Source organism: Micromys minutus (assembly GCF_963924665.1).
Source record: "Micromys minutus genome assembly, chromosome: 24".
NCBI lineage: Eukaryota > Metazoa > Chordata > Mammalia > Rodentia > Muridae > Micromys > Micromys minutus.
This window is the reverse complement of record NC_137959.1, coordinates 27,837,260-27,963,171: the sequence shown is the minus strand read 5'-3', so window position 1 is coordinate 27,963,171 and position 125,912 is coordinate 27,837,260. Positions and strand designations below refer to the sequence as shown.

Sequence of the window (125,912 nt, the reverse complement as noted above, 5' to 3'; positions counted from 1 at the left end):
ACCCACTTGACCATTTAATGAGTAAACAGCATCTCTAGCTTTGATCCTCAAATCCAAAGCTAGTGGAGCTTCTGCAGCAGCTGCGGCACTTCAAAGACTCCACTGCAATGGCTCCATTCCAGAATAGTCTGGTTTAACCTGGAAGGTTACATCTGTCCACCAAAGAACAGAAACTGATGGTCAAAGGGACAGAACCAGCCTCCTTTTGAATGTTGCTGTTCAACATAATTACACCCTTCTTTATCTGAAGGTCAAGCACCTGTTTTTTATCTACATTTGAAAGTTGTCAACTCAATGTGTCCCAATCAAGTTTTGTGCCTAAAAGGTTTTTTTATCTTTTGTTAAGCCAAATGTACTTCTGGGGGAAATGTCCATATATTATAACATCTCAAAGTTTACATGACAATAAATTAGCTTTAATGTTACAAATAACATCTCAGAAACTGAATCTTATTAACATGACCTAACATACATTCAAAACTGTTTTCTACAGCTGTATTAGCTTTGGAAATCAATAGCACTGCACTGTTTACACAAAAAACAAATATCTAAATTATACCATTTCCATCTGTTTCTTACCCCAAATCATAAATGTTACTTTAAGCACCAAGACATACTTCTTTCAAAAATTACATCTGCAATACTAAATGGTCAATCTCAGTATTTAAATCTCAAAAGTCCAAAAATTGAAATCTCTATATGAAAGGAATGATAAGAGCTTGGAAGAACTGACAAGGACCATGAATCTCCTTCCTAATTTCAGTGTCCCAAAGCAAAAGCTCATGTGCTTCAAGGGAGCCAAGACCCATAGCCAGCGAGACAGACACTGGCGAGTAACCAGAAGACAGTATTCACTGGTGCAGGCACAGAAAAGCTGAGTTCAGAGGCAGAGAAGAAGGTAGACTATAAACTGGCCTTTCTTCTCTTTCAATATTTCAGCTGGAAAGCAGAGACATCTATTAGACAATGAGAAAACACAGACTCATTTGGAGATACAGATTGGGGGTCTGTGTTCAATCAACTCCAGAATAAGTTACTGGAATCAGAACCTTTTATGACCCATGCCAGTCAAAACAGGGTTCAGACACCGGATGCCAGTTAAGGCTTCAAGGATGTTCCTGGGTTTAGCTGGCACAGAAAGCAACGAACAAAGGGGAAAAAAATGTCAAATAGGCGTCTTCCATTCAAATAGCAAATCCATAAATCTAGAATGGTAGTAACTCATGTTTGGGTTTTTTCTTCTCCTGAGGCAAGGTCTCACTGTGTAGCCTAGGATGGCCTTAGCTGGGACCCACCATTATTGGTAGAAGGGTCTCACATTCTCTCTTGAACTTTCTGATCTTTCACCACTCAAGTGTTAGAATTAAGGCATGTGCCACCACACCCAAGCTTTTCATTTTCTATTTTATTTTGAGGCAGCAGAGTTGGGAGTTATTACTATTTTGGATAGACGCAAGCATGAGGGGTAAGAGAAGGAGGCACTCAGAAGGTAAGCCACTCCTGAGAGCGTGTGTGGGCCTCTCAGAAAAGAGCCACAGAAAGTAAACACACTCAAGTGCAGGTCCGGGCTCATCAAGGTGAAGTGCCTATATTTTACTTTTGAGTAAAAATCTCTAAGAGATCTGATTCTGAACAAAAGGACTCAAAAGAGTTTTGTTTTGAAACATCAAACCATATCACTAAGCAGGTACACTAGAAAATGTACAAAAAACAATTCTGATTTATTTATTTTTGGTGGAAAGTGGGGGGTCAAGACAGGGTCTTTGTGTAGTCCTGGCTGTCCTGGAACTCTCTGTAGACCTCAAACTCAGAGAATCACCTGCCTCCGCCTCCTGAGTGCTGGCGTTAAAGACATGCACCACCACTGCCTGGCTCTGATTTTTTTTTTTTTTTTCATTTTATTTATTTTGTGTGAGTTCATGTGCCATGGTTCACATGTGGAGGTCAGAGGACAACTTTCAACTCCTTTCATCACATGGGTCCCGTGGATGGCACTCGAGATTTTGAGACTGGCAGCCTTTACCCACTGAACCGCTCTGCTAACCCAGTGTGAACTCGATAGACTGTCTACCTACGAAGCCAAGGGGGCCAAACCTAGGGTGTGGGTGGCACAGTGGAGAAGCAACAGAAAAAAAAAAAAAAAAAAAAAAAAACTAAAGAGCTTCGCCTACAGTGAAGCGCTGACAAGGGACAGGATATTAAAAGGGCCAAAAAAAAATATGTGTGTGTCCATTTAGGGACACATTTCCTGCAGTTTAATGCCAGAGCCACCCAGGAGAGAAGGAAATTTATTCCCTAAAACCAATTTGTGTAGATTAGTTTTTAAGCAAACACCAACAACCCACTATGACTATGAACAGATACATTTTAACTTTCACCCAACTATCGCACTAAATATGGTCTAGTCCTCAAGGTGTGGCTATGGCAACAACAGGCAGGGGCAGGTGGCCCATCTGATAAGTCTTCCCTCCTCCCTTCCAAGATGCAGAGAGAAAGCCTTGGCTCCTGGCTGTTCTCACAGGACCTTACTTTCACTTCTCTAGATCCAGACTGAACTCTCTCAAGTCCACAGACCACTGGGGAAAAAAAAAAATCCATCCTGCCTAAACGTCCTCAACTACCACCCAACCACGTCATCTTTCTTCCGACCTTTGGAAGATAGAACAGGTAAGATTTTTCCAGTCACGTCAGTATGAGGCTGGGCAGAACAGCAGAGGTAGGATAGTGTCACCTGGAACCAAGAGTGTTTGAAGGCTGTAATCACAAGGAACCTAAAATTATGAATAACCCATGGCTAAGCCTAGGGGGAACCGTTTACTAAGCAAAAACACCAGGAGTTAGGGATTAGAAGGAAATCACCTCCCTGATGGCTCAAAGGTTCAGAGGTGAGGCTCAACAGAGGGGAACAATAGCTGCACAATTAAATTCAGCTGGAGGCCTAGTTCCTCTGATCCTCAGCTGAGGTGCCAAACGTGCTTCTGGCAGCCCTGTTGCAAGCTGAGGACTTGGTTTTAAAATAAACGTAACCAGCGTTAAGACGCAAACAGTTGCAGAATATCATCAGTCATTTCTCTCTCTCTCTCTCTCTCTCTCTCTCTCTCTCTCTCTCTCACACACACACACACACACACGGAAGTTGGACTACAACATAGAAAAGTGCCCTGAAGATTGCTTTGTAAACCTAGGCTTCTCTAATTAAACAAAAGACTAGCGCCTAGAAGTTGTGCATAACAGAGTTCAGAGTGAGCGCATCTGTCAAATTTGCAACCGGGTCTCAGAAGATCCTGAAGCTCTTTATTCTTAGACTCATGATTAAATGTATCCTTTAAAAGCACAGGATGACACAATTTAACAGTCTTTATAAAGGACTTGGGCCACGTGAGCCTAAGCCAATTTTAGTCTTTATTCTGTCTGCGGCACAGAAGAGCTGACCAGCCCACACAGGACAAAAAAACACTCCTAACGTCTTTGCTTTTTGCACTAAGGATGGTTTTCCCTCCTTTTGTTAATTACCCAGCAACCTATGTCTGCCTATTCTTTACTAAGGTTTGAACTGCTCACTAAGGAGTGAGTGGAAATGCTTTCCAGGGCATTCGTGTTAGCCTCAGCACCAGAGTGCGACTCTTAACCCTCCTTATGATACTTATCAATAGAATCCGAGTTAAAAAACACCACCATGACAGTGATATCATCCCGGTACATTCTGGCCACATCCTCTGGCAGCGTCAACATGGCAGCCAGACGCTCCGGCTCCATCTCCCCGTATTCGTTGCTCCCGATGGCGTGTCTGATCAGATGTGTGGCTGTATTTTGGTCAGCTGCATGGAGTCCGCTGGCTTTCCTCTGCAGCAGCAGACTCTGCATGAGGCCCAGGTTGGCTGGTCTTTGGTCCAGGCCCGGCTTCTGGCGACCAACTTTGGACAGGTGCTCCACCACCAGCCTTACCACATCCTCATTGCCCAGCATGTCCCACAGGCCATCTGAGGCCAGCACGAGGAACTTATCTTGGGGCCTCAGCCTGTGGTATGTAACCTCAGGCTTGGCTGTCAGGTAGGGCGGAGTGTGGTAGTGGGGTGGGGTAAACTGGTAGATGTTGAGGGCCTCAGTATCAAAGCCCCTCTCTAGAACATTCCGCTGCAATTCTTTGCTCCATTTTAGCTGGACGTCCCCGAAGGCCCTGCAGGGTATGAGGACACCCAGCAGTCTGTCATCTATGATGAGTGTCCTGTCCTCAGACTCAGGGTGTTCTCTCTTAAGCCGGGACAGCTCAGATTCATTCCAGGCATTGTGGTCACAGGTAAGAGGTAAGCATGACCAGGCACCACTGTCTTCCTGGACGCCAAGGATAGCCCGGCAGTCACCAGCATTGGCTACATGCAGGTGCATGCCATTGACATGGGCCATGCAGGCTGTTGCCCCAGAAAAAGCAACCTGGAGGGATAAGTTCTTTGTTACCTCATCTTCCAGAGGAGCCTGGATTTCTAGGGAGATGTCAGAATCCAGTCTCTGGAAGGAGTACATCAGCGCTTCTTCAATGCTTAGCCCCATTTCCATGTGCAGGTCAAGGAGCTCCTGCCAATAGACGCGTAGGTGGTCCAGATGCACTGACGTGACGTCCTTATAAATACTATCTCCAGGGTGCTTGAGCCACTGCAGGATGGGCAGCAAAGGCTTCGTGTTTTCCATTGCTTCCTCCATCTGCTCCAAGGTCTCGTGGGACATCAGGGACACCGCCGTGTAGTAGAAAAGCCTCTCGCTCACCGCCTGTGCACACGCATGGCCACCATGTCCATCAAAAATGCCAAACATCATCCCGTTCGTTTGCACGCAGGAAGCCACACCCTGCCGGTCCTCCACTGGGGAGTTGGCAGCCAACTGGTTGCTCTCAAACCTTAACACTGAATTTGGAACTCCATTGTTGAAATCAAGGACCTTGTGGGACGACTCACCAGCTCGGAGCAGGTCATTGACCTGTTCAGGGCTGAGCTGTAAGTGGAAATCCTCTTCCTCGGTTGATGTGTGCCTGTAGGCTTTCCGCAGAGCAAAGCCACCACATGGAGATCTGTCCCTTATGGCTGACGACGCCAGAGAAGAGAGCCTCCATTTCAGTTGATCCCTACTGGTGGCAGCCCTTGAGTACAGGCGTCTCCCGCCCCGCAATATAGCGATGCGATTCCTTGCAGAATTGAGGATCCAGTAGGACACCGTACTTGACATTCTGAAATAATATTGACAAGTGGAGGTGGGGTGTTTTTTTTTTCAGCCTGAAAATTTAAAGAGTTTATAAAAGCTTCAAAGTTCCAGATTATTAAAAGTACTGACTGCTAGAACATTCCTTTTGCTAATACGCTCTGATTTTATAGAGCCAATAAGGCCTTCCTCCTGGCCAATTAGTGGCTCCTTTTCCTCTCTCCCTTCTAAACCCTTCCTCAGGCCAGAGCTCACTATCTAGCTCCTGTGCCCAGTCTCTCTTGCAGTATAAGTTTCCCTTCAGCATCTGCTCCCCCAAGCATCTATCCACTCCACAAATTCCAGAAAGACAGCTGTTTACTAGCCTTGTACCTGGTGCACATTACTATATATCATATAAATGTATTACATAAATATTAGCTCAGCATGGCCTATTTGGAGCCCCACTGGCACTAGCTACTTAGTAGACATACTGCTTCACTATCTGATCGGCACTATACGGTTGGGTTTGGTTTTACTATTGTGGGTTTGCTCATCACTAGGAACTGAACACTACATCCCCAGCCCGCTTTTCACACTTAGCCTTGAACTTTAGATTCTTCTGCCTCAGATTCCAGTGACTAGGTGCTGGTCTCACAGGGTTTATTGGTCGTTTTTTTTTTTTTTTTTTTTTTTTGTGTGTGTGTGTGTGTGTTCTGAGACAGGGTCTTACTTTGTCACCCGAGCTGACATGGAATTCACTGTGTAGATCAAGCAGTGAATTCAAACTCAGAAATCTGCCTGCCCTGACCTCCTCAGTACTGAGATCTAAGTTGTGTGCCACCGTCCCAAGTTTTCACTACATTTTGTAAAGATTTAATAAAATATGACACTTCCAAGCTGGTCACAGTGCCATCAAAGATGAAAAGGCAAGCTGATCTATGTGAGTTCAAGGCCAGCCTGATCTACACAGCAAAATATTACTTTGCGAATTATTCTGGGCCAGCCATCATAACAAAGTGGGGCCATGACAATGGGGTAGCAGGATAGGAACTGGATGTGTGGGAGTATGCCTTTAATCCCAGCATTTAGGAGGAGAAAAGACAAGCAGAATTTGAGACCCAGTACACAGAGAACCCCTGTCTCAAAAAAAAAAAAAAAAAAAAAAAAAAAACAACAAAAGGAAGGAGTCCCTATTTTTGTCCTTGGGGTACATTCTGGTCAGATTTTTATATCTTTGGGTCAACTACTTTGAATATGACTTCCTATTAAAGACAATGTATTTAGTGATAGTACTATTTATGGATTTTGGCATAAAAACATTCACAGTTACTGGAGACTTGGAGTTTGTTTCCACTAACCTGGTACTAAATTACATGGCATTTGCAGCCACCTTTCCCTTATTTCCAAAATCAGTAGGTCAAAGGGTATAAACCGCACTGTCAAACTGATTTCCCAAAGCCAGTACCCATCAGGCTGTACTTGGAACAGATGAGGTTGGTCAGGGGCAGTTGGCCTCAGGCGCCTCTTGACCCTGCAGAAAGGGCAGGCAGCCGTGCGCAATTAAAACCGTTCGCCTCCAATGGGACAGAATTTAGCACCCCTAAAGAAACCAAATCTCTGGATTTCTTAGCTGGACCTCAAGGCTCTAAGAACTCCCAGCTCCCGTTTAGTGGCTGAGCCTTGGCTTTCCAAGGTGTAAAACGCGAATCCAGTTGCGAAGTCCAGCTCACTACTAAGGAAGCTGGTGCAGGGAACCGGCTAAGCAGCCGACTACTCCACCAGTGCGCGGGCCCACGTGGCGCGTGCGCGCGAGTGGAGTGACCATGACCGGGGACCAGCTCGTCCCGCCCTCTCACCTCATCCCCTCTCCCTCTCCGCCCCATCACCTGAGGCGCCCGTAAACCAGGGAAGACGTCCGCACCCCCAATCGTCCCCTTCCTTACCTCGTATCCTCGTCCTCTCCTCACCAGCTGGCGCCGCTGGCACTCGGCGGATCCTCTCAGCTCAGGTCCTGAGCACAGTACAGTTCCACGGTTGCTGCGACTGGGTTTTTACTTCCCCGGAGAGGCCCCCAGTGGAGGAACCAGCACCAAAAAGAAAGCTCCCTCCCGCCATTCCTGATTGGCTCATCTGCGGAGGCGGGCCCTTGACGGACATTGATATTACCCAATGGATGAAGAGGGCAAAAGGAAGGCAGAGGGGCGGGGCCGGGAGGGGCCACCCTGCACTCTACCCCCTGGGGGGTGGTTATCGTAGCTTTTGTGCAGCCGCTGCGCCACTAGGTCGTCACGTGAGATTCTTCTCCAAGCTTGCCTTACCACCACACCCTGTAAGCCCAGAACCAAGAGACTTCTCCAGTTCCGAACAGTGCTTTCTTGAATAGATTCCTCCCGGGTTTTGTTCTGTTTCCACCTAGGCCTATCTCCAAAGTGCCCCACCCCTATTATCAATCTTTTGGACACCTAACTTGAAAGCCTTACAGACCAGGTTCTACTTGCCCTGACTTTTTTTCCCCCAGCCATACCTGCTTCTTCCTAAACTATTAATGGCTCCGTCGGCCCTAGGAGACCCAAGTCTAAACACTACGGTCACTTTGATGCCTCCCTTACTCTCACAACTTAATCCTATTGCCAAATTACACTTAGTCCCAACCGATTATCCTTCCTTTACAAACAGCTCGAATGAGCCTTCTAAAGCTCAAATTTCTATCTAAAGAGTTCATTAACGCCTTACAAACCACCACTTTGGATTCACAATCGCATTGGCCTCTTAGTGACAAGTGATGTTAGCTGGCACCTTTACTTGTTGGTATCTTGGAAGAGCCGGAACCAGACGACCAGTTTTCCCTCCTTGCTTTCTGGTCCTAACAATAGCTGAGTCCAGTCTTTGCCTTATAAATTACCTTAATGGAGCCTTCCTAAATGTGTGAGCCTGTAGAGGCCTTTCGTGAAGTCAAAGAGAAATCAGAGATAGCAGAAAGGCCTGAGAATGCGGTCTCTGGAAAGGCATGCTGGCCTACCCAAAGCCATGCCTGAGGTAAAAGTGTTTCTGCTGTATTTCTGTGAATGATGTGTCCCCCCACTCAGTCTCAGGCCTCTCAAGAACGTGGTTGCTTGGGAGTGTTTTGTTTTGTGTTTTTTGAGTAGGATCTCACTACGTAACCCTAGCTGGCAATAAGTTTTAGTTGTTCAGCCCACAATATGGCTGACCCTAAGCTGACTCTCAGAGACACACACATGCACCCTGGAACTTTCTTGAGAAAAGTTATGTCATTCTGCTAAGTCTGAAACCATAGAGTTTTTATTTTTATTTTTTTAATTTTATAAAATATTTGAGGGCCAGGTGTGATGGTGCACACCTTTAATGACAGCATTCAGGAGGCAGAGGCAGGCAGATCTCTGAGTTCAAGGCCAGCATGGTCTACAAAGCAAGTCCAGGACAGCCAGGGCTCTGTTACACCGAGAAACCCTCTCTTAGAATTGAAGCAGAGGAGGAAGGTATCTAATGTGTAGTGCAAGCAAGGCCAGAAAAAGGTATGGGATCCTTAGGAGTTCCAACCTGCATGAGGGATGCTGAGCTGGCTTGTGTGAGTACTAAAATCCGAACCCTAGTCCTTGTGATTTTACAGCAAGTGCTCTTAACTGTTGGGTATCTCTCCAGCTACCCACTACACTGTGCGTGTGCATATGCATGTGTGTGTGTTACTAGGAAGGGAACCTATGGCTTCTCACATACTAGTGTTCCAAAGCTGCATTACAGGTCCAGCTCCTTTTTCTAAGTGACCAGAAACCCATACTTCCAAAGTAAAGCGGTGTACTGGCTGGTTTTGTGTCAACTTGACACAAGCTGGAGTTATCACAGAGAAAGGAGCCTCCCTTGAGAAAATGCCTCCATGAGATCCAGCTGTAAGGCATTTTCTCAACTAGTGATCAAGGGGGGGGGGGCAGCCCATTGTGGGGTAGACCTGGGCTGGTAGACCTGGGTTCTATAAGAAAGCAGGCTGAGCAAGGCAGGGGAAGCAAGCCAGTAAGTAGCATCCCTCCATGGCCTCTACATCAGCTCCTGCTTCCTGACCTGCTTGAGTTCCAGTCCTGACTTCCTTTGGTGATGAACAGCGATATGGAAGTGTAAGCTGAATAAACCCTTTCCTCCCCAGCTTGCTTCTTGGTCATGATGTTTGTGCAGGAATAGAAACCCTGACTAAGACAAGTGGCATCTATGACGATATGACATATAATACAACTTGCACTTAAAAAACCACAAATCGAGGCCAGGGAGATGACTCAGTGGTTAAAATTATTTGCCACAAACTCTAACAACCTGAGTTTGATCCCTGGGATCCACATGGGGAAGGAGACAACCAGTTCCCTTAAGTTGTTCTCGTACCTCCACAAGCAAACCCCTCCCCCTCACAAATAACTAAAAAGTTTAAAGGAAACTATAAGTACATCCTTCATATTATATATGATCATCAGCTCAAGACGCCTGTATGATCTCTTTGTCCAAAGCTGTTGTAAGAGACAAATGAAAGTAAAAAGGACTGGTTGGGGCTGAAGAGATGGTTCAGTGGTTAAGAGCACTGCTACTCTTCCAAAGGACCCAGGTTCAGTTCCCAGCAACCAGCTTACCACCACCTGTAATTAGAGTTTCTGGAGGTCCGATGCCCTCTTCTGGCCTCCACAGGTACACATAGTAATATCACTGTTGTCAGCAGCAGTAGCAGAAGGAAGAGAGAAAAGACAGGTTTTTTCAGTCAGTGTCTTCGATCTGCAATCATCTTCACTCCTAGGAACTAGCACAGCCTCAGACAGGCCAACCCCAACCAGAAGCAGTGACTTCACAGGCATCATACTGTCCCCTTGAACACTCAGGACTTCTAGCCACCTTACAGAACAGAGACGATCAAGCAGACAACAGCAGGACCACGATTGCTAATTCATGCGTTCCTCTCGTCTCCTGCCCCAATTCTTCGTCTATTTCAAGCCTAAGTCAGTATTCACAGATGGACTGAATTTCCAGTTTCTATCTTTGCAACATGGCCACATCGATTAAACTCCTGTCCACTCTTTCACCACCAGGTTGCTTTGCTTTCTTTTGAATGAGTGGTCAGACCTGACAAATAAGAACCTTGAGATATAAGAGCCTTCTGTATCCTGGTTTGCTACACTTTCAGTTTGTAGTAGTAAAGAGACAGAAGTGAGCATTACAATGTTTCTTTACCCCTTTTGTGATAGCAATTTATTATGATTTAAAATCCAGTCCTACTTTCGAAGGAACCTCAGAACCTTTTTGTATTTCATACAGGATAAAAATCAACATGAATTTATTTTTACTTTGTTTAAGGGGAAATCACCACCATTGGATGGTGCCACCTAAGGTCAGAGAAAGCAGAGCACAGGACTACAGAATGTTTTAGCATTATGCTATTAATTGTTATTATTTATAAGACTTGCTTTGGTCATGGTGTCTGTTCACAGCAATAAAACCCTAACTAAGACAGAAGTTGGTACCAGGGACTGGGGTGTTCCTGTGATAGGCCTGACCATGCTTTTGTTTGGAAGAATGTGGATTTTGGGACTTTGGATTTGGAAAGCTGGGGAAGGCTTTAAATGGGGCTTAATGGGCTATCCTAATAAGAATATGGAAGACTTTGTTACTGAGAGTGATTTGGAATGTGCTGACTTGGATCAAGCAGTTTCAGTGGAGAATTTCAGTATGTGGCCAAGAGACTGTTTTTGTAGTATTTTGGTGAAGAACATGGCTGCTTTTTTTCCTTTGTTCAAAGAGTCTGCCTGAGTTTAAGATGAAGAAATTTAAATTAATTGCTTTGAAAAAGGAAGTCTCAAAACAGCCTGGTGTAAATTCTGTTGTGTGGTTACTAAAGCTCACCCTTATGAAAAACATTTTAATAAAAAGAAGCAAGTTGAGAAAGGAAAGATAACAAAATATATGGGTTCCAGCATTAAAGGGACACCAGGAAGTGAAATAGAGCTAGGTTGAATTAAGGAAGTAAGAATCTTGGGACAAGACTCCACCCAGCTAAATTAGCTCCAGGCACTTAATACAAACCTTTAATCCCTGGAGTCAAAGACAAGCAGATCTTTAAATTCAAGGCCAGCCTAGGACAGCAAATTCTGAGTGAATAAAAGCTTAAATCCAGGTGTAATGTACACACCTTTAATCCCAGGAGACTGGCATTCAGATCTCTAAATTCAAGGTCAGTCGACAGAGAAAGATCCAGAACAGCCAAGTTTAGGTAGTGAAGGAGTTAGAAAAGAGGAATCTAGTAATAATGCAATAGAACTAGGTGGGCACATTCCAGCTTCTGAAAGCAGCAGAACTTGCCAGCTTCAGCCATGTGGCTCTGGTCTTATATTTAAGAGGAGAAGGAGACACTGGGACAATTGATGCTGGTCAGCTGGAGCTAAGAAATTAGTGGTGATTAAGAAGAGACTAAAATCACTGAGGTAAAATCTGGGAAATGTTTTCTGAGAGGACAAAAAAACTGTGTTCCAGAGATAGTCAAGGTTGTACCTCATGCTGCAGCTGTACTTGGTAATGTGTAAGTAACACCCAGGTGGTACTGGTTTTGAAGGCATGAAGGCATCGTGGAGAACAGCTGAGGCTCTGCACTGTGAGAGGCCATGGAAGGCCACTGGTGAAAGGGCAGCCTCAGTTGTAGTTGACAATCCAGGATTGAAGGGGTCAGGCAAAGGATTTGAGGCTTGGCACCATGAAGGGAGCCTATAAGAGGTTATTGGTGAAGCCTACTTGCAACAGAAGACCCCAGTATATTAGAGATGCCAGTACCATGAGATGATCACCAAGAGCAACAGCAAAGGTGTAGTGCATCAACCTGAGCTTGAAGTGCTACAGAGGGCAGAGCTGGGGAAGTGAAGCCAGCCCTTGGAGGAGCCCAAATGATTGTGGATCCCAGACATTGAAACAAGAAGCTGTAACATTGAAGCTGTTAGGAAAGCTGCTAACAGGGAGTGGAACCAGCCCAGGAGAAAGAAGTATTTTGCAGACAACAAAGATGGAAAAAGGAATTGAAGATCTGAAGACTGCTTTGATATCAGGCATGGAGATGGCAGAGTTTGGAGTTTGCCCAGCTGGTTGCCTGACTTAATTCAACGATTACAGTTAAGTGATTGGATAGATTTCAGAAGAGACTTACAACTTTGAACTTTTAACATTGCTACAGACTATGGTAACTTTGGAAGTTAGACAAATGTACTTTTTATTATGCTATGTTTAGATATGCCCCCCCCCCACTCATTTGTTTGAACAAGCTTATGGAGGCCAGGGAGTGGAATGTGATGGTTTGAATATGCTTGGGCCAGGGAGTGGCACTATTAGAAGGTGTGGCCTTGTTGGAGGAAGTATGTTACTCCGGGGGTGGGCTTAGAGACACTCCTCCTAGGTGCCTGAGGATGCTTAGTCTGTTCCTGGATTCCTTTGGATAATGATGGAGAGCTCTCAGCTCCTCCTGCACCATGCCTGCCTGGATGCTGACATGATCTTGTCTTGATGATAGTGGACTGCACCTCTGAACCTATAAGCCAGCCTCAATTAAATGTTATTATTTATAAGACTTGCCTTGGTCGTGGTGTCTGTTAATAGCAATAAAACCCTAAGACATGAATGAAACTTCTTTGAAGTTGGTATTGGATAGCCAACTGGGGACTTCTTTCCTGGGGAAGCCTATTTCTCCTATTCTTAGCACTCCTTAGTTGCCTACAGTTCTCTTTCAAGGGTTGAGGCTCTATAATATTTCCCCCTTCCTTTGTAGCATATCCACTGTGTCTTCCTGGTTCAGATCTTCTTTAAGGCAGCCATGTTGATGAGACTTCACAGTGTAGCTTCTGACATTTCTAGTGGAGATCTCACAGCAAATTCCTGTTCCTCCAGCTCTTATGAGTTTCCCCACCCCTACCCCACCCCCTTTCTATAATGATTCTGGAGCCTTAGGTGCAGTTGTGTCCTGTCTGTTTTTCTAGGGAGACCTATCTGTCCCCCACCCCAACCCCTCAGCTTCTTACTCTATACATAACTGTAGTAGAACCACTTTAAGCTTATCCCTGACCAGCTTACAAATAACTAAGACCCAGACTGTGGTTGTTTTATTTGGCTTTGACAATTATCAGGGTAATTCCTAATCTACTTTTCTATTGGCCTGGCTGCCTCCCCAGCAGAGTACCCCCAAACAGATACTGTTTCTCCTGGCTTTGTGCTCATGGTCCATTTCCTCTCATGGTAGCTTCCTCCTCTTGTCTTCTCCACCCGGTTTTTCCTCTTTGTCTTTTCCACTTGAAACCAGGTAACTCAGTACACACCTACTTCTAATCCCTCCAGCAATTAGCCATAGCCAACTTTTATTTAACAGTAGTTTTAAATCAAGGAACAAGGTTTGCTCAATGAAAGCTTGTAAATGTGAGAATTCACTGATGACCTAGACCTTCCCTTCAGGTACAGAATTTAGCATTACAGTACATAGCATCAGACCAACCTCAATACCTCTGCAGTTCTATGGATTACAGCTTGGTTATCATTGACTGAACAGCTAATATCCACTTATAAGAGAATAAGAGATAAGAACCAGTCATTTTTGGTATGGACTACCTCACTCAGGACAGTATTTTTCTAGTTCCATCCATTTACCTTCAGAGCTCATGATTTTTTTTTTTTTTTTTTTTTTTTTGTTTGAGTCAGGGTCTTACTATGTAGCTCTGACTAACCTGGAACTCACTACATAGACCAGGTTACCCTTGAACTTACAGAGATCTGCCTGCCTCTGCCTACCAAGTGCTGGGATTAAAGGCATGCACCACCACCACCCAGCTTATGATTTCATTTTTTAATGATAGAATAATATTCCACTGTGCAAATGTACCACATTTTTTGTCCATTCATTGTTTCCAAATTCTGGCTGCTATTGAAGATAGTTGAGAAAGTGTCTCTGTGGAACGATGAAGCTTCCAATAGACATAGATGGATCTTGAGGTAGATTGAGTTCCATCTTCTTAAGAAGCTGCTACACTGGTTTCCAAGGTGACTGTACAAGTTTTTCACTCCTACTAGTACCAAAGGAGTGTAATCTTACTCCACATCCTCACTGGCATGAGCTGTCATTTGCTTTATTGATCTTAGCTATTCTGACAGATGTAAAATGAAATAGAGTCGTTTTTATTTGCACTTCCCTGTTGACTAAGGATGTTGAACATTGTCTTTAAGCCAGTTGAGGTTTTTCTTTTGAGAGTTCTCTGTAGGCTTATATTTTTTTTAAACATACTTTTTACAAGGGCTCGCAAACGCTTCAACCTCCCTTATAGCCCACTGACCAAAGAGTGGGAGCTGGGAATGGCCAATATGACAAGGGGGATGTGAGCCTGTTTAGAAGTAGATTCTAATCTTTACTGTCTATAGTCGGCCTACTAGCAAACAAACAAACAGCAGCAGCAGCAGCTCGATCCAGAAGAAACTGTGAGGCTCTGCTGATTTGCCCAAGTCCACTAAAGTGGCAAGAAACAGCTGGAACACCACCAGAAGCTCTTTAGTGTGCTTCTTTCTACAAAGTCAAGACAAGCAAAGTTCACCAAAGAAAGCAAGGTGAACCAATGCAGTAGCATCGTCATCGAAGACCACCAGCAAGGCGAACCAGTGCAATGATGTATTCAGTGCAGACCAGCATCAGCAAAGCCCAATGAAGATGAGCAAGGTGAACCAATGCCAGAGCATGGTCCACTGTCTACTGGGTTACAGTTACACTATTTCCAAAAAACATCATGGGTCCTCTCAAGTGTCCACTTGAGCAAAACATCACATGCTCTTTCACCAGACAGATTCCAGAAAAAAAAATATGTTTGTTCTCAGCAAAACATCCTCTTAGACAGCTTCCAGAAAAACATCATATGATGCAATTGAGTTTCCAAGGAAACCAGAAATTCCCACTTCAGTTCTCTGCTTAGATCTGTACTCTAATTTTAAATTGGGTTATTTGTTCTCTTGGTGTCGGTTTTTGGTTTTGTTTTGTTGTTGTTTTAGTTCTCATATATACTTTGCATATTAGCCCTCTGTTGGTCCCATTCCATAGGCTGCCTCTTTATCTGATTACTGGTGTCCTTTGCCTTACAGAAGTTTTCAGTGTCATGAGGTCCCATTTATTAATTTTTGACCTTTGTGCCTGAGCTATTGGAGTTCTGTTCAGGAAGTTGCCTCCTGTGCCAATGAGTTCAAGGTTATTTCCTACTTTCTCTTCTATCAGGTTTAGTGTGTCTGGTTTTATGTTGAGGGATAAGATCCACTTAGAGTTGAATTTTGTGCAGGGTGATAGGTATGAATCTATTTGCATTCTTCTACATGTGGCCATCCAGTTTGACCAGTTCCATTTGTTGACAGTGTTGTCTTTTTTCCAATGTGTATTTCTGGCATCTTTACCAAAAATGGATGTCCATGTATGTGTGGATTTATGTCTGAGTCTTCAGTTTGATTCCATTGATCAACATGTCTTTGAGGATATGTATGTGATGTCATGCTATGTCTGAGTCTTCAGTTTGATTCCATTGATCAACATGTCTTTGAGGATATGTATGTGATGCCATGCTATGTCTGAGTCTTCAGTTTGATTCCATTGATCAACATGTCTTTGAGGATATGTATGTGATGTCATGCTGTTTTTATTATTATAGCTCTGTAGTACAGTCTGAGGGCAGAAAAAAGTGAGACTTCTAACAGTTCTTTTATTATTCAAGATTATTTTAACTGTGCCTTTCAAGTTTCTATATGAAGCTGAAAAGTGTTCTTCCAAGATCTGTGAAGAATTGTGTTGAGATTTTAATGGAAATTGCATTAGATCTATAGATTACTTTTTGGTTGGATGACCATTTTCACTATTAACTTAATACTACTGATTCATGGGCATAAGAAATCTTTCCATTTCCAGATATCTCTCTTCAGTGTCTTAAAATTTTTATTATATAAGTCATTCACTTGATTTGTTAGTGTAACCTTAAGATATTTTATATTATCTAAGGCTACTGTTCAAAATGATGTTTTCCTGATTTCTTTCTATCCATCTGTTATTAGTATATAGAAAGGCTACTGAGTTCTGTGAGTTAACTTTGTATTCAGCTACTTTACTGAAACTGTTTATCAGCTGTAGAAGTTTCCTGGTAACATTTTTACTATCACTTATGTATACTATTTTATCATCTGCAAATATCAATACTTTGACTTCTTCCTTTCCAATTTGTATCTCCTTGATCTCCATTAGTCATCTTACTGCTCTGGCTATAACTTCAAGCACTATAATGAACAGGTATGAAAACAGTTAACAACCTTGTCTTGTTCTTGATTTTAGTGGAATTGTTTTGAGTTTCTTTCCATTTAAGTTGACAATGACTGTGGGCATGCTGCAAACTGCTTTTATTATGTTTAGGTATGTACCTTGTATCTCTAATCTCTCAAAAAAATTTATCATGAAGAGGTGTTCGATTTTGTCAAAGGTCTTTTCTGCATCTAATGAGATGATTATGTGCTTTTTTATTTTCAGTTAGTTTTTATGGTGGATTACATTTACTGATTTATGTATATTGAACCATACCTGTATCTCTGAGATGAAATCTACTCAATCATGTTGGGTGATCTTTATGATATGTTCTTGGATTCAGTTTGCAAGTGTTCTTATTCAAACTTTTTACATTTATGTTCATGAGGAAAATTCATCTATAATTCTCTTTCTTTGCTGGGTCTTTATATGATCTTGGTATTAGCATAACTGCAGCCTCATAAAATAAATTGATCAGTGTTCTGTGTATATTTTGTGGAATAATTTGAGGAGTGTTAGTGTTAACTCTTTGAAATTCTGGTAGAAGTCTACATTGAAATTGCCTTCCTTTGGTTGGGAGATTTTTTATTGCTCTAGGGAATATATGTCAAATAGGGACAGTTTATTGCACATACACCTGGGACTGGTTGACCAGGGTCATGATTCAGTTCCCAGGAACTGAACCATGACCCCGAGTTAAGATCCTACAAGGTTTTTAAATCCAACATCCACAAACATCTGTGCCAAGTTACTTCATCAGTCAGGATTTAGGGATAGGACATTTCCTCAGGAACATGTCTTTGTTGTACATTTATCCTGCTCCCATTGATTGGGGGTATTCAACTGTGGCAAGGGAGTTGCCTTTTCTAACATTCATGGTCTTAGCTTGTCAACCATAATGCCAGTTACCTGTGTACATGTCTCTTTTGGACAAGTAGGATGTCAGTTTCTAGGGAGGTCTTGGAAACATAAACTTTTTACTGGACCATTCCTCAAATGAAAGTCTTATTCCAAATAGTTTTTTTTTTTTATTGGTTCATATCTTTCTCTTATGTTGGGGTCTATCCCAGGGGTAGCATATATTATAAATCTTATACACAGGTACAGGAAGTGCTGTTGGGTGGTTGGTAATGGCAGGTAAATATACAAAACAGTTCTATTGACTTTTATCATGATTGGTTTCCAAGGTTACAGATGTAATAGAATATATAATAAATCTTAGCATTAGAATGATTCCTATTGGGCTGGAGAGATGGCTCAGCTGATAAAGGCTAGGTTCACAACCAAAAAAGAAATCTGGAAGGGGGGCAGGAGGAGGGACAGGATTTGGGATGTAAAAAATTAAATAATTAATTAACAAATAAAATATGCAAAAAATAGAAAGAAAGTTTTCTGGTAACAGCAGAAAATATAAGAAAGTTTCCTTATGACAGGCTAGCCAAGTAGTTGTTACCTAGCCTTAACTCTTAACTCTCACTCACTCTCTCTCTCTCTCTCTCTCTCTCTCTCTCTCTCTCTCTCTCTGTCTCTGTCTCTCTGTCTCCCTCTCTATATGTGTGTGTGTGTATGTTTAAATTGTTTATCTGATTATGATTTAACTTTAGTAGTTGGTATGTATTGAGAAAAGTATCCATCTCTTTCAGATTCCAACTTAGTAGAGTATAGATTCCTATAGTATATCCTTAATGACTCTCTGGGTTTCCTCAGCATCTGTTGTTAAGTTTCCCCTTTCATTTCTAATTTGTTAATTTGGATATTCTCTCTCCACCTTTATTTAATTTGGATAATAAAGGCTTGTTGATCTTATCAATTTTTTCCCCAAAGAATCAACTATTTCAGTGGTAAAAGTAACATATTTGCCAGATGTAACTGTCATCCCCAGAGGCTTATGGCTAAATAAACTAAACTTACCCTTTCTAGTTCTTTCTGAACTCTGGCTGGCTGGTACAATTCAGCTCTTTTGGCTCAAAGCTCCTGTCTTCTCTTGGCTTCTCACTGAATTGCTCTGCTTGAAAAAAACTGCCTCTGAATTCCATAAACTGAACAAAACTGTATGAACTCAACTGAACACCATTGCATTGGCTGAACTTCATTCCTGACTCACTCCATGCTGCTATTAAGTAGCCTCTTTTTTCCTGTCTGTTCTTCTGAGAGTTGGGCATAGTTTCTCTAACTCATTCTGTCAAATCTTTCTGATTTGTCTGCCACTCACTTTCAAACATGGCTACATCATTTTACAAACTAACCTTCATTGTTTGTGATTAAAGGTGTGTACTAAAGGTAAGTTAATATTCCAGAGGGAGTAAATGTAATCGGCCTGAATCCCAGAGACCTAGAAAGTCTTTGGATGTAATCCCTTGCCAGAATAGCCAAGTCGCTCTATTAAAATCCCTCTATATTCACTGATTCATGTATTGTTTCTATTTTATTAATTTCATTCCTGAGTTTGGTTATATCTTGCCATCTACTCCTTTGTGTGTGTGATTTCTTCTTTTTGCTCTAGAGCTCTCAGGTTTGCTAAATTACTGATGTGAGGTCACTCCAGTTTCTTTATAATGGTATTTAGTGCTTTTATTTGTTGGAGGTAGTCGTCCTCCCAGAGGCTTACTGCTGAATAAGCTCACCCTTTCTAGTTCCTTTTTAACATAGAAAAAGAACTATGAACATAGAATTTTTGAACATAGCAAAAAATGGCTGGGTGGTTCAATTCAGCTGTTCTGGATCAAAACTCCTGTTCAAGCTGATTGCTTAAAACTGGATTCTCTCAGCTTCTCATTGAATTGATTGGAACTTGCTTCTTAAATCTGCCTTTGTTGGACCCATATGACCCAACGACCTGGGTGTCCACTCCCACAGAGACACAGATAGACTGAGAAGATCGATGGAATAGGCAAGAGGTTTAATTAATAAGTCCAGTGTACGAGGGTTGTTCTGCAAGTGGGACAAAGATGACCCCAAGGTTTCAAAGTACACATTTTAAATAGAGTTCTCAGGGCAGATTTCAGCAACAGCATCTTCTTGGTGGGTTACAGTGACCCTCAGATTCATTTGGATGAGGGGATTTAGGCTGATGAGATGTATATTTGGGTCTTTTTTCATGAGACCTTGTGGCTGTCAACCAACAAATTGTGGGTTATCATTCTTCTTTTGTTTCTCAGAATCGGGTGTTTTAAAAAAGTCTCAGAGCCGGGGCAACTTAACCTGGCCAAGAGCCTCACATTCTTGGATGTTTTGGAAAGTCCCAGAGAAGGGGGGCAACTTAACCCTAGGTAGCTTGGTCAAGAGCCTCATACCTTCATTGTGCCCCATAAGTTGTATTATTTGTGTATTCATTTTCATTCAATTCTAGAAAGTCTTTCTTTAATTTCTGTCTTGATCCATTTTTCATTCAGTAGTGAGTTGTTCAGTTTCTGTGAATTTGTAATCTTTCTGTTGTTAATATTCAGCTTTACTTCATGGTGATCTGGTAGGGATGTGGAGTGTTGTTTCAATTTTCTTATCTCTATTGAGACTTGTTTTGTGACTAAGTATGTGGCCAGTTTTGAAGAAAATTATGTGAAGTGCTAATAAAATATATTCTTTTGTGTTTAAGTGAAAAATTCTGTAAATATACGTTTGGTCCATTTGGTTTATAAGATGTGTTGGCTCCAGTATTTCTCTGTTTAGTTTTTGTCTGGATGACCTGTCTATTGGAGAGAATGGGGTACTGAAATCTCCCACGCCAATATGTGATTTCAGCTGTTGTAGTGTGTGGGGTGTTGTTTTGTTGTTTGTTTTGTTTCATTTTTGTTGCTGTTTTGTTTTGTTTGGGTTTTTTAGTGGTATTTTTTTTTAAAGAAGAGCAACTTTCACTATTGCTGGCATCACAGAGCCATGTGGCATCTGCGAAGTCCTTTCATTTCAGCAGCAGCCACCCTCCTGCAACTCTGCCGAAAACTCTGCTCGCATCCCCAATACCCCTTCTGTGGTCACTGTCACAATTCCCACTAGCCCAACAAAATCAAAACTCTAGAAACTTGTAATTTAACAATCAGATTTATATCAGTAAATTCTCACTCCACAAAACCTCCACACAATAAACTCAGATCTAATTGATATGATATAATCTGACCACCTAGGTCAGACAAACTGTCCTATAACAATCCATCCCCTATGAGATATTCATAGATACCTGTGTCTATTCAAAGCCACATGGAGTTGGGTCATCCTTGTCCTCCTTCATCCTGACTGCTCCATTTCTCTTGGCTTCTCTCCTCCTTTTCAAAACTCTGTCCCCGCCTTACTTTTTACTGCCCAATCATAAGCTTTGCCTTATCTCGTGCCTGCCCTCACACGTATATCAACCACAGATTTTTGTTTTGTTTTGTTATAAAATTGTGTGCCCTTGTGTTTGGGGCAATGTCATTTTGGTGAATTTTTTTTTAATGAACATATAGTGTTCTTCCCTATCTCTTGATTTGTTTTGGTTTGAAGACTATTTTGTCCAATATTAAAATGGCTTCACCAGCTTGCTTCTTAGGTTCATTTGTTTGGAATATCCTTTTCCATCCTTTACCCTGAAGTGATGTCTGTCCTTGATGTTAGGGTGTGCCTCTTAGATGCAGAAGCAGAATAGATCCTGTTTTTCACATCTATTCTGTTAGTCTATGCCTTTTTGTTGGGGGATTGAGACCTTTGTTGTTGAGAAATATCAGCATATGAGTTGATGGCCAGTCAAAGATGCCACTTCAAAATAAATCATTACGATGTAGCACAGTCAGCTCTGTAGGGCAGGGGTCTCTTGGATAATTCCAGCAAAGTACCCTGCTTCCTTAGCTATGCAGTTAAGATTTACTTTGTTAGGAAAACTATATTTGAGGTCACTTTTGTACCAGAAGGGCCTGAGATAGTAGCAGTTTGTTTGGCCCAAATAGCAGCATCAGGAAGAAACCTGAGGCTTTGCAAAACCTTTGGTGTCTTTATCCTTTGACAGTTAGCAGAGGAATTTAGCTTTGCAGCGACATCCTTGCTACCCAGCACCTTTAGTCTTTCTGGTTTGCCAGATTATCCAAACACTGTAAATCTGTCTCCGTACGAGAGGATTACAGTGTGTTTAGGTTGATTTATTCCTAAAAACTTTTAACATCTACCAAATTCTGTAGTTTCTATCATTACTTTCTAACTATTCTTAGAAATTAATTTTTTTAGGGGCTATAGATTCTTTTAGGGCTCTGAAGTTAAGAGTACTGGCTGTTCTTCCAGAGGACCCCAGTTCAATTCCTAGTGCTTACAGGGCAGCTGACTACTGTCTGTAGTGTCAGATCCAAGAGATCTGACTCCTTCTTCAGGCCTCTGCAAGCTCTAGGCATGTGTAGGTTTGTGTTAAGGCAATACATAATCGGACAGTGGAGAGGTGGGTGGGAAAAGAGGCTGGAGGAGCAAAAGAGGAGGCAGTAGGGGATATTGACAGAGGAGAAGATGGAGGCAGATGTGTATGTTCCTCTCGGTGCATCTCTAGCTTGGTGAGGTTATGATTATTTCTAAGGGTTTCTGTGGGTCTAATTTATCTTTTCTGGATGGGCAGTTTATAGTTTTGTCTGCTGATTGTAAGTTTATTGTGTAGAGGGTTTATAGATTGAGAATTTAACATATAAACCTGTTTAATAAGTTAATAGATGTGGAGTCATGATTGTACAGGGTGGTAGAGGAAAGGAACATGCCAGAGTGGTCATATCCACCTAGGACAGAAACAGCAGGGGTGGTGGAATGAACCACTCCTGAGTTCTTAGTTTGAGATCCCTGCAGTGCCAGATGGCTCCGTGTGGGAACCGGTAACCAAAGTGCCAGACTAAAACAGAGACAGCTGATAGAGAGAGGGCAGTGTGGGGACCACATGGTGTGTGCTTGACTCTGTCCTAGAGCAGCATCGGCGGAGTGAGACCTTGGTGCTGATAACAGAACTTTTTAATATTTACCACAACAGGTGGTATCTAACATAGGGCATGAATTCATGACCCTGAGATTAAGAGTCTCATGCTCTACCGACTAAGTTACCCGGGCATGCACATGATACATACACATATGTGTAAGTAAAACACCCATAAACATAAACTAATCATAAGATATCATTTTTAAAAGATTTATTTGTTTGTTTGTTCGTTTATTTTGTTTGTTTTATGAGAGCATACTGCCACTGTCTTCAGACACACCAGGCAAGGGCATCAGATCCCATTACAGATGGTTGTGAGCCACCATGTGGTTTCTGGGAACTGAACTCAGGACCTCTGAAAGGGCAGTCAGTGCTCTTAACCGCTGAGCCATCTCTCCAGCCCATAAGGCATCATTTTTTATTTATTTGTTTTTCTGAGTATGCACATTTTGCTTGCCTACATATATGTGTATGCCTGGTGCCGTAGATCCTCTGGAACTGGAGTTACAGACAGATAGGAGCTGCCACGTGGATGTTGGGAACTGAACCTGGCTCCTCTAGTACTCCTGACTGCTGAGCCATTTCTCCAGCCCAATAATAAATATGTTTAAATGACATAAAAATTACATCAATCAGTTTCTTTGGTATTTATGTGTGCCTGCATGTGTCATGGAATGAGTGAAAAGACCAGAAAACAACGTTTCAGGAATCTACTCTTGCCTTCTGCCATCCCGAGGCAGGTGTGCTGTGATGCATGGTTCAGGCTGGTCCTCTGGACTCTGCCTTCCATCATTCATTAAGAGATCCCTGCACCAAAACTGGCTCTCCCCCAGCACCTCCACCCGGGGATCAGATGTGGGTATTCAGGCTTTGAGACACTTTTACCCTGGGTCATCTGCCTGTCCCCTCTCACTTAGAACACTGAGCAGAAAGAGTGAGGTGTATCATGAAGATCCCTACGCGATGTTAAACCTGCAGCCTGAAGGGTGAGTCTGAGATAGATAAGAGAAGGGGGGGTGTTATTCACACTATAGAACAATTTTTGTATCCTATAATATAGAAAGGAACCTACATGTACACATAGTAAATAGAGTTTAATGCATATGATTGCTATTCTGAGTTAACTCTCTAGCCCACGTGACCCCGGGGAAATATAGGTTGTTAATTAGAGACTAACTGAAGAGCCTCTCAAGAAGTGCCCAAGCCCACTTGTCTCGAGACTGAGGGAAGGGTATAGGAATGTATAGGAATGCCCATGAGAGACATGGGTGTCACAGGTCTCAGAAATGTGACTGACCACATGACCAGAGGGACAAGGCTGTGCCCTGAATGACTGCCGTTGTGTCCCCTGCCTAGAAAGCACGTGCTGGCTGAAGGTAAGGGGGCAGTAGGTCTTTAGGGTGCTAAGCCACTGCTTTCTCTGACCACTGACTCTGAAGAAAGTGCAATTTACAGATTCAGTTCTCCTCACTGCTCGTTGGCATTTGTGTTGCCAGGCAACAGGAGCTCCAGTATTCTGGTTGCCATGCGTCCTCCCTCATCTGAAAGAAAGTGTATTTTCTTGTATTTTATGCATATGGTTGTTTTGCATATGTGTGTGTGTGTGTGTGTGTGTGTGTGTGTGTGTGCACCACTTGCATGCCTGATGCCCTCAGAGGTCAGAAGAGGGCATCGGCTCTGGAATTGAAGATACAGAGAGTTGTGAGCCACTGCTTGGGTGCTGGGAATTAAACCCCAGTCCTCGGCAAGAGACACCAGATGTCTTGACGGCTGGGTCTTCTCTCCAGCCCTGCTCCTCATCTTTATTTCTCCAATAGCTGGTTGGCTATTCCCACCCTACCAGTTAAAGATAGTACTTTAACTCGGTGGCCACATACTTCTGCATGAACCTACAAATGCCTAGAGGATGAATCTAACCATGTAACTTTAGTTAGAGGAGTAGATTAGTAGCTTATGGTAAATAGCACAACTTTTGTTCAATGCCCAGTCCTGTTTGTGGGGGAGATGTTATTTTATTTGATAGGCACTTAATTACTTCTTCCTTCCTCCCTTTGGATAAGATCTCTGTTAGATTTCTAGGCGGCGCAGAGACTGTAGTCTGACCTCAACAGAGGAAGCTTTATTTTAGCCCCTCTGGAATGGAGACGCCTGCATGGCTGGAAGAGAACACTTGGAGTTTGTGTAGAGGCTTGGGGATACATGAGTTAGATGCAGTCTCAGAGAGCCACTTGGGAGTCTGCAGTCTCTCTTTCCGGGTATTATGTACTCCGCTGAGACAGTCTGTTTTCCTGGAGAGGCTGCTTCAGCAAAAATGTTCCTCTCTGGGGCTCACTGAGAATGGTTTGAGCCCAGCCACTTGTAACCTCCCATGAATTCTGTTTCTACAACCAAGGCACTCTATCCGTCTCACTATGTAGCTCAGGATGTCCTTGAACTTACTGGATAGCCCAAGCTAACTCTGAGCTCAGGATTCTTCGGCCTCAGCTTTCTTTCTGAGTGCCGAGACTCCCCAGATGCAATACCATACCCACTGGGAAGTATGTTCTGCCTAGGAAGCCAACCGTCGTGGTCTGAATGAGAATAGCCCCCTTGGGCTTATATAACCCAAATATTTTTGATCCCCAGTTAGTGGAATTGTTTGGCAAAGTTTAGAAAGTGTGGCCTCACTGGAACAGATGTGACCTTGGAGGAAGTGTGTCAGTAGGGGTGTGTGTTGAAGCTTCAAAAGCCATGCCAGGTCCAATTTCTCCCTCCCCAGCCTCCTCCTCCCCCTCTTTCTCCCCCATTCCTCCTTCTCGCCCCCCCTTCTGCTGCCTGTGTGTGGATCAGAAGGTAAAACCCTCAGCTACTGCTCCAGTCCCATGCCTGTCTGCATGCCTTCCATGGTGATCATGGACTAAGTTTCTGAAAAATGTGAGCAAGTCTTCAATTAAATGACTTCTTTTATGAGAGCTGCTTTTTTCATGGTGTATCTTCCCAGCAACTAAAACACCAAACAAGGTGCTATTTGGTCTTCTGAGGAGGAGCCAGGTATAGGGTTAGGATAACTAAGGGAGACAGGGGCTCGGCCCTTTCAAATGACTCCAGGGGCCCAATTCACTCTTCTGGACTCGCAGCACCTACGCACTCACATGCACACGACTCTCCTCCTTGACGCACACATACACATTAAAAATTGTAAAGACCTTTATGTGTATGGGCGTTTGCCTGCACGTATGTATGCGCACACATGCGTGCCTGGTGTGCTCAGAGGTCAGAAGAGAGCATCGGATTCCCCGGAACTGGAGTTATAAATGGTTGTAAGCCACCACGAAGATGCTGAGAATTGAACCCGAGCCCTCCTCCAAGAGCAGCAAGTGCTCTCATCTTCCAAGATTTTTCTCCAGCCCTATTTAAAAAGAGAGGAAGAAAAGAAAAACTAATAATCTAAAAACTGAAAAACTAATTACTTGGAAAGTGACATAGTTGGATAGGCCTTGCGGTTATCATTCGCACTCCGAGTTGCAAATTATTCATATCCTTCCGTGAGAGTGGGTTTGGAGACGAGTGAAAGAACGGCCTTGGAAATTTGGCGTGGGAAGAGGAAGCAAGAGAGGCCCTTCTGATAGTGTGAGTCCTGGCTGCGGTTTCCCTTGCAATATCTATAAGCAGGGGCTGCCAGCAGGGGGCGCCTCAAGCTCGCTCATCGAAAGGGTAAGGTTCCAGTTCAGGGAAACCCCCAGTGCCTCCTGGGTGAGCAAGCAATGGTTCCAAACCCCAGCTTGTGCTATCTAATGAAACAGTATCTCTCCAGGAAATTGCGAGTGCCAGAGTCCCTCTCCGCTTGTCCTAGGGAGGCCCTGGCTAGAGCTAGCCTGTGGGCAGCTCCAGGCATAGAGAGGGACCAGCTGGCAGCCTGGGGCGTGCATGAGAATGGAGACGTGCAGGGTGTGAACGTCCCAGCCTCCCCTGGCTAGAGTAACCCGGCCTTGGCCTGAGCAGCAGCACTCTGCATCTGGATGTAGGTAGAGTATGGGGCTGGAATTGGCCGGGACAGAACGTGAAGTAGAAAAGGCTGATTGTGACCAAGAAGAAAGGACGCGTTGATAATGGTCTGTGCTGTACCCCTCCCTCCCTCGGTGTGCTAGCCTAGCCTATTTATCTGGAAAGAAATGTTTAATGGGGCAGGAAGTGAACAATGCTTCGTTCTGAGGCATGAAACTGTAGGAACTGTCACACTCTTGATGTTTTCACTCCGTTGAGTACCTTGCCGTGGAGGGATGGGGTAGAACTCAGCCCACTTTCCTGAGCTCACACAGAAGAAAATGGCTCAGGAGTGGGCTGGGAGCACCCCTGGCCCTGGGGATGGGGATTTTGTCTCTCTGTCTCTGTCTCTCTCTCTCTCCCTCTCATGCTTATTCTTCCCCTCCCCTCTCTCCTTTCCTTCCTTCCTTCCTCCCTCTCCCTCCCCCCTCCTCCCCCTCCCCCCTCCTCCTCCTCTCTCTCTCTCTGTCTCTCTCTGTCTCTCTGTCTCTCTCTCTGTCTGTCTCTCTCTCTCTCTCTCTGTCTGTCTCTCTGTCTGTCTCTCTGTCTCTCTGTCTCTCTCTCTCTCTCTCTCTCTCTCTCTCTCTCTCTCTCTCTCTCTCTCTCTCCCTTGAAAGAAGGGGCTGGGTGTGCCAGTACCACAGCTCACTCTAGAGGTCAGAGGGTTTGCAGGCGTTCCCTCCTCCCACCACCCAGGTGAAACTCAAGTCCTCCGGTTTAGGGGTCAAGGCCTTTGCTAGCTGAGCCCTCTGGTGGCTGGGTATAGCTGTTGTCCTCTGGGAAATCAGGTTAGGCTTTCTCCGGTAAGGCTTTGGCAGGGCTCTTAAAGTCAGAGAGGAAGAACATTTCCCACAGAGCAAACAGCAGGGGCGAGGTCCTGACTTGGGAGGCCTTGGATTCGATGACCAGTCCCTGCCTGCCTGCTCTGCCTCCAAGCCGGTGGCCAGGGACTGGATAAGACTGAAGGGCACAACTCCTCTTGCTTCCCCTGAGTTCTGCTCATATTGGACTCAAGCCCACAAAATGCCCCGAGATAAAGGGCCGTGGCCCACACTCCTCGGAAGGAATGGCAGTGGGGCAGATAGTCTGCTTGTTATTCCCAGTTACACAATGGCCTGGTTCAGACTCTGTGGAATCCTGCAGCAAACAAACCCCACCCCACTTTGCAGCAAGTCTGAGTGTTTCACAGTGGAATACCTTTGTGGTGAAGGCTCTCACATCCATAGAGCTCTGTACGCTATGCTTGGTAAGGTGTCCCTTGTGATTTTCGTTACTGTCATTAATGCATCTCATTGTCCAGGCTGACCTTGGCCTGGCTATGTAGCCCAGGCTGGCCTTCAGCTCACGATCCTCCTGCCCCCATCCTCTAAGTATACAGATTACAGGCCAGCATCATTGGGCCTGGAGTGATAATTGCTTCTGATTGTCAGTTTGGTTGCACTAGCAAAAGCCTAGATTGGTGGGACGCACCTGTACGTGTATTCATAATAGTCTTTCCAGCAACAACTAGAGCCTGGTTGACCAGATGAATGAATCGAGCCCTTAATGGCTTTGTAATAAGCTGACATGATTCGGGAGCTGCTGAAAGGTAGGAGGTGGGACCTTGCTAGAAGAAGTAGATCCCTAGGGACTCCTCTTGGGGGCTGATTCTTGCCCTTACTCCTTCCTAGGTGCCATTCAATCAGCTTCCTGGGTGCCCTTACCGGGTGAATTGCCCTCGTCTGCCATATTCTTTCCACCATGATAACTGGACCCTCTAAAACCATTATCTTATCGTTATATCTTTAAGTTGCTTTTTTTTTGTATGTTGGATCTCAGCAATACAAAATAATAAGCTGTGCCTCAGTTGGGGTTTCCATTTCTGTGAAGAGACACCATGACCAAGGCAACTCTTACAAAGGACAGCATTTAACTGGGGGCTGGCTTACAGTTTCAGAGGTCCAGTCCATTATCATCAAGCAGGACGGCATTCAGGGAGACATGGTACTGGAGGAGGAGCTGAGAGTTCGACGTCTTGATCCAACTGCAGACAGGGGAAGACGTGTGGCTACTTGTGTTCTAATGTCAATTTGGGACCCCCAAAAGTAGTTTACACGCGAGAGTCTGTACGTAGCTTCTGGGAACCTGCCCCCAGTAATTTCTGTTTGATAAAGATGCCAGCAGCTAATAGCTGAGGAGGAGAGAAGTGGGATTTAGGGGTCCTGGGCTCAGGACTAGGAGGGAAGTGGAGGGAAGGAGAGACACACCACGCCTTGGGGTTAACAGAGAAATCCTGTCTCAAAAAAAAAAAAAAAAAAAAAAAAAAAAATCAAGTGACTCAGCTGACTTCACACATTCCTCTGAATAATTACTATAAGCCGATGGATCAAACAAAGGAGTTGGAGCCTTTCTCTTTGGACTCCCATGGTGGGAGAGAAGAGAGCTCCACCCCAGCTGAGGTTTCTCTGCCTGCCTCGAGTAAAGCCTTGACTCACATAGGACAGTTACCTCCTGGACACTGATAATTTTGTGGGTACTCTTCTGGACCTGGTCCCCTCAGGGAGACGCATAGTTGGGGTGTTGTAAGTGTGCTGTTTGGAAAGCCAAACATGTATTCATCGATGAAAGGCCAAATCAGAAGCCTGCAGGCTTCTACATGGTCAAGCCTCCGTACAAGACTGAACGCCCGCACTGGGTACTTTTATCTCCCCCCGAGGAGGACTAGGGTATCTCCATTAACCCTGAGGCTCATGAATGGACAGACAGACCCTTAACCACAACTTACACTTGATTCTCCAGGAGTTTGGAAGCTCTGGCATAGGCTCCCCTGTGTGGGGTGAGAGCTTACCAGGGGAGCCCTTAGGTCAGGAGGACATTGTCATTGCCCGGAGACGTGAAGGGACCTCCGCTGAACTTAGGGTCGCTATTTCTTCATTCTTGTGAGTGCTGTCGGGCAGCCGCCTCACCTCCAGCTGTGGGGTGTTTTCGGAATGAGGGTGGGGCACGTATGTGGGGTGTGGGGGTGGAGCTGGCCTCCTTTCCTTGGCTCTAGAGTTATTTCTGTCTGGAGAATTAGGACCTGTGACTGTAACCAGGGCACCCCCATCTCCAGGCTATGCTGAAGACTGGGTCAAATTTAATCTTTTATTTTTATTAGCCTCCAGTCACACAGAGCTTCCCCCTTCCTGTTTTCTCTCCCTGGAATGTCCTCTGTCCCCATGCCTTTGGAGAATACAGCCACCGAATCAGCCCTCCCCGCAAGCCTTTTGGTCAGCTGTTCACTGCGTCCACTGTGGCTCCCCTTGGCCAGCAGGAGAAGCAAGAGCAGAGAACTCCAGAACCAGCAGCAAAAGGATGTCAATAGCTTGTCAGTAACCAGCGGCTTCTCTGTGGAGACCCTTAGCAGGTGCGTTACTGGCTAGGATGAACCCAGAGACCAAACAGCAGGTTTAAATGTGGCCACCAGGGGGCGTGAACGTGGCAAGAAGCCCCAGAATGTCTCACTTCACAGAGCAGGTGTGTGTGTGTGTGTGTGTGTGTGTGTGTGTGTGTGTGTGTGTGTGCTCACTTTACCTGCTTCCCAGACTAGCTAAGTGGAAGCAGGACAATAAGGAATACAAGACTAGTCTTGTCTACATAGCAAATTTGAGGCCATCTCTCTGGCCCCAATTTCCCCTTCTTTAATACCTTTCTGTCTTTCCAGCTTTTTCTATTAGTAGAATCAACACAAGGCCCACACCAGAAGGTTGAGTAGATACCAGCTTCAATTTTTTTTTTCAGCTGTCATAACTGTCAGCCAAAGTAAACTTCTTTTGTTTATAAACCACTCAGCCTTGGGGGATTTATTATAGCAATGAAACACAGCATTTAGAGTTTGACTGAGTTATTCACCACCTGAGATAAACACCCAAGGGGAACATTCCCACTCTGCTAACAGTTGGCTGCAATGTAATAGGAATCTTTAGTATGAACACAAGCATTGGGACACTTCACTGTATCACCTTTACGTATCCATGCACATCACATACAAGTGACACCATTTGTATATGTAAGTACGGTTTCCATTACTGCTGCGTAAGTGAATGCCTGCGTGGTGCAACACTGCTCTCCAGGTATGGCATGACCTCTGACCTCTCAAAATCAGAGCAGCCATTATTATCACATGAGGCCCTTAGAAAAATGAGCCTATTAACCTTTGCTTGTGAGAAGGAGGAGGGATTGTGGAGTGAGACACTGAGCTTGCAGGAGGCCTCCATTAACTGGGGAGATGGAGGCTTTCTTTGGTGGTGTGGTCATGGGTAATTGGCCCATTCAATCAAACTCACTAGCTCACAGTCAAAGCTCAGCTGAGTGGGATCTTTTCTCTGGTCTGTTCTCATATCTAGGGTGACTACACATTTGTTTACCTCTCCCCAGGAAAAGTAAGGCAACAATATCTTACTACACACAATAATTTGCTATTCTTGCCATTATAAAATAAGACATTTAAAATTTTTTAAGTGTGTGTATAGGTAATTTATATATCTTGATGTTTTCATTTGAGGTTGCTACTGGGAGACATTTCCTAATATAAAGAAGTATTAGAGGGGTAGTTTTTCTTCAGTGGGGTAGCCACTGGTAAATTGTACATCCTCCAGTAAGTAGTTCCCCACCGTGACCATGAAAGGAGCTGTTGCAGGATATTTGATCACACTGTGAAGCCTGAGACTGTATACTTTAGTGAGAAAAAAAAAAGTTGTTTCTAGTTGTGGTGTGACTCAGCCCTAGGACACAACTTTGATCCCTCTGGCTGGAATACAGACACACCCTTAGTAGATACCTTTAATGCCAAACAATGGAGATAAAGTCGGGTTGTAGAAAGAAGCAAGATTGGGATGTGATGAAGTCATGTCTAATTGAGTGGCAGACAAAGTGATGAATGGAAGAGAGGGGGTTTTATGAGGAGGGAGAGGAGAGGGAAGCTACTTAAGAGAGCTGTGTAGGCAGAGAAGAAAGCGGGGAGAAAAAGAGGCAGGGGCAGTTTTACTGGGAGAATTGTACAGAGACCATCTAGAGAGAGCGAGAAAGGAGCTAGAGAATGCCAGGAGATCAGAACAGATTGCTACAGTTAGTTTGAGGTCAAGCAGAGCAATTCAAGAGAGGCTGAGAGAAGCCAGACTGAATCAGTCAGCTTGGAGAGGAGTCTGAGCCAGAGCAGCTGAGTTGAACCAGCCAGCCGGAGCTCAGAGAGAACCAGGAAGGGTGAGCTTAACCAGCAGCGAGTCTCAGAGGCTGAAAACATTCTGGGCCCAAATAAGCTTATAAGGAGGCTAGAAGCTCTCAGGACTAAGCCTAGGTTAGCAGAAGGAGGGAGTAGGCACTAGAGACAACAATTACTTCAGGAAAATAAAAGTTACTGTTACAAGAACCCTAATTCAATTCAGTTAAGTCATTAAAAATACATTAATTAAAGAGGCATGGAAGTAGGAGGGGAACTGGTTGGTAAGGAGTGGGAAGGGGTCAGGGAGGGCCATGAGATGAGTAGGATGAAAAGGCATCATAGACATGTACAAAACTGTCGAGGAAAAAAGACTCGAAAACGTGTTTTCTTCCTCACACGCATGATATCAGTGAAAGAGCTGGAACCTAAGAAGGGCTGACATGAACACCATCCCTTATCACCTCCCTTACTGCAAGTTCAAGCTCCGGCAAATTGTGATTTATGTTGCTAGTTTTGTGCCAGGAAGCGTTTGTGAACCCCAACCACCAAGGAACAGTTTCTGATCTAATAGCATTAGGGGTCTCTCTTTTTAAAAAAGATTTCATGTATATGAGTATATCTGTATACATGAGTACACACACACGCACGCACGCACGCACACCTCAGAACATCAAATTTCATTACAGATGGTTGTGAACCACCATGTGGTTGTTGGGAATTGAAATCAGGACCTCTAGAAGAGCAGTCAGTTCTCTTAACCACTGAGCCATCTCTTCAGCCCCCACTAGGGTTTCTTTAATTATTTCAAGCTCAGGCTTGGGCTGTCCTGGCAAGTACCTAACTGAATGTCTATTGTAAGCCAGCAGGTGGGTGCTCTGAAGTAAGACCATGAACAAGTACAAACAGTCTGAAAGAACATCTGAAATAATCAAAATGATTCTGATTAACTGTTGCTAGGACGTAGCTAGGGAGTAACTCTGGGGTATGGGCCAAGGACAAGCCATGGGGTCCTTCCTCGTACTTGGGTGCAGCTTGGGTTCAGCTGTGGGTCAAGTTCTCAGGCTTTTTCTTTCTTTCTTTTTTTAAGGTGGAGGCCAGTCCCAAGATAGAATAGGTTTGGCCTCTCACTGGGAGTCAGAATGGGCAGTTCTTTGAGGATATAGCTGTTTAGTGGGCTATCACTGGGTTGAAGTACAGGAAAAATACTGTGTTGATCTGGGTGTTGGGTACACAGGTCTGTTCAATTTGTAAATGTTCACCAAGGGATGTACTTTTCTGTATGTAGTTTAATTTATACAATTTAAAAAATTAGAAGGATCTGGGAGGATATACTTGCCAAGGATGTAAGAAGCTCTGGATTCAAACTCCAGCACCACAAATGAACAAATGAATGAATGAATGAATGAATTAATGATAAATACAAAACAAACAATGCTACAAAGAAACAAGTCAATATTACATACCCAGTGATATATCATATTTAAAATAACATGGAAACATTTTTTTTCTAACCGTCTTGCTCTCTTTTTTCTTGTCTTGTTGCTGTAATAAAAGCCAGACCAAAGCAACCAAAAGGGAAACTAGGTTTTTTCTGGCCCATGGTTCAAGGATGCCAGCCATCATGGTGGATGATGTCAAGACAGCAGGAGCTTGAAGCGACTGCTCAAATCCCAACCACAGTCAAGAAGCAGAGAGCAATGAATGCATGATGGTGCTTATTTCTCTGTTCGCACAGTCCAGTGTCCGAGCCAGGAAATGGTTACTCCCACAGTGGCCAGACCTTCCAACCTCAGTTACATAATCAAGATCTCCCACGGGAGTGGCAAGAGGTTCAGGTCCCTAAATTAACACTAATCATCAGACCTTGAGACAGAGTGTCACTATGTAGCCCTGACTGTCCTGTAACTCACTATCTAGATCAGGCTGGCCTCGAACTCACAGGGATCTGCTTCACACACACACAGACACACACACATGCACGCACACACAAGAATGCCTTTTAGACCCGAGATGTTCCTCCAAAAGTTTATGTGATAAAAAGCTTGGTTTCCAGCAAGGTGCTGTTAGGTATTTTGCACATGCAGGCATATTATAAACGAGAGAACAGGGCAGGGATGGCTCAGCAGGTAGGAGGGCTTGCTGCTAAAGTCCCAGGACAAGCAGGGCTTCATGGGGAAAACCTGTCTCAAAAATAAAGCAAAACAAAAAACAAAGAAGAAGAAGGAACAGGGGGAGGAGGAAAAAGGAGAAGAAAGAAGAAGAGAAAGAGAAGGAGGGGAAAGGGAAAGGCTGCTGCTGATTTCCAACACTCATAAATGGCTTACCACCACATGTAACTCCAGCTCTAGAGGATCCAATGCCCTCTTCTGGCCTCAGAATGCATCAGCACACATTTCACATGCACATACACACATGCACAGACACACACACACACACACACACACACACACACACACATACACACACAAATAGGAGAGAGAGAAAAAGGCAGAGGAGGAAAAGTATAAAAGGATTAAATGGCAAGTCCTTGGGTCTATAAGTATATGTTGTGCTATTTCAACTTTACTACAAGTCCAAAATTCTATTTAAAAGTTTTTTTAAAAAAAATATTTCCAAAGGTTCGTCAAGGAACACTGGGCCTGATGGCAGAGCTTCGAGTGCTGGTCATCTCTTTCTCTGTTTCCACAGCTATGATGGTGGTTTTCCTGATTATCAGTGTAAAGAGGGGAAGAAGCCCATGGTCTGACCTGGCATGGTCTGGTGGCACCCGCTGCAGAGGCTGAGGGCCCATCTCTAGGCCGCTCCCCTCGCACAAGGACTCAGCAAAGCTCAGAGCTTGGGAGAGCTCTTGCTAGGGAACTGATGGCTGACTGTTTTTATTTTTATCTTTGCTCTGGGCTCCCTATGGATAAGCTTATGTTTTAGCACTTCTCCTTATCTCCCTGGATGACCTCTGATCTCAGGGGTGTCAGGCTCCGGATAGGCTCCGGATTGGCGCCGTGAAGACTGAAAAGTTTAAAAAACCGGAGGTTGATGTCCTGCCCTGGACCTCCACGAGTTACCGGATCCCTCATTTAATGCTAACCTAAAGTGGCCAGGTTGGAGCTGAGGTCTCCAGCCCACCCCCATCTCTGGGACAAAGGTCACATGTGAGTAACTCTGCTCCCCAAAACCAGAGCAAAACAGGGGTGAGAAGTTCCCCTCTGCGTCCTTTGAACCATCCCCAGAAACCACAGGCTTCTGGATTTAACGCTGGGGCCAGACCTCCAAAGGATTGGCCACCCCCAAAATGCTTACCTGTCCCCGCCCAAAATAACACCATTAGAGCTCCTCTCTCGGGGAGCCGTCGTTCCGGGCATTAGCTTCTTCGAAAGTACAGAAGTCACTGTGGTAGGGGTCAGGGTTCATAAACTTGGCTATGTGAAAAACAGAACAAAGTCTTTGTTTTCCGTAAATGAATTAGATTTACCTCTGAGACAATGTTGCCGGCAGCTGGTGGGAAACTCGGCCCCAGCATTCTCTTCAGTGACAGGCAAAGGTCTGGAGGTCCTAACAGTGGTTTTTCCAGTTACCCAGAGCCTGCTGGCTTTCCCAGTTCTAGGCATCCTTTCAATTTGGGGATGCTCATAGGGATGACTCACAGCTAAGATGCACAGCCGTTTGCCCCCTACCTCACCCTAACATCTATCCCTATCTCCGGGAAATCTGGTTTTGCTCCTCCCAAAAGTCCTACTTATCAAGCTCTACCCCCACTCTGCTTTTTACAAGTGGGGAAACTGAGCCATGCTCCAGTCTTTAGCAATCTGCAGGCAGAGGTAAGCTGAGGCCAGCCTGGTCCCATAGCAAGTTCCAAACCAGCCTAAGGCTAGGAAGCAAGATCCTGCCTAAAATAAAATTAAAAGTGGGGAAACTGAGGCCTAGGGGACAAGTCACACAGCAGCGTACAGCCAACCGAACTGGTAATGATAAAATCGCCCTTGTGAAAGTGTTACTGTGTGTTCCTCTGGGGTCTTAAGTTCGTCCAAAGCACACGTCTTCATTGTGAATCAGGAACCTCAGAATGATTTGAGGTCCCATGGCAGACAAGCAGGAATTTGTTTGGGGACATGAGCCTTTCTGATACAGAAGACTCTTCTGGTGGAATGAAGAGAGACTAGGAGTCCTAAATCCTAGCTCTCCCTGACATCTCACTTCAGCAGATCTTGTTCCTTGCGTGGCCTCTGTTGTTACATACATCTAATGGCATCGTTTGGATGCTCACAGCTTCACCTGGCTGAAGGTGTTAAACCCCCAAACTCTACCCCTGAACATTCAGGAGCAGTGGCAGCAAAACCTCACCCTCCCACTTCACCAGGGAGCCTTGGTAAGTAGGGACAGGGTAGGGTTACCTCCAGAAAACTTAGTTTGGAGTCAGAGCTGAGGGAGAAGAGGTAGAGAATTCCAAGTCCTCCTTCATGAAAACCTGGGAGACCCTGGGGCTCACTGGCTTAGACTCCCCTGCTCCCAGTCGCATAGCCCTCAAGACAAAACCACACAAGGTAAAGCTGGAGCGATTTAAACTGTCAGGCCCAGACTTGAGTCCCTCCCACAGGTGAAGAAGGGGCGCAGTAGAGTTGGTGACCGAACCTGATCAGATTGCCCTGAAGTTTCTTGTTTATATGGTAAACATGTGCCAAGTGGTGCCAAGTTTTTCCTGAACCTTAGGAAGGGCTTTCTTCCTTCAAGCCAACAGTTCTGCTATTCTTAGACTTCTGGGGCTCCCATGACTCCCAGTCAGAAGCAAAAACCTCCACTTGGCATTGGTAGTCCCAAAAGCCTGGGGTTCTGAGTCCCCCCCCCCCCCGACCTCCTCTTAGTGAACCCATGCTGTGGGCAAGAGCTTTTGCCCTGACTGACTTATGTTCCCACCTCTGAGGCCTCCATCCCATTACAAGGATACCAGCTACTCTGCTCTTAGCCAGTCTTCCGGGAAATCCTCCCAGGCTGACCAAGTTTTCTCAACACAGGCAGGATCTTTCTTGGGGACACTGCCATGCCACCACACAAATCCCCAACAGCCTCCTGTAGTCAGTTCCTTGCCTGATTGTGGTCTTTCTACAGGGGAACGAGACGTTCTGCTGGGTGCTGAGGCGGGGCTAGGAGAGCAGCAGTGAAGGAGGAGGATGGACGGGTTTCCTAGATGAGGAAGGCCTGGCATGGGAGTTAACTTGATACTAAATGACAATGGCTGCTCTTGTGAAGGGGACAAAGCCCAAGAGCAGGTCTGATTCCTTTCTACAACCATTTTGCCTCGTTCTAGGCTCAGAGAGTCTTCACAGAAGCTGTGTCTGCAGATAACCCAGTAATGAGTGATGAATTTAAGATTTCGCTATCTAATACAATCACTTCTGGTCACAGGTAGCCCTTGAGCACTTGAAATAGAGCTCCTTCAAACAGAGACAGGCCAGAAGTATAAAAACACACCAGATTCCAAAGGTTAGCACAGAAAATAATGTGAAATATCTCAATAATAGTTTATGTTGATGATGCATAAAAAATTGGCATGCTTAGGATTTAAGTTAAAATAGAGTTATCTATTTTATTCTTGTTACAGTGATCAGAGTTGAGCCCAGAGCCTTAGGTAATGGGGAAATTGCTCTACTACTGAGCTACACCTCCAACTCTAAAATTTATTAGTAAAATGACTCGTTTGATATATGCTTAGCATGCTTGGGTTACTAGGTTTTATCTCCTGTACTAAAACAAAGGACTGTTTCCGTTTACATTTTTTATATAGCTATAGGGAAATTTGAAGCCAGAGATGTGGCTCACATTACATCATTTTCATTTTATGGAAGAGCTTTGGAGAGCTTGAATGGCATGTTCTACAATGTCTGCCCTAAGATTTGTGCCCCAAAGAGACAGATATGCCAAAATGTTCCATGCTCACAGTCACCTTGCTCTTCTCCCTGACTTCTGAAAGTCGGTAGTACATTCTGCCTTTGATGGAGCCACAGCATTGATGTTGAGACCCATGGGTGTTAGAAGTCCCCATGATGTCCCCACAAGAGCAGCCATTGTCATGTAGGATCGAACCTAGGCTGATACTGCTGTCTTCCCTTCCTCTCTGTCCCCAGCCAACTCCAGTGACAGCCCAAGAACCTCTGCTACCTCAGCCCCTATCAATTCAGACACCAGCTGCCTTCCAGGCAGCAACTTTCATCAGTTTCCCTGACACTGCATCAACAGGAGCATCCTAGAGGGTGAGTGTCCACAGCCAGCTCAGTCCATAACGGGTATTCCCAGGTCTCTGCAGGAGCAGTTGTAGTAGCGACCATGACATCTAGAGCAAGTTCTTTGTGATGAGAGTTCCAGGGGCTGTTAGCTTCATGGCTACCTCCCCTCCCCATCTCTCAGAGAAAAGACCTCCTCTAGGGTGCTGGACTTGTCGCTGAAAGTATTTGGGAAGGAAGCCTGTGGCCCTAGCCAGGACACAGATTCAATTATGCCTTATATGGGCCTGTGTCTCTGAGGCCCACCCTGACTAGCCAGGGAAGGCTTCTCTGGGTCTTGTGAGCAAGCAGAGCCTCTCTTGTCTTGTATCCTTGAAATGTACCAAGGATCATGTTCTGGATGGAGATTCAGGACCTAGTCCCAGGTCCCTGGTGGCTAGGTTTGCTAGATGCAAAAAGGGTCAGATTTTAGGCTGCAATTGTAACGTAAGGAGGCCACATTGGGTTTTAAAATAGTTTTAAATTTTAAAAAATGAATTAAGAGAAAGGACTTGTGGAGTGAGGATTCTTGGCAGCCTTGGGATAATTATAAAACCAGCTCCAATTTACCAAGTCCTTTGAAGTGCCAAGGCTGAGGTGCCACAATCCCCAGAGGAGCTGGCTGGACAAGGTCTTTGGCACACCCAATAGAATGGGGCTATATGGTGTATTCCAGGACACCATCATTCCCCACTCCCTCCTTAGATCCAGATGCAAGAGGGTGGTCAGATGAATCCGTTTCAATGCCTGCTCTTCTGCTTGTTCTCATAACCTCATGCATCAAATGGAGTGACAGCAGTTCTCAGACCGTGCAGAGCTGGGCCTCTGCTCCAGACCCTCCATTGCCCTTACAGTTCTCACTGCTAACTTTACTTCCCCTCTGCTGAAGCCGCCTGGCCCCCAACTGGGGGAAAGGTGACCCCCCATACATGGCCCCCTGCCATTTCTTTGCTCCTAAAAACTGGAGAAAGAAACCAGTCCGAAACCAGGGGACCACTGTGCCTGGCCCTGTGTCAGGGCAGCCATTGTTGAGGGGCTTTCCCTTTCCTGTTCTCCCAACCTCACCCACTCTGAAGGCAGATGTGTCCTGTGCTTGGGAACAGGAGGGGCAATGGGGTAGGTGTCACCTGTCTTTTATCTCTCCCTCCCTCCATTCTTGCCTTTCTTCTTCCTCTTCTTCCTCTCCCCCTTCTTCTCTTCTTCCCCTTCCCTCTCTTTCTTTCCATAGTAGTGTAGATTAAACCTAGAACCTCTGTACGATAACAAGGGCTATAGCTAAGCCACACCCCCAGCCTTCTTTTTATTTTAAAATGTTTTACTTATTCTTTGGAAACTTCATACACTGTGGGGTTAGGGAGCTGTGGAACCTGGAGGAGCCAGAGTGGGTTTGAAGTGTGTCCAAACCCAGGAAGTCAGCCTGAGATCAGTAGGGAGATCACTAGGGAGTAGGATGGCTGCCCCTACTACTTCCCTAGGCCGGTATGTCCCTGAGCATGTGGCCCTGTACCCCAACCCTTACCTCACCAGAGGAAGTAACAGAGCCAGTATTCAGGCTAAGCTTCCTTTCTCCTTATAAGGTCGTGTCCAGCAGCACCTGTCCTTATGCTAATTCCTTATTATGCTAATGAGTCATCCCCAGCATCCTGGCACTGGCCAGTGATGTACACTTACCACAGTAGCTCCTCCCCACCAATAAACTGAACCAGCTCTCCTAAGCTGTTCTGGGGTGTGTGTTCTTTGCCTGCACACTCTCCTCTCACTCACTAAGATGCTGCCTGCACCCACCAATCTGGCAACCTCCAGTCCAGTCTTGTGTGCAATGAGCCTGACTACCCCAAGGGAGAAGCAGACACAGGGTGGCATATAGTGTACTCTGATCTTTTTCACCTCCTACTACCTCTGTCCAACTCCCTTTGAGAGCCACCAATCCATCTCACTCCAAACTTCATGCCATTCTTATTAATAGCCCACCAAGTGCCGTCAATGTTGACCATGTGAGAGGGAATGAAGAGTCATCCGCTGGATCATGAGCCACCTATCAGTAACCACACCCCCAAAGAAAAATGACTCTTCCCCTTTCATTAGCCAACAACTGCAATAGCTCCCCAGAGAGGGATGGTACTCTGAGGGCCCCTACCCCCTTTGTGCTTTCTATTCTGAGACTTAGTCTCACTGACTTTGAGTCAACATCCAGGCAGGTCTTGAACTCACTATTCCCCTGCTTCAGCCTCCAAAGTTGTTGGGACCATAGGCCTACGACACCAAACCTTGCAAGCTCCCTTCTTACCTTTCAGAACCCAGGAGCCCAAGGTCCAGCAGTACCCTGTGACCTGCCGTCAGACTGCCAGCCCTGCTCTTAGCCAGCCCCTTTTTTCTCAAGGTGCCCCTCAGCTGTCCCTCCCCACCTATGCTAACTTCATATTTCACTGTACTGGTCACTATCCCAGATCCCCACCTCCCAGCCCTTTGTGCCTCGGCCCTTTCACTGTCCGGTGCCTGTCCCACTGCCTCACTGGAGCCACAATGCTCACTGAGACTCTAAACCCAAATGTGAGCAGCCACAGGAGCTCCCTGGACCAGAACTGACACTGACAGGAAGAGAGAAGGAAGTCCTTCTGGTGTCATTTTAAGGGGACGCTCGTTTTCAAGTTTTTGTAAATATGAAGTTTAGAACTCGATTTTGTGCCACCTTAAATTTTCCTTCTAGCATCTGAAATATGAGCACCTAACATAACCCGTCCCTCTCAGGGTTCCCTCCAACCCTCTACCTGGGGACCTTCTCTGGTCTCTTCTCACCTGATCGCTGCCTTTCTCGGTCTCCTAACCATAGGCCACTGCTTCCTCTCCTCACTCTGCAGGAAATCTGCCCCATTTGCACACCCATTTGCACACCTGGCCCTGCCAATGGCTCCCTGGATCAGCCCTATAGTTACTTTAAGCTCTCAATGGGAGCCTGAAATTTGTTCCACCCCAAACTCCTCCAGCCTCAGAACACTGGCTAGAATTACACATCATCCCCCCAAGAGGGAGCTTCTCTAATGTACCCACAGCTTCTCCCCCATCAGTGCTAGTCCTGCCTTGACTCACTGCCACTGGCTTCCCAGAGCCTAGCACAGTACTGGACAGAGCATAGGCACTCAGGGAGAATTTGTTCCATGAATAAATGAATTTATTTGCTAGTACATGAGTGAATTGTTATGTAGGTGGCTTTGGTGGCTGGGTAGGAACAAAGGGAGATAGTATATAAGCTATAGCCAGGGCCTGCCCGTGGCAGCAGATGGCTGGAGGAGGCCACATCGCCTCCAGCATCTGGGTGCGATTGTAATGGCCTGGCAGTGAGGTGCATGTATGGCAGAGGCCTGCGGAAGAGGTAATGCAGAGTGGGCAGCTCTGCCCACCTCTAATTATTGCTTGAGTCTTTATGGCAGAGACAGCTGCCTACCCCCGGGGGAGCTGTGTCTTGGCCATCACAGTGTGAACTCCAGTTGGGGCTGTTTGATACAGCCAGCATGGAGGACAAGAGGAAGTTCTCAGGGGCCTTTGGATCTGGAGAATCAGAGGCAGCCCAGGCTTGGACTGTGCTCAGTTCCTGTTCTTCCAGCCCCTAGGGCAGCAGGAGGGTACCTCCAACTCAAGGGTTCCATCGAGAACCCTTCAATGTGATCAAGGAGCAAGCCAGCTGAAGGAGGGCCTGTAGCACCCTCTATCCCCCACCCCCGGGGAGCGAGCCTCAGATGGTTTGGTGTCCGCTGACATGGAAGCCCTTGGGAGGATGGTGCCCCAGTGGCTGGCTGAGTAGGTGGGAAATTCAGGCTTGGAAGGATGCTTTGACCACTCGGCCCTTCAGTGGCTGTGGTGGCCGGAAGTTGTTCACCATATGGATCCTCTCATCATCTTCTGAGGTAAAAAGCAGGCTCCGAAATTTCTCCATCTTAAGGCAAAAAAAAAGGATGGTCAGGGTGGGGATGGGTGGGGTCCCAGATGCTGCTTGGAGAGCTCTACCCTTCTGCTTCTCCTGTGGGACTCCAACCCCCCCCCCCCCCCGCCCTTCCTTTTCTTTGAGAGTCAACCTTAGTTAGTGGCTTCTTAATGGGCCCCTGAACATGAAACCAGGTTAGTTCTGATCTTGTCCAGCTGAGGCATTTGGGCAACTGCAGTTTTCTGATCGCAACACAGTGATCCCAGGATCAGACCCCTTCCTTTCCTGCCATGGTTGGGTCCTTGGGACTAACAACCAAGCTGACATCAATCAAAGATCCTATGGTTTAGAAGCCAAAATGATAGTCAAATGGGAGGGCCTAGACCACATTTTGCTGGTTGGAATTCATCCTGCCAGGGCTGAAATCTGGATGCTCCCATTCATGGAACTCCGGGAGGACTCACCTGCCTCTCAGAGATTCTGATGGGCTCCCGGAGCACAATCCAAGTGACACTCTCACTGAGTGGGGGTGTGGTCAGGGAGCCGGGGTATGTCCAGTAGTGCCGGCTGGTGGGCAGCAGGCACTTGGGGTTGAAGCAGCTGAACTGGGCCTTGGTGTCCTGGGAAGGGTGGGAACCCAGGAATTAGTACAGAGATCCTACCAAAATCAGCCCAGGGGTTTCCTTGCTTGTTGATGTCAGTAAGATTTTTGGCATCTTCTTGACATGATGTTGCAAACTGTAGGCAAATACCTGTGACCCTAGGTGCTTCCTCCCAGCCAGGGCCAGGCTCTCTCATTTGCTTACATGTAAAAACTGTGGCTTCAAAGGCTCTCTGGTCATCCTGTCCATACCCTTGCCTCTGGATGCCCTCACTGGGGCGATGTAGCAGACCACCATAGTGGGGCCACTCCATGAGCCAGTGTCAACCATCCTCTCTCTCCGGCTGGCCGCTCTGGAGAGGAACAGCAACTCCACCAGTCTCACCTTAAACCGGACCATGTAGAGAGCATCTGTCAGGCGGTTCATGCTTGGGTGCTCATCTCCTGTCTGTCCGGAAGAAGACAATGTGAGCCCCAATCCCTTTGTTCCAAAGCTAAGGGAACGTGAATCCCCCATACTCTCCCTAGCCCTGGAGATCCACCACCTACCTCCAGGAAGACACCAACCACAGCCAGGCCATCAGGGGCTGCAGCCGCCTCCCCAAAAGTGCTGTACTTCTTGGCATTCCAGTGAACCAGATGCAGCTGGAGAGGCAAGAACAAGCCAGGCCAGACCAGGGCTGAGTGCCTCCAGAAACAGCAGGGGCTTGAAATCAGTCTTCCCTTGCTCCCTCTGTAAGAGGTGGGGCTGCAAGCCCCCTAATCTCAGCATCCTAGGGAGCCCCTGGAGAACCACAGGTAGTGTCCATTCCATTCTGGGTCCTTCCTAAAACTCCAGGATGCATAGTTCAGGTGTGTGGACAACATGCAGATGGGGTGGGGGGGTCTCCTAAAGGCCCCAGGTGCTCTTCCACATGTTCTTCAGAGCCCTTCTCCAGGCACCCTTGAGCCCCACCCACCCCCACTGTCCCATACACCCTCCTTCCCCAGGCAACAGAAGGATGCAGTGAAAAAGACCTCACCTCACTGGGGAAGGACTTGCCATCCACTGTATGCTCTGAGCCCACGTCGCGCTTCTTGCCCCAGTGGAAGTGGAGCTGCTTGAGACGATAAGGCCCTTCCAGGGGGCCCCCAGCCACCACTGTGGGCAGAAGTAGCCGTTCATGTGGGAGAGCACTCAGCTTGGTGAGTGGCAGTGCCAGGACCCAAGCAGTTCAGGTAAGGACTGTGTACGTGTGTATGTGTGTGTGTGTGTGTGTGTGTGTGTGTGTGTGTGTGGTGTGTGTGTGTGTGTGTGTGTGTGTGTGTGTGGTGTGTGTGTATGTATGTGTGTGTGTGTGTATGTATGTATGTGTGTGTGTGTGTGTGTGTGTGTGTGTGTGTGTGGTGAGGTGTGTGTGATGTTGGGGATCAAACCCAAGGCTTTATGCATGTTAGACAAGCATTCTATTGATGAGTAATATCCCTACCAAGAGCTCATTCCATAATTATCAGTCTTGGGGATTGAACTTAGAGCCTCAAATATTCTAGACAAGTACTCTACCACTGAGCTAATCTCACCTTTTGGACATTTTTATTTTGAGGTAGAGTCTTGCTAAGTTTCTAGGCTCACTTTAAATGTACTATTCTGCATCAGACTCCAGAGTAGCTAAGACCATAGGCCTATACTACCAAGCCTGACTAGGGACTATATTTTCCATGTGGAAAACTTGCTGAATGGAACATGAGTTTGTCCCACCAGTCCCTACAGTCTGACCCCCAAGTCTGGGTCAAAGCAGAAGGTATGACATCCTACTGAATAACTAAGGAGCCTGTTCTGATAGGGTAGGGCTTTCTACTGGTTTCTCCCTCCCAACGCCAGCCAGATTTCCTGTGGAAGCTGGCCTCCTGTCTCTCAGACCCTTTGTTCCCACAAACAATAGGCATCCCATTTCTGGGGCCTGACGGCTGAATGGAAACTTTTTTTTTTTTTTTTTTTTTTTTAGTTATCTGGGCAGCACAGGGGAACAGAATTTATTTTGGGGCCAATTTTATCTTGCTTTTGTTATTTATTTATTTATTTATTTATTTATTTATTTATTTATTTATTTATTTGAGACAGGGTCTCACTAGGTATCTCAGACTATGTAGACTAGGCTGGCCTTGAACTCACAGAGATCTGCCTGCTTCTGCCTCCCAGTGCTGGGATTAAAGGGGTGTGTCACCTTGTCTGGCTGGACCTATTTTATAAGGGAGGAAAGTGAGGTAAAACCACATAACGAGGTGCCAAGCATACCCACAGTGCAAACCCACAGCGTCTGTGCCCCAAACTCCTGACCACCAACCAGACTGCATTGCTTCCCTCTAACCTGGAGTCTCCCCAAAACATCCATTGCCTTGGAACAGTGGGCCAGTTCCTGAGAGTCCCTACATTCCCAGTCAGCACCAGGGCCTCCCACGGCCATCCCCTGTACAAACAGCCTCTTTGGAGGGCTGCAGCCATGGTGATTTTGTAACTTTCTCACCTTGATAGCTATGACCTAGGACTCTTGGGACTGATAGAATTTCCAGCTGAAAGAGATCTGTCTGTGGAAAGACCCTCGCTGGGCCTGAATGTGAGCTCCTGGATCAAGTGACACCTCTGAGCTCAATTCCACCAGGCCAGTTCATGATTGGTGACCAGGACAAAGTCCAGAGGTCCATCCCTGCTGCTCTATGTCAGAAGCAGGCTATCTAAGGCCAGAGTACAAAGGGAATCAGGAGCTGGGCTTGGTTGCTCTGCACAGAACTTTCATTAAGCCTGTTCTGTGGTTGGGAGATTTCCCCATCCATCTGCAGGTTCTACCTGTCTGAGCTGACGTCTCCTCGAACCCTACAGGATGGTGTCAGAGGGGTGCCCTTCTTCTTACTTTGTATCAGTGGTTCTCAATCTCTCTACCACTCTGACCCATTCATATAGTTCCTCTTGTTGTGATGACCGCCCCCCCCCCCACACACCATAAAATCATTTTTGTTGCTACTTTGTAGCTGTTATTTTGCTAGTGTTATAAATAGTAATGTAAATATCTGTGTTTTCTGATGGTCTTAGGTGAGCCTTGTGAAAGGGTCATTCAATCCACATTCCAAAGGATCAGTACCCACGGATTGAGGACAGCTGCTTTCTACGATTGCAGACGCTCTGCTGTAACTGTGAACTCTATGTATGTGATGCTCCAGAGTAACCTACAATGGGTGATAGCAGAGGTCCGCCTATCTTCCTCTTCCCCACCGGCAGAGGTCCGCCTATCTTCCTCTTCCCCACCGGCAGAGGTCCGCCTATCTTCCTCTTCCCCACTGGCAGAGGTCCGCCTATCTTCCTCTTCCCCACCGGCAGAGGTCCGCCTATCTTCCTCTTCCCCACCGGCCCCCTGGGGAAGTAGAGCTCAAGCCAGGCCTCTAGTGTGAATGCTCAGACCAATTATCCAATGCTCGCTAAAGACTATTCCCTAAGGCCTCTGCCTAGGAATTTGCCTTGGAAACCTGGACTCTGGTCCTAAAGCAAAGAGGCCTCGGAAGGCACTGCCACAATTTTGTACAGGGCCTCACTCTGTCCCATGATAGTGAGGACCTTGAAAGTCAGGGATAAGTTGGAGAGACCTACGAAGCTGGAACAGGTATGTTCCAGCCTACAGACTGTTTCTCCATAAATTGTTATCTAGACCCCTTGTCTATGTCTGGGGCTCTGTGTGAAGACTTTTTCTAGAGTCAGTATGAAGGGGTGCTTTGGCTTTTGTTCCTAGGGGTTTTCTAGGCTTTCTCCCCTCTGCAGCAAGAGCAGAGGCTTTCTGAGGATTTGTTAACCCACCTGATGGGGTGGCAGGGAAGTATTGTTTTAGATAGGGTCACCAATCCAGGCTGGCCTCAGACTTACTATGTAGCCAAGGCTGACCTTGAACTATCCTACCTCCGTCTCTGGAGTTCTGGGATTACAGGTATGCACTATTGAACCTACGTTTTATGAGTTGCTGGGGCTCAAACCCAAGAACTTTTGCATTCTAAGCAAGCACTGTACCAACTAAGCTGTATTCCCCAGCCCCAGATGGGTTGATGCAGGACCTTGTGTTTGCTGAGCTCTACCACTGAGCCTCAGCCACCGGAATGGGTTCTTGGGAAGACTAAATGAAAGGCTAGCACAATTCTTTTTTGTTTGTTTGTTTGTTTGTTTGAGATAGAGTTTCTCTGTGTAGCCCTTGCTGAAACTTGCTCTGTAGTAGACCAGGTAGGCCTCCAACTCAAAGATCTGCCTGCTTCTGCCTCCTGAGGGCCTGGCTTAAAGGTATGCATCACCACCACCCAGCCGAGGCTGCCTGAATTCTAACATGTACGTGGGCACTCGGAACATTTCAGTCTTCTCCTCTTCCTCTGGGGACCTGTTCTGATCTCAGAAAAGAGGGCTTGAGCCTAGGCCACAGGCAGGTCAGTGAGTGGCTAGTAAAAACGAAACTGATCTGAATCTCTGAGGGGAAGGGAAGGAAGGGAGTTAGCATTTCTTGAGCATTTGTTTTATGCAGGATGACAAACATCATTTTAATTTTTTTTTTTTTTTTACTGCTTCCTCTATGTGAGTAGAGAATAGATCTTATTGCTCCATTTTATGCAATGAGAGGCTGAGGCTGAGCTCCAGGCTTTCCCACAGCCTGAGAGGGAGAGCTTCGCTGCCCTACCACAGCAAGCTGCCCCTCCTAAGGCTGCCCCACCCATGCTGTGAGCCCAGATGGGTTGGTGCAAGGTTTTTGGTAGGGGCCACTTACCGGTTCTGTCATCACTGTCATTGAAGTCCACCTGGACAGAGTGGCCATTGTTGGTGATGCTGAGGGACATGCAAGCCTCATAGAAAAGCTCCAGTGGCTGCAGGCTGGGCGAGTACACAGCCTGGCTCGATATGATATTGATGGGTGACTGGCGGTCTCCCTGGGCAATGGGATACAGCTTGTGCCAATTTGAAGGGCCTATAGATAGAGAAGGGTCAAGGACTTAGGCCAGCCAAGCTCCCGGGAACACAGCCCTGAATCCTAATCCCACCTCTTTCATTTCTTCATTCACCACCACCCTCCATTACCTTGTCTGGGAAACAGCTTCCAAATCCCCCCCACCCCATCCCCTTCCCCAGCATTGATAGGAGCCCAGAGAAGCACTGTAAGGCAGGGCATATAACACAGCTATAAGCTCAGAGGTGATTCCAGATAGAAACTCCACCTAACCCCCTCCCACCACCACAAACACTCAGGGATGCCCTTGGGCATCTGAAGCCACTCTATTTTACCTAACCCTGTCAGCAATTTAGCTTCTTCCTGAACCTCCCTCAAGGAACTTAGTGTAAACTTGGCATTTGGAATAATAATAAAAAAATATCTCATCAACCTGGCTTTTGGTAGGGGATGTGGTTTTTCTTTACAACCACAACTTTATGGGGTAGAAAGCAGTATGGGGTTCATGTCATAAGTGGGAAACCGGGATCAGCCATGCACGCTCACATGTATGTTTATGCACTGGTATAAGCACACAGCATGCCATATGCACAGGTATAAACATATAGCATGTATACGGACTGCCTCTACCTGTCTTCTTTAAACATGTGCTGGCAGGTCCATGTAGATCTTCTTGTGTACATACATGTATGCATGACTGAGCAGATCGTGAAGGTCCAAGCTCTCCCAGCATACCCCTCAACCCTGCTGATTACATCTGACACACACACATATGAACCCTCATACATAATCACCTTCTATTGGAACCCCAGTGAAGGGGCCACAGCAGACCACATACCCATGCACACTTATACTCAAGAATGCATGTATGTACATACACATACACACACACCTGCATGCACACCCACAGGCACCCACCACCTGCCTCCCAGAGACTCCATCTGCAGTGGGGAGGCTCAGCATCTCCCCGGGGAACATCCTGAGAGGCAGCCTATTTTTAGAGCTACTGCCGGCTGGTGCTTCTCCCCCTTTTTGGCTTCTTAAGTTTTCCCGAGAAAACAGCAGCAGGTGCCGACAGAGCTGTGTCCCCAATGGATGACTCAGAATGGTAGCCCAGCCCTACTGGGTTATTTTTGAAGCCCTGTGAGCGCTGCCGCATTTGGGCACCTCTGTCCTCTGTCCTTCTCTTTCCTGAGCTGGACCGCCCAGGTCTGACTGCGTGAGGGGTAGGTTCCTGAAGAGAACAAGCTGTTCAGGATGCTCAGCACAGAGCTAGAGGACAGGGCTAGAAGGAAGGTTAGGAACGGGCACTGGGACTACGGGGACGGCAGGGCGGCACTTAAAAGAGGCTCCAGGGCATTGCAGGCAGAAGATGGCCTTTTGTTACCTGACTTTTCTCCGCCTGATCTCTGCCGGTCTCTGTCACATCCTTTTACCCCAAATGTCTGTTATAATCTAGTATGCCCAAATCTAAGGTTGCCCTTCCAAAAACATGGTCCTTAGTCTCTGAGGGTCCCAGAGAGGGCAGAAACTGAGGCAACTATGGGATTTCCTCGGTCAGTTGCAACTTCCTACCACAGACAATAAATAGCCCAGGACGTTCACTTGCTCTCACAAAGTGACACCCCCTGGGAAAGTGGGAGCTGGAGGAATAGTACCCCCCCAGCACTTGCTCCCCTCTCCATTTGCCCTGCCTGGGTTCCCTTCCTGATAATCAGGATCCTGGGTGATCATCCTTATCTGAGAAATGGAGAAGCCCTTCTTTGCCCCACACCCTATCTTTCCTTGGCAAGAAACGAACCCAAACGGAGCTGACCTGCCTTAGACCCACACTCAAGCTGTCTAGCTCACCGGCTTCGTCCATACTCTCTCTGCAAGCCTAGGAAACTGAGGCAGAATGGAGGAGCGGTCCTCCTGGTCAGACCCAGGACCCATAGCCCCACTCAGGACGCACTGAGACACTCTACCGGGTGTAGACACCCAGACGTTCCCGTTGTGTCCCGAAGTGCCCTTCCTCTTTCCCCGCGTACCAGCCTGCGCCGCAGCTTGGACACTCCAACGGGGAAACTCTCGTGGGGACACGGAGGCCAGCTCCCAGAAGGTCCCTGCATACCCGTTGTGCGCTCTCCCCGCAATAACACCCGCGCATGGCGCGGCGACTCGGCCACCCCCCTCCCGCCCCCGTCGCCCTAAGCCACCTGCAAGCGCTGCGCACGCCCGGGGGAGAGAGAGTGCGGGGCCGGGTGGGAGCCAGCCCTGCAGTCCCGCGCTGCGCGGAGGCGGCGGCAGGACGCGCTTAGCTACCCAGTGGTTCGCGGGCGGGCCCGGGGCGCAGCACGGACTTTGCGCCCAGAGCAGAAGAAGCAGGGCAGGGGTTGGGTTCTGGGGACTGCACGAGAGAGAGGTCCGAGTGGGTTCTGGAGCATGGGGCTTGCAGACTCCGAAAACCTGGTCGGACGCGCGGGTCGCAGTGAATCCAGCTGGGTGAGAACCAGGGGTCTGCGCCTACCGTCGTCCTGGCCGTAGCCCCAACAGTGGTGGCCGGTCATGCCGCTGTTGTCTCCGCGGCCCTGCACCTGCCGGCTCCGTTCTGTCCGCTCGCTCCGTCTGCGGCTCCGGCCCCGCTTGCCGCTTGCTGCGGTGGAGCAGCCTCTTAAAGTGGCGGCGGGCGGGAGGAGCGGTTCCCCAGGGACCCGCCCCCCACCCCCCAATAGTGCAGAAGAGGCTGGTCCTGCCCTGCCCCCACCCGCCCACTGACCGGTGAAGTCCCAGGTCGAGATAGGTCAGGAAGAGATAAGCCTACTCCTCATCTCTTACCGGTTCTGAGTCTCCACCACCCTCCTTCCTTTTTTTTTTTTTTTTTTTTTTTTTTTTTGCCAGCACATATATGACTCAGGGACAGGAAATACCATCCACCTTGAGGACCACAGGATTTCACACTGCATCCTCCACCCCAGGCTTGTCCATCATTGAAGACCTGGATGTTGGGTCCCCATGTTCCCTGCTCCACTGACCAGCAAGTGTCCAGAACTGAAGTTTAGCCTGTTTTCCAGATGCTGTGGTGGAGCTGAGTCAAGCTTTGGGTCCTTCCTGTAATATAGCCACCTTTACCACCACAGTGCCTATACTGCTATATAACAGAATAGGGGACTGGGGCAGGAAAAGGTAGAATGACTCACCCAAGGTCAGCCCAGCTGGGACACTGGGCGTTCGTTCCCAGTTTGTCTCATTTCAGAAGCTACAATGACAAGGGTCTGGGCATCTTGAAGTAGATGTGGGATGTAGGATTAGGATTGGCAATCTTCAAACCCTTGGCCCTAGGGCAATTAGAGCCCCAAAGTAGAAGTAAAAAGTTACAGCATCAACCTGTGTGCTGGGAGGAGGCTAGACTCACTAAAGACATTCTAAAGGAATCACATATGAAGTCTTGCCTCCTGGCCTCTCTCTCATTCTCTGGAGCCTCCCTCCTTCAGGGACTTGCTGCTTGTCTTGCTAAAGCCTGCTATGTGTGCCTTCTCTTTGCCTCTCCATTAACCATCAATGCACCTGCTGGGCCCTTAGCCCTCCCCTTTGCAGTCAAGGTACCTTAATACCTGCCTTGGCCCAACCTCTCCCCATCCACCAGCCCTGGTCCTAGCTGTACCCTCTTCTTGGTATGTCTTCTGTCTTCCACCCACTGGCTCCAGTAGGCCCAGTATGACTCATCTTAACATGTGGCCTTGTGCCAAGGATAAGGCTGCTTCTGGCTAGGCCTCAGCAGACAGTTTAGAGACGATTAACAGATGGATGGATGGAAGGACAGGCAAATAGTTGTACCCAGGTCCCAATGCCCAAGAAGAGCTGATGAACCATTTGTAAAATCTCTCTGCTGGTAAGACATTGTCCAGGGCCTGCTGTTTTCATTTCTGCTCTTGGCTGACCTTTCATCTCATCTACCTGGCTCCTCTACATGTCTGACTCTCTTAATTTCCTCTTCCATTTCCCTAGATAAAGATGGTTCATTAATGGATAGCTGACCTCAGTGGTTTGCAAGTCCTGGAAAGTTGCCCTCTTTGACCCACGAGCAGAAAGGGGCTCTCAGTACAGATCTAACCTCAGGGTAGAGGTAGAAGACTCATGCTTCAGATACAGGGGGTGATCAGCGACCATAGAGATCCCAACATTTGTTTGTTGTTTGAGACAGAGTGTCTCTGTAGCCCTGCCTGTCCTGGAACTGGCTCTGTAGACCAAGCTAGACTTCAATTCAGAGATCTGCCTGTCTTTTTCTCCCAAGTGCTGGGATTAAAGGCTTGTACCCTCACATCTGGCAATTCCAACATTACCGAAGCTCCTGATCTCCAGGCCAGAAACTCCACCTACAGCTTGGTAAGGCAGTGTCCTTCGGGAGGTACAGAGTCCTGTTGCCTGCAGTGTGGAGTCCTGTCCCCTGAAAGAGCTACAGTGCCCTTAAGGGTCTTTGAATGGTACAGAATCTGTTGTCCTTTCCTCTTCACAGTGATTGAGACCTCTTCTATATGTATTTATAATACTTAAAGAATAAAATTGGGTGGCTGGATGGCTCAGTAGTTAAGAACCCTTGTGTTTGTGGAGGACCCGGATTTGGTTTCCAGCCCTGATATGGTAGCTCACAACTGTCTCTAACTCATACACCAGAGGATCCAACATCCTCTCCTGACTTGTTCAGGCACCAAGCATGCAAGTGTATACATACACATACTTGGAAGCAAAAATACTCACACAAAAAAATATAAGGTGAAGTGAAATGAAATCATCTTTAAAAAAAATAATAAAGTTGGGGGCAAGGGGCTAGAGAAATAAGTCAGCAGTTAAGAGCATGTGTGGCTCTTTCAAAGAGCCCAGGTTTGGAGTCTTTACACCCACACCGTGGCTCGAAACAGTTTGTGACTCAAATTCAAGTAACCTGACACCCTCTTCTGGATTCCTCAGGCACCAGACATGCAAATGGTGCACAGACATACATGCAGGCAAAACACTTATACACATGAAAGTTTTTAAAATAAGAAAAAAATTGTAATTCCTCACATCAGTATGCATCCATTCTACAGATGAGGACAGCAAGGCTCAGAGAGGCTGAGTGATGGGCCAAAGTACACAGTGAATGACAGCAGAGATAAAGACCCAGGCTGCTGCGTTCCTCACTCACACCCTTTGAAATCACAGCAAGGGGGGAAGTGGATTTTACATTTGTTTCTCATTTGTAAAGGCATGCAAAAGGAGTCAAGGAAAGGGAGAACGTTGTGTAGATTCTAGGGAGGAGACCAGAGATGGGAAGGGTTGGGGGAGATGCAAAATGAAAGTGGAAAGAGAATTTACAAACTCCTCTGTGCATGAAAGGATCAGAGTAAATACAATGTAGCAGAAGGTCCAGTTCTCTCCTGCAGCCATTCCCAGTCATTTCCCCTAGTGCTGGGAATTTAGGCAAGTATGAAGATCCAAAGACATCTGTCCTTTCAAGTGGCCCCAGCAGCCCACTCAGGTCAACTTGGGGAAGACTGTTCCCCCATCAGGACACCTCCAGGTTTAGTTTCGTGCTCTCTTTAAAGTTGAATTGATTTCTTCGAGTTTACTCTTTGGTCTCAGAGACATCAGTGGTGCAGGGGATAAGGGACGGGGGTATGAGAAAGGGCTGAAGGAAGAGAGTGTGGGAAGTTTGTAAACCCATGTCTCATTTGTCACATAACCTTGGCCAGGTCTCAAGAAGAGAGTGAGGGGCTGCCCCAGCCTTGCTGGTCTTTTGAGGATCCCTGTGGATGTATATTGAAACAACAGTATCCAGTGCCACACCAACGGGCAGGACAATGTCTCCACCTCACTCCTTGCTATATACAGAGCTTGTGGGCTAGGCTGGAATCCTTACTTTTAGTACCATAAAGAAGCTCTTAGATTTGATCCCTAGCAACACACACACACACACACACCACATACAGTTCCACTTCAAGTTTGAGTGTATGTGTATACATATGGTATGAAGTAATGAGCCTGGATTGTAGACACAGACCAGATAGATGCTATTCACACTCCCAGGATCGCTGGCTGTGATATCTGGAGCAAATAGCTTCACCTCTTTGAGTCTGAACTTGCACTTCCTCTATTTATTAATCTACAAAATAAGATTACAGAGTCTAGAAGGCTGAAAGGATGGTCAGATGAGATGGTAACTATGACTTCTGCTACCCAGGACACATTGTCTGGTTTTTTTTTTTTTTTTTTTTTTTTTTTTTTTTTTTTAAGGTTTATTTATTTTATGTATATAAGTACATTGTCGCTGTCTTCAGATGCCAGAAGAGGGCATCTGATCCCATTACAGATGGTTGTGAGCCACCATGTGGTTGCTGGGAATTGAACTCAGGACCTCTGGAAGAGCAGTTGATGCTTTTAACCACTGAGCCATCTCTCCTGCCCCCCAAATCTCTGTTCTTATTATTTCTATCCTTTCTCTTTTTCTTAGCTTGTTGGGCACATTTAAAATTCCAAGCATTTCTTTTCAAAGTACAGAACACATTTCTACTGCAGAAACATTGCATGGTTTGCTTATTTGGGACAGAGTCTCTCTATGGATGTAGCTCCAATTGGTAGACTGCACTTGTTATGTAGACTGGGCTGACCTTGAATTTACACCTCTGTTTACTTCTGCCTCCCAAGTGCTTGAATTAAAGATGTATAATACTATATCCTGCTCTCAAGCAACTTATTGTAAAGTGTAGAAAATATGGTGGGGCCTGGAGAGATGGCTCAGTGGTTAAGAGCACGGACTGCTCTTCCAGGGGATCCAGATTTGATTCCTTTATTTTTATTTCTTTTAAGATTTATTTATTTATTTGGGTACTCTGTCTGCATGTATATCTGCACAATAGAAGACAGCATCATACAGGTGTGGGCTGCCATGTGGGTGCTGGGAGTTGAACTCAGGACCTTTGGAAGAGCAGTGAGTGCTCTTAAGCACTGAGCCATCTCTCTAGCCCTCCAGGTTCAATTCTTAGCACCCACATGGTGGCTCCCAACCTTCTGTAATTGTAGTCTCAGGATATTTGATCTCATTTTTTGGCTTCCAGCAATTCCTGCTCTCCTGTGGTGCACATAAACTTACTCAGGCTCACACACATGTTCATATAGATAAATAAATGTAAGTAAATGTAGCAGGAGTCCTTTATCCTTTCTTTTTAAGATTTATTTATTATTATATTTATATGAGTACACTGAATCTGTTTTTAGACACATCAGAAAAGGGCATCAGATCCCATTACAGATGGTTGTGAGCTACCATGTGGTTGCTGGGATTTGAACTCAGGACCTCTGGAAGAGCAGTCAGTGCTCTTACCTGCTGAGCCAACTCTCCAGCCCCCTTTATCCTTTTATTCAACACACATTTATCAAATACTTTGTAAGTGTTAAGTGGGGAGCCAGTTGTGAGGGACATGACTGTGGACATTATAGACCTCTGTTGCCTCAGGCTGCTTATGAGGTTAGGGAGGGGCATTAATCAGACCACCAGTACCCGGGAGAAAGGCAAAGGTGATAAGGGCAGACAGGGAAGGCTAGAGGTCAAGTAGCACAATATGTACATTGTTTTCTTTCTTGGCTGGTCTCTTGCAGGCAGTCCTCAACTTCCCCCCAAACTATAGAGCCAATGTCTCTGAACAGTGATCAGTTAGGATGGATGAAATAACAGACTTGAATTGGGTTTGACCAGAAATGTCAGAGTATTTTTTTTTTTTTCTAATTTTCAAGTTGGGCTATTTCCCTCCCCCAATCCAAGCCTATTGTCTGTGTGTGAAGCAGGTTAAGCATGTAAAACCCATTAAATGTTAGTCTTTCCTGTAAAATGCTATAAAAGTTTTGCTTACAAAGAGGAATGAAAATCTTTTTACCACCCCCATGTTCTGAAGCCTCTATGCAAATATTTTAACCTTGTCCTTTCTCACACATGGGAGAAAGCTTGCTTCTACAAAAACCCTGCTTCATTCGTGCATACCAGAAGAGGGCATCCCATTACAGATGGTTGTGAGCCACCATGTAGTTGCTGAGAATTGAACTCAGGACCTCTGGAACAACAGTCGATGCTCTTAACCGCTGAGCCATTTCTCCAGCATCCCTGCTTTACTCTTAACTGAGGTGACTACAGTGACAACACCTTTCTTTCACTTTTTTCTTCCCCCTTTCTTTCATTTCCTTTGCACCCACTCTTTTAACGGGTTGGAGAGAAGGCTCAGCAGTTCAGAGCACTTGTTGCTCTGCAGAGGATCCAAGTTCAGTACCCACACTGAATGTTTCACAACCACCTGTAACTCCGACTCCAGAGGGTGGCCCATATATTTCAAACCTGTGTTGAAGAAGAGAAATGACTTTTGCAAGTTGTTCTCTGTCCTCTACGACTGCACCGTGACATTCTTGTACACGTATCCATAAATAAATAAATATTTAAAAAAACTGTAAGAAATGCATGCACTGAGGTATCCTTTTACAGTTGCCAACGCTGAATGCTTCCCAAATTCACACATTTGTAGGCAGTACAACACCCTCTGCCCCCCCACCCCACCCCCATAATTGTTTCCAATTACATTTGTCAATCTTTCCTTTCCTGGTGCCAATGTGCATGAAGAGGCTATGTAGTGAACTTTCACCTTTCACTTTTGACCTTCTCACATTCCCTGGGTGTATTTTATTATCTCTCACGTTTCACCTGTCTAACTGCAGAAGGAAATGTGACAACAGACAGGCACACATAATGAACTGGGAAAGCCTCATGCCTTTCTCTCCCACCAGTTGGGTTCCACAGGGGCTGGGGAGGGAAGTCCCAGCAGGATGTGCCCTCACCTTGGTACTGACACTGTGCCCAGGGGAAGTGCATTTGTTAGCATGGCAACATTACTGTCAAACCGAGCCATCTCTTTCGTCCCCCAACCCCACAAGACTAGAGGGATTGTGTGTGTGTGGGGGGGGGTGTACAGTCATTATGTGCTGGGATAATAATTTCAGGATGTGCAGGCAGATATGGTACTGCAATCATTCCTGTAGGACTTGAGATAGAGGAAGGGAACCCTTATTTGTCACCAAGCCTCTTGTTACCTCCTGTCCTCAACTTGCTCATGAGCTCTCTTTCCTTAGCATCGGCCACCACAGGACAGTCATCCTGTGCTACATGAATCAATGGTGGCCGTTAGAGCTTTAATTTCCTCCTTGTTCATGGGCTTCACTAACTGCTTTTCAGATCCCACCCGACCCCAATCCACTTCTCACTTGTCACCTGATGCTGTTGCATCTCATTCAAAATACCTTTTCCATTGCGTCACCACGGGGACCACTCTTGAAGGGAAGCAGTGCAGTTGGGGCCTCTCTGTCTACCCATTAGGGTAGCTTCTCTATGTAGGAGAATACTTTATACAAGTATACTGGTATATCGTTCCTCTTGGTGGACTCTCAGAAACTGTGAACTCACCCAGAAGAGGATTAAAGTTTATCAGTGATAAGGATTATCACTTGATTTAAAAGACGGAGCTCTCCACAATTACTGCAGGTACAGAGAAAAGCACCGTGGAACCCAACCTTGGTTTCCCCCGACGTCCCAGTGACGCGTGCGCAGTGCAGCGGCGGCGCCCTCTGCTGGCGGCTCGCTGGAGGAGGGCGCTTAGTGCGCCTGCGTGAGGACGAGTGGGTGGCGGCCTACTTACGCGGCTTTGCTGTTCGTGGGGCAGGCGCGGCCATGGCGCAGCAAGGGAAGATACTCAAGGAGCAAAAGTACGACCGGCAGCTGAGGTGAGCCGAGGTTTCCGAGTGAGCAAGCCAACGGGCTTGCAGGCTCTCCGGAGGCCGGCGGGGCCTAAGTGCCTAGGCGGGGTGTGCGGCCTCCCACAGGCCTGCTGCTGCACCCGGCCGTGCGGGACGTGGGGTGGGGAGCCGGCGCTCTGGGCTCCGGCCACTGGCCACAGTGCTCGGCGAAGGCCGATCGTCCCTTCCCGCACGGCCGCGCCACGCGGTGCGCGGTGTTTCCGCGAACCTGGGCTGCACGGTCACGGCAATCCTCCCTGTTCGCTAAACGAGGGGGTCGGGAGTACCCCATCCCGACCCCGACCGCAGCGTGCTGCGCCCTGTCAGGTATTGTTCTACGCCCGCGCTGTCCAATAGAAATGCAGAATGCTAGCGTCATCTGAGCAACCCCTGCTCGTAATTAGACTTTTTACAGTAGGCACCTTTCAAATAAACTAAAAGAAGCCATACGTGGTGATCCCGGTACGTGAGAAGCTGAGGCAGGTGGGTCGGAAATTGAAAGCCAGCCTGGGCTCCATAGGAAGGACCTTGGGGACAGGGAAGGTAAAAAGAGACAGGAAAATAAGTTTTGCTGTTAGTGCCTCCCCTGCCCCCGTTTATATGGAGAAATGGTCTTATTCAGTTTTGGCTAGTCTCGAACTCAAGTATCTACATCCCAAGTGCTGAGATTGCAGATGTTCACTGCCAGGCCAGGCTCAAAAATACGTTTTTTTGCTCTTCCCCCCTTTTTTCTGTCTTTCGCCCTTGAGTGGCCTGGACTCCCTATGTAAAGCAGATAGCACTCTAACTCGCAGCAATCCTCCTGCCTCTTTGTCCCAACAGCCGAGGTAACAAGCTTATTAAGTCACATTTAGTTTATTAAGTGTTGAAGATGGAACTCCGGGCATCATGCATGCTTGCCAAATTGAGCTACATCTCCCAATTCCAGAATCCAAATTCCAAAAAAAATTTTGCAATGTTTATTTAACTTACGATTCCAAAACATTACAGTTTCAACATAATTACTGTTAAAACTACCAAGCTAAAATTTTTATTGTTCTTGTTCACGGTGTCTTATAAATCAGGTATCACACACATAAAGAATGTCTTAATTCATGCCAGGTGCATTTATAGTTCTCAGGAACCATTTGTGAACACCTTAGTGGTCAGAGCATATCTAAACCACCAGGTGGATTCTTTAACTACGTTTCCATCCTTGTTTCTCCCCACTGTTGTTAATTACTTTATTGAGTATATTCAGTGTGTTGAGTCAGTGGAGGTTATAAAAGTGCTTACCACCCCCTTGCTTCTCTTAATCCCAAGAGAATTTACACTATGTCCCTAAGGATGGGAATTTCTCTTTGTACTGACCACTTAGTTAGCAGCCCATCAGATATTTAGACACTTAGTTCTGAGAACATCCTTGAAAGCAGACAGTCTTTGATACTGGTAGAGAAACCAAGACTTGTAAGAGTTAGGTAACTTGCCCAGAGTTATACATGCTGTTCTCAACTTGGGGCCATCTAGCCTTTTCAGACTCATCCTTTTTCTCAAGCTTCTAGAGAGAGAATTGAGGTAGAGGAACCCCTATGATAACTGAGTTCTTACATATGCTTGTAGGTGGTGGGTTTTGTGTGTAGGTAGAAGGAAGGATAGGCAACATAACTGAGAAGATGCTTAGGATTACTAGGTACCAGAGGACGATTTTTATTAGGTCCATTCCTTAAAGCACTGCATTGTATTTGTCATAACAAGAACTGCTTATAGCTGTAGACTGCTCAGAAGAAAGCAGAGACAAGGTTGGGTAGGCAGGTAGCAGCCAGCGATCAAGGCCTGGCTCTCGGGCCAGCAAGAAAATGGATGGACCAATACCTTTAGGCTCGTTCTTCAACTACCCAAGCATTTATTACAAAGATAAGACGGTGTCCCATTTCCTTGGAAAAGGAAACGTCTCTTTCTGATCTCTGATTTTTGTTTTCAAAGCTGTTCCTCTATTTGCCAGCTCTTGAGTAATCATTTCATGTAGGCAAAGCTCTGTGCCAGCAGTGTGGTCTGGGACCCTTTAAGGCGAAGACTGGATGCTCGGTAAATAGAAAATCAAGTGGTGCAGTTTGTTGTGATAAACTTTATTTATATTGGTGACAGGGAAAATGTGTCAAAGTCTTTTGATAGTCCCCGGGTATGTGGGTATGTGATAGTACTTACGTGGCAATGGCATTTTCTTTTTTTCTTTCAGATTTTATTTATTTATTTATTTATTTATTTATTATATAAGCACACTGTAGCTGTCTTCAGACACACCAGAGGAGGGCATCAGATCTCATTACAGATGGTTGTGAGCCACCACGTGGTTGCTGGGATTTGAACTCAGGACCTCTGGAAGAGCAGTCAGTGCTCTTAACCACTGAGCCATCTCTCCATCCTGGCAACAGTATTTTCAAATACTCTGAAGAATACTTTCCATTCTGAAGAGAAAATAGTAGGTTGGGATTTTGGGAGATATGTATGTGTGTCAAGGAATGGGGGTGTAAAGGAGGCAGGATTGGCCCAAAAAACATGATACATGTGTGATCATGAACTTTGTTTTGTTAGTGATATGACAGTATCAATCAGGTTATAACATGTGTTTCTAATTCTTATTGCACCACTGTGTTGTTGATGTGTGCATCTCTTAATCATCCTATTAGAAATTAGAATGTTCATTGGCTATTATATATATATGTGTGTGTGTGTATGTGTGTGTATATATATGTCAATATATATATATATATATATATGTATATATCAGTTAAACATATCATTTTCCCTTCCCTTTCCTTCTAATCTCTCCTATGTACCCCCTTGCTCCTTCTTGAAATCATGGCCTTTTTTGCTGTTACTGTTACACACACATGGGGACACATGTGCACACACACACACAGAGAGAGAGAGACACATACAGACCCAAATATGTAAGTACAACCAGCTTAGTCCACTTGGTGTCAGATATGTGCATATGATCCTAAGGCTGATCACTTGATACTAGATAATCAGTTGGGCACTCATCTGTGAAGAAGACTATTTGATGCTCGGTATCCCTTAGCTGCCTGTAGTTCTTTGTCCATGGGTGTGGCCTCATGAGATTTCCTCCTTCCATGTTAGCATGTATGTTGGTGTTGTAGCAGCCACATTATTGTGGTATCATGGATATACCTTTCCTGTCACTTCTAGGAGATGTAGTCTCTGAGCAGATTTCCTGGCTCTCTGGCTCCTGCAGCCTTTCTGCCTCCTGTCCCTTCCTTGATGCCCTCTGATCCTTAAATACAGAAGTTGTGCTGTGGGTGAATCAATTGTGGCTGGGCACCCTGTGGTCACTTTCCCCCTGCTTCTTGACCAGTTGTGTTTTTCTGTTATGATTTCTATCTGTTGCAAAGAGAAATTCCTTTGATGAATAGTGATAACTACATTTACCTGTGGGTTTAAGGATAAATATTTAGAATGCAATTAGGAATTAGCTGATTTAGTAAGGTGGTGGCAACAGATTCTTCTCTGACAGCTGTGATGCCTCTAGCACTGGGTTGTTGGCAGATTTCCAGTAACAAGTATGATCTCTCTCCTGCTGAGCAAGCCTTAAGTCCAACTGGAGAGCTGTTGGTTTCCATCAATGTAAGAGTGACACTACTGTCCCCTTCGGGTTGTTGTGCCATGCTGGTCATCACCTTTGTGATTCATAGCCATTATAGCTAGAAGAATGGAAGTTTGCATATAACAAAAGCTGATTTTCCTGCAGAAGGCTTCCAAGTCAAACCCAGCTGAGGTCCTCAGGTCTTGTGTCTGAAGTGCATGGTGTTCTCAGCAATAGGGACTTAACCTTTAGTGTCTTGAAGGCAACCAAGGGCACTAGTAATACTTGTATTATATTTTAAAGCACTTCGGCAGAATTCAGTATGAGGCTTTTTTCAGATGATAGTAAGTACGTTTCCTTGATAAAATTTTGCTTGTCTTTGTAGAAGTCACAAGGGAAATGTCTTATGTCAAGATCTTAAATGTTCTGGATCTGTATTACTTGAAGAAATGAAATTGAGAACATACTAGGTTTTAGGTGCAAGATGCCTTTATTTACTTATCTGTTTATGTATTTATGCATGTATTTGAAGGAGACGGTCTCACTTTGTTATTCAGGCTGACCCTGAACTTGCTTCAAAAGATTCTTCTGCTTTACCCTCCTGAGTAGCAGGGACAGTAGGTGTGTGCTGCCTTACCTGACTACCACATTTCTTTAATGTTGACGAGTGTCCCTAGACTTTCTGTTTTATAAATAGCCTGGTTTGAAAGAAGTAACAGAAAAGACTGAAAAGGCAAAGCTTAGTAATACTGATTATATCATGCAAAGTGTGGTTCACTAAAGTTTCCAGTTATGTTGTCATGTAACCCCCACATTAAGATCAGCTCCTGTCCCACATGCCTGCTATGGTGGTTCTGTGTTATTTTATGAAAGGATACTGTGGATATCACTATTCAAATTAGAAGTTTGTGAACTTTTTAATGTTCAGTTTGTGTTTTGTTTTATAGGTTGTGGGGTGACCATGGGCAAGAAGCTTTGGAATCTGCTCACGTTTGTTTAATAAACGCAACGGCTACAGGAACCGAAATTCTTAAAAACTTGGTACTGCCAGGTAATGTGACACCCGTGGTTGCATTCTAGGTAACTTCTTTAAGGCTCTGACACAAAGTTATATATTCTTGGGCTGACAGGGTCACTTAGTGGTAGTTACTTGCTGTTCGGCCTGAGAAGTTGAATTCGATCCTTTGATCTAGGGAAGAAGAGAACCAAGTCCTGTTGATTGGCCTCTGACCTCTTCATGTGTGCATGGCACATGTGCACCCACATTCAAACAATAAGTATAAGAGCAAGCAAACAAGCAAAGAAAAACAAACCAAAACATATTTTTGACTGTCTTTTGTCTCCCTAGGTATTGGATCGTTTACAATTATCGATGGAAATCAGGTCAGCGGAGAAGATGCTGGAAACAAGTATGTCTGTCTTTTAAAATATGAACATATTAGAAAAGGCAGAACACTCAGAGTGAGGCTTGAGTATTTCCTCTTGTACCCAGATGTTAGATAATGGTGAGAAGTGACTAAAGCTGAAGTGCTGAGACAGGGCCTGTCAGGCCAGCCATTAGCAGGTGGGACTCACTGTCACTCGGGATCTGTCACTATCTTTACTGCTCTCGGACAAGGCAGTAGTCATTTTTCTCTTACCTGTGAGTTCTGAGCGCTTTTCCTGGCATTAATTCTTATGGTAGTGTATAGTAATAATTATATGGGAGATTATAAGAATAAGAAAATGGATTTAATCCCAGTGCTTGGGAGGCAGAGGCCAGTGGATCTCTGAGTTCAAGACCAGCCATCCAGCCAGAGCTAAATGAGACCTTGTCTTTAAAAAAGGAATAAGAGTGATATCTTTCATTTGTATTTTTAGTCTGATATATTTTTCATTGTACTATGATACTATATGAAAATGCCTCTTTAGAGGTGATACATGTCTTGTTCTTCACATATAGTCATACTTAGATTTTCAGAACACTTCCAAATTTGATTTTATACTTCTTATTTTCAAGTGTTTAGAGTCTTGAAATCTCTCATTATATTTGTCTATAAAAACAAGTAAGTATTAATTCAATGAAAATCAGAATTTAGTTCCTATTTTCTTTGGGACATAGTATGTTTCTGCTATCTACAGCACAACTCTTTTATTGGTATCTGTACAATAATAAAAGCTCTATTGTTGCTTACATTGCTGACTATGCAGGATGGCTTAAGAGTAATACAATCATTACTTTGTACTAACACTAAGGAATTTTCTTTCTTAAGGAACCATGTGCTTTTGCCACGAAATTGGGCCCTGACTCTCATCAGAAGCCACAATATGGGCCTCTGGGACGTGTGGGAGGAAGTCTGAATAAATCTTTTATAATTCCTTGCAAAAGCAAATAGTTCACTACAGCATTTCCCCGCTGTCTGCAGAACATTGGTTATAGGAAATGTTAATAGCTATTAAATGGAACAGTGAATTTCATGGTCACACAAGTGTGGGGAATGGATCAAGAGGTCACTATAAACCTTTTTACAATAAGATGTTATTATCAGGTACATTATGACTTTCCAGGGCGGAGAGACCATGTGGTGTTTCCTCTTTTTCTTTCTTGGAACTCTTTTCTTTCATCAAATGTTGTGAAGTGTTGCCCTAGAAAACTCTGATTTACTCACCCTCTTCCTTCAGGAGGACTTACGAAATAGTGTTTGTGGGCTGGGCATAGCTCAGTGGTAAAGTACAATAAAACACATGCATTTGTTTGCAAGGCACATACTTTAAAATGTTAAACAACTTTTGCTTTATAGCCATATAAATCTTGGCCTTTTTTTTCTATCCCCTTCAGTTTTTTCCTTCAAAAAAGCAGTATTGGCAAGGTAAGCAGTCCAGTTACTGAACATGGTTGTGTGGGAGCATCTAATAATGCCACTATAGCTTGGCTGCTAAAAACATCTTGACTTTAAAAGATCTTATTCTCTGAGGGAAAAGTTGGGTTAGCTCACTTTCCAATCTGGTAAATCTCTTGATGTTTAAGAACTTAAGAGTACTGCCTGTGACTTCACACTATCCTCACTGTCCTTTAGGAAAGTCTTGAGCAGCACTGACGTGCAGTGATAGAGTACCATGGTGGGGAAATCAGTAAGGGAGTGGAGTTAGCCAGAGGATTCTGTTGTTTATGCTTCAAATGCAAACCTTAGATTTTATACTTCACACACGTGCACATACATATTTTTATACTTCAAATGAAAGCTGAGTTCACATTCTGATATTTTAGTGATTGGCCACTCTTCTTTGTGGGATTGTAGATGTCGGTGGTTAGACTGAACATGAGCCAGCATAACCCTGCTTGCTGCCTATTTTTGTCATTCTCCTGATCAGAAAGGTCAAGGGCAAATAATGTGGTCATTTAAGAACTCTGATAGTTTAGTTCAACCCTGAGTAACACTCTACTTGAACCTCAGTTAAAGTCAGAGAAGTAGAATTGTCACATCCATGCATGGAATTTGGGAAGTTTCTCAGTGAGTTTTTCTTGTTCTGTAAGTGTGGGGATCACACTAATCCAAATCAATTGTTTTGTCTTTGGAAAGAACCGAGCTCACGCTGCCATGGAGTTCTTACAAGAACTGAATAGCGACGTGTCTGGAAGTTTTGTGGAAGAGGTACAATGCGTATATACACGTCATTATTATTACATATATACATCATTGTTTCCTTGCTTCAGTACATTTAAAAATGATTCAAAACCTCAGAACTTAGAATTCTGAATCTTTGTGTCATTTATATCTAGTTGGAATTTAATTTGTCAACTCATTTGTATTAAAACAGCTTATGTGTTTCTACCAAGTTTAATATGTGAAATTGTTGAATTTTTTTCCTCCCCTTGTCTTATTTAGAGTCCAGAAAACCTTCTAGACAATGATCCTTCATTTTTCTGTAGGTTTACTATTGTGATTGCAACTCAGCTTCTTGAAAGGTAAATTTTATATGTTAATATTTCTTAGTCTTATTTGGTTTACATAGTTTTCCCTATGTACATCCTTCTGTATATGTATTTCATCTTGTTTCTAAAATTCTTAAAAAGCTTTTAATTTGAAGCTTTTGTGTAGGGAATAAAAATGAGCTATTTAGATATATTTAGAGTAGCTAGCTATTGTTAAGTGATGAAAAATTAATTAGAAGCCAGTCATGGTGGCATACACTGTAATCTTATCACTTAGGAGCCAGAGAGAGAGGGTCAGCAGTTCAAGGATAGCCTGGCCTACATAGTAAGTTTCAGGATAGCTTCAGATCCAGTGTTTCTGAAACACCAAACTGAGAAAACTAAAATCTAAGCAGTTACTGATTGCAGGAAGATTTGTAAGCATATATGGGTTTTAGAAATGTTTCACTGTCATGAAAATGTTCAGATAGTGTGTTCACCAGCAAGCTTCCTAATACTACAGACTTAAGTTTTCACACCCCTCGAGTGCCATACTTTGGAGATTGTTGCCCAGTGAAATTGCTTGCTTTCCACTGTATGTGTGCCTGTTAGCGTTATAGACAGTTCCATGTCTGACACATATTTGCTTGCTTATGTTCTTTCTTTGCCTTCCTTTTTAGTACACTACTACGTTTAGCAGATGTCCTCTGGAATTCCCAGATCCCTCTTTTGATCTGTAGGACATACGGACTAGTTGGTTACATGAGGATTATTATAAAAGAACACCCAGGTAAAATTGTTAACCATATGGGACTTGCTAATGGTTGCTTCAACCGTAACTTTAGAAAATTGCTAATTTAAGAAGTCAGTTTTGAATTACAAAATAAATTATAATAGTACAGGTTCAAAGAGGCCATAAGATTCAATAGCTTTTTTTCAATGTACTTACTGTTTTACATGTGTGTAGATGTTTGCCTACATGTATGACTGATGACTGAGTGTCAAGTGTATGTGGGTGCCTACAGTGGCCAGCCTACAGATGGTTGTGGGCCACCATGTCAGTGCTGGAACTTGAACCTGGGTTCTGTGGCAGAGTAACCATTGCTCTTAACCACTAAGCCTGATTCAATGGGCTTTTGTCTGCAATTTCCTTACATAGCATTATAAATGGATACAGACCAGAGACGTAAAGTACACCTTCTTAGTCTTGTTAGAGGCCCGGCAGCTATATAAATGCCTGGTTTCTTTTGATCCCCTACCCAAAGCAGGGCATTTATGGCTGCCAAAGTGTGGGTCACTTTGACACAAATGTTTTATCAGTGATTCTCAAACTTCCTAATGCTACAAACCTTTTATACAATTCCTCATGTTGTGGTGACCCCTAACCATAAAATATTTTGTTGCTACTTCATAGTAGCATAATTGTAATTATAGCATAGCATAGCATAGCAACATACAGAATAAAAGTAACTGTAATTTAGCTACTGCATTACACTTCCATTTCCTACCTGTCTTTGTTTCAGTCTCATGCTGGCCTTAGATTTTCCTATTCTCCATCCAGTTACACATGATAAGCCTTTTTCCTAGCTACTGTTCCTAAGGAAACAGTGTTAAAGGAATCCAGAGTTATTCATAGGCATGTTCTACATCAGCTGAGAGCTGATATCAGCTCTTCCTAGAGAATCTTAATCTTAGAATTTTATATAATGTTCCTTCAGTATTCAGTAAAAATGCTTCTAAATAAAGTGTTTTCATTATAAGCTAGCTATGATATGAGCCAGGCGCTCTGCTGGTGTAACAGTAGCTATTAATAACGACAGCCTCACAAAGTTAGCTTTTGGTAGGTGATGTAAGTCGATCGTGTTAATGTTAAGTAGAGAGTGAGCGAACCTAGAGGAGCCAAGGCTGAAGGCTGTTAAGTTTGCATTGGTTCGATGGGAGGAGGGTGAAGAAGGGAGAAGGAAGGAGAGATGGTGAGAGCCTCCAACATAGGGAGATGCTACAGAAATGGGTAAGAGGAGGCAGATGACAATGAAGGTCAGCATTAGCCTGTGTCTGCTTTTATGTAAATGACTTAATTTACTCTTTGCAGACCCTTTATTAAGCGTGTACTTAATTGCATCTGCACAGATAGTTGTTGCTTGTCTAAAGTGACATAGCTAGTGGCAGAATTATAACCTCATTACAGATACTTACTGAAATTGTACTTTGTTTTGTATCCCTCATATGGAAAGTAGTGTCCAAAGTCAGGTCAGGAAATGGGGAGTAACTGACGTTGAGTAAAAGAAGCAATCAAGGCTAGAGTGAGACCTTGTTTCAAAGGAAAAACAAGTATAGGTTTTCAGCCAGGTGCATTGGGTCATACTTATCAGGATAATGAGGCAGGAGGATTGCCATGAGTTCAAGGCTAGCGTGGGCTATAGAGTAAGACTCTAACCATCCGGTTACACAAATTGTGTGTGTGTTTGTGTGTCTTATGTTCCTATAATGTAGTATATACTAAAGAATTGAGTATCTTTTGGCATTGCTTGACAGTTATAGAATCTCATCCAGATAATGCATTGGAGGATCTACGACTAGATAAGCCATTTCCTGAGTTGAAAGAACATTTTCAGTCTTATGACTTGGACCACATGGAAAAAAAGGTTAGCGAGTGTGTGTGTGTGTGTGTGTGTGTGTGTGTTTACAGAAACCTATGCATGCACCTATGAAGACCAGAAATCAACCTCAGGTTCTGTTAGTTGCTTTCTACTTTGTATTTTGAGACAGTGTCTCATCATATTCATCTAATTTGATTGGCCAGTGAAATTCAGGATCTGCTGCCTTGACTCCAGTCACTGAGGCTCCAGCTATAGCCATGTCTGGCAAGTGTTTTACTCACAGAGCTACTCCACTGCCTGAATTGAATTCAGAAATCAATTCTAAAACCATTTTTATGAAACCAGTTCATTTGTCTGCTTACTACTTTATGTGGATTAGACAGTAATTGTGAATACTGACAATAAGATGTATGTGAAGAGTTAATATTAACTAATACTGATGCTTTCTTCAATCTGTGTCTCATTTTAGGACCATAGCCACACTCCATGGATTGTGATCATAGCTAAATATTTAGCACAGTGGTATAGTGAAGTATGTCTTTCTTTTTTAATTACATGTGACTGTATTTTCAAGATGTGATAAAGGGTCTTTTTTGAGGGTTATGGAGGTTAATGTTTTCCCTTTTGAGGGTGTATTACAAGCCAGAGCTTTTCAGTTGAAGTCTAGCTACCACTCAGTACTGATACTTTAACAAATTGGAATTTCAGGAAATTTCATCCTGAAACTACTCTGGAGAATGTAAAGAAATGCCCTACAGTTACTCTTTTTAAATTAAGCAAGCCTGTTTCAGTGGTTATATAATAATAATAATAATAATATAGTATATGTTATATATTATGTAATAAAATCTTACTGTGGAGAATGGGGAAAATATGGGACACTCAATTTCCATATTTTGAGTTTTGATAACTAGTTCTTTACATATTTTAATCAATTTAGACAAATGGACGAATTCCTAAAAGTTATAAAGAAAAAGAGGCCTTCAGAGATTTGATAAGACAAGGTAATTTTCTGCATTGTAATTATTATATAAAGCATAGAAAGTACTACAGATTGAAAAATAATTGCTTGAGCCAATATTTATTGCACATTCTTGTCAGATGATGCAGTCCTGAGTTCTTACTTTAATTTCCCTGGGGTAAAGGAGCCGTTTCTTAAGGAGCATAAGAACAAAGGGCAGCTGCACTTCCTGCTCAGGGTCAGCCGTGTGAGCCTTGTTCAAAGCCCCACAGGGTTCTTTTATAATGTGAGGACGCCCGAGTGAAAACAGAGTTTTTAAATTCTATGTACACAGGCCTGTCAGCCCAGGCTGGAAGCCTGTACATCTTTTTTCTTGAGACAGAGTCTCACTCTACCCTTGTTTTGCTATTTCTTGTTTGAATAGGGATTTTAAAGAATGAGAATGGAACTCCAGAAGACGAAGAGAATTTTGAAGAAGCTATTAAAAATGTGAACACAGCACTAAATACAACTCAGGTATCAAAGGAAGGAATTGCTGAAACCAGTATGTTTTCTGATGTTTTTACATGTGAAAATTGATTTAACAGTTTAATCTAATATTGCCTTAATGTGTATATTAAGTTAGAAATAAGTACCTATAAGTTAGCTTGACTTAAAATTTTTTTTTTAATTAAGACAAGATCTTTTTATGTAGCTCAGGCTACCTTCAAATTCACTGTATAGACCAGGCTGGTTTTGAACTTATGATACTTCTCCTGCCTCTGCCTCTCAAGTGTTGAAATGACAGCTATGTGCCACGCCTAGCCCAAAACATCAGTTTAGTTTTAATAGTTTTCAGTCTTGCATGATGGTGAATGCCTATGGGTTACATGAGACTTGGTAAAAAAACAAAAACAAAACAAAAAAAAAAAAAAAAAAACCTCTGTTATCCTCATTAAAATTGTGCCAGTGCTTCAGAACATAGTCACAAAAAATTATTTTTTCCTTTAGACAAATAATGAATTATTTTAAGTATGATCTATAAATAGTTGAGAGTTTGGAGGTAAAAATTACAAATGGTGTTCTGCTAGTCAAAAGAAGTATCACTCAAAAGTTAAGTTTTGTTCTCTTGCATTTTCTTTTGTGGAAGTTATACAGATATAATTGGAGAGCTCTCAATGCCTTATACATTTCAAAAACTATCAGATGGATATGGTGGCTTATACCTGTCATCTTGGCACTTTGGAGGCTGTGGCAGGTGGATTCTGAATCTGAGGCCTGGAGCCAGCCTGGGCTATAGTGAGTTTACACCCAACTTAGAATACATTAAAAAAAATTGGAAAAATAACTCAGACTCCCAATATTATTATTATTGTTATTATTATTTTTATTACTGCTCCTACTCCTGTTTTGCAGTTTCCTCAGTGTTGTGTGTTTGTCTTTGAGGAACTATAGGATAGGACAGCTGGAAGATAGTTATAGTTTCTTCTAGTCTTTCCTCTAGTGCTGCCTTCTCGTTAGGAAAGCACCAAGTCACCGAGACATCTTGAAGAACACAGAACAGCTTGTAAACCATTCTAGCTGTGGAATAGCTTTTGTCTTCGTTGGAAAGAATGGCAAAAATGTATATGTATAACTATCAAATTAGACGTGTTAGACCTGCATTTTACTGAAATAAAAAGTAGTATCAGTTTTTAAAACTAAGGAGTGATTATAAAGCCAGGCATGGTGGCACTGAGGAGATGGAGGAAGAGGGTTGAGGCCACATTGGCTGCATACTGAGTTCTAGTCCAGCCTGGGCACACAAGCCCTTATCTCAAAAATAAAACAGGAAAATGGTTCTAGGAGTTGGGGGGCAGTAAACTGAATAATTGGATATTAACGTGTGAACAGTTAGAACATGAGAGGTAGGAAGGGGTCAGGGTTTAGAGGGCAGTATTTTATTAGAGAGAGAGCCGGGAAGGGATAGGGCCTGCGTGAAGTGCCATCCAGAGGTCTGTGGCAAGAGCTTCTCAAGCAGAGGACACGTGCAAAGATCATGGAGTGAGAAGTTTCACTTTTGTTAAAGGATCAGTCTGTGATTTGAAGAACAAAGTAATAAGAAGGATTTGAGTTTGGGGAACTAGAAAGGGACATATTATAACAGAGTCTTATAGACCTTTGAAGTGTTTTGAACAGGGAAGTAGGAAGGTCCATTTGATGTTGAGACAAGATTGCATTTTATAGTGCTAGCTGGCCTGGAACTCAGTAGCCCAGGTTGGCCTGGAGCTCACAGAGACTCACCTGCCTCTGTGTCTTTGTGCTGAGATTAAAGATGTGTGCCAGCCACTATGTTGCACCATTCAAAGACTGTTGACTCTTATGAGGGAGTGTGGGGTTGGAAGCCAAGACACCAATCAAAGGTTATCTCTGTGAACTCTGTTTTGTCTGCACAGTGGTAGAATCAAAGCCTATAGCTTGTAAAGTTTTTATTAGTATGGTGATCATGTGAGTAATAAAATTGCATAATCACCTGTTTTTTGTTAGAGTGATTGTCTCTTTGAACAATCTGGAATTATGGTACATGAATTCCAAGATTTTCATAAGCTGGGAAAACATGAATAAACCTTAAATCTAGCTTTGTAGTAATGTCCATAATCTCTGTTGTCTTCAGATACAAAGTATATAAAATGACTTGTTTGGCTTTTCCTTCACTCCTTGTAGCTATAGGAACCTTGTCTGGAATGTTAGCTGGACAGGAGAGGATTTTCTTCCCTTCTCTTTCCCATCAGATCTCCGTCAGAGTCTGATCGTAAATAAAACTCAATACATCAGAAGTTGATATTTTACTGCACTTTGAAAATGTAAAGAACTTATTTGAAGAAATAGTATTGAAAATAAAGGTGGACAGAATTCATAATGTAAGTAAATGTTTTGTGTTCCTTTGTTAGATCCCAAGCAGTATTGAAGATATATTTAATGATGTTCGCTGCATAAATATCACCAAACAGGTAACAACAAGAAGGAAAAATAAAGCTGCCTTCAACTCCAGCTCAGAATATACACATTCACTAGTAAGTTTTTCTTGTTCTTTCAGACCCCAACTTTTTGGATTCTAGCTCGTGCCTTAAAGGAATTTGTGGCCAAGGAGGGTCAAGGAAATTTACCTGTTCGAGGCACAATTCCTGATATGATTGCAGATTCAAGCAAATATATAAAACTTCAGAATGTGTAAGTGACTTTTAGTTGTTCTTTTGTTTGTTTCTCAAAGCAGTGTTTTTCTGCGTAGCCTTGGCTATCTTAGAATTAGCTTTGTAGACAAGGCTAGCCCTGAATTCAGCTGGGATTAAAGGAATGTGCCACCATGCCTTATCACTTTTAAACTGGGTGTGTAACAGGCTACTTAAATGCCCTCCTAGAGGGACTCGGATCTTGGTTTTTGACAGAGGACCCAAGAGAATATGTTGCATGAACACCTTCTTGAAGTTAAGTCCAAGGAAAACCACATACTTCAAACCTGTCCAATAGTATAAATCATGAAAAACTTTAATATTTAGTTATATTTGACTCTGTAAAAATGACCAGTAATTTTTAGGGTGAAGAGATTGAACCTGGGTCCTCATATACATGCTAACAAGGATTCTACCTCTGAGCTATGTCCTTAAAGTCATATTGGTTTCTGTCTTCCATTGTCCTTTCCCAAATTTTCAGTATTTTAATTCTTAGACTAGGACAACAAACTGAGATTTGTTGAACATGTACCAGGATCTCGGTATGGCAGCCTTTGACCCAAGGCCAGTTCCCTTGGATTCATCAGCACTGTACCTCAGTTACCAAAAATTAACATCCATAACATCCGTAGACCCCAACCTTAGGAGTTGGCGTGTGTCGGGGGAGGGATGCTGGATAGTGGGTGTTTATCTCAGTCATTGACTCCTTAGGCTATAAAAGATTAATGACTAAAAGAAAATGACTCAATAGAAAGACTCCTGTGGGTGTTACCTGGGTAGATTGAATTTGGGTGCTGTACGGTATAATGGGAGCCTTGGTTCTAGAAGACTCCAGAAGCCTACTGCCAGCTATTCAAGGACGCCCAACTACTGAGAGTGCCGCCGGAGCATTTCTCTAGCATTTTCACATTTCATGTGTTTCCAAATATTTTTTAATTAAAAATAAATTTTTGTTCACTTAAAGATGACCTTAGTTTTGCTAATTTTAGGAGTCTTTAACTGTAGGGTTTTGTTGTTGTTGTTTTTTCCTAGTTACCGTGAGAAAGCAAAGAAAGATGCTGCTGCTGTAGGTAATCATGTTGCCAGATTGCTTCAGTCTGTTGGCCAGGTAAGTGGTGGATACACTGCATCTCTGCCGAACTTCTCCCTACAGCATGGAACTCAGCCAGGGAGGGGGAGATGGAAGCACGGCCTGGCTTCTTGCTTCTTTAGCAGGAGTGCCTCCTTGTTTCTAATGAGAACCCCGGTTCCAAGAGAACAGGTGTGTTTGAAATGTTTTCCTAACTCTTGGGAAGAGCAGCTCATCCCACAGCTGGTGGCTTTGTGCTGTGTCCATTGTTGTCCTTGTGCGTGTGTGTGTGTGTGTGTGTGTGTGTGTGTGTGTGTGTGTGTGTGTGTGTGTGTGCTAGAGAAAAACCAGCATTTATCTCTTTATAGGCACCAGAGTCCATTTCAGAGAGAGAATTAAAATTGTTTTGTAAGTCCTTTTAATTTTCTTATTTTGCTTGATAAAAATATGCTACAGAGGGTGTTCTTGGGAGTTTTAGATGGTTGAAATTCTTGAAGTAGGGTGAGTCTGTCCTTAAGTAAATTTTATGTTATTTTCTTGTGATATAAAGGACATTTTAAGACTGGGCCATAGCTACCCATTTGATCTGTGTTAAAGTGACTGTAATGGAATTAAGAATTCGTCTTTATAGTTCATGGTTCGGTTTCTGGAGTTTTCTCCCTAATTTCTCAGGAGGTAAAAGCATTTTGTTTGAGTCTGTTGGAGGTTGGCAGGATAGGTCAGTGGGTTAAGTGCTTATCACGCAAACATAAAGACCTGAGTTTAGGTTCGTTGAAATGGTGAGCTCTGAGTTTGTATGAGACCCTGTCTCAAACAAAAACAAACAAATAAACAAAAAATGTGGAAAACAAATAATAAAAACAAAAGAAAAATAATGCAGTGGAGATTGATAGAAGATACTCAGAATTAGTCTCTGGCCGCTGCATGTCTACATATGGGTAAGTACACCTATACATATACCACACAGATGTAACAGTTTTATAAAGTTAGCTGCAGGGCTAGAAAGATGGCTTATCAGTTAAGCAAAGGCACCTCAAGGAACAGGTACATAGACACACACAATTATGTTTTAAGCTTTTCTTACACAACCAACTGAGAATATAACCAAAGCAGGAGTTGTTTTTACCATTAATATTCAATATCTAACAAAACCCCCAGTGCTGTGTGCACTCAATAACATTTTTAATGAATTAATGCTTCAAAATTTTTATTACTTTTAAATTATGATATGTGCCTGTCTGTATATGGATATGCATACCTGCAGAGGTCAGAGATGTCAAATCCCCTTGGAGCTAGAGTTATAAGCAGTCATGAGGTACCTGTTTGTGGGTAGGTGCTGAGAATTGAACTCAGTTCCTCTGCAAGCTCTCTTAACTGCTGATTCATCTTGTAGCCCTAATTTCTCGTTCTTAAAGTGACTGATAATTTGGTGTATTCAGTTTCACAACCATTCTGAAGTGTTTACTGTTTCCAGGCAGCAATTCTGCATTTCTTCGGGTGGTAAGATGTCGATCTTTAGCTGAAGAGTATGGTTTGGATACAGTCAACAAAGATGAAATTAGTAAGTATAACAACCAAATGCTAAGTTAAAAGATATTAATAAAATGTATGTAATAGTGTTGAATAAATGGTGCTATAAAAATAGGGTGAATATTTTATATTTTATATATTTACCTGAATGTTTTTAATTTACATATACTATACAAAAATAATACATAAAATTATGTTTAGATTACTGAGTGCATTGTGTGCTGTGTATAAGAACTAAAATCATCATGTTTCTCACTTGGTAGAGACTCCAGCTAGGAGACCATAAGACCCCCCCGTGTTACATCTTAATGTGTTTCTAATTTTATACTTTAATAAAATATTTAATATATTTTGCTAATATTTTCTTACATCCCGAAACTTAAGAATGAATTCAGCCTTTTGTTGCTTGTGTATGTTATCTAATTCTGTTGATTTTTTTTCAGTTACTAGCATGGACAATCCAGATAATGAGATAGTCTTATACCTAATGTTGCGGGCTATTGATCGATTTCATAAGCAGCATGGCAGATACCCAGGTAAGAACAGCAGGTAGTTTACCAGATATGAAGAAAATCTTTTGGCTTTTTTTGTTTTGTTGTTTCAAGACAGGATCTTAACTTAGCTTGGGCTGGCCTTGAACATGTGATCTCCCTATACCAGTCTTATAAGTACTATATTTATAAGCATGAGCCATCAGATTTGTTCAATAAAATTATGAATAAATACTTGACTTGATGCTAGATACAGTGGCACTCGCTTTTAAGTCCAGCAGTGGAGGCAGAGGCAGACAGATCTCTGAGTTTGAGTCTAGCCTGGTCTATAGAGAGTTCCAGGACAGCCAGGAATATGTAGAGAGAACCTGTCTCAAAAAAACCAGCCAACCAACCAACCAAACAAACGAACAGGAAAACCCATTTGGTCAGAATTTTAGTATTCTGTGGGTATTTAGAGGAACTATTATTTGATTTTTTTAAAAAACAGATTTATTTATGTATTTTATATATTTGAGTACATGCCAGAGGAGGGAATCTGATACCATAACAGATGGTCATAAGCATTTTTTAAATTTTATTTATCTAAAGATTTATCTATCTATCTATCTATTTATTTATTATATATAAGTACACTGTAGCTTTCTTCAGTTCTTCAGACTCACCAGAAGAGGGCATCAAATCTCATTATATATGGTTGTAAGCCACCATATGGTTGCTGGGAATTGAACTCAGGACCTCTGGAAGAGCAGTTCATGCTCTTAACCACTGAGCCATCTCTCCAGCCCTTAAGGCTACCTTCAAATTTTTGATTCTAAACTGTTAGAGGAATATTGGTTGAATATGTATAGATTACTAACATGTCTCTTTATATTTGTCTTTTTAAAATGTGTGTGTGTGTGTGTGTATGTGTGTGTGTGTGTGTGTGTGAGAGAGAGAGGGGGGGGCTTTATTCTATTGTTTAGGTTGCCCTTGAACTTACTGTACACACTGGCTTCAGTCTTGTGGCAATCCTCCTGTTTCCATCTCTTAAGTACTAGAATTAGAGACATGAGCTACCACAAACAGCTCTTTAGGTTTTTAAAGCCTAAAATTCACTGTAATCACAGGCTGGCTTTGAACTCTTGGTCTTGCTTCATCCTTCAGAGGACCATTTATAAATGTATTCCACTAGTCTCAGCTCATAGTTTACTCCTATAACTTGCACTGAGCTTAACCTGAAGGAATAGGAAACCCACAAGCAGTATAGCAGTGACTTCTGAACTTTGAACTCTGTAAAGATACAAGTATTTCTTTGCTCAGAATGTTTTGTTGTCTGCAAGGGTGATAATTGGAAAACTTACCTAATCTTAAAGATCCACAGTGCTCAGAATATTTTTATTAATAATCATAATTGCACAGGATTATTATATAGCAATATTTCCTAGATAGATCATAAAACCAGTTGCCCCAACTTATAAAGCAATCCCAGTTTATAGGCATAGTGAACAAATTTTACCAGAAGGGAAAAAAGAATCATCAAATGTATTGTTTTATATGTATCATTTGAATAAAATGTACTTTGGTTATTTTTTTACAAATTAAACCACTCAAAAACTTAGTGGTTTAAAAGAAGTTAGAGGGGCAGAGAGAGATTGTGTGTGTGTGTTTGTGTGTGTGGGGGGGTGTCTTAAAATCTTAGTGGTTTTAAACAGGTTAAAATGCATGTGTGAACAAGTGTACACATATATGCATGGGGGGTGCAGAGGTTGATATTAAATGTCTTCTTCAGTTGCTGTTCACATTATTTTTTGAGAAAAGGTTTCTCCTTGAACTGAGAACTCACAGATTTGGCTAGACTGGCAGCCAGCAAGGCCTGGGGTCCTTGTGTCTTTGGGTTTCCCCATGATAGATTATAGATATGACTATAGATATGCACCACTATGCCAGTTCTTGAACGTGGGTTCTCAGGAGTTGAACTGGGACCCTCATGCTTGTACAGCAGCATGTTACTCACTAACCATCCTGTCTGTCTTTAAATAAATTATCTCTGCTGTTTTCTTGTTTGAGCTGAAGCAGTTCTTCTTTAAGAGGGGGGTTCTTACGTAGTTGTATCATACCTAGGCTTGAGACTCTGAAGGCTTGACTGAGTTAAATATCTAAGAGACATCTTCTCGTTCCTTTCTGAGACGTTTGGCTCCTGGGTTTGGTGGTTTACACCTATAATGTGAACATTCAGGAGGCTGAAGTAGAAGATTGCTGTGAATCTGAGGTCAGCCTGGGCTGCGGAGTGAGACTTTGTCCCAAACAACGAAGAAAAGAGAAAGAAATAACGTAGGACTGGCTTAGTGGTACAATACTTTCTCTAGCATTCCTAAGGCCCTGGATGAGATTTCCTGCATGAGAAAACAACAACAAATGCTTGTCTTGTATTTTAGTTTTGCATTTTATGAACTAAGTAATTTAACTTGTCTATGTCCGAGCTTTTCTATCTGTTAATAGAAATAGATGTGGCTCCTTCATGGAGTTCTTATGGGAATTAAATCAGTGCATAAGCATGAGGTACATAAAATACTATCCAGCTTCTACTCATGTTCAGTAAATGTTATATTATTAGGGCTTTATGTCCTCAGTGCCATTTAATCACTTAAAATGGGAACAAAGGGCTGGGGATGTAGCTTAGTTTGTTGTTGTTGCATGAACGAGCACTAGGTTTGGAGATCTTCATCACCAAGAAAGCTTATGGCTTTTATCTCACCCAGGAGGTAGAGTCAGTAGAATTAGAAGTTCAGGGTCACCCTGACCACATACAAGTTTGAGACTAGCAGGGATTCATAAGACTTTGTTTCAAAAAGTAAGAAAATAAAAATTTAAAGGATATAAGTAAGGTATTTTCTCTTTAATTTTGTGATCAAATAGTTATTAGGCATTTTGTGTTAATCTTCTAGATTAACAATCAGCAAACACTTAAAATACTAAAAACCCCAACAACAGAAACCCTCCAGAATAATGGGATTATATGCTGTCACTACGTCATATCACTTACTGAGCTTAAAGTTGTGATAGATTTTAGTTTATATCTTTACAGATTTCTGATATATTCAAATGTTGGTTTATGTTTGTTCTTTAGTTTATACCTTACTGTTTTGATTAGACCACCTGAAACTGGATTAAGTAAGAGATGACCATGAGTTTGAATCACTTTTTCCCTGAGACCTGCTCTCTGTGCACCCTGGCAGCCCTGGTGTTCACTGTGTTGTGTAGGGCATTCACAAACACAGAGCTCCACCCTCCTTTGCCTCCTAATTCTGAGGTTAAAGGTGTGTGCTCTCATGCCCAGCCCACATATTTATTTTAATGGAAATGTATATATTGTACATAATATATATGGTTTTTTTAAGGAGTATCTAACTATCAAGTTGAAGAAGATATAGGGAAGCTGAAGTCCTGTCTTACTGGCTTCCTTCAAGAATATGGGTTGTCTGTAATGGTGAAAGACGATTATGTCCATGAATTGTGAGTATTCTTTAGAGCAAATAGAGCTAATTCTCTCCCAGTTTGTTATGAGACTAATAAACATGTACACCTCCATTCTTTCTGTAGTTGCCGGTATGGAGCAGCTGAGCCACACACCATAGCCGCATTCCTGGGAGGTGAGTTTTGGAGATGAAATTACTTGTCATTACAGTTACTATTTGTATTAGCTTTCTGTTTCTTATCTGTGTAATTAGGGAGGTCAGGGAGGCTGGCTGTTAAGCTTATGTTGGCCTTTGCCCTCCATACTGTTCTCTTTGTCCTCTGGCTTCCTGTGCCATCCATAGCAAACTCCTGCTGGAGTCTTTAGTCCTTTTGAAGATCTCTCAATCATGAGCCTCACTTAGCTCTCTGGGTACAAGGACACATAAGCCTTCTTCTTTCTCCTCCTTCTCTTCTTCCTCTTCATTCTCCCCCTCTTCCTCCTCCTCTCCCTTGTGTCTTCCTGCCCCATCAGTTCTTAGAACCAAAGACTAAAAGACCCTGTGCACCTTCTTTTCCTGAGACGTGCCCCAGATCTTAGCACCTCTGGGCCCAGTTAAAACCTGCCATTTCTTTTATAAAAACTCCCTTTATCTGCTTGTTCTCAACTGTTTCTTCTTTGCTCCAGTTAAATTAGCCACTGTAACTGTACTATAGATCGGACCTTATAAACATCAGAAATGTATTATGGTTTTTCAAAGATTCAGATGCCAGCATAGTTAGAGCCTGTTGAGATCCCATTGCCTACTCAGACATGGTGCTTTTTCTCACTTTGCTTTCACATATAAAAAGAAACCTGCAGTATCTCCTTTATAAGGGCATGAATCCATTTATGAAGGCTCTGCCCTCATGGTATAGTCACTTCACAGAAGTTCTACCTCCTAATATCATTGCATTGAGTTTCCACATATTAATGTCAGAAAGAATGGGAGAGGTAGCACAAACATGAAGCAAACAAAACCTTTTAAAAATTGACTCTCCTGCCTATTACCTCCAGTAGCCTGAGCTTTTGCTTATGATATTTTCCTTTCTAGATGTTGAAGGCAGATCCAGTTTGATTAATAGTCAGTGTTCAGAATGCTAATGATGTAATCCTAAGAAAGACATATTTTAAGCAAACACAAATTAAAGCCTGATTCTGGATAATTTATTTAAGTAAAATCGTTCTTTCATGTCTAGATATTAAAGTAACCTGCAAATTCATAGAAAAGGGCAAATTATTATTTATTTAGATAGGCCACATTCTAAGGGACACAATCAGAAACCCTAACGAGTGTAAGACGGTCTTTAGTTTTATCAGGCCCAGTCTGGCATATATTATTTAACTCTTAAAATTTATTTTTTTCAAATATTTACCTTTCTCCTTTTTTCTACAGGAGCTGCTGCTCAAGAAGTTATCAAAATAATCACCAAACAATTTGTAATTTTTAATAATACTTATATTTATAGTGGTATGTCACAAACTTCTGCAACTTTCCAGTTGTAGAATTGGCACAGTGTGTAATATGTTAATGGTTGAAACTGCAATTGTCTTCATATTGTGCTTTAGTTTGTAAAAGTCTGTTAAAGGACAGAAGTTAACTTGTTTCCTGAATAAACATTTTTCTCATTTGTAATACAGTCTTGTTGTTTGGCATGGTGGAGAGAAAGCAGTCACTTTATAATTCAGTTCACTAATACTGGTTTGCTGTTTTGCAGTTACATGTCATAGATAAGTCTGTTTCACTAAAAAGAGTGAAAGATTAATTATCTTAATGAATTCAAGATGTGGATTTTAACTGTGGACATTTTCAGATCCTTACTTATTAAAACAGAAGAAGCACTTGAGGGGCCCTATCATAAAACAATTCGTTATAATACATAGAGGTTTGCCACTGTGCCCACATACTCAAATTTTATGGGGTTGCCCCATCCATAAGTTTCATTTTATCAAATAATCATACTGGGATAATAGCATTTACCAGCGTGTTAGATGGGAAAGAAAATTCAGCAAGGTGAGGGGAATAGTAGCAAACTAGAAATCCAAAAATGGGAGCAGAACCCAGCTTCTGACTTAGGGATGGATAGCTGGCTGAGTGTGTTAATGTGACTCAGTATCCCGTTGTAGCGTAGTTATCAAAGGCAGTCTCCTATGTGACAAGGGGTGCGGGAGGACATAGGGATTTTATTTCTTGGATACCAGTATGTCATTCTTGCTTGGCTGTGTCTACTTTATCAAATGACGTTCCCAGAGCAGAGACTGCCCTCTGACAATACTCCATCTCCCAACACTCCCATTGGACGAATTCTGTTAGGAAGCATGACTGGACTAATTTTATATGATGGTACACCTTGACCACATTTACGACTCAGAGCTCTGGTTCTTCGCTCTACTCATTGAGAAGCTGGTTTGGCCAAAACCAAAAAATTACGGCTTTTGGAGTTCACCCAGTGAGGGTGTCGTCAATGGAACGTCCAGTGCAACCAAAGGAAGTCTGGCGTCCGACAAGGTCAGGAGGGGGCAAAGACCCCTCCCAATATGCAAGTCCTAAATACGAATTTACCCTCAAATCGTAACTTTCTCCCATCTAAAACCCGGCAGCCCGCACTGGCCACCTTCTGCCCTCTACACTCTACAGCTGCTTAGAGCTTAGCTCAGTGTGACAGGTGTTCGGCCGGAAGTCCCGCCCAGCGGATGTCAGCCTGGCTGGGAAACCCTGTCAGGCGTCGTCGTGGTCTAGGTTGCCACAGGGAAGAGCTGATGCGGGCCTGACTCGGCTCTGGGTTCCAGGGGGAAGGCCACAGGGTTTCAGGTCTTGCCTCCGCTCAGTCCAGCCTTGCCAGCCTCGCCTGCTCCCTCCTGGGGCAGAGCTCTGGTGCAGGCGTGGCCCCGCCTCACCGGCTCACCTGAGATGGACTGAGCTGAGGACGAGGGCTTTCCCGAGCTGGCGCCGGGCAGGGCCGCGGTGGCCACAACCAGTGTGGGAAAAGGGCGTCAGCCTGATTAGTCGGGCGGCTGTGCGCGCTGCTTCAGGTGATTCTGGTGTTGGGAAGGCGTCGGGTCCACAGAGATTTCGTTTGTGAAAGGACGGGACCACGTGTCCAACAGCAGCTGAAGCGCGAAAGTTGGGAACGGGGCGACTGCTCCCGTCCGGTCGGGAGCAGTGCATGGTGCCCCGCGGAGAGCTGTGGAGAAACGTCTGGGCTGCCGCCCTCCCTGCAGGAGTTCTTCCAGATCTTTAGGTGAGCCAGGCCTCGAATCCTTGAGCGAGAGCCAGGGAGTAGATCGAGGGAGCCGGATCTGTGAACCCGGGCGAGCGGCGAAGGTTGGGGCCCCCACATCCTATCTGTCCCATAAAGCAACTGGTTCCTGTTACACTTGCTATTTTCTGGAACCTGCATGACTTAAACTATTTAAACCATTTAAACTATTGTAGCAGAAAATTGATAGTGCAAGTTACAGGCTTGCCTTTTTACTCCCATTAGAGGATGCCTTCCCCAATATAGGATTCCAAGGCAGACGTCCACCTTGGACAACTTTCGGGTGGCAGTTAATGCTAGGATTTTCAGCATTGCCTGCCCCACTCAGGAGAATATTTTGTCTCTCATGGGGGAGGGGGGTATGTTGGGTTCCCCCCCCATAAAGCTTTTGATGTAACCATTTTTATAGTAGCGAATTTCAGGAGCTGACCTGTTGCTTAATGATAGATTCTACCTGGAGTCCCATTCCCCAGGACCAAAGGTGTGCAGAGCAACAATCAGCTAATTTCCTTATTTGTGTTTTCTACTAGTTTTCCTGGTAACGTTTGCACTTGACCTTGTTGCTTTGAAGAATAAATTGAGTAAAACCTGTAAGGATTGTGTGTCCTGTTAATGTGAAAACTTCAACCCCCTGTGAGAAGAGAGGAAAAAAAAATATAGTTTCATTCTTAGTGACAATTTGTATCTACAAAACTACTGAAAACATTTCCTAATTGCTTTATTAGGCACATACTTTTGACTTGGGAAGTGAGCTATTTTTAATTTTAAGTATAATTATTTAACCTTTTGAAAATTACAGCTGGTCCTCCACTGAAGATATTTCTCTATTTTAATTACATTCATTTGTGTGTGTGTGTGTGTGTGTGTGTGTGTGTGTGTGTGTGTGCATGCGTGCCCATGAGCCCATGTATGGGTTAGCACATGTGTGGTTAAAAATAACTGATGAAAGGTTTTGTTTTGTTTTGTTTTGTTTTGTTTAATTTCTACTCTGTGGATCCCAGGGATCCCGTGTTTGTGAGGGTTTTTGTTTGTTTGCTTGTTTGTTTTGAGACAGTCTTTCTTTTTATCTCCTCCTTCCCTCTCCCCCTCACCCCTCTTTCTTTTCTGGAACTTTAAATGCAGCTCAGAATGGCTTCAAACTCATGACCCTTCTTCTACTCCCTTTCCTGCCTGAAGATTATAGACATGTACCATCATGCCCGGAATATTTCATTTTTTACATTTTTTAAAATATGGACTGCTTCATGAATTTGTGCCTTATTCTTGTGAAGGAGCGATGCTAATATCCTCTGTACCATTCCTATTTTAGTAGATGTGTTACTGAAGCAAGCATATGGTCCAGAATATTTCTTAGAAGCTCATCTAATTAAAAATGCCCTATTTTATAGATGAAATATAAGGGGAAAAGATAAGCATGGAAAGTGAGGATACAAAGAAAACACAAGGTGAGAAATCATGAATCATGTAGTTATTAGTTTTATGTATTTTATAGTTGTATAATTGTGGGTATATTCGTGTGTGTGTGTATGGTGTATCTATATGTATATAAAATATATCTAATAGTGTTTAGAAAACAAAAGATTCATTTATCAACTTACATATGGTCTATGACGCTATTTTGAGAAGACATGAACAAATACCTACTTACCCCAGATAGGGAATTGCCAGCAGACCAAAGTAAGGATACCACCAAATCTGACTTGGTAAGCCAGTGAGCTTACTGGGGCTACATACAAAGCATATGAATGAGGAGGAATGATTTACAGAAGCAGACGTTCCTCAAATGCAGCTATACCATCAGAAGCTTACCCCAGCTCACAAAAAAATGGGAAACTGGAACACAGTCCAACCTGCAAGCAGCTTAACAGATTGGAAAGTATCTCTTTCAGGCAACTCAGTTGGTCTCTGTCTCTTACAGGCAATTTAGTTGGTCTAAGCCTTTTTGAAGCAATTTTTTTTTTTTTTTTGGCCTGAGTTTTTCTTAGCAGTACTTACCTCTTATATATGAGGAGGGAGTGTCTAGTACATCATATTAATTTCAGGGACTTCCTGAAGCTTCTAAGTTGTCTACTGCCTAACTGTTAAGGAGCCTCATCTTGTTTGGTTTGGTTTTGTTTGTGATGGGGTCTCTCCATGTAGTTTTGCCTGACCTTAAACTATGTAGACTAGGCTGGCTTTGAATTTACAGAGGTCCTTCTGCCTTTGCCTCTCTAATGCTGGGATTAAAGGTATGCAACACCATCCTGGGTCTTAATGAGCTTCTTTTCAAGCTGGTATATATTAACTTAAAAGCAAATAACATACCACAGCATACATATTGAACACCTGCTTTATGTCTGCCTTAGTTAGAGTTTCACTGCTGTGAACAGACACCATGACCAAGACAACTCTTATAAGGACAACACTTAATTGGGGCTGGCTTACAGGTTCAGACTATTATCATCAAGGTGGGAACATGGCAGCATCCAGGCATGCATGGTGCAAAAATAGCTGTGGGGTATACATTTTGTTCTGAAGGCAAACAGGAGAAAACTCTTCCAGGCAGCTAGGACAAGGGTATTAAAACCTATGCCCACAGTGACACACCTACTTCAACAAGGCCATAACCTCCTAATAGTGCCACTCCCTGGGCCAAGCACATGCAAACTATTACAGCACCTATAGTATAATTTCTGACATCAGAAATTATGGGAAAGTCATGCTGATTACTTAGAGTGCCATATGATCTGGGTATGGTAGCTCTTGCCTTTAATCCCAGCACTCATGATGGAGAAACAGGTAGACTGAGTACAAGCCCTGCCTAGTTTATATATATCTAGGCCAGCCAGGATGACATAGACTCTATTTGAAATAATAATAAAAATCCATATAATAGTAGATTTATTGGCAGAATATAGAAGATGTCCCTAGACATGGCTCATTGTTGTGAGGGTACTGTCAGAAATGTGGATGAATATGTTTGTCTACAATGTCAAAATTGGTTTTTTATTTTGTGTCAGGCTTTTATGTAGTCTAGGCTGGCCTCAGGCTCATTATGTGGCACAGGATGACCTTAAACTTCTGATCTTACTGTTCCCACGTTCCCAGTGCTGGGATTATAGGCATTTGCAGTAATGCCTGGTTTGTGTGGTGCTGGAGATTGAAACTGGAGCTTTGTGGTAGGCAAGCACTTTACCAAATTGAACCACATACTGCATCAATAACACTAAGTTTATAAGGTACGATGGCTTCATTGGCATTGTCATATAGTGCCAGTTTAATTCATTAACAGCCTGTCTGGGCAAAAACAGGTTCTTTTTTTCCAGTTTCACCTACTATTAACTCTCAGATCAGACATCACTCATCACACAGTGAATCTGTGTTCTGTCTAGCTGGCTGATTACAAGGGGTCAAAGAGGCCTCATCAGAGTCCAAGTTTGGTTTTTTTTTTTTTTTTCTACTTTTTTCCCACTGCACCTTCCCCTCAATGGTTTCTCTGTGTAGCCCTGGCTGTCCTAGAACTCACTTTGTAGACCAGGCTTCGAGAAGTTTTAAAGAAGGCTGAGAAGTAGAAACTGGGAAGCTTTATAAGGAGGCAAAGATAATGAGCATGGCTGCAGGTGTGCTGAAGACCCTGCTGCTCTAGAGACAGGCCACTCCAGGTACAGGTTTGAGAGAAACTGGAAGTGAAGAGATAGAGGCAGGAGAGAGAGTTCAAAGTCATCCGTAGCTACATAGCAAGGTTGAGACCAGCCTGGGCCACATTGAGGCCATGTCTTTAATAAATAAAAAGAGACTTAAGATATGTGGAGGCTGGTTGGATAGCTCAGTGGGTAAATATTATTAAACCTGACAACATGAGTTTGGTCTCCAGGATCCATGTAGTAGGAGAGAATCAACTCCCACAAGTTGTCTTCTGACCTCCACCTCCCCTATACATGCAAATTAAAAATTTTTATGTATATAGGTATTTTGCTTGCAAGTATATTTGAACCGCTTTCATATGTAGTGTCCACAGAGGTTAGGAGGCTGCATCAGATCCCCTGAAATTATAGTAGCATACGGCTGGCTGTAAGCTGCTAAATAGTGCTGGGTTTGATCTCAGGGGATGAACACAAAGTTGAATATCTTGTTTGAAACTATTTCCTTCTGGGGAACAGGATGTAAAAGTTACAGAGAACCAAAAAGGTTTTTAAAAATATAAAAAATATTTCTTTCTAGATAGAGCTGCTTTTGCGTTTTGCATAGTATCTTGAAAGTTTTAAATTTTAAGCCAGGCATTGTGATACATACCTCTAAGACATGCCTTTGAGACTGAGGCAGGCAGATCTCTGTGAGTTAAGGTCTGGCCTGCTCCGCATAGTGAGTTCCAGAGCAGCTAGAGCTACATACCAAGGCAAATAAATTAACAAATAAATTAACAAACACCCAAACAAAAATTTTAAATCTTAGGTCTATTTAGTCATGTTTTCTTTTATTGCTTGTAGCTTTTGGTATTGTGTGCATTTCCTTCAGGAATTGAAGGATCTAGCTTACTTAGCCCAAAAAAGGTTACATGAAGAGGAAGTGTGATAATTGTATCGTTAGGGAGGTACCTTGGCTAAGAGGAAAAGAATGTGATAGAACATCTTAAAGTCGTGCTGAAGGAGATAGAGGAACACATCTTAAAATGTGCCAGAACTGAAAAGCACCGTGCCTTGTTCAAAATTTTCTTTGACATGTTATCAATGTGATGTTGATAGCCAGATGATGTTATTATATACAATAATTATGAATAAATGTTGGATGTTGCCCAAAGTCAACTCAGTAATAACCTTTGTACTATATATTGTTCCGACATATTGTTTATTTGAAACACAAATTGTTTATTTGAAACAAACTGCTAGTTGATTTTTTATAAATAGACTAGATGGATGTATCTCAGATTTTTGTAGTATTTGTCTTTTTATTTTTAAGTTTACCCCTTGTAAATGTTAGTAAATGTTAATTCAAGACTTATGCCATGTCTGACAATCTAATTTTATCTCCAAGACCTATATGGTAGAAGAGAACTGATTCCTACATATTATACTTTGATTTCCACATATGCCTCCTTGTAAACAAACAAGTGAATAAGCAAATATAATAAAATAAGCTAAAGCCAAGAAATACAAATTTTAAAAAAGCCAGGCAGTGGTGGCTCAAGCCTTTAATCCCAGCACTCAGAAAGCAGAGGCGGGCAGATCTCTGAGTTCAAGGCCATCCTGGTCTACAGAGGGAGTTTCAGGCCAGCCAGGGCTACACAGAAAACTCCTGCCTCAGGAAAAAAAAAAAAAAACAAAAAACAAAAAAAACAAAACAAAACAAAAAAAACAAAGTTATTCCAACACCTATATGTCATTTACATAATAAAAGAGTATTTGATTTTAGCTTGACATGTTATCTTGACAGATGTTCTTTCAAATATGAAATTCATCCTGTATTCCTTGGATAAACCAACTTAGTCATGATGCATTGTTAATATATTGTTGTATTTGGGTTACTAAAACATCTTACTAGATGTTTTATATGTACATGAAGGGTGTTAATCTATAGTTTTCTTTTCTTTCTAATGGTTTTAGTTTTGATCCAAGGGTAATGGCAACCTCAGAATAAGTTGGGAAGCCAGGCATAGTGGTGTGCCCTGGTTACTGAAGAGGCTGAGGCATGAAGGTCTTAAGATTGAGATCAGCATAGAGTAGTGAGACCTATTTTTTTAATTGGGAAACAACCTTTTAGATACTGTTTCTTCTGTAAATGTTTGGTGAAATTGTCAAATGTAAACACCTGAAACTAGAGTTTTTGTTGTGGGAAGCTTTGTAGCTACGATTTCAGCTTCTTTCATAAAGTTTTATTCTTGTAATTTGTTCTGGGGTAAATTTGGATGATTTACATCTTTGGAAGCAAATTGTTTTACTATTTCATTTAAGTCATTGGATCTGTATGAAGTGGTGAAAAATGTTATCCTTAGATTCTGGGGTGGTTGTTTAATTATAATGTCTCTTTCTACAGTTTAGGCTGGCCTGGAACTTACTATGTAGTCCTTGAATTTGTGGAAATCTGCCTCAGCCTCCTAAATGCTAAGATAATGGGTATGAGCCATTATATGTGGCTCTTGTCTCATCTGATATTGGTAATTTCTGTACTGATTTATCCAAATTATTTTGGCTAGAGAACTATGAGTGTTATTGATCTTTTTAAAGAACTTTCTTCATTTAATTTTTAAGTTTATTTTTTTTTGTGTGTGTATTGATGTTATACTTGCGTGTGAATCTGTGCATGACTGATGCCCTTGTGAGGTCAGAAAAGGGCATTGGATCCCCTGGACCAGAGTTACAAACAGTCATGAACTGGTGAACTGTCATGTGGGTGCTAGGAATTGAACCCAGGTCCTCTGGAGGGCAGACAGTGCTCTACACCACTGAGCATCTCTTGAGGCCTATTCTCTTCCGTTTTTCTGTTTCACTGACTTCAGCTTTTTTCTTTATAGGTTTTTCCTTGCTTGCTTTGGGCTAAGTTTACTTTTTTCTAGTTTCTTAAGGTAGAAACTAAGGTCTTTGATTTGAGAGCCACTTTTTTCTAACATAGGTATTTAGTACTATAAATTTTCTTATAAATACTTCTTCATTAGCATCCTCTAAGTTCCAATATGTTTTCATCCAGTTCATTTAAAATACCTCTCAAGGATATCTTTATTAGCTTATAAAGCAAATACATGCTTACTTTTTTTTAAAAAAAGCATTTCAAGGATGTGTAATGATGAAATAAAATTTGAATAATTGTTCTTTGAAAGAAAACTTTGTTTTTTAAATAATATTTTTTTCTTAGAAATAAAGACTGACCTGAAGTTACTGTTGGAATGTCTGAAGTATCATATGAGCAACCCTTTGTCACAAAAGGAAGTTTTGATCACTATTCATTCAGTTTGTAGACAAAACAGTAAGACATAATAATTTTATTCATATTGTTTTTTTCTCCTTTTTACCATTTTCCCATCTCTTTTCCTCCTTTTCTCCCTCTTCTCTATGATAATGCTTGCCTCTCTCCTCCTTCCCCTCCCTCTTTCTTCTCATTCCATCAAGTAATCCAGGCTGGTGCTAAACCATGCCTGTGCCCCCATAGCCCACTCTGATTCTGGCTTCGTAGTACAGTAATATATCAATATGCATGGTGGCTTCTCTTTGACTCAGTGTGTGTGTTATATTTATTCATTTGATTCCTTTATCCTTAACAGAATAAACATATCATTTCTTGTTTTATTTGCAAATCTTACAGCTGATGCGGGTATTTATTTCCGGGAAATTGGTGGTTTGATGTTTATAATAGACCTTGCAAAGTCAAGTGAGCACAGCATGGTAAAAGAAGCGGCCTTATACACATTAGGATCTATTGCGGAAGAAAATGGTAAAATATAAAATACTATTTTTATGTGCTTGAAATGATTTTAAATAAGTCTTTACATTTTTTTTCTCTTTATTTAAAGGTGAATGTTCCCACATCTGGTTGACTCAAATTATTTAGGGTTATTTTTGTTTCCTGTGGAGGTTTTTATTGTTGTTGGTTTTGTTTTTGCTTTGAGTCCAGTTTACTGTGTTAGCACAGGGTGGCCTAAGTGCGCGGCTGTCCTGGTCTGTTTCCTAAATATTGCTGTTGTACCATTCTTCATCTTATTTTTGAGCTCTGAAGAGACTTTTGCATCTCCAAAAGATTTTTAAAATATAATTAATATTGTTTGTCCCTCTGATTTTCAAAGCAGATATCTGAAAACTTTTTCCCCTGCTTTGGTTTTTGTTTTTGTTGTTGCTATTGTTTTGGGGGCTTTTTTGTTTGTTTGGTTGGTTTTTGTTTGGTTTTTGGGGTTTTGGTTCTTTTGTTCGTTTGTTTTGTCTTCTCACTTGGCCTCTTTTTTCATTTGGGATGATTAGAATTTTATTGGCAGTTCTAAAATATTTTAAATGTTTGGAGCTTAAACCAAGTCATTTTAACTTTAGTTAAGATATTGCTGGTTTGGGACTGGGTAGATGGCTCAGTAGGTAAAGGTGCTTGCTTGCCAACAAGCCTGATGACCTGAGTTTGATCATATGGTAGGAGGAGACACTCCCATAAATTGCCCTCTTAGCCACGAGAGTGCCATGGCATGTCTGCATTTTTGGGTGGGCGCACACACTTGTTTTGCACATACAAATAAGTAAATGTAATTTTAAAATATGTTTTAAAATCTGCTCCTTAAGTAAACACACATCTTCATAGATTTGATGGATTTCTAATACATGCCAGTTAAGTGACATCAAGTTTAGAAGAATCCTCAGTCTGACAATCTTTGTGTTTTGTTCAATAGATTTAATAAATCTATAATAAATAAATGGTTTGTGCTAATATATTAAAATGAGGATTGTGCTTTGTGTTTCAGTTTACTGTCAGCAGTCGTTGTGTACTTCAGAATTATTTCAAGATTTAACCTTGCTCTTAACTAATGATGATTCAAACACAAATTTGAAAAGAATGTCTGTCTATGTTCTTTTGGTTCTGGTTTCAAATAATAGTAAGTATATTCTCATGAATGCTTAAACACATTTTAATATATTTCTAGAATAGTCATCAATACTTTTAATCCAGTCATTTTATATTAGTGCCTTTATTTCTTTAAAGATTTACTGATTTATGTATTTTCTGTCTGTAAGTACCTTGTCTGCATACACATCTACACATCAGAAGACAGCATCAGACAGTTGTGAACTGCCATGTGGGTGCTGGAATTGAACTCAGGACCTTCAGAAGAGCAGTGACTGCTCTTAACCACTAAGCCACCTCTCTCTAGCCCTGCCCTTATTCATTTATTTACTTATTTGTGTATTTATTTTTTGAGTCAGGTTTCACTATGCAGATGAGACTGGGTCTCAGACTCTGCTTCCCAAATGTATTAGTAACTTTCTATTTCATTGACATGTGAGAGAAAATCTAGTTTGCAGATCTTTTTGCATATTGTAACAGAACTATAACTTAAAATAAGCAGTTCGTAATTTTTCCAGGAAAACTGAGTGTTGCAAGTCACTAAGCATAGCATATTTTCTATAAGAAAGCCGGCTATAGTGTTTTTAAAAGAAATTTAAAATGTGTGTGTATGAATGTTCTGCCTACATGTATATCTGTGCACCATGTGCATGCCTTGTACTCACAGAGGATGCAGGAGGGCATCAGATCCCCTGGAGCTAGAGTTACAGAGAGCTGTGAGCCATCGTGTGGGTGCTGGGGATTGATCCCAGGTCCTCTAGAAGAACAGAAAATGCTCTCAACCGCCAACTCATCTTTCCAGCCTCTTGATTATAGGTTTTTTTTTTTTCCTGCTGGGATTCTGTATACTTCATCATACTTCAAGGTAGCTAAAAAGCTAATCAAAATGCCATTTAAGTGTCTTAATTTTTATACAATTATTTTTAAATGAAAGTCCTATTCATGCAATATGACTCTCTTTTAAGGGAATGGACAAACTCTTGTGAGAGAAACGGGTTGTATTGAAGTTCTGTCAAAGATGATCAGGTAAGTAAATAAAATGTCTTATTATTCGTTGCTTAGGACATTAGAACAGTTACAAAAATTCATTACTTTTTTTTTTAACCCAATAGGACTGTTCTTTCCAATTATGAGTTGAATTTGTCAGATAATAATAGTTTGCAGAGCTATCTGTTATGGTCTTCAGTGTGCAGTACTCTGTGTGTATGTGTCAACAATCCTCAAAACGGTAATTATTTCAACAATAGAAATCCAAATATAAAAACAAATGGTGACTGATATTTTACAAAACTCATATTAAAGCATGGTTGTTGGTCCTCCTTTCAGATGAGAATCAAATACTTTGTTGTTCACTTTTTCCATATGTTAATGAATGGCTAATGAATTGCATGAAACCTGAGATAATTCGACCTATATGTTCATTTATTGGACTTACTCTTGCAAATAATAGTAAGTATTCATTATTACCTACACTTTATATTAGAAACGTATTTCAGAGCATTACAAAAAACTACTGAATTTAGTTAATGAGTTTGATGCTTCTAATTTGGACCATAGTATATCCAACGTGCTGGGAATCAAACTCCGGTCTGCTGGAAGAGTAACCAGTTTTCTGAACTGCTGAGCCATCTCTCCATTCCTTACTCAGGATCTGATCAGAGCTAATGTTTGATTATTTGCGTAATGTATGAGCACTCTACTGCATGTACATCTGCTTCTATCTGGAATGTTTATTTATTTGTTCTTTTTTCTTTATTTCTGAAGGATTTTTAAAAAATATTTGCCTGTATGTTTATATGTGTAGTGCCTTTGGAGACCAGAGGGTGTAAATGCCTTTGGAATTAGAGTTACAGGCCATTGGGACCCACCATGTGGGTTCTTGAAACTGAACCAAGGTCCCCTTCCTTCAAGATGAGAGAGAGGTCTTGACCTAGGAGCCATCTTTTCAGTCCCAAGTTTGTTATTTTTTCAGGACAGGGTTTTGTGTAGTTCAGGCTGGCCTTGGACTTATTGGGTAGCTGAGCTGGCTTTGTACTAGGTCTTTCTCTTCCACCTCCCAAGTGCTGAGATTACAGTTGTGTGCCATTACACTCGACTCCACAGTTCTGTATCTAAGAGTTTACAAACTACAGCTTTCAGAGACACAGGAAAATATCAGAGCCTGATCATTTTGCTGGTGAGTTCCACCAAAGAGGTCAGGAAAAAAGCCCTCAAAATTCTATGTAAATTATTCTTTACAACAAAAGTAGAAGAAACACTTCTGAATGCATCTTGTAAGGCTAGCACTATACCCAAGTTTTTTGTTTTTTTTTTAAAGGCATTTCAACAAAAGTATAGGTCAAGTCTATTATGAATATAGATATAAAAAGACTATTTGATTATACGAGACAGAGCCTCATATAATCTGAGCTGGCTTTACATTCTCCATGTGGCTGAGGATAACCTCAAACTCATGAACTTGCTGCCTCTTCTCCCAAATGCTGGAATTACAAATATGTGTTGTCATCATGCTTGATTTATATGGTGCCAGGCATTAAACTCACTGCTTTGTATGTGTTAGACAAGAATACTGACCAATGCTGAGTTACGTTCCCAGCCCTAGATGCAAAAGTATGTAACAGAATATTTAAAAATTAAGTTAGGATGATGCTACCAGTTTGAGTCTGTCCTGGTCTACATAGTGAATTACAGGGCAGTCTAAATTCAAAAAGGGTTTTCTAAAAATGTAACCATATGGAGAAAGAATAATACATTTTGACCAAGTGACCTATCTCATAGGAATGCAAGATTTGTTTGACATTATAAAACCATAATCACAGGCTATAAAGAAAGAGCTATATGATAATAGTTAGAGGACAATAATAAAGATTCGGTTGGCATCTTTATTTCCATCACAATTAACTAGGGGCAGGGTCACTCAGTGTCTTAAATGTGGACTCTCATTTCTGGGGCACCAGTCTTGAGGGTCCAAAATTAGCATTAGAATACAAGCAGCATTAGGCCAGCTCTAAGCAGTATTACTACAAGGACATACAAAACAAATAGTATTTCTATATGCCCCAACAAATTATTGGAAACATAAAACTCATTTGTGTCTATTTATGTATGTTGCAGGCATATACTCATGCACATGTGGCTACAGGTACACTTCCCTGTGTATTCCCATGTGGAGGTCAAGCAATAACTGGGTATTTTCCTCTATCACTCTCTACCATACTTTTTGAGACAAGGTCTTTCACTGAAACTGGAACTGGCTGTTTCAGCTAGACTTGCTGGCCGGCAAACCCCTGAAATCTGCCTTTGTTTCCCCAGCACTAGGGCTATAGGCACACATCTTAAGTATGTTGTCACTGTGATCCAGTTGATTAACACAGCAAAATATTGTAACATTGCAGAAATAATATGTAAACTGTGGAAGTATAATGTTTGTGAATAGGTTTTAACATTTACGTTATGTATACGTGTGTGTGTGTGTGTGTGTGTGTGTGTGTGTGTGTGCTTTTCTGAATATGCACTTTGTCCATGCAGGCACCCACAGAGTCCAGAAGGGGTCAGACTACATGAGACCTCGTCTCAAAGAATAAAACTCTGAAAACCACAAACAAGAACAAAACCTTCCTTTTTGAAAAAATATAATTAAAGATACTTTGTAGTGAAGAATCTGTTTTGTAGTCACCATAATTTTGAAAATGTTTGCTTGTCCTTAAAACTAAGATGGCTCAGCAAGTAAAGGCTCTTACCATCAAGCCTGACTATCTGGGTTTCATGCCCAGGATTTATATAATGCATGTTGAAAACCATGTTCCAAAAGTTGTCCTCTTACCTTCACATATGTGTTGTAGTATATGTGAGCACATGCACATGAATAAATACATTTTTAAAAAATTTAAATTTTTAAGTGAAGTTTTTTAAGGGCTATGAAGTAAGTGGGTTAAGGTGCTTGCTGAGAACTGACTCCACAAGTTGTCCTCTGACTGACATGTGCACTCCATTGCGTGCAGCTTCCACTCTCTCCAAAAGAATAAATAAAATATTCCCATATAAATAAAACTATTTTTATTACATTGTATAATTTTTAGCCCCTTTCTCAGATAGTAGCACAAACCTATAATTCCAGCACTCGCAGAAGCAGAGAAATCAGGAGTCAAGTGTCATTCTTAGCAACATAAGGAGTTAAGTGCATACCCTGGGCTGCATGAGACTGTCTCAAAAAACAAAGATAATTAAATAATTAATATAAACACAAAATATGTTTTTGGAAAGGGGTAGCAGCTAGAGATGTAACTTAGTGGAGAAATACTGATGTTGTATTTTTGATTTTTTATTTCAGTCCCTACCACCAAATAAGTGAGCTGTGTTAAATTCTAGATGTGATGTTATTTTAGGCAAATATCTCTTTATTTACAATACAAAATTAATTTTTGCTTTTAATTATCTTGGCATTTAAATCATCATCCTTGGAACTAGACTAACCTAGGGAAAAGTTCTGTGGCAGGATTTTAACTACCAGCCTCATATCCCTTGGTCACAGCCTGTTTCTAGGATAGAAGTTGTAGAGATACTGACTTCAGAGCTTCAGGGGTTCCTTTCTTATCTACATTATTTTCAAGCTGGGGCATGGTGACAAATGCTTATAACATCACTTGGGAAGAAGCAGCAAGAGAAAGAAGCCAGCTGGGGTAAATAGTTAGACTTTGTCTCAAAATAAACATAATATATAAACATAATTTTTATATATACCTGTTATTGAATCTTTGCTCAATGATGTTAGAATTTTGTGCTCCAAGAAGCAAAATACTTAGATGTAAATAAAAGGTGTACGTGACAGGGCATGATGGCATACTCCTCTAATCCCAGCACTTGGGAGGCAGAGGCAGAGAGGATGTCTATGAGTTCAAAGCCAACCTGGTCTATAGAGTGAGTTTCAGGACTGACAGCCAGAAAATAGGATACATAAAAGAAATCCTATTTCTCAAAACAAACAAACAAACAAACAAACAACTATATGTGATTTTGAAACAATGCAACACATTGTTGTTTGTAGAGCAAAGCAGTCTTGAGATATGAGTTATTCTGAAATTTAGAAAATAGGCAACTTGCTGATCAGAATAGCAAGCTAAAGGAATGAATCTGTTCTTTCATTGTTACTATGTTGTTAGGGTCCTGCTGTAAGCCCAGGCTGCAGCTCACTATCTTTTGTCTTGGCCTCCACAGTCCTAGATGATAGGGCTAAAAAATGCTTTTTCATTCCCTGCCCCTACTGCATTTATTCTTTATAGCCCTACTGGAATATTTGTTTAATAGTTATTTAGGGCACTTTATTCAAATTACAGAACAGGTCAGCTTTCAGAAATGAAAGATTTCCTACACAAAACAAAGCACTGTATCACTTTACATATAATTGTACTGTGTCAAGGGGACTGTTACTATGTTGCTGTGTGTGTATATGTGCACATAAATAGACAAAGGTTGAACTTTTAATTCCTTAATTTTGGAGAGTTTCAGTATTTGAAAAGCCAAATAAAATGTATTTCATGTAGAATTATTGAATAAAACAATTCACCTATTGTTCTTTTGAAATAGTAATAGTTTTGCTACTTTATTTCTTAAGCACATGTTCAGAACTGCTTTGTATCTTCCGGCGGACTGGATGTTTTGTCTCAAGTTCTTGTGCAGCTGGAGTCTGATTCACACAATACTTTTTCCAGTGCTAAGCTTGCAGTGGTAGTGACAAAGACCATGGATGCATGCATTACTGATAACTGTGAGTGAAAATGTTTGTCAGTTTTCTATAACTGAACGTTGTTTGAACTGCGCATAGTATATGTTGAAATGCTACATTTAGTACTGTTGTGGGCAAATTTTCTAGCTTCTTACAAATGGAAAGGAATCTTAGAAATTACATATTTCAATTCCTTGTTTCCTTATCAAAGATTGCAACTTCTCTAAGGATGCATATCTAAGTCTGACTTTAGGTCTAATGAGAGAATCAAAATAAGATCCTTTTATTCTTAAATCATTATTTCACTCAAAAAATTGCATTATTTAGATGGGGTGCATGCTGTGAAGATAAAACACAGTGAGACCTTGTCTTTAAAAAGAAAAGGCAGGGTTGGGGATTTAGCTCAGTGGAAGGCCCTGGGTTCAGTCCTCAGCTCTGATAAATAAGTAGATAAATAAATACATATGTACATACATACATACATACATAAATAGAAAAAGCAACCTTAATAAAAAATTTTTAAAAGACAAATTAAGAGACATTGAGATATCAGAAATGAAATAATTTATAAAATGTTTGGAATTATGTAAAATAATTGGATTTGAGCTGGGGAGGTGGTTCAAGAGTTAAGAACTCTGGCCACTTTTCCAGAGGACCTAAATTTTGTTCCCAGCACCCAAGTGAGATAGCTCACAGCCACCTGAAACTCCAGCTCCAGAGATCCAACACCTTCTTCTGGCTTCTGCAGGCACCTGCACTTACATGGCATATGCATTATAGAGACACATACATATACATAAAACTCAAAAAATTAAAACCACGGACACATCTATTTCTCATTTGCATAAACACTTAGAATGGTAGTCTGTAAATTCTTGTGATAAGGAAGTCTTTATTTACAACAACACAAAAAGAAGATGGCTGAGTTTTTTAAAATGTATTTTATGTATATGAGTGTTTTACCTTAATTTTTTATGTATATCATGTGTGTGCTTGGTGGCCATAGAACACAAGAAGACATTGGATCTTCTGGAACTGGAGGTACAGGTGACTGAGCTACAAAGTCAGTACTAGAAACTGAATCTGAGTTTACTTCTATAAAATCAGCAAGTTCTCTTAACTACTGAGGCATCTCTCCAGCCCCTAGATGCCTACTTAATAAGCAGTTACTGAATAACTCATGTGTGCTGAGTCTTGGAGACATAGAAATTGTTGAGATGTAGTTCCTTGAACCATGAGATGTATCAGCAAGCAGAGGTTCCTGCAGCCAAGCCTATCAACCTGTGTTCAGTCCTGGGACCCATGTAGTGAAATGAGAAAACTGACTCATGGATAAAGTTGTCCTCTGACCTGTATGTGTGTACCATGGCACATGTGCAAGTGCACACACAAATACAATAAATAAACATAAAATAAATCTTAATGATACATAGTTCCTTGAGAAATTCACAACCTTGAGTATTGTTCATACTCTAGATGAACTCTATTGAAAGCCCTATAAAGGCCATTCAGGTTACTGCACACCAGTGAAACCAACATTTAGGAAGTAGAGGTAGAAGAACCAGTGTTCGGGGTTAGTCTCTGCTTAATAATAAGTTTTAAAACCAACCTAAGCAGTTTAAGGCCCTTTCTCAAACAATAAAAAATAAAATCTGTACCTTATGAAGTATAGTCTAGATTAGCATAGTAGACTTGTTGATTCTTATCACAGTTCATCATAGCTTTATATATCCTTCATTGCATCATTAATATCAGTAGCATCATAGCCCATAAGAGAATATTTTGATCTCAAGCAAGGTTTGATTATCTAGTAATGTCCTTACTGTCCAGTGTAGACACAAGTAGATATATAAGGTAAGAGCACATATATTCAGCTTTTAGAACTATGTGATTAGTTCATATTTACAGCATCATGCAAAGTAACTAAAAAGAACTTTAAAACATTTTTTAAAAAAGCACAACAAAAAGAATATATAATGAGGATATAATGAGTCATCATTATCTCATAATATACTTATTTAAATTAATATATGTTGGATGCTATATGGCATGTCTATATTAGATATTATATAGGCCTATAATATTCTTCCTGAATAAGCTCTGAAACATACAGTACATGTATACTTAGAAAATTAAATCTGTAATTATTTTTTCTATATTAAATTTGCAGCTGCTTTTGCAGTGATATTATCTAAGTACCACATAGTTTCTACACTTCTGGCACTACTGCTTCATGAAAGTCTTGATTCAGGAGAAAAATTTAGCATCATGCTTGCCATTGGTCACTGCACAGAGGATTGTGGTGAGTATTCAGTTAATTCAGTGTATGTATTAAAACGGAGGGGTGGAAACATGTTTTTGCTTCTTTCCCCTCTTAAAGTCCAGCTTTCCTTACAGTCATTAAGCTCCTTATTTTCTTTCTCATATTCTGTTCAGTTAGTCACTGAAGCTCCTTGTCTCTCTCCATTTTCAGTCTTCTCACCATGTCAGCATACAAATCTAATCCTGTCATCTCTCACCAAAAACCTTGAAAGGTCAGCTCTTCCAACCTTCAGTGAAAACTTGAAAGGTTTGCTTTCCTCTTTCTGTGTCCATCCCAATCTCCCATAATCAATCCTTCCAACGGTCTCCATTCCCTCTAACCGTCGCCCTCCCACCTCACTTTCCCACTTCTAGTCCTCCTTTCTCTCTCTACCCTCTGCTCTTTTTCCTCGGTTTTTCACTTCCTTTATCAGTTTCTCTATTCTTTCTCTTAACCTTTATGAATGCTATTGTTTGTGTGTTTGTATAAGTGTCTTGCTGGGGACCCACAGAAGCCAGAAGAGGAGGGCATCAGATCCTCTAGAGCCTGAGTTACAGGTGGTTGTGAACCACTTGATGTGGGTGTTGGAAACCAAACATGGGTCCTCAGCAAGAGCTGCAAGAGCTCTTAATCACCGAGTCATCTCTCCAGCTCCAGTCCTCATCTTTAAAAAAAAACCAAATGAGAGCTATTTGTGTACTGGTATGAGGTATGGCCCGTTGTGGCTAAATTTTAGAAATCATCTTATTTTAGAATGTGCTACATGTTAAAAATCATTTATGAGACTTAAGTAGTTTATATGGGCAGATTCTGACCTAGATTAAAAATACTTTTAAAATTATTTTAAGGTTTGAAATATATTCATAATTATCATAGTGATGAATCATGACCTCATACTTATGCTTTATGAAAAATAATCACCATTTTAATTTTTGGTATTTTTACAGAGAAAAATCAGTATGAACTTTTGAAAAACAATGGGCTTCCACTGATGATACAAGCCTTAACTGAATTTAAGAATGAAGACCTAAACAAAGCTGCCACTTATGTGCTTCACAACTGCAAAAAAATTAGTAAGTTTACCATTACTTTAGGAAAATATTAACTGGCTGGGTGTGATGGTCACACCTCTGTTCTAGCCCTGGGATGCAGAGGCAGGCAGATCCCTATGAGTTTTAGGCCAGTGGTGTCTACACATGGAGTTCCATGCTAGCCAGTGCTACATGGTAAGACTTTTATTTTATCTAAAACAAACAAGTCCAAAATATCAGCTGTCAGGTATAGTGACACACATCTGTGATTTCAGGACCAGAGCCAGATCTTTGTGAGCTATATAGTAAGAACCTCTTCTAAAGGAAAAGGAAGGAAAATAACCAAAGTTGCTAAAGAGAAATTTATATGTGCTCCAATGAGCCAAGTCTTTTCAGCTTCTGGGTATTTTTTTCAGGCTTAGAAAGAGCATGTATAATTTGGAAATGACTATTAGGGTGTTTTCAGCAGACCCAAGCCTTTGTTGAAGAAAACATCCAGATAGCAGCAGCTGGGGGAATTTACTATTTTATGTCTTGTGATTTATTTCTAAATCATAGACATATTTTGCTTTTTTTGCTTATTTAAATACTGAAATTTTTGTTATATGCTAAGTACCATGTAAGGCGTTGGGATTGAGATATAGTTATAAGGAAACTATGTACCGATATGTTTAGTCTAAGTAAAGAAATAGTAATTCTAAAAACTGAGACTGGGTATTATTATAAACTGACATGAAGATTGTGAGGAACTAGATTGTGGGTGGGCGGAAACCTATAAGCAAAGCTATCTGATCCAGATTTAAAGTAGTAAAGTTTTTAGGAGAAGGGGCCCCAAATCATAGAATGGAAGTAATTCTTGAACAGAGATCTGAATTGCTATGGGCAAATATCTTAAGCCTAAGCAATAGGTCCTAGCTTAGGAGGGAGCCTGGCACAAGGAATTGATGAGCAGTCTAGCTGGAGCTGATAGTAGCTATAAGATTTCTTTGTGAACAAAAAACTATGAACATAACAAATTTTTTAAAGGCTGGTGTTTTAAACATACCCCTAGTTTGCATTCTACTATTGTAATAAGCACTATGAGCAAAAGCAACATGGGGATAAAAGAATTTATTTCAGCTTACACCTTACGGTCCATCATGAAAGGAAGTAAGTTCAGGACAGGAACCTCAAATTCAGTTCAGTGACAGGACCTGAATCAAAGACCATAGTGGGTTCTGCTTACATGGCTTGCTCTGCTTGCGTTTGTACACAACCCAGGACCACTTGCCCAGGGATGACATCTCTCCTCCAGTAATCTGGGCCTTCCTATATCAATCATTAATCAAGAAAATGTCCCCACAAATTTACAGGCTTATTTATAGGCAATCTAATAAAGGTATTTTTTCAGTTGAGGTTCCTGTTTCTAGATGACTCTAATTTGTGTTAAGCAGATGAAAATCTAACCAAAACAATCTATCTTGGGTCTAGAATACATCTTAATAATAGAGTGTATGCTTAACATGTGATCGGCCCTGACTTTAATTCTTTCATTACAAACAAACTACTTTAAAGCCAATAACCTTGTATCTGGAATAATATTTTTCTGTAAATATGAAATGTACAGTCTAATTTGTGACCGAGTCCTGAGTTTCAGCTGTGCACTCTTTCCACTTATTTTCAGTACCAGGTATTATATATGGATATACAGTGTAAGGATAGGGTGGGTGGAATATGTAAGTTGTTACTAAAGCGTGACAACATTTCTAATAATGATAAACTTATTATCCCCTTTCTCTCCCTGCCCCACACCATCGCATACTACAAAGCTGGGAAATTATCTCTAAGTCTAGGACAGAATTCTTTTGTTGAAAATGAAACAGAACCAAAGGACATAAATGACAAAGAGACTCTTGGAGAGCACTGGAAGGTAGCGAAAGAAGTTATGTACAATTTACAGAACGGAGGGAAAGAGGTGAGTTTTTCTTTTTTTCTTTCTTTCTTTCTTTTTTCTTTTTTTTTCTCAAATGGGATGAATCAAGAACTGGGGCCGTCATTGGTTGACTGTTCCCTCAGTTTGTGCTCCATCATTATTTCTGCACATCAAGGCAAGACAGATTTGGGGTTGAGGTTTGGCATGTGAACTGATGTGCTCATTCCTCCTCCGGAAGTCCTGCCTGGCTAGAGAGGGGTGACCACTTCAGTCTCTCTCTTTTTTTTTTTTAAACTTTATTTTAAAAAACAAAGATAAACATACAAATTTTCACCATTTTTGCATAAAAGTATATGAATACATTTTAAAGGTATTTAAGGTAATTAAGTATTTGTGGGTATATATACATACACATATGTACATATATAACAACAATATAGGAAAAGAGGCTATTAATTTGAGAGGATAGGAGAGAGACTAGGAGTGATACAGTTCTATTTTAATTAAAATATATTCTTTTTTTGTTGTTGAACTTCACACAGTCTGTGAGTTGTTTCTGGGGTGTTCAGAGCTTTCTGGGGTTAGTATCCCATTATCAGTGACTGCATATAATGTCTGTTCTTTTGTGACTGGGTTATCTCACTCAGGATGATATTCTCTAGATGCATCCATTTTCTTAAGAATTTGGTTAAGTCATTATTTCTGATGGCTGAGTAGTACTCCATTGTGTAAATGTACCACAATTTTGTATCCATTCATCTACTGAAGGACATCTGGGTTCTTTCCAGCTTCTGGCTATTATAAATAGAGCTGCTATGAACATTGTGGTACATGTATCTTTGTTGTATATTGGAGCGTCTCTGGGGTATATGCCCAGAAGTGGAATAACTGGGTCTTCAGTTAGTACTATGTCCATTTTTCTGAGGAACCGCCAGACTGATTTCCAGAGTGGTTATATCAGTTTACAACCCCACCAGCAGTGGAGAAGTGTTCCTCTTTCTCCACATCCTCGCCAGCATCTGTTGTCATCTGAGTTTTGGATGTTGGCCAATCTGACTGGTGTGAGGTGGAATCTCAGGGTCGTTTTGATTTGCATTTCCCTGAGGTGAGTTTTTCATTTCACAGAATATAGAACTCTGTGCAGATATTTTAAAATAATATAAAAATGTTTTTCTCCAGTTGTTTTAAAGTATGTTTAATGTAAGCCTAGTAGTGTAAATTTTAAGAGTAATACTTAAGGACTGAAGTTTGGACATATAACAGATTTTTTTACCTTTATTTTTATTTTATCACTAAAAAAGGTTCTATTTGTGTGTGTGTGTGTGTGTGTGTGTGTGTGTGTGTGTGAGAGAGAGAGAGAGAGAGAGAGAGAGAGAGAGAGAGACTGACTCCTTGTGCTTGAAGAGGCCAGGAGATTGGATCCCCTGGAGGTAGAGTTACAGGTATTGTGTGCTACCTGATATGGGTTCTGGAATTTGAACTTACTTTTTAAAAGATTTATTTATTTATTATATAAGTACACTGTAGCTGTCTTCAGTCACACAAGAGGAGGGCATCAGATCTCATTACAGATGGTGTGAGCCACCATGTGGTTGCTGGGATTTGAACTCAGGTCCTCTGAAAGAACAGTCAGTGCTCTTAACCACTGAGCCATCTCTCCAGCACGAATTTGAACTTATATTCTCTAGGAAAGCAGCAGTATTTCTTAGTTACTGTCTTTCCATGCCCTATTTTTTTATGTGTATCTGTATGTCACAGATTTAAGGGAGCCCCCAAAAATGAAAGATGGTGTTGTATGCCCTTGAACTACACTCATAGTTATGAGCCACTTGATGTGGGTGCTGGGAACTGAACCCCGCTCCTCTGCAAGAGTGATTTGCTCTTTTAACCACTGACGTGTCTGTCTCTTTAACTCCTAAATGATATTTTAGTTTTAAAACTTAATATGCATGGGTGTTTTGCCTGCATTTATGTCTATGCACCATGTACATTCCTGGTACCCAAGAAGGCCAGAAGAGAAGAGGATGTCAGATCCCCTGGAACTGGAGTTACAGATAGTTGTGAACCATGTGGATGATGGGAATCAAATCTGGGTCATGTGGAAGAGCAGATACTGTTCTTAACCATTGAGCCATTTCTCTAGATTCCTCACATGATTTTTAAAGGTGTGTGTGGGCGTGCACACATGCATGCCTGAGGAGGACAGAATTAGGTGTTAGTTCCCCTGGAACTGGAGCTACAGATGCCTGTGAGCCCAATGTGGATGCTGGGATGGGAACTCAGGTTCTCTGGAAGAGCAACAAACTTTCTTAAGCACTGAGTCATCTGTCTAGCCCTTCCCCAAATGATTTTTTTAGAAAGTAGAAATTGTAACAGAAAAGACAAGCTTCATAAAAGATAAAACCAAGAGATATGACACCTGAATAATAGTTCAACAAAATTAAAAGAAATGTTATTTTGATCCCTCTGCCCCATTCCCAGACACAGGCACAGAATCTTGTGCCTAAATTGCAGGGTTGTGGTCTGACAAGTGTTTCAATAGATAATCCCATCATTGTGAAAGCATCACAGAGTAATTACACAAAATTACTTAGATGGTAAAGGTCTATAGACCAGGCTAGCCACACTTACTCATGTGCATGTGTTCATGTGTATCCAATCTCTATGTGTATCCATTCTCCATGGCTTGTATTGGAAACCTGACTGGGGTGACACTGCAATAAAGAAAGGACAGACACTGAAGAACAGACAGATACACATACAAAAAAGCTGATTGGGTGGCCTGTGCTTACTCTGATGGAGGCCACCTACTCCACAACCCAGCAGCTCAGTGGATTTATTACATAGAGCATAAGGAGGAAGAGGTAACAGCTCTCAGTGGGAAGCCTTAGGTGGCAGTCATCCTGGCGGAGGAAGCCACAGTTGCTAGTTCTTGCACACTGGTCCATTGTTAATAAACATTCATACTTGGGCCTGAAGAAGGCGTTGCTGATTCCTCTGAGCCTCACCTGGGGGCGGCTCTGCCACTTCTGTAAGTTTAAGGTATTGTGGTCCTTGACATAGCTGTGCCCATGTCAACAGCACACATTCACTCGCTCAGGACTTTAGGACTTCCCTTCAGACGTCGGACAGAGTGGTGCATATATGTATGACAAGCCTGTGGAAGTCAGGGAACACCTTTGGGTGTTTGTCCTCAGGTGCTTTCCACCTTGTGTTTGAAAATTTCCCATTGGCTTGGAACTTCACATACACCAGGATAGCTGGCTTAAAAGCTTCTAGGGATCTGCTGGGCTCCACCTGTTGTCTCATCATTGCTGGGGTTACAGGTGTGCACCACCAGGTCTAGATTTGTATGTGGTTTCTGGGGATCTGAATTCAAATCTTCATGGTTCCCAAGGCAGGTACTATACTGAGTCACTGATAGCTTGAGATGTCATTTTCTTTCTATTGGCTTGTTACCTAGTTCAGTGGTTTTTAGTGAAGTACTTTATTTGTTCTTTTAAATTGTGATAATATATTTTTTTCATATCAAACTTTCTTTACTTTGTTGAGATCAGGTCTTATTTTGCAGCCCTTGCTGGTGTAGAACTTGATGTATAGGTCAGGCTGGCCTTGTACTTGTAGCAATCTTCCTGCCTCTTCCTCCCAAGTACTGGAATTATAGGCATGAGCACCATGCCTGGCTCCATGTCATTTTTAAATATACAATTATGTCATGTTAAGGACACTCATAATGTTGTGCAACAATGTTCCCTGACCCTTTTTTCTAGATCTTCTGTTTCTTTATTTGTTTGAATCAATGTCTCACTGTGGTATGCTGGCTCACTTGGAGTGCATAGACCAAGTTGGCCTAGTACATGAGCAGGTTTTTCTGCTTCTGCTTTCTGAGTGCTGGGATTAAAAGCTTGTGTCTCCACTGCCCGGCTATGTTACAGAGTTTTACAGAAAATTCAAATTTTAAAAGCTGCTGGGTATTTTTAAAGAGAACAACTTTTAAAGTTCATAAGGCTGTAGGACTGGTGTAGCTGAACTTTGGCAACTTTGAGGGTTCTTTCTTCCACTCTCTTTATCCTTTTTCCACCCTTTAAACCCCTAACATTACAAAAGAAGGAAAAGAAGGAGAGAGGGAGAAGGGGTGACATTTTCATTAGACTACTTCTGCTGGTTAGGGGTGTGGAGTTCCTTAGGATACCTTTGATCTTCCCCACCAGGATATCTAGTTATTACTATTTCTTCTTCGTCTTCCTCCTCCTCCTATTTCTTCTTTCTTCTTCAATTTTCTTTTCTCTCCTCCTCTTTCCCTACACACATGAGAAATGGCAACCAACAACCCACCCCACTTCTCAGGACCCTCTAATTTTATATACTCTCTGAAAAGTCCCCAGAATTCCAAACGTCAATCACAGAAACTATCTGCCACTGACAAAATCACACTCCTGGGAAGAGCAAATCATAGCTGCTATGGACAGTCTAAAGCAGCCCTGTATCTCATACCTGGGATTAAAATAAAAACATATAATATTTCAGTGTTTAAAGAAACAAAAATGCCACAAACAAACTGTTTTGTAAGCTGTTCTATATTGTGATGTCTTTATTAATGCATAATCTTAAGGTTATGTCTTAGCAGTGATGCATGTGTGTGTTAAGTTGTCAGATGTCCTGGCTAGTTTTATGTCCCCTTGACACAAACTGAAGTTATCAGAAAAGAGGAAGCCTCCACTGAGAAAATGCCTCCATAAATTTGAACTTTAGGCAAGCTGGTGGGGTATTCTCTTAATTAGTGATTGATGTGGAAGGGCTCAACTCATTGTGGGTGGGGCCACTCCTGGCGTGATCATCTTAGGTAAGAAAGCAGACTGAACAAGCCATGTGAAGTAACCCAGTAAGTAGCACCCCTCTGTGACTTCTGGTTCAGCTCCTGCCTTTGGAATCCTGTCTGGTTTGCATTACTCTTCTGACTTCTTTGGATCATGAACAGTGATATGGAAGTATAAGCCTTTCTTCCCCAAGATGTTTTTGGCCATCACAGCAATAGCAATAGCTAACACAACTGCTGTATTCCCAGAACATAGTCATCATTCTCAATTCAAACTCTGTGTAACTATTTAAATAATCTAATATTTATACCAATAAAAACATGAGAGGTGTAAACTGAGGTGAAAGCATGCCAGCTCAGTGAGGTAACTTTATTTTCTGAACTATATACAAAATATCTATTTACAAGCCTGATTCTACAACTAAACTGCCATCTGTTTAGAATTCTCTTTCTGTCTGTGTCATTCTACTGAGCTACTGTACTTTTCTCTTGAGTGCCTCCAGATTCAAGAAGGCGCCTTAGCTCTCTTTCCTAGAAGTCAGTTTTATCTGTGTCCTGCCAGCTGCTTCTCTGTTGTTCCTGCAAGTCCAAAGAGAGAATCCCTATCTTCTACCTAGAGCTCCTTCCAAAAAAACTCTTCCAAGCCATATATATATATATATATATATATATATATATATATATATATATATATATATATATATAAAGGAAGATCTTTCAAAGGTCCAGTGTCTATAAAAGAAGTCTCTAACTCCTCTCCTACAACCTTGGCAGGCTGAACTATGTCACCATCTTGGTGGGGGTGCTCCAAGCCAGGGAGTAGGGGCAGAACCATTCACCTTCACACTAGGGCAGCTCCAGACCATCCAGTTGACTTTGCCTTGGGTCATGTAGCAAAGACCACAAGAGTTCTCCCAAGCAACTTGCCTTAAAATAATCAGGAACCTTCCATCCTTTAGCATTATCTGTGGGGACTCTTAGAAGCACACCCAAACTCCATCTCCTTATGAAGCACCTAACTGTACCTAACAAATGCAGTATCTATTTAGGCTTCCATAGTTTAACAATTAATTTTTTTATGTATCATAAAATATCCTTTAGCAATTCTGTGCCCATTAAATAAGTCCTAGATCTCTAATCTGCTTATTATAATAGCCAATGTGCAAAGGACAAATTTATAACAAAATATAAACATTAAGGAAAGCTTAAAATTTAAATAAAAATATGAACTGATTTACTTCTCTTATCATAAAGAATCTCCCATTAGGCATGGTGGCATACACTTGTAATCCCAGCATTGAAGTGGAGGCAGGAGACTAGGAGTTCAAGGCAAATGTTGGCTATATGGCAGATTTGAGACTAGCCTAGGGTACATGAGATCTGTGATGTGTTTACAGCCATCAGAGGTGAGTAACCATAACAACGTTAGAGTTCCATGGTGCGTGTGTGGTGGTCAGAGGACAACTTTGTAGAGCTGATTCTTTTCTTCTATATTTATGTGAGCTCAGCTCATCACACTTGATTGGCAATCTCTCTTTTCCCACTAAGCTATCTCATTAGCCTATATTGGAGTTTCTTCATTCACAGCCATCAGGAAAAACAAACTAAATTCTAGAGTGAAGGGCTTTCCCCCTTTGCCATGCCTTCTTAATTTCTTTTATCCTGATTCATTGCTCCACTGTGTTACAACCTTTGATGTTATTCTTCCTGTCCAAAGCCATTCTAATCCCTTGGTGTGACCTACTTTCTCTCACTAGAACCTTTTATACTCCTTATCCCTAGCATTTTATATTATATTTTTAATTTTATTCTCCTCTCATATATTACATCTTGACCACAGTTTCCCCTCTTTTCACCCCTACCAGTCCTTTCCTTTCCCAACATTTTTTAAGATTTATATATATACTGTAGCTGTCTTCAGACACTCCAGAAGAGGGCATCAGATTCCATTACAGATGGTTGTGAGCCACCATTGCTGGGATTTGAACTCAGGACCTCAGAAGAGCAGTCAGTATTCTTAACCACTGAGCCATCTCTCCAGCATCCTTCCCCAACATTTTAAAATTCACATTGATGTACCTTTAAGGGTTTATATCTTAGGTAGTCAGTTTTGGAGTTAACTTTATCAAACCTGCATAGTTCATTCACCTGTCTTTTTAGTTTTGAAATTTTGTTTAGCTTTATTTCTTATTCCATTGCCGCCCGTTATTGTGGGTTTACTCCTTTTAGAAAACTGATCTTTATCCAGTTGGTGATAACCTGGTCTACAAAGCAACTTCCGGGACAGCCAAAGTCACACAGAGGAAGCCTGTCTTAAAAACGGAACAGTAGTAGTAATATAAGTCAAAAGAAAGAAAGAAAACTTGTTACAGATAAGGACCAAAGTAAAATATAAGTATTTATTTATAATTACTTATATATTATACAATGTATAATACATTGTTATTAAAAAATACTCTTTTGCAGTGTACTATTGGATGAATTTATTGATAAATATTATGTACAATACCACAGTTAAGAACATTGACATATAAAAGGAATTTATAGGATTTTCTTACACATACAGATTTTATTATAAAAGGTGTAGAGAGATAAATAAAACAAAGAGTAAAGGCTGGGTGTGGTGTTGCTCATCTTTAACTCCACTCTGGAGGCAGAAGCAGGAGAATCTCTGTGTGTTTGAGGCCAGCTTGCTCTAATAATCAAGTTGTAAACCAGCCAGTGCTACTCAACGAGACCCTGTCTCAATAAACAAACAAACAAGCAAAAAGGTAACTGCCAAGTTATTTAGTCATGCATACATGAATGCACTCTAGCAAGTAATGTTCATACTGTCTGTTCTTCACATGCTTTGAATCTGTCATAGAAAAGGGAGATATTGCAGTGTACTTTCAATAGTATTTTCTTTTATTACAATGAAATAGAGAAATTTTCCTATGTTTAAGAGCTAAGTATATGGAGTACTACTCAGCTATCAGAAACAATGACTTTATGAAACTCTTAGGAAAATGGATGCATCTAGAGAATATCATCCTGAGTGAGGTAACCCAGTCACAAAAGAACAGACATAATGTGCAGTCACTGATAATTGGATACTAACCCCAGAAAGCTCTGAACACCCCAGAAACAACTCACCGACTATATGAAGTTCAAGAAAAAACAAAGGCAAAAAAAAAAAAAAAAGAAAGAAAGAAAATGAAAAACCATTATGCTTAATCTTTACACACCAAGAAAACTGACTATTTCCAGGTTATATCTTGTTTTACATGTACTTTATTCTCATTGTAACTAGTAAGATTTTAATGCATATATTAAACCTTTAAAAAAATCAAGTACTGACAAAAATGTATTCATATACTTTTATACATAAATGCTTAAAATCTGTACATTTATCTTTGTTTTTTTTTAATAAAGTTGTTCAATTTATAAAAAAAAGAAAGAAATGAAATGAAAAAACAGAGCTAAGTATATTTCCTGTCCAATGAACTGGTTTATATATGATTTCCCGTGTCTGGGTTGCCGTCGGTTTGCTTCTTGCTCTTTCCCCCTCTAAGTCGATTCTCCTTCATTGTCCTTGGTCTATAGATCTTTCAAAGATACTTTGTGTGATCAAGCATATTAATTTTTCCTTTTGTGATGTATTATTGTATACTATTTGGAAAGAACTTCTACCCCTTGAGAATGGGTTTTTTTTTTTTAAATAATGAGTGTACTTTCTTTGTGTCTGTGTATGTGTGCGTGTGTGTGTGTGTGTGTGTGTGTGTGTGTGTGTGTGTAGAAACTAGTCTTCTTCTATCAAGTGTGTCCTGGGGATCACACTTGGCTATCAAGCTTGTCAGCAAGCACCTTTACCAACCTAGCTATCTCCCTGAGCCTATAAAATTTATTTAACATTTTAAAAATATTTGGCTCATTTTTACTTTATGGTGTGAAACTGCCATATGGCTACATTATTTTTCCCAAATAGCTTCTCAGATATCTCAATATCATTTATTGAGTAAATAATTATTTCCCCTAATGTAAATTATTTATTTTAAAGTTACTATATTAAGGAAATGTAAAGCATATTATGGGGAAATAATTATATTGAAATTATTTACTTGCTATTTTTTACATTGTAGGAGAAACAACAACGTGAAAGTGAACAATGTAAGGATAATATGCTGTCTGTGGAAGTAAACGAACAGACCAGTTTGAGACGTCTCTGTGCAGATAGTATTGGAGGTACCAGAGCAGAAGATAAGGACACAAACCAGTCTAGACAGCTTCACAGCTATACGCCCAGTGGAATCCTGTCTAAAGCTTGTGCAAATGAAAACCAACTGAAGACTCTGAAAAAGAACACAAATCCAGTTAATCCTTTCTATAGGGAGAAAGGGCAAAATAAGATTTTACATAAAACTACTCTAAGCTGTGCTCAAAACTTAAATGAAGAAAAAACTTTTGACCAAATGGATTCTGTTTCTCAATCAAGGTATAGTTCAATGATTCTAGTGCTTACTTATTCAGTAAGTATGTACTGTGTGCCATGTTCCTAAGCACTGGGGATACAGGAAGAATTAAACATGGCATTGGGGGGGACCTAAAGTAGGAATTCCTTTTGTTTCTTGTTTTTTCAAATGTATTTAACCTTTTACAATTTCATACACTTAAAATGCACTGTGTCGCATTTCCCCTTGAGAACATTCTCTTCCTGCTGCCAATCCCTTTCTTCTTTCTAGTAAGTCCCCTTCCTACTTCAATGGCTTTGGTGTTATGTGCTTGTATGCCCAGCTGCCTTTAATTAGGGTTGCTTGTCATGAACTTGGATGTGAGAGGAAAAAAAAATTGAGATAGGATCTCTTACATCCCAAGCTGGCTATGTAGTTGAGGATGACCTTGAAGGATGATCTTCCTACCTCTGCTTTCTAAGTGCTGGTATCTAAGGCAAGGATAACCACACTTAGGTTTTTGCAATGCTGGAGATTAAACCCATGACCTGCTGATGTTCGGTAAGTATTCTATCAACTGAGCTATATTCCAGCTCTAAAGTTTAAAAAAAAATGACTGATAAGTTTGGATGAAGAGTTATAGGTGCTAGTTTGTCAAAGGCATGATCTCAGGATTTGGGGTTTAATTCACAGGATATGGGGAACCACTAAGGCTATTTTTTGCTTTATTTTCTTTTTTTGAAACAAGATTTCATGAATCACAAATACCAACAAAACAAACTACCTGTATAGTCCAGGATGACCTTGAACTCTGTGTGTACTACTGTTCCCTAACCCCAGTTTAAATGGGGCTGGTGATCAAAACCAAGGCTTCATGCATGTTAGGCAAACATTCTACCAATTGAATTACATCTTAAGCTCCTGAAGACTTTAAATTGAGTGAAATGCTGTACTAGATAGCTTTAGATCAACTTAATGCAAGCTAAAGTCATCTGAATGTAGGAAACTTCAATTAAAGAAATACTTCTGTAAAATCAGACTATATGAAAGCCTGTAGGGCATTTTCTTCCTTAGGGATTGAAGAGAGAGCCCAGCCCATTGTAGGTGTTGTTATCCCTGGGCTGAATTCTATAAGAGTAAACTGAGCAAGCGATATGAAACAATCCAGTAGCAGCACCGCTCTATGACCTTGGCATCAGCTTCTGCTTCTAGTTCCTGCCCTGTTTGAGTTCCTGTCATGACCTCCTTCAGTGATGGGCTACAACATGGAAGTAGAAGCCAAATAAACCCTTGACTCCTCAACTTGCTTTTGGTCATGGTGTTTCCCCACGGCAATAGAAACCCTAAGACAATAATAAAATTTGAATCTTAGATATTATGCTTTCAAAAGAAAACTGAAACTAAGTCCCTATATTTGAAGTAATAATGTAAGCACTGAAGCTGTCAGCAATATTGCAAATACTAATTTGCAAATTTACTGTGGTGAAGGGAATAGAGTGTGATGAAAATCTATTTGGGTTTGCTTTTGTTTGTTTTCGAGACAGAGTTTCTCTATGTAGTCCTGCCTGTCCTGGAACTCCATATAGACCAGACCGGCCTCAAACTCAGAGATCCTCCTGACTCTGCCTTCCAAGTGCTGGGATTAAAGGTGCGAGCCACCACCATCCTGCTGAGTCTCCTTCAGTTCCCCCAACTCTGCTCCCAGCACTGCCCTTTCCCCTTCACAGGTAGCAGGCAGGATGTGGACATGGAGGTTCCTTCTTAAACTTTCCTTGTGTTTGTCTGATGGCTGCTTTACCTAAGGTCTGAGTGCTGGGAAGACCAGATATCAGGCAGATGGAGTACACTGCTCCTTTCTTCCTTTGCAAGGGTCTTTGACTTCAAGTTCAAGGACAATTTTATTGAAGTTTGAAAGGAAAACAAGTCAAGCAAGCTGTGAATCTCAGCTGCTGCTGGGATGAGAAACAGGAAAGAGGGAGAGGTAAAGCTGTGGGTTCTTTAGTTAGGGCTGTAAACGCTGGCATTTAGGGCAGAGAGAGGCACTGGGAGCTTCATTATAGGAGAAGAGGAGGGTGTCAGATAAAGAGAAAGTTCAGAGTGTCAGGGAAGCACACTTACTCTTTTGACCTTTGTCAAAAGAAAATGCCAAAGGAAAATTTACACTTTCGTCAGAACTCAGAAAATTGGGAGGCTTAGGAGTGTGGCATAGAAACTCTGTTTCAAGACCATTCTCAAGCATAACTCCACCTTATTTCTCGTGGGTAGGAGATGCAAAATGCTCAGATGTGTTTTGAGGCCAGCCTTCTTGCCTTCTGCCTCAAGACTTTTCACCCATTTTCTCCCTTTCCCTCTCTCCCTCCCTCCCTCCCTCCCTCCCTCCCTCCCTCCCTCCCTCTCTCTCTCTCTCTCTCTCTCTCTCTCTCTCTCTCTCTAATTCTTATTTTTTATGACTATTTCAGACCCTACTTTGGCTAAGTTTGTTGATGTACTGGTCAGTCTTCTGTCATAACAAAGTGTCTGGGGCAATCAACTTTTTAAAGGGAAAAGCTTTATTTTTGTCTCATGCTTAAAGACTCAAGTTAGTCTGAAATGGCGGGCTAGGTACCCTTTGCTTTAGGGTCTCTAGCATAACAGGCGCATCTGTTGGAGCAAACCACCCACTTCGTGATCCAAGAAACAGAAGGAATAGGACAAGCTAGAGCCACACGGTTGCCTGAAAGATCTCAAAATTTCCCAGTAGTGCCTAAGGCTTGAATAATGGGCTTTGAAGGGACATTTGGTGTTTAGATTATAGCAGTAGGTTTTGGATCCAGCTCCATCTGCTTGTTGGACATTGAGAATCACACTACTGTTTAATGTTCCCCCACATCATTGAATCTTTACTATTAGTGATGTAGTATCTACTTTCTTTCAGTGACCGTGTCCCTAAACATCTGACTCATGCTGTCAAAAATAGAAAGCAGCAGGTACCAGAAACAGGTATGATTTAAACTGTTTGTTTGTTTATAAGAAAATAGATAGCAGAAGGCTAAAACTCAAATGTAAATCTGCCCTATCTAACGCTGGCACACCCACATTTAGCATTACTTATTCATATCCAGAATCTTTCTCTGTATCCACTAATATGACTAGATACCTAGTACTGAGTGAAAATGTATGAAAATCTGAGACTTATAAATCTTATACATTCCAGAACCTTTTCATTAAACAAAAAAATCTTATGTTTTGGATTTTTTTCAGACCCATTCACATTGTGTTTAGACATAATAGATAAAGAAGTTAGTTTTCAGGCAACTGACAACTGTTCCAGAATGTTCAAATATAAGTGCTCAGGTAAATATTTTTAATTGTAATAATTTTATATTTGAATCTGTATCTACTATTAGCTAACTAGAATTTATAACACTTCTGCCTTGGTGACTTAATTACATGTCCTTTGTATAAATGACAATCTGAATTTTGAATGAAAGCATTCAAACCAATGTTTTCTATTTTGCTTCAAGCCATATCCACATGAGTATTTGTAATTGTGTGTTTATTATTTATTATTTTGTTTTTATCATGACACATCTATAACTTTAAAAGTGCAAGATAAGTGTGTTTTCAGAGTGTAGAGAAATATTTACTCTGTAATATGCTTTAAACAGGTATTATTAAGTATCTCATATATAGTTTGATATTTATAATAGTGTGCCATACCCCACTACTGATTTTTTTCTATAAGGTCTCATTGCACGGATCCCAACCTTTCTGTTCACAACCTACCATTTCCTCCTTTCTAAAAATTGGATATATTTTATTTACATTTCAAATATTATCCCCTTTCCTGGTTGCCCCTCCATAAACCCCCTATCCCATCCCTACTCCCCCTGCTTTTATGAGGGTGCTTACCACCCACCCCCTCCCACTTCCCTGCCCTGACATTCCTCTACACTGGGGCATTGAGCCTTGGCAGGACCAAGGGCTTCTCCTCCCATTGATGCCCAACAAGGCCATCCTCTGCTGCATATTCAGCTGAAGCCATGGGCCCGTCCATTTGTACTCTTTGGATAGTGGTTTGGTCCCTGGGAACTCTGGTTGGTTGGTATTGTTGTTCTAATAGGGTTGATCCTTTCAGCTCCTTCAATCCCTTCTCTAACTCCCTCATTGGGGACCCCATTCTCAGTAGGATGGTTGACTGTGAGCATCTGCCTCTGTATTGTCATGTTCTGGCAGAGCCTCTTAGGAGACAGCTATATCAGGCTCCTGTCAGCATGTACTTCTTTCCATCAGCAATATTGCCTGGGTTTGGTGGCTGTATACAGGCTGGATCTCCAGATGAGGCAGTCTCTAGATAGCCTTTGCTTTATTCTCTGCTTCAAACTTTGTCTCCATATTTCCTCCTGTGAATATTTTTGTTCCCCCTTCTAAGAAGGACTGAAGCATCTGCACTTTGGTCTTCCTTCTTGAGCTTCATGTGGTCTATGAATTGTTTTATAGGTATTCTGAGCTTTGGGGGCTACTATCTGTTTATCAGTGAGTGCATACCATGAGTGTTCTTTTGTGACTGGGTTACCTCACTCAGGATGATATTTTCTAGTTCCATCCATTTGCCGAAAAATTTCATGAAGTCATTGTTTTTAATAGCTGAGTAGTATACACCATTGTGTAAATGTACCACATTTCCTGTATCCATTCCTATGTTGAAGAACATCTAGGTCCTTTCCAGCTGCTGGCTATTATAAATAAGGCTGCTATGAACATAGTGGAGCATGTGTCTCTGTTATATGTTGGAGCTTCTTTTGGGTATATGCCCAGGAGTGGTATAGCTAGGTCCTCAGGCAGTACTATGTCCAATTTTTCTGAGGAACCACCAGACTGATTTCCAGAGTGGTTGTTCAAGCTTGCAATTCCACCAACAATGAGGAATGTTTCTCTTTCTCCACATCCTCGACAGGATCTGCTGTCATCTGAGTTTTTTATCTTAGCCGTTCTGACTGGTGAAAGGTGAAAACTCAAGGTTGTTTTGATTTGCATTTCCATGATGTCTAAGGATGTTGAACATTTCTTTCAGTACTTCTCAGCCATTCGATATTCTTCAGTTAAGAATTCCTTTTGTTTTTAAGATTTATTTACTTATTATATATGAGTACACTGTAGCTGTCTTCAGACACACCAGAAGAGAGCATCAGATCCCATTACAGATGGCTGTGAGTCACCATGTGGTTGCTGGAATTTGAACTCAGGACTTTTGGAAGAGCAGTCTATGCTCTTAACCACTGAGCTATCTCTCCAGCCCTTTTTTAGAACTTTTGTTTAGCTTTGTCTCCCATTTTTTGGTAGGTTTATTGATTCTCTGGGGTCTAACTTCTTGAGTTCTTTGTACATATTAGATATTAGGATGCCTCTATCAGATGTAGGATTGATTGGCAAAGATGTTTTCCCATTCTCTTGGTTGCTGTTTTGTCCTAATGACAGTGTATTTGCCTTACAGAAACTTTGCAATTTTATGATGTCCCATTTATCGATTATTGATCTTAGAGCATAAGCAATTAGTGTTCTGTTCAGAAAGATTTCCCCAGTGCCCATGTGTTCAAGGCTGTTCCCCACTTTCTCTTCTATTAGAGCGTATCTTGTTTTATGTGGAGGTCTTTGATCCATGTGGACTTGAGCTTTGTACAGAGCAATAAGAATGGGTTGATTTATGACTCAGTCCTTCTTAGAAAAGAGAACAAAACTCTCATGGGAGGAAATGCAAAGTCAAATAGAGGAACAGGGATTGAAAAAAAGATCACTCAGAAGCCGCCTCACCTGGGGATCCACCACATATACAGTCACCAAATCCAAGCACTATAGCTGATCCCAAGAAGTACTTACTGGCAGGAACCAGACAGAGATGCCCCCTCAGGGACTATGCTAGAGTCATATAGATACAGCTGAGCATGCTTGCAGCTAACCATCAGTCTGAACTTGGATATCCTAATGAGGTTGCTAAGGAGCTGAAAGGGGTTGCAACCTCACGGGAAGATAACAACATTATCAACCAACCAAACCCTCCAAAACTCCAATGGACTAAAACGCCAACCTTTGCACGCACTTTGAGAGACCTATTGATCCAGTTGCATATGTAGCTGAAGAGAGCAGTGTCTGGAATCAGTGTGAGAAGAGGCTTTTGTTCCAGAGAGGGAAAGTTTTTCCAGTGTAGGGGAATGACAAGGCAATGGGGTGGAGAGAGGGATCAGAAGGAGTGCACCTTTGTGAAGGCAACTAGAGGGGGATGGGGATGGGAGCAAAATCTTATCTTTCCAGAGCAAAAGAAACAAAATATTTGAAGTGATGGGGACCTTTGGTCACTGTGCTGATTTGAATCTTCTAGTGTGTCTGAAGACAGCTACTGTGTACTCGTATAAATAGAATAAATCTTTTTAAAATGCTTTCTTTTTTAAAAAGATTTATTTATTTACTTAATGTATATAAGTACACTGTAGCTGTCTTCAGTCACACCAAAAGAGGGCATCAGATCCCATTACAGATGGTTGTGAGCCACCATGTGGTTGCTGGGAATTGAACTCAGGACCTCTGGAAGAACAGTCAGTGCTCTTAGCCACTGAGCCATCTCTCCAGCCCCAATGCTTTCTTTTTACAAAAAGAAAAACATTTAATTGGGGATGGCTTACAGTTTCAGAGGCTTAGTGCATTCTTTTCATGGTGGGAAACATGAGGGCAGACATGGTGCTAGAAAAGGAGCTGAGAGTTCTACATCTTGATCAGCATTCAGCAGACAAAGACTGTGTGTCACACTTAATCATAGGAAACCTCAAAGCCCACCCCTATAGTGACACATTTACTACAAGAAGGCTATACCTACTCCAACAAAACCCCACCTTCTAACAGTGTCACTCCCTATGGACCAAACATTCAAACACATGAGTCTATGGGCACCATTCCTATTCAAACTATCACACTGCTGCCTGTTGATCCAAATATAAGATTCTTGGTAACTTCTCCAGCACCATGTCTGCCTGCGTGCTTCCATGCTTCCTGCCTTGACAATAATGGACTAAACATTTGAACCCACAAACCAGCCCCAGTTAAGTGTTTTCCTTTACAAGAGTTCCTGTGGTCATGATATCCCTTCACAGCAATAGAAACCCTAAACAAGATAGGTACTGTATTTAGATTTCGGTATTATTTTCTTAGGTGGTAGTTTTATATATTTTAAAAGCTGAGTGTTTATGTTAGAGATATATAATGACATGATGGGTATATTAAAATTGGAGAAATGTCAATAAAATTTTACTTTCTGTGATTTAATAATTATGAAACTGGGTAAAGTATGCACAGATGTTTGTACTTTGGCCTTTTTGTTTAGGTGTTTAAAATGTTCTATAATAATGTTTAAAGCAAACAGAAAAAAAAATTGAGCATAAAGGTCATGTTTGTATTACTCTATTGTTGCTGTGCTAAAACACCATGACCAAACAACTTACAGAAGGAAGGTTCCAGAGCATGTGCTAAGAGCTCACGTTTTGAACCACAGGAAGGAAGCAGAGAGAATGCACTGGAAATGGCACCAGTCTTTACATTCTCAAAACCCACTTCCAGTGACACACTTCTGAACATTCTCAAAAAGCACTACCAGCCAGAGACCAAGTATTCAAACACCCAGACTATGGAGGACGTTTCAGTTAAACCACACAACTTCTTCAGCTGTTTCTTAATGGCTCAAAACCAAACTGGTGTAGATGCTTCTGGTTTCTTTCTCTTTTCTGTTTATTGGAGAGAGTCTCATATGGTTAAGACTGGCCTCCAGTTCACTATGTAAGCATGGAATTAATCTTCCTGCCTCTACTTTCTAAATGCTGGGATTACAATGTGTGCACAATTTTATGCTGTGCTAGGGGTTTAATCCAGGGTTTTGTGCATGCTAGGCAAATATTTTACCCACTGAGATAATCCTTAGATAGCTCCTCCTTTTTCTTAGTACTGAGAGTTGAACCCAGGCCTCTGTACATGCTAATGAGCACTGTACACTGACTTGGAGTAGCCCTTTAATTTTTTTTTTTTTTTTTTTTTTTTTTTTTTTTTTTTTTTTTTGAGATAGGTTTCACAAAACTGCCTAAGCTAGTCTTAAACTTGCAAAACTCCTAACTCCTGTCTTCCTGCCCTGGCCTTTAAGTACTTGGGGTTGTGTGCATGTGTCACCACGTGTCACCACAGTGGGTTGGACAGTTCTTTTCTATGTGGCCATAACTGTTCATACCTCTGCCCCCAACACTTTTTTGTGTTTATTTTCTTAACTCCCTGGGATGGGTTGGGTTTCTTGAAATACTTATAAATTCCTAACTCAGTTTATCACCATAGAAGTTATCTGATTTCACAGTTATTAGTATATACTTTTATAACATCTGTACATCAACTTAATTTGTTTTCTTTTAGGTTGCTTAGTAGTAAGAAAACGCCTCAACAGCCGAAATTTTAGCAAGTTTTTGCACTCTTGTGCATACCCATGTGATCATCATAAAGTCATTATGGAAGCTGAAGACAAATATAAAAATGAACTAAGGAAAGCATTTATCTGTGCAAAAAGTAATTCATTCAGCAACTTTAAGTGTAATTATAGCTATACATTCTGAACTGTCATCTAAAATACTAAGTTTGTTGACTAGTGTATAAAGTAATATTGAAAGGAAAAGCCTATCTCTAAATAACCAGTAAAAAAGTTGTTCTAAAGTAGATTTAACTCTGTAGTTGCTTAAAAATTCCTCCTAAACTTTGCATGGTAGCATATACCTACATCTTATACCTATACCCTATACCCTATACCCTATATCCTATACCTATATGCTATACCTATATCCTAAACCCTATACCTATATCCTATACCTATATCCCATAGCCTATATCCTATACCCTATATCCTATACCTATATCTTATACCTATACTCTATATCCTATACCTATACCTATATCCTATACCTATATTTTATACCCTATATCCTATATCTATATCCTTTGTGTATGGTGCTACATGTCTTTTATCTCAGCACTCAGGAGGCAAAGGCAGGCAGGCCAGCCTGGTTTACGTAGCTAGCTCTTGGACAGCTAGGGCTACATTGAGAAACCCTGTCTTCAAAACAAAACAAAAAAACCAACCAACCAACAGAGATGGGGCTAGGGAGATGGCTCAGCAGTTAAAAACACATGCTGCTCTTGCAGATGACCCAGGTTTGGTTTCAGCACCTACATGGTGGCTCACAACCATTTCTAATTTCAGTTCCAAGGACCCCAGCTGGTCCAGGGAAGCCCTCTCCAGGCTTCCACAGCCACCAGGCACAAATGTATATAAGCAGCCAAACAATCATATACTATAAGAAATATAATAAACAAAATTACTTATAGTTCACTAAGGATTCCTATTAGAGGAGAGTAATAAGTATCAACTAACAGAATTGATATGTAACTACTTAAATTACTATTTAAGTATACTAAATGTTTTCTATATTTTTCAGAAATTTTGCTGACTCCCTGTAAAAGAAGACAACTGAGTAAAGAATCTACTGCCTCTGAAGAAATAAGTAAATATATTTAATTTTAAAATAAGCTTAAATTTTACATATTCCTAAAAAGGAAGAGAACCCCTGAATTACTTACTTATAATGTTCCCTTGGCTTTATATGAGATTATACCTACTGAAAAGAGACGCCTCCTGCTTCCTTCACGGTGCTTGTTTACTTACTGCCTGCCTCCTGAGGAAGGAGCTCTAGGAAGCTGTTTACTTCCTCCCTTCCTCTGCCCCCCCTTCTTTCCTTTCCTTCCTTCCTTCCTTTGCATGCAATGCCTATGGAGACCAAACGAGGACATTAGATCCCCTGGAATTGGAGTTGTAGACAGTTATAAGCTATGTTCTGAGTTTGAACCCTAATCTTCTGGTGCTTTTAACTGCTGAACTTTCTCTCCAGTCTTGACATTTATTAAATATCTGCTATATGTAAGTTGTTTTATAGCTTTTATTTACCTTAATTATGTTAATCAGCTGGTTAATCACAGAACTTTGATTCAAATGCAAGACATCTAGAAATGATTGATTGATTGATTGATTTGATTATATATTGGTTTTTTATCATCCCAATTTATCAAAAAGATTTCAAGAGCATTATTATATTCTTCTAGTCCAAGTAAGCTAAAACCTTCAGATTAAGAAAATGGCAACGGGATCCATTACTTGTTATTGCTATCTGGAAATTAGTAATATTAGTAAAGCTGTTCTGTTGTTTACTACAGACTTTTGGACTTGGTATATCTAGCAAACATTTCTTTCTTACTTGATATTTATTTGGTTATTTTCACTTTCAAACTTTGAAAGCTACTTAAAATTTACTTTATACACCTTGAGCCTTTTTGTACATGGAGTTGGAGAAGTAGCTCAGCAGATGAGAGTGCTTACTGCTTCTGCACAGGGCACGGGTTTCCCAGCACACACACGAGATAGCTCATAACCACCTGTAACTCAAGTCCATGGGATTTGATGTCCTCAGCGTCTGAAGGCACCTGCAGTCATGTGATGCAGATAAATTTATGTAGGCTCACACATATACATACACATTCACAGATAAATATACAAATAAGTCTTTTAAAAACATTCTTCATGTAGAGCCAGGTGTGGTGGTGTGTTCCCATTATCCCAGCTCCCAAGGCAAAGGCATGATGATTGCTGAAGTTCAGGATCAGCCTGGTCTACATAGCAAGTTCCAGGCTAGCCAGAGTACATAGCAAGATCCTATTATTTCTGTAGTATACAGATGTATTGCACTTAGAAATTTTGTTCTTAGTTAGGCATGGTGGTGCACACCTTATATCTCAGCACCTGGGAGGCAGAGACAGGCAGATCTCTGAGTTCTAGGCCAGGCTGGTCTACAAAGTAAGTTTCAGGACAGCCAGGGCTATTACACAGAGAAACTTAGTATTGAAAAACCAAAAGAGAAAGAAAATTGTTCTTGGCAAGAACCTGACATCTAATTAATAGATTTTTTTCAGTAACATGTCTTCAAAGCAAATATATAAATAACAACTAAAAATTAATCTATAATTAATTCACATTGAAAATAACCAATGAGCCTCATGAGAAATTGGCATAATTATGGTTATGCACTAATTATACAGAATGGTCCTAAATACTACTAAATGGCATTCAACTTAAATACCAAATACTAATTTTTATAGGTTAGACTTAGTTAACTAAAAATAAGCAGTTGATAATTTGGCCTGCTCTGTTAGAATTTACAAGAGTGTTTTGAGGAAGTATGAATTTGACTCTTAATATCGTTTAAATCAAGCCTTGTTGCTCATTTTCTTCTGCAATACATAGACTAAGAATAGCACTAAGGCTGGGTGGCATGACTCATGCCTCTAATCCCAGCACTAGGGAAGCTAAGGCAAAAGGTTCACAAGTTTGAGGCAAGTATGAGCTATACAGGAAGACTTTCTAGAAGCATAATGATAATAATATAATAATAATAAATGTTTTAAAATTACACTCAAAAGACCATGGAGTGAAGTCTTGAAGTGCAGAGTCTTCTTCAAAGCTACAGTCCTCTACTGTAGAATTTGTAAGTCGGGGAGATGGCAGCCTTAGTGAAAATGGGGGCCTTATAACAAGTTTAAGGCCTCAGGATTCTAAAAGTTATAACCTACCCAGTTCTGATTACAGAAAGATCAAGTCATTCATCAGGTGAAACTTCTAAGAAACTTGTGTAGCCACAGTTTTTCTGCATTCCCCAAAATAAGGAGTAATATATATATATATATATATATATATATATATATATATATATATATATATATATATATATATATATGTAAGTTTTGAGACAGTTTTATCAATAATAATCTCCCTTAATAAATATTGGTGATTGCCTACTATCTTTGAGATGCTATTCTGAGCCTGGGGAATACAGTGGTAACTCAGCTACTCAGAAGCCCCTCCCTTTGTGGAGCTCACACTTTAAATAGTAACTACTAAATAATAACACCAACTTCTCAGCTTCTACTGGGAAGGTATTCTCTTTTGTTTTAAACATCCACACTTACCTTATTGGCTCGGACAGGTAGCCAGCAGTGTTGTAATGGTGAGTTTTTATGCAACAGTTCCTTCTACATACATCCACCCTTCTAAAGTAAGTATCAGCCTGAAGCAGAAATGCAAGAGCGCATCTCTCTGGCATCTGCCTACATCGCCGTGCAAGTTATTAATGAACTACGAACCTGGAGGAAACCTATGTCCTGGGCCTGGAGAGATAGACCAGCAGTAGAAGCACAAGCCTAATTACCTGTGTTTGATCTTCAGAAACCTTATCAAACTGAAGAAAACACTGACTCCACAAAGTTGTTTCAATCTCAACATGCACCTGTGGCATGAGTGTGTCCTTGTATATCGAATATACACAGTAGTAATAAAACTGTTTCCTAGTCATCAGAAGATAATTGAAATAACTGTTTACCAGTTGTGTATTCTTTCTATTATAGAAATTGTTCATCAAAAAACAGATAGTAAAAATCTTCCAGGTTTGGAGGCACATGCCGTAAATACCAGCATTCTAGAAGCTAAGGAAAGAAGATCCCCAGTTCTAAGCCAGCATGGACTACATAGTGAGTTTGAGGCTACCCTGAGCTACATAGGAAAAACCTGTCTCAAAAAGAGAAAAAGAGAGAAAAAAGAAAACCTAAAAACATTTTTTACCATCATGTGACCTGTTTTGTTTTTACGTTTTGATAAGCTGAGCACCCTTACAGGTAGTATATGTGTGCATGTGTTTTTGTTCTTTCTTTTTCTTTTCTTTTCTTTTTTTCTTTTTTCTTTTTTTTTTTGTGAATGTCAGAAAATGTTTATTCTTAAGAACAATGACAATGTGTATTCAAAATTACAAATGTTGGTATTCTCTGTGAGAAGACTGTAAGATCAGTAAGCCATTTGCTAACCGTCCTCACAGCAATGTTGCATTAAAATCTAGTGTTTATAAACTTACTTTTTGATTGATACGTGAATGTTATTTCAGTGGACTAAGTTATAATATTAAAGCAGTCACAGTAGTAGCACTTAACTTTATAGTTTTTAAAACTGAAGTAAATTTCTATTTGATAAAGTGTCCCTGGCATCAAACTGTCTCATTCTGTAGTTTATATCCCTAGTATAAGTTACACATTTATTTGAGTCTTAAGATTTCTTATTTCAGCAATATTAATATATTCTATAATTCATTCATTACAGAAAAAAGAAGAATCCGTAAAAACTTTACCAAGGAAGAAGTAAATTATCTTTTTCATGGAGTTAAAAAAATGGGAAATCATTGGAATTCAATTTTGTGGTCTTTCCCCTTTCAGAAAGGAAGAAGGGCTGTAGACCTTGCTCACAAATACTACAAGCTGATCAAAGGCCCCAGTGGTGCAGCCCTGTGACTGGAGAGATTCAGTCCTTTGGACTCTTAAAATAGAATTTCTTAGAAGATACACTATGTTAAAAATTCTCCTTAACTCTTGTGAGACAGGGAGTGATGAAACATAAACAGTTTAAGTTCAATGATTCTGTGATATAAACTCTTCAAAATCATTCAATAATTTATAAAGGAAGTGCATTTTCAGTATGAAAATTAGAATTCCTCCATGAGGCCAAATGTAATGTGCCTCTACTTTCCCTTTTGTTCAAAGAACATAGATCAGAAAAATAAAGGACCAGCCTTTAAACATCACTTAACATTATATTGCCACAAATACTATATGAGATGCTGCATTTCGGTATTTTTATCTAGTGCCAAAGCCCACCTTAGAACTGAAAAAGTTTCTCAAGCCATTCAGTTAAGGCTCTCACCCAACAAATAAAAGTTTGACATTTTGCTAATTGAAATGATTCCTCCTCCTCTTTTTTTTTCTAGACAGGGTTTCTCTGTGTAGCTTTGGCTGTTCTGGAACTTGCTCGGTAGACCAGGGTGCCATGAACTCACAAAGATTGGTCCACCTCCACATCCCTGTGCTGCCATGATTGTCTTCTAAAGGTTAATTATGAGGTTACGTTAGCACTTTCCTATTCTGTAACTTTCCTATTCTATTTCCTATTCTCTCCCTACTGTGTCTACTGCTTTACTTATTCATTACACCGTATTGATTTATTACGCATATGGCAGAAGGCCACAGGGTACATGTGAAGGTCAGAAGTTACTTCTTCCCTTCTACTGTGAGGGTCCTAGGAATTGAACTCAGTGCGTCAGGACAGGCAACAAGTGCCTTTACTCACCATGACATCTTACTGGCCCTTTGCTTGAGGTGTTTTGCAGTGTCTCTCATTTCTCCCTCCTGTCCTTCCACATTTTCTCCTTCATGTTAATGAGCCTCAGCTACTTCATGCTTTAGCAAATATCCTCTGATGAGCATAGTCACTGCCAGACCTATTATTGTCTATTCGTAATGTATGGCCTAAGAAGGGACTCAAGTTCTCTGCTAGACGCAGTTTCACGAACCTACTTTAAATGTTTTTTGACATTCTATGGCAACAACTTTCTAATCATAATTAATATAGTTAAACCTTTTTACATTAGAATTGGGGTAATTTTCAGATAAGTCCTATCCTGTTGGTTTTGTTTGTAATAGCATCTTATGTAGCCCAGGCTGGCCTTGCACTCAGTATATTGCTTAGAATGACCCTTTCTGTTTTTGTTTATTGATTTATTATGTCTATTGCATACTTCTACAGATCTGGGGCTTGACCCTAGAACACTGTGTTTGTTAGCTACCACTGAGATACAGCATCAGCCTTAGTTTTGTTTTTTTGAGACAGGCTCTCACTATGTAATCCAGGCTGGTGAACTCACTATCCCCTGCCTTAGCGTCACAAGTATTGGGAATACAGGTTTCTGCCACCACACCCATTTTGTGAGATGCTAGAAACAAAACTGTGCACCAGCACTCCGTCGAGTGAATGATATTTCCAAGCCATGGTATAGTCTTGTTGTTAAACCCTACTGTAGGACTTTGGGCTCCTGTTGAATTTCTGGTTCTGTTAGATTTAGTCTGTGCTGTTCGTCATCCAGTATTTTTGGAAACACTTCTGTCTCTGTGCTGCGGCACTCTCTTCCGAGTCACAGATGGCAGCTGAATTGGCTGTGGCAGGCTCTAGCATCTCTGGTAGCCCGTTCTCTCCACCTCTCCTTTGTTTTTCAGACATGGTCTCATGCAGACCAGACGGGCCTTGAATTCAAGCTCTTCTTCTCTTAGCTCGGGCTACATAATTGTGCGCCACAGTGGGCTGTTGGTCTTTAACAAGTTTCAGTGCTATCCAGCTTTTATTTTTATCTTCTTTTGTCATGAGTTGTCGAGTTCCCTGTTGAGATTTGCATTCCCTTCCTCTGCACCATCCTCCCCAGATATTCCTGCAAGAAAAGAAAGCTACTACATGCATTTGCATCTGGTGCCATCTTCTCCTTTTTGCAACAAATCACATTAGAGAATTTGTGTGTCAACTAGAGTCATTGGAGAGGAAGGACCCTCACTTGAGGAAATGCCTCCATGAGATCCATGGAGAAAATGCTATAAGGCTTTTTCTCAATTAGTGATCAATGGGGAAGGGCCTAACCCATTGTGGGCCGGTGGTCCTGGTGGGGATTTAGCTCACTGGCCCAGAGTTTTCAACTCTAGTGTCCTGTAAAGACTTGTCTACTGTTTATCCTTTGATGGCTTCCAGTATTGTCTGCTCTTCCATCCCATTTTCCTTTTTCCAGTTTACATTCAAGTTGGCAAACTATATGCCCATTGTTGGATCCTGTAATTGATGCTAATTTTTGGCTGAGCCAGAATCACTATCCTTTTCAACTGAACCCTAATTAGGTGATTGCTTTTCATGCCGTATTACATTTCCTTATATTTATCAACACCTTGCACAGTTACCCTACTTTTATAGAGAACAGCAAGAGCTCTCAGATAGAGGCCATACCTAAAGTTACCCCTGATAAGCACACGCCTGTCTTTCTTTTCTCCATTACTTCTCCCCCATTTACGTCCAGTCT

General features: G+C 41.9%; 4 protein-coding genes across 5 annotated transcripts; 2 read left to right on the top strand and 2 right to left on the bottom strand.

Annotated features, from left to right (window-relative positions):
* Positions 1-2,810: 2,810 nt before the first annotated feature.
* On the bottom strand, positions 2,811-7,212 carry PDP2 (pyruvate dehydrogenase phosphatase catalytic subunit 2). 2 transcript variants are annotated; one of them, XM_080936798.1, is made up of 2 exons: positions 7,116-7,212; positions 2,811-5,264 (listed from the first exon to the last, which is right to left on the bottom strand). In XM_080936798.1, exon 2 carries the CDS (start codon positions 5,215-5,217, stop codon positions 3,625-3,627), a length of 1,593 nt encoding a protein of 530 aa, XP_080792924.1. In that variant the 5' UTR covers positions 5,218-5,264; positions 7,116-7,212; the 3' UTR covers positions 2,811-3,624. The 2 variants fall into 2 exon arrangements, with proteins under 2 accessions (XP_080792924.1, XP_080792925.1); XM_080936799.1 differs by having other exon boundaries at positions 2,811-5,218; positions 7,116-7,198.
* Positions 7,213-41,134: 33,922 nt separating this feature from the next.
* CA7 (carbonic anhydrase 7) lies at positions 41,135-49,936 on the bottom strand. Its single transcript, XM_080936586.1, has 7 exons — positions 49,835-49,936; positions 47,149-47,346; positions 43,402-43,520; positions 42,929-43,024; positions 42,765-42,827; positions 42,243-42,398; positions 41,135-41,790 (listed from the first exon to the last, which is right to left on the bottom strand). Exons 1-7 carry the CDS (start codon positions 49,872-49,874, stop codon positions 41,668-41,670), a joined length of 795 nt encoding a protein of 264 aa, XP_080792712.1. The 5' UTR covers positions 49,875-49,936; the 3' UTR covers positions 41,135-41,667.
* A 7,065-nt stretch (positions 49,937-57,001) lies between these two features.
* On the top strand, positions 57,002-79,516 carry NAE1 (NEDD8 activating enzyme E1 subunit 1). Its single transcript, XM_080936585.1, has 20 exons — positions 57,002-57,099; positions 61,642-61,745; positions 62,043-62,103; positions 63,513-63,543; positions 64,255-64,326; positions 64,561-64,640; positions 65,267-65,376; positions 67,122-67,231; positions 67,656-67,718; positions 68,127-68,190; positions 68,572-68,663; positions 71,057-71,116; positions 71,203-71,336; positions 72,368-72,443; positions 72,773-72,812; positions 73,879-73,965; positions 74,378-74,470; positions 77,806-77,920; positions 78,008-78,057; positions 79,297-79,516. Exons 1-20 carry the CDS (start codon positions 57,047-57,049, stop codon positions 79,404-79,406), a joined length of 1,605 nt encoding a protein of 534 aa, XP_080792711.1. The 5' UTR covers positions 57,002-57,046; the 3' UTR covers positions 79,407-79,516.
* A 1,515-nt stretch (positions 79,517-81,031) lies between these two features.
* TERB1 (telomere repeat binding bouquet formation protein 1) lies at positions 81,032-123,315 on the top strand (the record flags this gene model as incomplete). The annotated part of the gene is made up of 19 exons (XM_080936797.1): positions 81,032-81,142; positions 82,549-82,605; positions 87,986-88,096; positions 88,433-88,561; positions 89,568-89,699; positions 90,634-90,694; positions 90,781-90,896; positions 90,995-91,117; positions 95,280-95,432; positions 97,561-97,692; positions 98,640-98,765; positions 100,532-100,677; positions 109,573-109,925; positions 112,796-112,860; positions 113,122-113,214; positions 118,300-118,449; positions 119,373-119,438; positions 122,386-122,508; positions 123,128-123,315. The coding sequence occupies exons 2-19, from the start codon at positions 82,575-82,577 to the stop codon at positions 123,313-123,315; spliced, it is 2,298 nt and encodes a 765-aa protein (XP_080792923.1). The 5' UTR covers positions 81,032-81,142; positions 82,549-82,574.
* Between the last annotated feature and the right edge of the window lie 2,597 nt (positions 123,316-125,912).

Bases quoted from the DNA above. Each gene is read 5' to 3' on its own strand.
- CA7 (XM_080936586.1), bottom strand. From the start codon at position 49,874: ATGACCGGCCACCACTGTTGGGGCTACGGCCAGGACGACG. The intron at 47,347-49,834 runs GTAGGCGCAGAC...CTCTATCTATAG, and splicing joins GGGCTACGGCCAGGACGACG to GCCCTTCAAATTGGCACAAG. The intron at 43,521-47,148 runs GTAAGTGGCCCC...TTCTGCCCACAG, and splicing joins TGACAGTGATGACAGAACCG to TGGTGGCTGGGGGCCCCCTG.
- NAE1 (XM_080936585.1), top strand. From the start codon at position 57,047: ATGGCGCAGCAAGGGAAGATACTCAAGGAGCAAAAGTACGACCGGCAG. The intron at 71,117-71,202 runs GTAACAACAAGA...TTGTTCTTTCAG, and splicing joins GCATAAATATCACCAAACAG to ACCCCAACTTTTTGGATTCT. The intron at 72,813-73,878 runs GTAAGTCCTTTT...TACTGTTTCCAG, and splicing joins GAGAGAATTAAAATTGTTTT to GCAGCAATTCTGCATTTCTT.
- PDP2 (XM_080936798.1), bottom strand. From the start codon at position 5,217: ATGTCAAGTACGGTGTCCTACTGGATCCTCAATTCTGCAAGGAATCGC.